The sequence below is a fragment of the Lichenostomus cassidix genome, chromosome 5, assembly GCF_008360975.1.
Source record: "Lichenostomus cassidix isolate B80296 chromosome 5, HeHo_3.0, whole genome shotgun sequence".
Taxonomy (NCBI): Eukaryota; Metazoa; Chordata; class Aves; order Passeriformes; family Meliphagidae; genus Lichenostomus; species Lichenostomus cassidix.
Window position 1 is genome coordinate 52,573,845 of NC_139486.1, and position 144,179 is coordinate 52,718,023.

Genomic DNA, 144,179 nt, shown 5'->3' on the forward strand with positions numbered 1-144,179 from the left:
GTTTAAGCTCAAAAAGACTTTTAAGATCAGACCCAACCATTAACCCAGTACTGCCAAATCCACCACTAAACCATGTCCCTAAGCAGAAACTGAGTTTCTTTGTACCTGTGACCTTTTGAAGAGGGGACAAGAAGGGTGTGTGTTTGCACACTATCTGTGATTAGGAGAACCTCAATAAATTCTTATGGTGGCATTTCTGCCCTGCTCCAGGGCCAGAAAAGTCCACAAGATGGAAAGGACAGGACAGTAAAAGGAAAATCTCCATTCAAAGATGCCAAAAATTACCTTGACCTCTGAAGAGAAGCAGCTGTCCATCTGTGCTCTGAGGAGAGCTATCAATCAGTTCAGTCACTGAGCAGGAGACAATCATGCCAGGCCCAGTCTTGCTTGTCCTCTTATCTCTTCTGGGCAGCACATTGTCTTGGTCTGTAACACTCTCCCAATGGTAGAAAGCAACAAAATAAGATGACCAGCTAGAGGTAAAGTTAGTGGTATTTGAAAATGGACAATTAACTGACAATTAAGGCTTTGATCACCATTTGATCAACACTTTTCCTTCAAGTCTTCAGAGAGCTGTCATAATTTGTGTGTCAAGCCTAAGGAAATCAGCTGGTGAATTCCAGTGTAAGCAGGAGTGGAAGCTGTTGATCTCATGGGGTTTGTAATCTCTTCTGTTAAACATGCCCTCTAACTTCAGTGTCGCTATTTGTGAACTACAAAAGGAATCTCTGCACTGCAAGATGGTGTGATTTACTTACCAGTATAAGAGTTAAGAAGATGATTTAATTTCTTACCTATAGATCTTTCCTCATCTCACATTATTATGCTGTAGGTGTCAATGGAGAGAAATTTCTATGGAAATGATTCAGGGACTTCAAAGAGTGAGAAAGAATTTTATTTTTTCAAATAGAAAATTTCTCACAACCAGACCATTTAGACACACTCAGTACATTCCAGCATATCACGTTATATCCCAAAATGACAGTGCCATGAACTTAAAAATGAACAAATCTATTATAAATTAGTGAGCCAAGTTACAGAGAAGATTGAGCAGCAAGAAAACTCATAACCAAACCAGTGCTTAAATACATTTCTAATACAAGCCAACCACATCAAATTGACCTGTGAACAGTGCATATAGCTTCTCTTTTTTTTTACCCCCTTCTCTACTCACACAACACAAAGACCTGCTTTAAATAACTTAAGACTTTTATGATTTTCTAAATCACTTCCACAGTTTATTTTTGGATCTAATCTTGTGAGGTACTTGGTATCAGGCAGGGTAACAGCAGCCTGACAGTTTTTCCACCCAAGAGCAGACAGTTTTGGGTGGAGCATGTGTAACAACCACAGGGCATCCAGAAAACTATTTCGTTAGAAAAGAATATTTTTGAAATCCATAAAGTTCTGATGGCCCTCAGCTTCTGTGGACTCTGATAATCTCAAGAATGCAAATCTTTGGAGCTAAAGGGAAAGCACCCCTTTGCATTTGGTTTTATAGCTGAACAGGTATCTGCTGTAAACTGAAACCACAGGGCTTATTTGTAACAGCAACACTAAGGTGAATAGACTTTTTAATTGCAAAAGTGAGGTGAAAAAAAATCTTTGATGTAACTGGAGGTTTCTGCAGAATTTTCCTCCTGTGCAAAGCTAAGAAATTTTGCTTTCAAACTTTCTAAAAATACCTTGAAGACATTATGACTCTCCCAGAAAACTATGACAGATTTCCTAGACTGTCTTTTTCCACAGTACTAGATGAGGCAGTATGAGGAGACAGTGATAAAACCCAGAAATTTTCTCTGCAAAACTGGAAATACCAGCAGATCTCAACAGAGAAAATTAAAATATTTATTGCTGTTCTGCCTCTCCTAGTTTGTGTCAGTCTTAAGTAATAGAGTTCGTTTAAAAAAATCAGTCACTGCAATCCATCTCAGTAAAAATGTCATCTGAAGATCAGGTATGCTTAGCCTATGAATGACAGGGAAAAAAAAGTCTGGTGGTTATTTTGGAATACATTTAAGGATTCTGCCATATCTTTCCAGTGTGATGAAAGACCAATTACATGTTAAAGCCTTGAATGCTGTATTTTAAGGGTATCCCTTCAAGTTACAGTCACCAAGAACCTTGTTTAAAATCTTAATTCATATTTTATTGCTAATTATTTACCAGATCTATAAAGCTGTCTACTCTAAAGTGCACAACTTTGCTGTACACAGTTGTTAGAAATACACTTTTTTCAATCAAAATCAGAGACAACATCCAAACTGTAACCAGACACTCTTACCCTCTTTAAACAGTCTAATAAATAAATATCCATAAATATTGCAGAGCAACAGTATAAAGCTTGCACCAACAGAGGTATATTATTTATCTGTGGCCAACAGCAAAAACTTGCTTTTACCTTTAGAAAGGGTATTTCAAATTTCTTGCAATACAGCAAAAAACCCCCCCAAAAAACCCCACAAAAACAAAACAAACAAACAAAAAAAAACCCCAAAAAAACCTCAAAAAACCCCCCAAAACCAAAAAAACCCCTGAAGATAATTCATAAACTATTGTGACAGGATCCAGTGTGTCTGTTACTTTACAAGTACTCACCAAGAGGTTTTTCAGTTTAAAGCTTTTTAAACAGGAATGCTTCTCTCTTTGGCTGTACCATAGGCAGATGCTGCAAGTTAGCACCATTTATGAAATAATGAGAACATCAAATCTTCTCAGAGCATGAGGTAAAATGATATTCAAAAAGAAACAGTCTTTCAGTTTCCCCTTGGTTTTTTTCAGTTTGAAAATCTAGTGCATCACACATATAGTTGGGAATATTACCAATCTTAAATTGCAGAATTATCTCAGATTTAAGAAGTTACTTAAATTAGAAGAATTTCTGCATGCTGTTTTGCCAATATTTACAAATACATATATAAAAAATAGGAGATATGGTCCCTTTAAGCAAAAAATATGCATATATTCTCAAGCAGCAAGATAAATGTAACTTAAATATACCCACAATACTTTCTGTCAAATGTTGATATTAAAAACTCAATATTTTTTGCAGTCCTTTTAAGGGATTCTTCTTGGGGAGGCCTATAACTGCTATACCATTCATCACACCCACCAATACAACTTGTGATGTATTTTATGAGGAAATTGTAAATTGTACCATAGTAAAGTCTGCCCTATAAATAGCAGTTGGGTCTGAACTACTATTTTTAAATGATCTTCTATCGTATTTTAAAGGCATTAATCTCTGATATACAGAAACTTTTTTGAGCATGTAACAGCTGTAAGGATAGTCACCCCTCTGATAATCCCTTACCATTTTACAAAATGCAGGGATTTAATATTGCTTTAACTTCTTGTTCAAAAATACACAGTGCAATAAAACTTATAAATACCTGAAAAATTAATTTCTGACGTTGCATTTACAGTAGTTTTAGTAAGTGCTTATATGTAGTCATTAGACAAATGACTCCTCCTCCACCAGAAATAAAAACTAACCCTATTTTTATGAGATGCTTGTTTTCTGACTTTTCTTTAGTTGACCATGGCTTGGCTGTGCCAAAATATTAACAAAGCCACACAGAGATTCAGACAAACAGATGGAAAGTAAGGCTGTCTCAGAAATACTAAACGATGTCATCATGTTCCTCAGAAACTCTACTCTCCGCATTAAAATAAAATTCCAAGGGAATAATAGAGCTCTGATTTCCCTTTCACAGACCCTGGTGCCCATCAGACAGGCAAATCTGTATCCCAGTGATCCTTTGAGCTGACAGTGAAAAATGACTGTCTCTGGTATGAGCAAAAGAACTGCTATAAAGCTTTTGGTAACAGAACGTGTTTCCCAAATAAGCTGATTTTAAATTTGAATTCCTTCATTTTTCAGAAGACTCTATCTCCATGATAGGGAATATTGCTGAAAGGATGCTTATTTGGATGTGGCTGTTTAAATCCTGCTCAGCTGATAACCTGTACATAACATAAGGTTTTCGATGTGTTGGTCTTCTGCTCTTTCTTTCACTCTCTGCTCTTCTAAGGTACATACGAGTCTGTCCCTTTCTTCAACCACTTTCATCATCTCAGCAAAAATTTCATCCTCTTCATTCAGATCCATCTCATCTTTAAGGCTGTCTAAAAGGTCACAAAAAAAGGGTTAAAAACCAGATCACTGTTTGCATTTTAACTGTTAAAGCTTGCATTAACATTATAGTTGATGGCAAATGTAGTCAATAGCAGTTAGCATTTTTCGAGGTACAGTTCAGGGAAATTTTCTCCTGGATTTTGGCCATTTGAATTGAGCACCAGGGCTCATAGCATCTAGAGTAGATTGTTTAACAAAATTTAGACTGGAAGGGGTAAGAAAAGAGCTACTTATTTATAAAAACAACTAAGCTGTAGTTTAAATTTACTTGATAAGGTAAAAATCCCAACATGAAATGTAGTACCTATAAGAAAATGGGAAGTATTTTTCAGAAAACATTCTGAAAACTGCCAGCACTTGCAACCCACATACCTAGAACACAACAGGATATTTTGGGGTATTCAGTGCTATTGAACCCCTCTTCTCCCTGCATCCCTCTTCCCCATGTTCCTTTTTTAAATGCCAAAAGAAAGGACAAGCCCAAACTGTAATTCCAAGTACCTCAAAGCAGTTCTGGGGTTACCAGCAATGCTATTTGAGAGCAGATAACCTCTTTTGCTTGCGTGCCTGAAGAAGTTACTTCCCATTGCTGTCCATCATCAGCTAGACACTGCTGATTGGAGAGCACAATTAGTGTAATTACATGTGCAGTGCTGATCCAGGTGAGTGCAGAACTGGGCAGGTCAGCTCAGCTGTATTCCCTAGCAGTCAGATGAGAAGATCTCACATTTTGCTGGCTGAGCTGCACTCACAGGGAGCACAGGAGCTTCCTTTTTGAAGCAAACAGGGTTGGCATGGTACCTGTCCCTGTGGGCTGGAGTACATTGTCCCCTTTGACTTACCATCAATGGCCATTTTCTCTCTCAGCTTTTGTTCCAGCCTGCTTTGGTGGTCCTCCAATTCTAGCTCTTGGGCTCTGGGTACAATAAAAAGTATGTTAAAGAAGAAGCTTTTCTCAATGAAGACATATATGTTAATGTTATTTCAGTTACAAGAAACCGTGTTCTGTTTATCCAGTATTTTCTCCTCATGGGCAGCCAAAGCTAAAGGGTTTACCTGTGCCAACATCTCCAGAGCAGCTCCAGAAGTACCACTACCACCTTTTTCTTTATGTATGGGCTTAAACTCCCCCATACACTGCAATGCTCAAGGCTTTGAACCATCTGTGTTTTGTTGGTGGCACCCACAGTGTAATTCTGGATGAGCACTCCCACACATGCAGGTCCTCACCAGGCCCTCTGCACAGGAACAGGTCGTGAGGCAAAGGAATTAACACATCCAGACAACAACATTTTGTGTCCTGCAGTGCTCAAAGCAGCCCACTGCTGCTTTTTTAACTCGCAGACAGCGTGAGAAGAAAGCAGTGCTACCACAACACCCAATGACAACGAGAGGGGCAAGAAAGGTTCAGCAGCATCAGCATTGCTGGGGAGAAACTAGGATGCAGCTGGAGCTCCTGGCTGGGCTGAGTGATATGGAAATGGGAAATAGCAATGAGCAGCCTGCACAGGTGGGAAATACAGGGTTGAGTAATGACTGCTGAGGCTCCCACTGCCTTCCCACATTGCTCACTAATAGTGGAGAAAATAGCTGATAGTCCCCTCTGCCTATCTTGAGTGTGTTTGCAGGGAAGCAAGGTGACAGGGCTACAGCAAGCATTGTTCCATCAACCACAACAGTGGCATCTGAGCTGGGTTTTATTTACTTCTTGTGTTGGTGTATCTGCTGGTTTCATTGCTGTAGTGAATTTCTAGGTATTTTTTCATTAGTCCAATAAAAACAGATGAATTTGTCAGACTATTTTTCTTCCCAGGAGAAAGCACCCCAGTGTTCCTTAAACTCACATTATGTGAAGGCAGAGCATCTATATGCTATATGGGTTCAGAGTGTCATACAGAACTGAAATATTTGAACCACTGCAAGAGGGAAAGGTGAGGAGGGCTCAACTGCAGATCTATGTTCAAAACAGGTTGTAGCTACTCTGGTTATGTTTATTCCACAACCGTCTGAAACTGCAGCACACAGCAAGGTTTTCAGATGTTTTGTGAGTTGTGAGTACATTTTTCCCTCTCCCCTCCCCATCTTTAATACTAATGCTTGTCCTTACTTACATAATCAGGAGCTCAGACTCATAACGCATTAATTTGTTCTTCTCCATGACCAGCTCAAACCATTCATGTAGCATCTGATTTTCATCCCTTGTGCCTGAATCTGTGTAAAAGAAGAGACTTCAGTGTGCTTTACCAGCTTTCTTTCCAATGCTTTTGCCAACTAAGTTCTCTTTGAACAGTCCTCCTGTGTGACACTAGGTGACTCCAAATGGAGATGGTTCTGCTGTATGCAACTTACACCAGTAATGGCTGGGTACAACAGGTGTAACATTTTTGTCTATTTTTGATTGAATGTTGTGGCTTATTGCAGTCAAAGATGCATTAGATTTTAAAACACTTTCATCTTAAAGTTCTTCCTTTCAAATAACCACATAGACTTTAATGAGCACTATTTTTGTCTCTTAGCTCTGCCTTTTATAAGATAGTTTCTCTGCTGAAACTGGGCTTCAGAGTTGAAGTATGTCTAAGTGGATATTCCATTAGCACAATCAGCCTCCAGGATGCACATGCTGGCAAGTGTCAACCTAATCCCTGCTTCCAGTGGACATCAGTCACACAAACAAATCCTCTTCAAATTTCCCTTCACTTGTCATCTGGCCTCTAAATCTGCATCTGCTTTGAATGACAAATCTGTGATTACTGGGTGGTTTTATAACACTTTGGGCTGAGGCATCACTGGTAGACAGTCTGCCTTGCTGAAGAAAAGGATGGATCTCTTTCACTGGGTGAGGACCTTTACTCTCCTAAAATACCATCTGTGCAAAACTCTTTACCAATGAAGAAACCCTGCGTGTTTCCAACCAGCAAGCCAGAGCACATATGTATTTCTTTTCCTTGCTGTCCTTTTAAACATCCTCATGACTTCACATTTTCCATTCATTTTTTCACAAGACAAAGCCACCCCACCTCCCTTCGATGCAGAATTACAGCGACACTGATGGCACTGCCAACACATCTCCCACATCTGTTCTGCCCACCTGCTGCCTGCTCCCACAAAACAGTGATCACTTGTAGGAAGCAAAAATCTTGCACTTCTCCAGACTGAGGCAACAATCTAAGTGACACACTGGCACCTTCAGAAGTGTGAAGCTCACAGCCAGCCCATGCTCCTGCCCCAGCACATGGCATTTGCACTCCCCACCACACACTGGAAGCAGAGATGGCCAGACTTGGAATGAAGCAAAAGGAGGTGCTGCCAGCAGGCAGGGGAACAAGCTCTTTGCTTCTCAGTCCTTACATCACAATGGTTGATAATCAAGAATAAAATCCCCACTAACCAGCCTGGGTGTTTGCTATGGATGGAAGCTTATATGATTTCTCCTACTTTAAGAGAGCTGCACCTTTATTTTATATAACTGAGAGCACTGAGAGTTAACCCAAAAGCTGTCAGGTTCAAGCTCCAGAGACACCAATTACAAGTGTATTATTAAACTAGGTTACCAAGGGGAGAGAGAGACAGAGTCATGGGACAGTTCAGCACTGTTTCTGATGCCTTTCTGTTGTCATTTTGAAACGTGTGTTGTTTTTTGCCCCAGGAGTTACCCTCTTGTCTCTACAGCTTCAGCTGCCCTCACTCCAAGGTCAGAGCCAGGATTTGACTCCACTCAAAACCAGCAGTTTAAAGCCCATCTCCTTGGGACAGCAACAATCTCACCCCATGGAGCCCTTCAGCCATCTTCCCGAGCCAAGGGAAATTGTTGGGTGTTTGGGATCAGCAGCGCATTTGCACGTTTTCACCAGACACCATCATCCCAGCAAAGCCAGCTCACCTCCTTCTAGAACCAGAAGAATTACATGGGCTGTAATTCCCCACTCCAAGGACAGGAGTCATACTGGCCTGGGTGCAGTTCTGCAATTTGTCATCAGGACTTGACTGCAACTGGAAATTGCCATGAAACAAGAGGATAAAACAACAGGAGAAGGCAGAGCAATCTTGCTTCAATTTCTGCCTGATTCCATTAAAACTTGGCAGTAATAGATGTGTTCCTGTGGGATCTTCCAGGTCAGCAAGCGGTGATAAAGTGTCTTCTCAGAGTGACTGCAGGAGCAGTCCTTGCTGGAACATGCCAGCTCCTCACAGGTCCAATTCAGGGATGCAGCATTACTATTCAGAGCCTAAGGTCTTTGTATGCCACCATAAAAATTAATTATCAAAATTTTATCTATTTTACTGTCAGTAAAAATGCTGCCATTGCTGTTATGCGTAAGTGTGGCTCAGACACAAGAGGTTACAATTCCATTTTTGTTGTTTTCCTCGTGTAGGCAAAAATATTTCTTCTTTTAACTATTCCTCTTTACACTTTAAAATCTCTAATAAAAGAGATTGTGTATTGTAGGCTGATTGAGGTAAGCAAACATAATGCACTTTGAAAAAAACCCATTCATTTTAGCAAAATCCTCAGTGCGAGCTGAAATAAAAATAGCCCTTGTTTTCCCTCCTCCTCCATCCCACAGAATGCCCCCTAAGTGTTCCCAGGGGCATTTTTTTCCCTGAGCTTTTCAAATGTCTGTTACTACCAATGTTAATAGTTATTTAAATCTGATGGAGTGCTTGATGCCTTCCAAGGGCAGAACAAACCAAAGAAGCATTTTGCATAATGCAGTTCGACAGATCTTTTTAAAGCGTAGAGGGAAAACAATTTGTGAGTTTGTTTTGTGAGCCATGTTGGCTTTTCCCTACAGCATTGCTAGAGCAAACCTCTCCTCCTGATTTACCCAAGTCTCCTTTGACTTGAGATCCATTTGAAAGTCAGACATTCTTCTAATTACATCATGGGTATTTCAATTTGCATCACTTTTGAGGGAATTGTACAGGCTGTGGAGTAGTATTTACTGAACACCGTTCTCAAAACCTGAACCTTCTGTTCTCCAGATTGATGCTACACTGTCCCTCCTTAAAATTGTCACACAGTAAAGGGGTCTTGGCCAGTTTGCACCTTTTTAGGTACAGTTAAAACTCATATTCCTTATTTCTACAGATTTACAACTGATTTCTTTTGACTCTGTTGAAAATTCCAAGACACCTCGGGTATATTTTTTATTAAATCAAAAATTAGCTACAACATGTGCAGATATTTGTTCATTTCCCAAAGCATGGCGACATTTCTTAACATTCTCTCAACAGAGGTTTTCTCCTTTATCATCATTGTTCGTGATTTGTTTAGTCAACTGAGCCATTATGCTAATTTCAGTGGGAAATGTGTTTTGAGATTTTTATTTCTGTATTTTCTTGTAGGCAGAAGCTCTCCATAAGCCTTCACAAATGTCAGTGGAAAACAAAGCAACGGTGCATCAGTGATTTATTATTTGGTATTTTGAAGCAGAATAAAGGAAATAACGAGCATGAAAAATTATTCACAGGACTGATATTATTTCTCAGATTTTTGGGGGGGTTTTTTGGGGGTTGGTATTTTTTTTTTAAATGCATGAATTGTTGTCACTACAATTAGAAGATCATCAAAACCTCATTTTGCTCATCAGTCTTCATGGCAGTTGTTTCGCACCCACGCATGTTCTCTTCTAATTCAGTTGAGGAGCTAATGAATAACTCCCCCTAACAAAGGGGCCATTCATCCCAGGCTCACAGAATTATTAGAGGAGAGTTGCGTAAATGTCACCGAAGACTGGTGTTTGCAGGCCTGCCTCTAAATTTGGTTATTCACAACCTTTGCAGCTCAATATTATTGCTGAACTGTGATAGTTTTCTAATTACCTTAATAATACCTATTAAATCACTTGAATTGCATAAGCACAGACCTGCTTAAATACAACTTAACCTAATAAACACCGGTCATTCATTAACCAATAATGCTCATTATTTTTAGGAAGGTTGAACAGAATATTAAACTCACCCATTCCTGCATCATTACACATATGTTATTACAAGCAACAAAGCACTTCACATTTTGTCTGGGAAACTCTCGGCTTCATGCTTTTGCACCAGAAGAGTTATTGAGAGACAGTAACATCCTACGTTTCAGTATCTGCCCTATTTGTAACTGGCCACCTACACACAAACAATCAACAGGGAGAAAAAAATAGTACTTTCACCTTAATGAGGGCAATCCAATTACCAGGGATGGTAAGAGAATGAGAAGCATCGATCTCTTGGCAGACAGCCTTCTTTAGGAAATGCGATTGTCAAAACAGCAAAAACAAGAGGTGGCTCTAGGCCATTTATCCTGCTATTCAGTGTCTGTCCCATGTTCTAGAAGCTTCTTGTCCCTCTCTGTTTTTGAGGTTTCCAAAAAACAGCCACCTTTATACAAATCAGCAGAAAAAAGCTAACTCTCCAAATTCTCAAGGCCTTTTTATCAGTCTTTCTCATGGAGAGTAATGTGGGTGCTTTTTGATAAAGGGTTGTAATTGCATTTAAGAAAAAATAGATGTTAGCTTTTTAAATAAAATTTGAAATAGACTGACACTATCAGTTCTAGGAAATTAGTTAGTAAATATAAAAGGCTGGGTGAATGCTCTCTTAACTGAAGTGATTAGTGCAGCTCAGTGCAAGAGCTGCTGTGAAATATGGCATTAAAAAGGCCAGCATGTAGGGGTTGGACTGGATTGCCTGGGTAAGACAACAAGATCAGGTGCCAAAACATATCTGGGTTTTCTGCATTGCCAGTTTCATGCAACTGACTCTCATGAAAACACAAGGCTCAGCTTTCTAAAGCAGAGGTAAATAAAGACACATTTGCATTCAGGCTGTCAGTCCCTTGAGCACAGAACCACAGCCCCCTCTGAAGTCCCTTATGAGCATGGTTCACACTGCCAGCCCCATTTTGAGCCTGGCAGGAGCCCCCAGGTGCTCTGTCCCTCTGCTTCACCCCACGTGTGCTGGGGAGCAGTGGCAAGGCAGGGCCAGGGCCAGGATCCCCCAACCCTGTGTGCTTGGGAATGTTGGCTCAGGGGAGGGGAAACCTTGCCTCTGGCTGGGGCCAGGGGGACATCCCTGTCATCTCCTGCCCACTGGGGGAAAAGCTGTGCTCTTGGGGTCCGTGTGCCTGCATGCTGCTGTTGCTATAGCATAGCCGCTGGTTCTAATCATATTAATGGCATTTCACACTCCAGGAAAGTCATTAAGGACTCTGTTACTAGGCACAGGCTGCTGCTGGCTTGGTAACTGAGATACAGCTCCTGGAAACCTCCCTGCTTCCCGCCACAAGATGAAATTAAGCTCAGGATGGGACTTAAAGAAGGAGGGGAGGGCTTGGAGGACGTGTAAATTCAGGTTCAATAGCATTGTAAATAATTCCAAATTTCTGACAACCAACAGAAAATTTATAGCAATGTAAAGATGCTTGAGCCAACAGAGAGTTTGAGAAAAAGGTTTCTCAATCATTTTTGTCCTGCCAGTTATTGTTCCTTTTCAGGTTTTGCACCAAACTATTTCTATGACAACCATTAAAACCCTCTGCTTTGAAACAGGTTGAAAACCCCACCACCAAACAAACAAACAAACACTGCTTTGTGTACCTGCTTCTCCTCTTAGTTCTCTCTCCAGTTCGACACCAAAAATCTCCAGAGCTCTTTGTCTTTCCTCAATTTCTTCTAGTTGGCGCTGGACTGCCTGAAAAAATGTAATGATATGAAAGCTACAGACATAGCTTCAAAATTCTGAGATAAAAGGTGGCCTCAGTGGTTAGAGAAACAGCTTGGAAAGGTCTCAGAGGAGTCGTGGCTCTTGCCAACCCCCTGAGTGCATCAGGCACCTAAGCAGTTTAATAATGCCACCAGGTACCTATCACAATTTTATGTGGGTAAGTAGCACAGGTAGCAAAACAACCTCAGTTTTTCTGAGTTTTAGCTCTCCCATTGTAAAAATGAGATCATAATGTATCTGTGTCTCCCAAGGTGCAAAAAGTCAATACTTATATATTCAGAGACATACATTCTGAGACATTACATTAATAAAGCTCATGTAAATAGGGAACATTTACAACTAGAAAGCTCTGCTTGATATTTTGTTGTCCATGGGATTTTGTTTGGTTTGCTTTCATATTTCACAAGCTTTTGACTCCGAAAGAAAAAGGTCTAATAGCTAATATGTGACAACTCAGTGGCACTTCAGGAAGGATTTCTACATCCATTATCCATCCGCTTTTGAATAAAATTTTCAGAGGTGTGGTTGGGATAAAAGGCATGAAACACCTTGAAAAGTTAAAATGTCAAAGACAGATGCTCAGCAGTTCCCATTTCAGGCTGTATTAAGCTGTTCCAAGCCAAGCCCTCAGCAGCAGCCAAACAAATATGAAAGATCATTCAAAAATCCAAAAAGTTTGGATTTGATTGTCTCCACAAAGCAGTAAAATAAGAGTATGCACGTATGCATCTAATTTTATCTCAAGATAATTTACAATTCTCAGATAAAAACTAAAACATAACTGCTCTTCCTTTGCATTAAATAGGATACATCTGAGATCAAATTGTGCAGAAGTGCATTTACAAATCTTAAACTGTAATTGGAAATAATAACACATCAGTAGAGTCCAGAGCTTTCCTAGCATTTTCTGAAGAGCGGGGCCTGTATGAAATGAAGTGACTTTCCATCATTAAGGAAAAAAAAAATTGTTCACTTTTGTTGTTATGGCAGGGAGAAAACAAAAGCCATGACTGTATTTTCATATCTTCCTGTAATACATAGAGGTAATAGCTGAGTATCTTGTATTCTATGGGGTTCACATTATTTCCCCTTTCTACCTCTTTCCCTCTTCAGTGTATTCATATTGCCAGTCACTATTCCCTCTTGTTCTTCATCCACAATTACAAAATTATGATGATCTCTGGGGATCAACATGGATTTGTCACACAGAGAGATGCAGGGCCCTTCCACACACACCTTTCTGCTCCTGATGGCTGAGGAGATTTAAGCACAGAAGGCAGAGCCACAGTGAGGAGTGAGGGGAGCTGCAGAGCCCACTTTGGGTACCTCCATCCTCACAAGTCACTCCTGAGAGACAAAGGGGACATCTGTGAGCTACATTGTCACCTGTGCTTTGTGAAGCCTCTTCAGCTCCTCTTGTTTAATCAACTGCTTTGTCTCCTTCTCCAGCTTCCTTCTCTTTCTGAGAGCCCTTTTTGCCTACAAAAGACAGGAAGAGAAAGAAAAAGGCAATCAATGCCATTGCAGCTTTCCTCCAGCTTTCTCCAGAATCAGGGAGCCGTTGAAGTCAGAACTCTGGAGACTGTCTGACCCAATCCCCTGCCCAAAGCAGGGTGAGCTAGTGCTTGGGCTAACCCAACCAAAATGAAAACATCCATGTTGGAATATTTACATGCATTTGCTGTGTTGACTTTAAATCATTACAAGCTCTTAATGCAACTCTAATCGAGTGGGAACTGAGTTCAAATCACAAAGCTGACTACATACAACATCCCACTATCCATGGCCATGCACAGACTGAAGAAAGCACCAGTTTAAGGAAATTCAATTAATTTCTATTGCTACAGCTATGAAGTAGTAAAATTCACATCATGGGACACTACCTGAAGCCCTATGAAACCTTCCCCAATGCCATTTCTATGCTGCATTACAGAGGTTTTTGCTTTTCCTGAGGGCACTTGTTGCTGCTGCCAGGAGATCAGGAAAGCACATTCTGCAGAGCTGGTTAGGGAATCACCTGCCATTGCTCCATCTTGCCTTTGACCCATGCTATCCTGAAGTGCTTCAAGGCTGTGCTGATCACATTTTTGAGGAGACAGGATACATGAGCACCACCCACCAAACAATTAAAAAATTAACCATCCAGGAAGCCACTAAATTTTTTCCCACCGAGTTTTGCCAGCTACAACTGGTAGTACTGGCAAAATAGCAGCCAGAGTTGGCATGAAAAGGGATAGTAGGAGGCAGCTGAAAGAAACACACTGAGTGGGGAATGTGCATCAAAACTGAATCACTACTAATGCCCATGTGCAACAGCTGATCCTTCTTCCCATTTCTGGCAGCTTTCCTGGAGTGCTGCCTTCCCATTGCCTGGTCCTGACCTCCTTGTCACTGCCTGAACTGCTATGCAGTTTGCTCCCATGTCTCCCTTTTTTTTTTCTATTTTGTTTAAACCTTATTTCATTTACTGCAACATTATCTTACTGTAGATTGCCTTGCCTGTAACAGGAAAATGAATGAAGAATCCAGACATAGAGCCATTGGTGACAAGTGCTGCCACGTGTTGCTGTGCTTTGGTTCCTGTGCTGGAGCTGCACAACTGGGTTTCCATTCAAAGTCCCACTTAGCTTTCAGCTCAGATGATTTTTCAGTGTTTTTCAGTACTTTGCTTTCTTTCCTCTTCCCCCCACCCCCAAAGCCAACAAATCAAAAGGCCACCTCATACTATTAATTCCACTTACTGATATTCTCCACAGGAAAGAGATAAACACATTTCTGATGAGCTATTCAGACAACAAAAGCTCTGTTTCCTCATGTCAGAGCTGGGTGTGGAGAATTCAGGATGCTGTAACACCTTGGTTCCCGCAGGAGCCCTTTTGGGGTACAGGATCTAAGTGTGACTTCATGGCTCACGCACTTGTGCTAATTAGGATAAACAGAGTGTTTTCCAGGCAACCTGCCTGCAGCACTTCTCAAATGAATCTGTATACCCCCAAAGGAAATCTGCATCTGTTTGCTTTAATTTTTTCAATAGTTTGCTTGTTGGGCTACGTATTAAGGCCACTTAAGAATGCAGCTTCAAAGTGGTTTCAGTGAAACATGTCTGTTTGTCAAATTAGGATCTCCTCTGTCAGCGATGGTGTAACCTGGGGGAATTAAAGATCCAAAGAGGTAAAAGAAATGTTGATGTTCATCTGTCTTAAATTCGTTTAATGTATTTTCTCTTTGAGACATGTAACCTCCAACGTTTGGATGCCCACTCTGAGAAACTGCTGCGTGTTTTAGATCAAAATCATATGATGAATTTTAAATACAGTCCAACTAAGCAAATACCTTTCTGTTTCCAAGACAAGATTACCTTGTGCGTTAATGAAGGCTTGGATTCAAATTCCTCATCGGAGGATGAAGTAGAATACTCAATAGCTTGTTTTCTGACAGGTAGACGTTCAAATCCTAAAATGCAAGAACAAAATGATCAGTGAAGCAAAAAATACTGTTCTTTAACTTAAACAGACACTTTGCACCTGCCCCGAGTTCTAATCAGCAGCACCTAGAGCAATATAGAAGTTCAGCTGACAGCACTAATTAAATTTTTGATCCCTGTCAAAAACTGTCTGGCCATATGTATATATATTTATATAGATATATAATTTTAGGAACTACAAACAAATAAATTAATTCCTTGAGCACCCTGCATGTAGTACACTGTTCTGAATGCACTCAACATTCATTAAAATGTATATCTGAAGTTAGCCATATTACCCAAATGATTGTATAAGGCTCACTATACAGTGTAATTGAATGCACAAAGTCTGAGCCAGCTCTTAAACAAATTACCCTTATGTGGCTTGTAGCATCTGGCACCCATTTTTACTACATGACATCTGCTCAGTGTAAAATAGTTGGCGTCAGAATGTCTGGTCATATAAAAAAATCACAAATGTAATCAGAAGCAAATGGACTAAGAGAACAGGGCTTTATCACACAGCCTCGTGCAACATAAATATTTCATTAATTATGTCTAAACAAACGTCACTTATTTTTCTGCTTTAGGAATATTATCACATCATTGGGCTGTTGATTAAAATGCCATAAGAAGTCAGGAAAATCCATACATCACAACAATACACTCCAGAAGGAAAACTTAAAGGCTGCCTTTGGAAGAAGCGTGCTTTCAGAATTATAAATTAAATTACACTTAATTGCAGCAATTTTATCATGCCTGTTTTCCCAGCATCTTGTTTCAACTGGGTGTAAATATTTGAATTTCTTCTTAATTTGTCTAATGCATAGCTTCATTCTCTTTATTTCAGAAAATAAAACCGCTTTTGGAACATCTGTCTCTGTGCTTCAACCTGCTACAGGGTTAATGATTAACAGCTGGGCATCTTGGAAATATACATTATTTAAAGCTAACAGCATTCATTTTTCTTTCTATCTACAAGGTAACAGTTGGCTTTCTAGGTGCAAGCTGTATTCAGATTAAAATCACCTCCCATTCTCCCAGTGTAAATGTTTCTTCTTTGCCTCGTCCTGGGTCCCAGTGCTAAAGCAGGACTTTTGCCTCCAGCCCTAATTTAAACCCAGGATCCATGAAACATGTTCATCCCAGACAGTAAAGCGATAAGAGCAAATCCAAGTAATTTGAGGCAGAAATTCTGTTTGGTCTTTTTTTTCTCCCAGCAATCTCAGTTTTAGCAGCAAAAAAACTTGTGTTCAGTGAAGCTGCCAGCTCAGAGGGCTCAGGGGAGCTCTGGGTCCTGCCATCCTTTTTGTGACAGAGGTCCTGGGGCAGGGAGGTGCAGTAGCCCTCCGTGTGGGTGTCCAGCGTGCCACACGCTGCCCATGCTCTGCCAACCCAGCTGCAATCCTTCTCTGTCCCTAGCAGGGACATACAGACACTCAGCCCTTCCCAGGTGTGGGGGCATCAGCCACATCTCCTTGCAGTGACTAAACTCACCCACCTTGCTTTTCCCTGTGCAACCAAACATTTGCAGTAACTGCAAACGCCACCGGAGAAATCAAATTCCACAATATGCAAAGGGCAAAGCTTAGAGCCCAGCAGGGCTGGAAACAAGCAATTCCACACTCCCCTTCTTCTCTCAGCTGTGCTGGGAATAAGCGACTGCTTCCCCTGTCATCCCCTTGGAGTGATATCAATAATTTAAGAAGTGTTACAAGGGCTGGAGGAGAAGCAGCCTGCTCCAACACAAGGGCACCTGCTTCCTCCTTGGGGCTGTGACTCGGGAACTCTCTGCCTTTCTGGGGCAGAGAGAGAGTCAGTGACCTCCCTGAGGGCTTCCAAGGACCATCTCATGAGCACAGGGAATCTGATGCCTGTGTATGGTATAGATTCATGGCATTCCCAGCCCTCCCAATGCCTCTCTGCTGTGGAGAGCCAGGTATGTGTACCTTGCTCTGCAGAGAAGAGCCATGTAGATTGCTCCAAACCAGTTCAGCCTTTCAGGACCCCAATATCCTGTTTACTTTGGCTGTTTCTTTGTGACAAAGACCAGAAATGTGGTCTAAAGTGCACAGCAGATGCAAATTTCAACTTCAAGACGACAAAAGTAAGACAAACAAACAACAAAATACCCCAAACCAAAATCCAAAAAAACCCTCAAACCTAACAGGGGGGTTAGGCAGAACTTAGCCAACAACTGTGAGAATTTGGACAAAACAAGCATAAAAACATTCAAACTTAGGGACTTTTACTGAGTCATTAAAATCTGAAATATAGAACTGCAATACTAAAGTTGGATGATAATAATTTGCCTCCTCCAACTATGCCAATCCTTATACAGAGCAGATCTCAAAAACACAGGGTTTTTTCCAAATATTAACTCAAATCTTCTCGACTTGGGTTTTTGCTTTCCAGACACCTCATTCCTTCAGACTGGCAGTTATTTATTACATATTTCTTATCAAATCAAAGTGCACTGCTTTTGAGAACCTCTCCCTTAACATGAACATCCAGGATATTCATTTCCCTCTGGAAAACGAGGGAAGTGTCACATGAAGAGGGCTAAGAAGGTGATCCCTTCTGTTAGATGTGGGAGCACTACTGATTGTCCTGGAGATTTACAGGGAAAACCCAGCACTGCTGTCAATCTGCCTGTCACAGCTCACTTCCCTTTTTTCCTGGGGTGTTTCTGTGTCATAGTAATGACTGCAGCTGTCCAAAACCAGAAGGAAGCTGGCATGAGGGAGGAGGTGAAAACAATGCCCAGCAGAAATTGAGTAAAATGACCAGTAGAATGAGAGGACTTGCCTATTTGGCTTTACATCTTTGCTTCTTCACAGATTTCTCATGGGGTCTTACACATGCAGTTGATATTCTAGTGCCTCAGTTCCCTTCTAAAATACAAAATCAGTGCCATAACAGTGTCCTCACTGAGCAGAACACTGCAAGCACCCAGACTTTCCATGGCACAATAGTGCAGTAATGTTAACCTGAAACATTTGCAAGCAATCCCTTCTCAGTGTAAGGGTGCACAAAATCAGCAAAGTGAGTTCACAGCACAATAAATTTTCTCATCAGCTGAATTGGTTATCCTGCTTAAAGTACCAGTAATGAACAAGGCACTTCAGGAATTTTTAACTTCAAAGGGGCAAGTAGGCTTAGGAGAGAACAGTTAGCCATCTGATTGAACAATTTTATTGATCACTTTTTTGGGGGGAGGTTTACTGCAGGTTGGAACACAAAGGAAGCATCAAAGGGCAAAAGCCTTAAGGATATTTGTGCAGTAAACCAAAAATCTGGAATAGCACTTAGGAATTCCAGTGTGGGCAGTTGTATATTCTATTTGTGGGCAGTTGTATATTCTACAGGCAAACTTTGGATGTACTTTTTTTCAAACCAGTCTCTCACTGGAAAGTGTGCCATGAACCCCCATTATTTCAGTAAGCTGTGCCTAGGTCCCACATAAGCTGTCTGTGCAGCTGGATCTCTGCATGGCCCAAAATTTCCAAGTGGCTCTAAAGACTATTTCTTACGAAACAGAGAGAAAATGTTAGGCAGAAAACCTTAAAATCAGATCTGGATATCAGAAACTGGAATGAGCCACATGGAAGGTGCATCTGCAGGTGTAAGTTTGAACAACAGGCAATCTGCTGCTAAAATTCTTTATTTTTTGTGAAGATTGCCTCTTCAAGCTGAGCTTCACCTGGGGGCTGAGCATGTAGCAGGAAAGGATGGGAGGACAGAACATATTCAATACTGGAAGTGGTTCCTAAGTATTTGGTTATTCCCCACAGGATTTCTCAGCCATGAGCTGGCCCAGGCTCATCTCAAGCCCATGGACTTGTATCACCCAGCTCATTCTTTGGATTCACAAGGCATTGAGGTAGAAAACATCAGCATAATGTAATACCAACCATACTTGCACAGAACAAGTTTGGCTCCAAACAGGATAGGGAAAACCTACTGCAAAGACCCAAGAGAAGTATTAGAGTCTCATTAAATTGGTTTCTGCAAGGTGCTGGGAGTATTTTTTTTTCATTTAAAAATCCCCTGAAATTTGTGGTAAAGTTCAAGAGAAGAAAATAATAAGAAATGTGGGCTAAAGCTGATTGTCACTGAATGACTAGATTTTGCCAAGCCTGAGCCTCTGACAAGTGCCAGTGTGAGACAGAAATGCCATTTTAGAGAGCCAAGCAGGACTCAGCTCTTTATTAGTTTGGTTTACTCAAATATGAATGTTTTAAAAGGTTCAGAGAGCTGCTGTGCTGAAACACTGAACACAACAGATTACTGAGCAAAAGGCTAGATTAGAGCTTCCTTTTTTTTTTTCCTAAACAGACTTTGCATTGCCTATATTCAATAACTGCAATAATTTAATAATATCTTTTGGCCTGCACAGCAGAGGAATACAACACGAGTTACACCAGCATGTTTTTCCAAAATATTTTCAACATAAATAAAGCATAGCATTATTCAAACCTAACAAGAACTGTTCCCATTTTAATAGGAGCACAACATTCCAATTATTGTAGTGCAGTTAGTTAAGAGCAAGTCACGTTGGCTCAGCTGACGGGCAGTGACGAGGTACAGACTCCAAAAAAGCCTCCCACTGAACATCACAGTGTGACAAATGTGAACTAGCAACTCTTTGTGGCTTCAGTGGAGTCCTTAACATCTTCTGGCTCCATGGGAATGCCTGGTTTTGTGAGTTGTCATATAAAGGATGCTCCAAGAATCTAATCCGAAAATTCAGGAATGAGAGCAGGAGTTACTCTGTTTTAGTGAGCTTAGGTCAAGTGGCTCACACACTGTATCTTCCTTGCAGTGTGTGGCAGTTCTGAAGCAGAGGGGAAGCAGAAGGATCTGGATCTCATTGGGAACATTTCTGTGACTTTACATTCTACATACAGATTTTATTGCTGCAGCACAGCAGCAATTTTGGGGTTACAGTTTGGGTTGCAATTTAATAAAGCAAGAGACAAACAGGTATGCTGACAAAATTCAATAGGTTATTTAGTGAAATAACTGAGACTTTCTGCAGTGGAAAAATGGATCACAGAGGAAGACAGGTGGGTGCAGCTCTTTGGCCTCATATTTCATACCTAAATCTGTGCTGCACTTAATTCTTTCTGAGCCTGTGCATTGGCTCTTGATCTGACATCAATATGTCTTGGACTCGTCTGCAGTTTTAATACTAACCTTGCTCTTGCAAGCAAACTTGAAAATTGATGCCTTTTAATCACTGCCCAGATAGACTCACAAATAGGTCACAGTAGGTCAATAAGGTGCTCTCTCCTCTCAAATTAGAGAACAAGGGGATATTAATGACACTGCAAAGCTCTCAGAAGTATGTCCATAGCTCGATCACTCTGACAGCAGAGCTGAAGAGACTCCTGCTGAGGAAGCACAAACACAGAGCAAAGCTTCTTGCTGTTACAGCCATACTGCTTCAGTCTCTGTGGGAAGATAAACAAATGTTCTCTGTGCTGTACTGGAGTTTTCAGTGCTTGTCCTTCTGCTTGCTTGCTGTAGTTCTTCTTCAACTCAGTGTCACTGCAGAAGCTGCTCTGCCCAACATCCTACCCTGCCTTACCACTGCTTCCACCTCTTGAGCACTTTTTCCTGATATAAACACATCTGAACAGCAGTGACCAGCAAACCAAACTTGGGTCCAAATCTACTCCACCCCTTTAAATCTGTACCGACCCCTAAACTTTAGCTCAAAAAATGTATTTATTAAGTCTTCTTATATAGAAAGTAACTAGAAATGAAACATAATGCACAATAGATATGTGCATGGTCACACACAGGTCCTTTAAAGGTTAAGTGCTATTACACAATAATAATAATAATAATAATAATAATAATAATAACAATAATGACAAAATAATCCAACTTGGGTCCTCACCTGTTAAAGGATAACACAACCTTTCTGGAGAATGGTCCTTCATGACAGGCAGAGATGACACCAAGGAATTCCCTTCTCTTTCATGAGCTTTGCTTCTCAGTCTATTGAAGAGCAATCCTTTTTGTGTGGAGTCATCCAGATTGTCCTTGAAGGTGTTCTTGGGTTCTGGAGATGAAGGAAGAATGGACTGTTCCTTACGGATACACATGGGAGCCCCTAGAGGATTGTCTTCAAAGGTAAACTTTTCTAGGAGTCCTGGGACTTCCTCCATCCTAGTGCAAGCTGATTTCTGAGGTATATGGGTTTTCTTGGAAGGCCAGTAGGAGCAAGGACTATAGGATGTGAAGGATACCTCTTCCCTGTAATCCCTTAGAGATATCTCTTCAGAGCTGGCAGAAGAATGAGATAGATTTGAATAAGGGCTCCCATCTCCTGAACATTTCCCTGCCCACTCCCTTACTTCAGGATCCTGTGACTGAGTGTTGTTGTTGTTACTGTTCCTTTGGCTTAGGGAGTACCCAGGAGTGCTGTGGGGGCTGAAGAAAACTTGTTCTGAAGAGCCTTTGACTTTGCCCTCTGAGTCCTGCTTTAATCCTTCTGTAGGTGAGGTTAGAGGGTCCAAAATGGATCTTTTGATAGCATTGGCTATGAGCCTCAGTGGGGATTTTGCCTGGCCAGCTGTATGCTCCCTGGAAACCACATCTGGAATCCTCAGAGCATCCTTTGTGGCAACTGACAAAGCTGGTGGAGCACCATGTGCATGTAAGAGAGGCACAGGACAGCTAGATTGTTTGAACACATCTTTTCTCCAGCCAGCATCCTTCTTCTCCTGAGTCCACAGGGCTCCATGGTTTTGGTTCCCTGGGCTGGTCCCAGGCTCTGTCCTGTTTGAGTCATACAAGGGTTGCTGCTGAGTATGAAGCCCCAGCTTCTTTTTTGCCTCCTTTATTTCTTGCTCAGTCTTTTCTTCTGGGTGCCTGGTATTTTTGCCATCTTTCTCTTTCAAATCCAGAGATGACAGCACTTTTGTCTTCCTCTTAAATAAATCTTCTGGTTCAGAGCTGTGTTTCTGTGTTTTTCCTTTCCAGTCCCGGGCTGAGTATGTCCCAGTGTCACCATCTGTGTCTTCAGGCTCATAAAACTCATCAGCCACTGTCCCATTCCCAAGAGGGATCTGTGGAGAACCTGTGGTTCTGCTCTGATAAGGACAGTGGGGAACATAGGGATGTGTATCTTCAAGCACCTCTCTGGCTTTTTCTTTTCTTTGAAATACTGGGCTGCATGGTTTGAAATGTCCTCTGGTAATTTCTGGTTGCTTCTTGTAAGAAGCCAACTGTGAAATGCATGAAAAAAAGATTATTTTAGGGATTTAAAAATACTGCTTTGTGTAGCTTCTATTTCATAAAATATTGTAATCAATTTTAATCTTAACATAATAGTAATAAACATAATATTTAATTTATACATGAATACACATGTAGATGATAATGTAAGAAAAGCTTTTCTCCCTAAAGGGCTAATATTTCTCTAGGAGTGGAGATCTAATACTACTGGAAATTTTAATAGTCTAAAAATAATGTTATTCATGCTAAGAATCTGTCATGTCTTTATGAATTGCCTTTAATATTTTCCTTAGAGAGAAAAAGTCCTATCTCCAGGAGAACAGGCAAGAGCAGATCTGCTCTCTTCTCCTGTGTGTGTTCCAGTTGTATCACCTTAGAGTTTTGAGCAAGTACAAGAGATCATTATCCATCCTCTCCAAATGTTTTTATAATATTGTGTGTTTATGTAGTGCAGGTAGGAATGAAAGAAGTTACCCAGAAAAGATTATAAAATGCAAGATGGTAGTGTTAAACAATTCAATTAGTTCCCTCTGTCATGATTATTTTTCCTTTGGTAAAGGTTTAAATTCATTACTCCAGCCACCAAAATCTTCTGCTGAAGATAGTAACAAGGATAAATACCCACATTATGTAGCCAGCAGACCAAAACTAGAGTTCTTTCTTCCTTCTTAAAAGGGAGGCTTTTTATCATCAGTGCTATGTGATAATGGATGGTGTGAAGATTGAATTCCTGCTTCCATTTATGTGCCAGATACCCAAATTCACATGGGTGAAGACATTAATCTGTCTGACTTTTCATTTCCCAGAAGCATCAGAAGTAAGGCAATAATGATTCCCCTCCATTTCACACTTCTATTTGATGACTGAAATTATTATTGGCCAGGATCTCGGATAGAAAAATGTAAGAAACACAATAAACAAATAAACACCCTCTCAGTCCTCCCTTTTAAGAGTAAGAAAAAGGCCACTAAGCAGGGCTTGTAGAGCAGGAGCTGAATGGAATCACCTCTCCTCATGCACAGCGTGGCCAAGGCAGCACTGTGCAGCTCTGCTCCCCTGGGACATTCCCTTCCTGGCCCCATTGTCCTGCACCAGATTTCATCTTCCACACTGGATGTGGAAGAGTTGATTTTTTCCTAGCACAGGCCCTGAGGTCAAGCGATTTTAGTCATGTTTAACCCAAGGGGGAGGACAACTGTCCAGGGCAGGGAAACTGTGGGCTGCTCCCTGCTCCACCTGGCTCTGGGAGTGCAGGGAGGTGCTGCCCTTTACTCAGGATGGTCGGTCATGACTCCTGCTGCACTTATGACAGGCCCGCCCTTCCTGCTCCTTAAAAAACCCCAAAACTTAAAAAAAAAACCAACCCAAAAATACAATGGAAATCTGAGATCCTGAAAAACGCAGAAAATGCTGCTGAGAAGTGGGAGATGTGAAGCCCTTTTCCAGCCTAAGCTGTTCTATGATTCTATGACTGATGGAACAGATTAATGGCTAACTCTTTGTGTGATCGAGCTCTGAGTTTCACAGCTTCTTGATTTGGCAATGATGACATGAAATCAAAGTCTCTTCCCTACATGCAGCACAACTCCAACCTCAGTGGTCACTCTGAGGACCAAAACTACTGGAAGGAGCAGAGACAGCCTGCTGAGACCAGACATGCCCCAGCAGAAGTTACAGTCATTGCACCCTGCATAATTCTCCTTTATACCTACCTGTGGTTGGGAATGCTCTTCTTCAGGACCACTCTGACAGCTGGCTGAGCTGTCTTTCCACTGTAGCCCAGGTTTCTTGCTGGACAGCAGAGGAAAGCCTGTCAAAGACACAAATTTTACCTTCCCATTGGTATTGATTTTGTCTTACATGAAGTCTGCAATTAAAGAACAAGAGCAGAAGATTAAACATCCACCTGGATAGAGTTAAACCTGGAGAACTGACCTACAACATTGAAGTTCATGGCCTCACTCACATATGTGTGTGCATGCTGTGCCAAACACATGTTGATATTTTCAGCGGGGGACCTGAACTGCTTCCACTTTTTGGCTGAATGTAGCGAAGCAGCTTTTGAGTTCCAGGAAACTTTCTGGAAAACCAGCCCTCTTTAGAGGGCCTTCAGGACTCAGAAGCAGAGGCAGTCAAAACAATCTGTGACTTTTGAACTTTGGGTAATTCCAAGAAATGAAGAAAGTGGATGACTTCTGAGAGGGCTGTCCATCAGATTGGAAAAAAAATGGGAAATGCATTCACCTGCAGGCAGTAAGAACAGAAAAAATCCTGCAGTCTCCCAAGCCAAGACAACAGGCAGCATGCTGGGGGCTCTCCTACCATCAGGCAAGGTCATTAATTGCTAAAGGAGGCAACTTGCACCTGAAGGGAGTCAGGAGAACTTACCAATATTTGTGCCTGTGGGAATTTTACATAAGAAATAATCTTTGGTCAAACAAAAGCATCCCTGATCCAAGATATTCTCATGTCCAGCTATAACATGGCAAGCATATTTATAGCTCAATTATTGACTCCCATACCCAACTATTAGTTCTGAAATCCATGCAGGTTCCCAAAGCAAAATTAGGTTCTTCTATATAGGAGAATAAGGACAGAAGCAACACTCCAGAGAGACAGAGGGCAGCTCCTGCATGTGGATTTCAGCAAAGGCAAGCCAGGCAGAGAGGCTGAATTTCCTTTCTTCTCAGTGTCTCACCTATTTGTACCCAATCTTGATGCAACTTGTTGTGTTGGATCAAGATTGGAGGGACACACTGTGCTGGAGCCTGTTAAGGAGCTCCTGCAGGGATGGCAACCAGGGGCTGACCTTTATATTCTGTAAAGTGAATTAAGCCACAAGAAAACATGAGAATCCATTATTAGGACAAAAAAACCACCATGACCACCTGCATAAGTGAGCCAGGAGGGTTCAGCCTGATCCACTACAGCTCTGAGCCCACAACACAAGCAAATGTCATGGCTCAGGGCACTGAGGGGAAATGCAAGTGCTGCAGCAGTGAATGCTGGAACACTGCTGAGGGCATAAAATCACCAGCCCAGGGGTCTGCAAGTGCCCATGGGGAGAATTCCTTCCCACTCCAGCTCTTGTTCAGGTGCTCACAGGGACAGGGGCTGCACACAAGGGAACATCGCTCCACACAAAGCCACAGCTCGCCATCTGTCACAGGGAAAATGGTTTTATTCCCACCAAGATGCTGAACCTATATTTTCAGCTTCACTTTCAAAACAGGATTAAAAAAAAACCAAAAAAAACCAAAAAAAGGTTCCCTAGGGCATATCATGATCTGCTTGGCCCAAAATCCCAAGATAAATTAAGAGCACGGTGTTCCCTGTGGCCGTGCAATGGGGATTAAAGGTTTTGAAAGGTAATATCCTGCTCTGAGCCTTTCAGCCAATATAGCCGTGACACTGATTTCCTCTCCTTGGCTGCATACCCTGTGCTGTTTATGAAACATATGTGTTTGGGGAAATATGTCAGAAAAGGAGACAGATTTTTTTTTTTCATGTGACTGATGATCATATGAATTCCTGTAATCAGATTGGATTAAATATAGAAACTATGACTTACAGTGTTCCTCCAGGGAGTAAAAAAAGCCTTTATTCCGTTCCCAGTCTACACTGACTGTGCTTTACTCCTCATTTTAACAGCATACTTGAGGTTCAGGCAGACTCATGCAGCACATTGCTTCCCTCTCAAAGGCTTTTAGCTCCCTCTAGAGCCCTTGGGGCACACGGAAGATTTTGACAGAACGATGGGAAAACTAATTGGGAAACCATTAAGTAATGTCCTTGCTGAGAACAAGCTGAAAATCAGTCAAAATTAAGAGTGACACCCCCTCCAGTCTCCTTTGCTTTCCTCTCTCACAGTCTTTGTTACCCCACACTCAAACCTGGATTAAGCATCATTATTATTGATCTTTTAAAAACTGATATCAGTTGAGGCAGGATTTTAAATCCAAGCCTCTGATGGAACCAAACTCTGATGTCTATGCCGATTCCCACATGCTTTACAGTACTCAAGAGGCAGAGCCAAGGCTGACAGAGATGCCATGAGACTCTGAGAACACCCTGTTCCACCTTCTCGAGCCTTCCCCAGGGTGGGACATCCCATGCAGCCCCTCAGAGCATGGCAAAGCCTCATGGCTCAAAGGTGCCGTGAATGCCAGGGAATGTAGCCCCAATGTTCCTGTCTGCCTGCCACAGCTGCCTCTCCAGGGCCAGACCATCACAGGGGGGAAAGCTGAGCTCACTGGGAGCCTCCTGTCAGGACCATGAAATAGCCCTGTGCATACTCTATTGAGATTTACTGAGTTATCCCAAATGTGGGGCACCAGAAGCCTCCAAGGGACTGTGGATGGGTAGGGACAGAACTCATGTGCACCTGACTTGAAGGCAAGCCTTGTTCCAGGAAGCAGAAATGCAGCTTATCTCATCTTCTGAGATATAAAAACTCATCCCACACTGGGTACTTGCAAATAATCTCAAAGCTTTCTTGAGCATTCAGAGTAAGCAAGCTGAAATGCCTTTCTGTTTGTGCACTGCTCCTGTAATTGGTACAGACATCCTACCTGTTTCAGAAGCAGAGCCATAACTCCTCTGACGGCAACTGGGACTCTGAGCAGCAGCAGAAATCCCCCCCTTTGCAGAGGGCAGCTCAGGGCAGGGTTAAAGAGTGGCTGTCACCACCATTCCCCAAAATCCACTGTCTCCATGCTCAGAAACTGGTCAGCCCAAACTCAGAGAAACTGCTAGAGGACAAGGACACTTGACACTTATTTTCACCAGCTCCCCTCTTGGGATTGGCTTTCTCCCTTTCGCTAACCCAGAAATATCACCTGGGTTTTTTTCCCAACAAAAAAGAGGTGACAGAGCACCTGTGGAAGAGTGACAATAGGCACCTCCAGGAGCATTTCTAGTGAGTGACACCATGTTAGGGTCAGTGTCCCACTTGATCAAGAGCAATCCGTGCAGGCTGGGCTAGAGACAAAATATGCAGCTCTGGGATAGGAGTGCATGTTCTCATCTGGAGAATTCAAATGGGCATTGCTTGCTGATGGGTATAGTTACACAGAGAGCAGTCACACAGAAAGGGAATTGGGTCTTTGGAGGGTAAGGAAATGGAAAAGAAATATTCATTGTGTTTATATCTCTGTTTTCTAATTTAGTGACTCAAAACCACAAAGATTCTAAAGGAAAGAAGGGCAAACAGACAAAAGACATGAAAACACACCGAATAGAAGATACAATCACATCTCAGGCTCTACTCACTCGTTTGGATTTTTCTCCTCCAATTCTGGTACTTATTTAATGCCATGGACTGAAAACTGTTGGCTCTCTGGAGTGCTGAGCAGGAACAGAAGGGACACAGGGTCAGCTACTGCAGCAAAAGCCAGAGGGCGAAATGGATACGGGGAAAAAAGAAAAGTGGAGGAACAAAACCCCAAACACCGGCGGCGGGGGGTCAGTTTTCCAAGCAGCCTCCAGCCGGGAGAGGGCAGCGCACACCCACCGCGGGATGCCAGGAGCAGCATCCAGTGGGAGAGCTCAGCAAGCCTCTCGCTTAGCCCCAGATCGACACAGGTGATGGGGGCAGGGAAATTACCGTAGCAGCCAGGGGTGGGGGACAGCATGAAACTGGAGAAGAAAAAGGATAAAATCCTCTAGTGGCTGTATGGGATCACACACTGCTGGGCGCACTTTGGGGGCTGCTGCTGTCCTTTTGCCCTAAACAAGGACTCCATTATTCGAGAGTTGATTTAAATTGTTGTATGAAATCCCCTCTTCTCTGCTTGGCTTAAAAACGCATATGTGGATGTGGGGGTGGTGGGACATTGGGATAAATGAATGCTGATGGCCTTTTATTTTTTGCAGAACAATTTCTTTGGCTGTTTTTAGCACATCTTTTAGTTCTGATCAACTCCAGAAAAGTTTCCATTTGAAGGAAGATTGTTCCCAAACCTCTCCCTACCTCCCTGCTAGCTGTATCCTTTCCTACGTGTGCTTTCACTGGATATGAAAACCTTAAGCAGCTACCTGTAGAAACACAAACTGTCCCAAGCAGGGCTCTCTAGTGATTCCCAGCATCACCCTTGCCTAGGCAGTGCTGCAGATATTGCATTGATCAATAACATCTTAACATTTTACCAGTGGCAAAACATTCATCCCATCCCTTTAAGCTAAGCACGAGGCACAACTCCTCCAGGTTACCCTGCACCATGGGAATGGTGTTTCAGTGACAGCACTGAAAAGGCAAACCCCCCCAAAAAGACACCATCAACAGACACAACCTGGCCATGCTGCAGGGAACAGCCTCCACTTTGGAACATCTCTCCCAGTCCTGCCTGCACCCTCAGGAGAGGCTGCTGGAGCACCCCAGGTCAGGATCCTGCTTACCATCAGCAACTTTGGATGTTTTGGAGCTTTCCTCTGGCACCACAGGGCTCCTGATGAGCGATGCCCACCTCTGGATGGGGCTGGAGCAGGCGGAGGGCTCCAGCAGCGAGCTCTGTCCTTCACTCACCTCGGAGTTCGAGGAGTCGCCATTGAAATCAGACTCCAGCTCAGAGCTACAGGGAAAAAGAGCAAGATAGAAGGGAAGTGGGACATTTCGGGGGGTGCAGCAAGCACTGGCTTGAGCACTGACAGCAGTGTGGGTGTTTCAGAGGAATAGGTGCTTGGCAGCCAGAGCTGTTGTCCCCATTCTCCTTCTTTCATCACCATTATTGCAGGATTGGAATTTGCTGTAGGTGCTACACAGCTGAGCCACCCCCATTCCCATCAGACTTTGCATTTGCACCCATAACCACTATGTTCAGCACCTGGAATCAAAGTGCCTCTGAGACAGACTGGGGTGAAATCCCTCACTGCTCAGTTAGCAAAGCCAGGCCCTTGTGCCTCCAAGGCTGTGCACCAGGATGAATTAAGGGAAACAGCATTTGCAATGCCGTGATTGGCCTGCAAACAAGGCATGAGCGTCAAAACTCTACACTTTTCACCTTTTTCCTGCAGATTTTTGAAAATAAGAGGAGAAAGGAGCCCAGAGGAGGGGAGTGAGGACAACCATGGGCCTAGCAAGCAAGGTTTAGTCAAGAAGCTGGAGAAAACTGTAACCATTAGTCTGGAAAGAGAGGACTGAGTGAAGCTACCTAAGCACCCTTCAATGTGCAAAATGTGTCTGTAGGAAACAAAGAAAAACTCTCCTCATTCCCGGGAGCCACTGGCACAGTAACATTGAGCAGTGCAGGGAAGCACCTGAGCTGATCACAGAGGCAGATTATGGCATCCCCTTGTGTAAATGTAATTAAAAGCACACCACACAAACACACGTGTGGATGACATGCACAACATGACCTTGCCTCAGGGCAGAACAACTGTTTGAGGTGATTATTAGCTCTTTTTCTAATAATCAGGCCATTTCTTTCATCTCTCAATCCAGACAGTAGGGAACAGACACCGTCAACCCTTCTGATGTGACCACATTCCCACTGCCATAAATGAGTGCAGCATGATCCCACTCAGCATCTTTTTAATGCAAACAATGCTGCCAACCTAATTCTTAGATTTACTGTGATGAATAATAGCTGTGCCTCAAAAATAGCTGTGCCTCAAAAAAGAGAGGAGCTCACACCATGAGCAGTCCTGCTGGCGTGGCAGGAGAACGCTTTCACATGTTTATACAGCAGAAAGCAAAGTTGCATTGTGACAGCCCAGGGCACAGTCCAGGAGAAGGAAGAGGTAAAGGAGAGGCTTCACACAACATGAAGTCATACATTTGGATAGAATCCACCAGTGCTGGGCCCTGGCTTCACACAGATCAAACCAGCAGTACTGGGAGGCCAGGGCAGGCAAGACAGCAGGGATGGGAGCACCTCTCCAGGTGCACTGCTCTCTCAGCAGGCAAAATCAGAGTAGCCTTAAATTTCATGCTAAAACATACTTTTTAAGCTGACTTTCAAGCAGTGTCAGCCATACAGATATATATATATGTAAAAATATAAATATATGAAGGCTTTGATAGCTGAGACCCTGTGTGGATGGGAGAGATACCACACTGAGATCAGGCAGAGTGCCACACCAAAGAAAAAGAAAAAGCCCTGACATTAACATTGATTGATATCTTTCTGTTTTAAAGAGCAAAACACGTATTTTCCATGGCCAGCAAGAAGGTAAGTGCTATAGCATGAGGTTTCTCCTCTCATCTCTGCTGGAACAGGGAGTCATTACTCACAGTACCTAAAGCCTGAACTGCAAAGTTGTGTCCCCGTTTTCCCAGTCCCAACAGGCTCCCTGCAGCCATCTCAGCAGTGCCATTTGTCATTTGCTATTTCCCTTGTCCCCTCTTTTTGGCAGGGGCAATCATGCCGGAGCAGCTCGATGGGGGGCGGCAGCAGGAGGTTGACCTCGGAGCCAGTGGCACCCGCTGTGCTGGTGACAGATGTGCTGTCACCCCTTGTGCCACGTCCTGCAGGCAGGGAAGCAGGGGCTCTGCTGTCCAGCCCCAGGGAAAGGAGCTGATCCCTCAGATCAGAGGGATTAGCCGGCTCTCATCGCTGCCTGGACGCCACCAGGGCACCACGAGCCAGAGGGTGTTAGCAAGGGATGCAGTACATGCTCTGCAGGGGAGCTGTCAGACAGGTAGGAAACCCTTCCCATTTCTGTGTTTTCTATGTCCCCATGGGGCAGGAGCCCTGGAGAGGTTCATCCTTCCCTGTAAGAGCACCCAGACCCACGCACAGAGCAAAAACCCTCTTTCAAAGCACCTCAGGGAATAGCAGAAAGTTGCATTTCTCAGAGCCAAGTTGCTCTCCAGAAGCTACACACAGCACCACAAACAGGTGTTTAGAGGGTGTGAGGAATCTGAATGAGCTTCCCTACAGAGCAGCAGTGTTTGCAATGGTTGGTCTTCTTTTCTTTTTGTTTTTCACTCCCCCTCTTATTTTTCAGTTCTCAGTAAGGAAAACTGCTTTACTCAGGGGATACCAATTTAATCTTTAGATGGAATGAACTGCCACAGAATCCTTCCCAAAAAGCAAATATATTCTAATGTGCACATAGAAATTTGGCTTCCTCTGACAGCTCCCCAAGGTTCATCAACTTTCAGATTTCTTACGGGTGGGCAGGCTCTCAAATGCCCCAGGAGAGGCCCAGGGTGTGGAGCTGCAGGATGGTGCCCAAGGTGGGAGATGGCCACGTCACAGGATGCACCTTTTGCCACAATACACCCACTGCCCAAATCCCTGTGTACCAAAAACTGTCGGTTCCAAGAGCTGAACCCAGGCTGATCACAGCAATGTTTTTCCCTCTGATTCAGGCCCCTGTGTGGGATGTGAATGTTTGAAGATTTCCTGCAAAGTGATTCATGTGCCTGGGGGGATTCATGGCTGTGGTTAAGAACAATTGTTATTCTGAGCATTTGTGGAGGATTTTTCTTTTGTTCTCTTCTTTTCCCCCCAGTTGTATATACACCCACCACTATATTTTGCTATGATTTTCTTTAGCATTCCAGAGAAAACCAAACTGCTCTTACAGGTTGACTTGTATTTTAAAGTACCTGCTGGCATCACTGGTGACCATGACTCGAACGGCGAGGAGGTTGTGTTCAGTCATCTCCTCCTCGGGGATGACCCTCACGATGGCCCACTCAGGGGAAGGGGGTGAGAGCCAGCTCTCCAGGTTGAGGTGTTCAGGGATGCTCTTGGCCTTCTTGGGGAAGGTGGGCTCATCAGCCACGGGCAGGCGGCAGCCTGGGAAGGCACAAAGGTGACAGCAGGGTGTTAGGGGAGGAAGGAGTCTGTGGGGGACCTTACTCCTGCACTTGAGTGGTCCCTGGCTGGTGGTTTCTGTCCCCAGAGGTGCAGGCAAGGTGTGTGCACCGGCAGGCTGGCACAGCAAAAACATCCCTCCAGCCCAGTACAGCCCTGTCAGTGTTCTTCAGCCTGGATCCAGAGAGAACAAAGCTTCAGGGGCAGCCTCAGCTTCTGCAGCTGCTCAGTGGGATGGGGATGGACATCAGCCTGGTGCCTGGTGGCAGCAGTGTCACACGTGCCAGCCACACAGGTAGGGATTTATGGGCTCTTTTCCAGCCCCTTTTGGACCCGTTTGTGTGACAGGAGGCAGATGAACCAATCTTGCTTGGATGGCTGAACCTTCAGCCTCATACTGCAAGCTTAGGTCAGTTTAGGACAGAGGGAGTGAGCAAAGTAAACACAGACTCTTCAGGTTATTTTTGATTGTGTACAGCAAATACAGACCCTAATTTGTGAAAAGCAGCAGCATCCCAGCAGTTAAACAGCACCATCCCTGAACTTCATGTTCAGATGGGAGGAATAAAGAATAAAGCCAAGTTTCCCCTCACTGAACCTGGGTAATTAAGACAGCGCCAAAGACAGGAGATCATCTCTCCCTGTGAAATCCTTAATTTCTGAGCAACCTCATCATATCTGCAAAGTCTCCCTGAGGCTTGATGAAGAAGGGACAAATGACAAGCTACAGGAGAGTGGCTCTGCTTGGTTCATTACCCATGTGTGCTGTTTTTACTGCATCCAATTCAACACTAGTGCTTCTAATTTACACCTGTGTAAGTCTGGGGAGGGGGAAAAAAAAAAAAAAAATCAAAGCTGGGACAGAGCTTATTTTCTCATCTACTGAAGCAAACTACCTAGCAAGCATCAATTAAACTCCTATTTAACTTGCAGCTCCTCCATTCGTTGCAGGAGTGCACTCACCCCACCCTTCTCCTTGCAAGAGTTTCTACTTTGGATGTGCTCAGGCCCTACATCCAGCTCAAAGGCACCACAGCAGCCACATGTTTCTTGACTGCAGAGGTTTCTTTTCCTTTGGGAGATGGGAAGAAATTCATACCTCTCTGATTTTTATGTCTGACTTCTACTGTGGCCCAGCCAGGCCACCCACCCAAAGATGCTGTGGGCTCCAGCAGCTAAGTAAAAATGAGTCTTTTGAGCCAATTTGTTAACCCCAAAGCTTTCAACTCAACTTTCTCTTTAAAAGATGGCGCATTTTACATGAAAATCAGAGCAAGCAAACCCAAATAACAGTTTGCCAGCTCCTTCTGTAAATTTTGTACCCATGCTGGCAATAAGCCCGAGGTCACTTCAAGGGGCTGCGGAAGAAAGTCAATTTTGCCATTTGCTTGCACACTCAATGTGCTCCCTTTCCCAGCCCACACAATAATGCTTTCCCTGCCACGCTAACAGGAAAGAGGAGAAAACATGTTTATGACTAACAGACACACAGCTGGAGACTATCAAAACCCACAGACAGACAATCAGACAGACAGACTACCTACAATGACTCCATGTGGTTCCTGAACGTGAACACTTTTCCAGTTAACATGTCCCTCTGCAATAGCTTGTTACACATCCAATTTTCAATCATTAGGGACATGTAATAGTCAGAGCTGATGAAGGACCTCAGGGTGTCATCCAGGACACCAGTTGACAGTGATGTGACACCATCACCTCTCTGAAGAGGCACATTTCTGTGCTTGCTTTCTTTTCTAGTTTTCTCTTATAAATTTCTTTTTGGCATCATAATCTCTCCCCTTCTTGAACCCTGCACCCAGGAGCTGATCTTCTCAGGAGTCTGTTGGGCAGCCAAGCCCTTCCCTAGCAGGGTAAGTTTACATCCACAGTGGTACCAACCAGGTTTAAGATCAGCATCCTGGAGCAGCATCCTTACCCATGGCAGGGGGGATGGACTAATCCCATGGAGGTTCCTTCCAAGCCAAACCACTCTAGGATTAGAAAGCAAACCCACTCCTTACTAACATATCTTATCAATATTTGCATTGTGACATATAAATTTAATAAATTATGTTGCACTCAACTCCACAAAAGCAGAGACTGGACCATTCTGGTGTTTCAGTGTGGGGGACACCCACATGTGCACATTAATTCCAGCACTGGGTTACACATTCTGCAGGACATTTGGAAGGTTTAAAGTGAGCACCTCTGTCCATCACAGCACTGTACCTTGGGTAACAGGCTCAAACAGGAAGCAGAGATGTCCCAGATGCCCCATCATCAGGTGATTTTTGCAGGCTCTGAGGATGTCACACACTTCAACTGGTCCCTCCCAAAAAGCAGTAGAGTTTCCAGCCCCTGAGGACAACAGGGGTATGGTCCAGGTTCAGACAGCAGGGATGCACTGCTGCTGGCCTCATGTAAGCACTGTGGGGGGAGAGTGTGGCCAATTCAAACACAAGCCCAGAGCTCCACAGGCCTGGATCCCACCTGGCAGTCATTACCTGCTCCCCACAGCAATGCAAACACATCCAGCTGGCCACCACTGCGATTCTGCCGTGGGCAGCACTGCCACTGATGTTTAAGGAGTAGCAAAAGAAAGAAGTTATGTTCTGATATAGATAAAGATTTCAAAAAGAAAGCTGGGACTTCTTTAAAGCTCTTATTTTACACAGTTAAATAAGAAGGGCTGTCTGACCTCATTTCTGCTGAATCAGCCCAAAGGCTGGGTACTTACACAAAGGTGAGGCACACATTTATGCTCCTGAACAGACGTTAGGCTAAATTAGAAACAGGACATGCAGAAAGTTCCAGCCTCACAGCTCTCCCTGAATCCTGAACAACCAACCATCCTTGCAGCACCAGCAAGGTCCTCAGTGAGATCTCAGCACTGCAAGGCTGAGCAGGAGGACCCTGATTTTCTGGAATTCTGACTTCAGGGTGGAAACCAGGCTGTAAAGCTCAGTGCCCTGATTCCCATCATACTGCAGGTTGAGAGTGAAGGACCTCATACTGCTATTGCTTGAGTCCTTTCCTGAGTCTGTGCCTGGCTGTACTTGACAGCTCTTGAGTATCTCCAGAGAGGGAGACTCCACACCTCTCTGGGCAACTTGTTCCTCTGCACAGTCACTGCACAGTAAAGAAGTTCTTCCTCATGTTCAGGTGGAACTTCCTGTGCACCAATGTCTGTCCTGTGCTTCTTGTCCTATTTCTTGGTACCACTGCAAAGAGCCCTGGTTCCATCCTCTTTCCACCCTCCTTTCAGATACTTATAGACATTGATGAGGATCCCTCTCAGCTGTCTATTCTCAAGGCTGAACAAGCCCAAATCCCTCAGCTCATCCTCATAAGAGAAATGCTCCACTGTCCTAATAATTTCCTCCCCAGGACAGGATATTTTCTATTAGAAGCAAAGAGACTGAGTCAGAAGAACTGAACTTTATAAATGTAAAAGCTGAAGAGGTATCCCGTGTGCAGGATGGAAAAAGCCCAGCCCTGTTTCCTGCCTGTGCAAACTGCCCATGCCACTGACCTCTCCATGGCAGCACCAGGCGTTATCAGAGGAAACCCCAATCCTCAGGAAACAGTCTCTCAAAATAGCTTTTGCGTAAGGCCTTACTTCATTTCCATAGCGCTCACTTCACATTTCCTATTCCCTGGGCCTCGGAATGCAAAAGACTTCCGGCAGGGAATTTGCCTGCTCCACAGCACGGTTTAGACTGGAGTCCCTGCTAATGTTTGCCAAAACACTCAATCCACCCAGGGAAGGGGGTTGAAGGAGCATGGATAAGCCATGGTCTGTCACACGAGCACGGCTGCAGGGACAGACAGCACACATGGAGTGTCCCTCAGCAGCTGGGTGAAGTGGAAACATCCTGACAACAACTGACCTGCACTTTCTGGCTGCTGAAGTTCCCTAAGCCAGTCTGCAGGAGCCAATGTGCTAATTCCCAAATCCTGCCTCCCCCTGGGGCTGTCCTGTGCAGGGATGAGGGCAGCCCTTGGCTCTGCTCGGGCAGGAGCTGCAGGTCCTCTGCAGCTGGCAGAGCTCAGGGTGTTCCTGCTGCTTTTTGATCTACACCTACAAAACTCCATATTGCTGTCCAAAGGGCTGATAGGATTAAGGGAATTTATGTTTTCCATTCCTTCAGCTGTTGTTAACTTCCTCCTTACTCCACTGTTACCCACATATGATGATCCTTGTGATCCATAACCCTTCCCCAGTCTTTGACTTTCACTGAGAGCAAATAACATGGATTTAGAGTGTACGGGGGTTTTGGTGGGTTTTTTGTTTTTGTTATTTAAGCACTGGAGCTTAGCTGCCTTCAGCTCCTTAAACAGCAGCAACAGAGCCAGTGATCTCAACAGAACAATCATGCATTCATCTGGCCTTCCCACTCAAACACAATGAAAAAATGTGGATAAAAACAATTTCTCCTTTGTCTGTATTTCAAAACTCACCTCACCCTACTCACATGGGCAGAGAAACAACTGTTTTCCTTACAGGGCAAGGACCTAGCTACACCCTGTGGTAACTGAGAAGTATTCCTTAGGCTTCAGCTTGTAGGGCTTCTATCTGGGTTGGCTCTCACCCAGGGGTCAGGGCTGTTCAAAACTCACTTCAATCCATGGGCTTGGCCTAAGAGTCCCTGCAGACCTGAACAACAGATCTGCAATACAAACCCCTTCCCAGTAAAACATAGTTTTTCCTCTCCATTAAGTGCCATGCCAAGTGTTTAATTCAATATTGTGCTGGCTCACCTTTGCATTTGAGACAGCAATGTCTGCACCAGGCCTCGAGTTAGTCAGAGATGTAGCAGTGAGACATTATGTAAGACCTTTCCCTTCATCTCTCTGGAGATGCTCTCCCTGGCTGAGCCCTTCAGGAAGCTGACAGGCTCAAGGCATTGTCATGCTAACCAAAAGCAGGCAAGTTCAGCACAGCTCTTCTGCTAACTCAAAGTTCAGTGCAACCCTGATTCTCTCAATGAAAGGCTTGTAAAATTCACATGCCTACAAAGTGATAATCCACCATAACTTAAAAAGCATTTTTGCTATTTTTAAATAACCTTTTGTAACAGCAACCTCAGTCTGGATGCATTTCAGTATCTAACAGGGCCTTCATGCAGCATCACCACCCTGCAAAAGCTTTGTGTCCAAGGCAGGAACATAGCAGTGAAACTTTATGTCCCCACAGTGGGGAGAGCCAAAGTCATCCCAAAGACCAGAAACAAGAATGGAGAAATCTCCTGGGATGTGGGATCACAAGAAGTTTTGCAAATATTTGAGTTTGCCTTTCCTCCTTGGATCCAAGGGTAAAGCTGACTGCCCGGTACAGCAGTGGAGAGATCTTTCTTGCTCTGCCGAAAACCTCCTGTGCAGGTTTTTGAAAGCTCAAACCTCGGAGCTGTTTACTGTCTCTCCGTGCCTAACAAACTGCTAAATGCCGTCCACCAGCAGGCAAGCTCCCTCTGCTAATGCCAAACAGGCAGACAAATGCATCACTGCATCACTCCTCCTGCTCCCAGAGGCTTTGCCAATGCGCCAGCCCGACTCAGGGAGGGAAAGGTGCTGCGTTACACGCTGGCGTCTCACACACACCGTGCCTATTCAGCTGCACACAGAGGCACTGACACCGACCTCTGTTACGCTTGAAGGTGCAATTACAATGGGTTTTGCTTAGATGATGAAAACACCACGATCCCCCGAGAGTCCCTGGCACGGGTCCCCTCCAGAAACGTGCCCAGCAGCAGCGTGCCACCGCAGCCGTGACAAAGAAGTGGCTCTTTCCGAAGGGGCTTAGCGTCCACCCACCCGGGGCCTCGCAGACGGCTCTCGACACCTTCTCTGATTACCATTTGTAAAGCGTTGATCGCTCCAGCATGTGAGTGCTTCCACCCCGAGCACCAGGGCCAGCATACGGACACGAGCAGGAGATGCTGCTCATGCTGCGAGTCCTGTTTGACAGGGCAGCCTGGCTCCGGACAGGCTGCTGCTGCCCCTGAGTCATCTGCCAAGCCAGCGCCGGGCAAATCGCACTGCTGGGACCTGGCAAGGAGGTGACAAGGGCTTGGGAACCAGCCAGCTTCGGGCAGAGCCAAGCTCCTACTGGGGCAGCTGGACCGGGTCAGCGTTTCCTCCCCACCTCAGGCAAAGCACGTGCTGTCCTCAATGGCACAAACCCTGAACTCTGCCAAAAACATTCCCCTCCCCACCAGGAGCACCGTGCCAAGCGGCTCGGACACCAGCTGGCTCAGGGCAGCTGGCTTTGATCAGCTTTTCTCAGGAGTGGCTGCTCCCCGTGTGCCTCTGTCCAACATGGACAAAAATGGTCAAAGATGCTCCACTGAAAATCCCCAACCAAGGCAGCCACAGCCGTTTCCCCATCGAGCCGGTGCTGCTGAGCCACAGACAGCCAGAACTGTTCATATTTCTCCTCCCTCCTCCTTTTTAGCTGGTTTTAAGTCATGTGAGGGGAATTCATTTTTAAGCAAATCCTATAGGATTTTTTGGCTAAAGTGAGTCAGAGTAAATGGGAACCCCTCACAAGAAGAAAAGGGGGAGTGAACCTCACCAAGTCAAAGTATGAAAACTACCGCAAACCCAGAGAACATCCCTGAAGGCAGATTAAAAGCACAGAGCCAGGAAACAACAAATTTTAAAATTATATCTACCTTTTTTCTTTGAGCCACAACACACTCAAAGTACTGGTGGTCAGGGACAAAGTATTTGCAGGGAGGCTGAAGGTCCAAGAAAACACCTCCAAGAACTCACGATCTGCCCAGCTTGGGGATTGCCACACACCAAACACAAGGTCTGGTAGCTGACCAGGTGGACACCACCTAGCAGGGCCCTCAGAAGTGGGCAAGAAATTATTCCTACTTGCTGCTGGTAGTGAAAGGGGACCTTGCTACAACTGCCCTGCCCTGAGAGAAGCAGTTCCACCCCTGCTCCACAGCTATGAAAAAGCAGACAAGAAACTATCAATTCCTTGTGGGCTTTGTCTGGGGGGATGAGGAGGAAGAACAAAACCTACTGGACTAAGGTGTGCCGCCCATATCAGGATGTGATGTTTTGACACCTCTGGCACACCCTGAGGGCTGTGAAGCAGGAACAGTACAACAGTACTTACCCAAAAACTGACCCAGCCATTCAGGACTGGCACAGGGCTTTCTGGTCCTCAGGTGAAAGCACCACCAAAACCCAGAGTGCTGCTCTGGTCAGCAGGCTGTGGGTGCCTGGGCACCCAGGGCTGGCACAGGGCTCACTTTCCCTGCTGTGCAGCTGACCCCACACAACACAGTGCCCCCCATTACAGACTCCAGCCTAACTTGCATCCTGCTTTGCTGGCTGGCAATCCCAAGGCTCTTGGCTTGCCATGAAACTGTGTCACCTCATAACTCATTCACGGGATAAGTGGACTTTGCCTGGCCTTGTATGGAGCTGCTGACTAAGGCACTGACAGGAGTGGGCAGTTCTAAAGTGGAGTTACTCACAAACGTGGGCAGCTCTGATGGTGAAAGCAAACACTGGCTGGCATCAAAAACTGGCATTAAGAAATTCAGTCAGCAGACCACAAATTGATCTGCAGCACGCCCAGCCCACTTTACTGCCTGACTTCTTACTGTGCAATATGCAAACCAAAAAATAACCCAGCTTACAAAACAGCAGTGCTTTAGGAAAGCTGTGGGGACAGAAGGAAGGCGTCTTAACACCAGTGCAGCATAAACACAGTGTTTGTGAAATGAACTCAGTGAGCTCAGATCCACAGCAAAAAGCACTCACCAGGGAAACACTGGGAGAGGGAATGGGGAAACACCTCCACTTGGTTAGGCCTTGGTGCTGTTATGCAGCAGCCAGCACTGGAGTGAAACCCAAGCTCAAACCTGTCAGCGCTTCAGCTGCATCCTATATCCTCAGCTCAAAACATGTAAGGCTGCATGGCAGCACTGCCTGTGTCAGAACTGGAGCTGAAGCCACCCCATTGAGGTATTTCACAGATCTGCCTTAGGAGGCTAGAAGGCTTGCAGCAGCATTCCCAAACTGATGTCCTGTCCAAACTTCCACTTTTCATCTCACCGGAGATAGCACCAGGCAGGTTTTTGCCCTTGGAAAAGGATTCCTATAGAAGGTATAATGGCTGACATTTCACAGATTTCAGTTCTGGCCACATCTCCCCTTTTTTTTCCTCATGCTTGCTTCATACTTCTAACAGAAGTAATTTCCACTTTATTTGGCTAACAAATGGAAAAGAATAAAGGGCACTGCTGCTCCCATTATCCATGGGGTGGCACTCAGCTTCCTGGGGCAGCAGGACCAGATCACCTGTCTGGCTTCCAGCCATCAGTGCCTACAAATACCTTCCTGCCACCTCTTCTCCACCCCGGATCCAGGGATGGGCTTCCTCCTCCTGTCCCCAAGCCAGGAGACCATCCTCTCACACTTCCCTGTGAGCCCACACCAGCACCTACAGAAGTTCTTCAGCATCAAAACCCCTTTTCCTTTTACTTCATAAACAGACACTTTTAAATTCTGGCACAAAATATAACCAGAGAATTTGAAGCCCTCAAAGCCAGACAGAGGCCCCCATGATTTTTTAACACATCTAAGAGGACAGAGCAGATTAACGTGCTAATACAAGCTGAACAAAAACAAATAGAGATAAAGGAGAAAAAAAAGAAACTTAGAAGAAACCTATTAGACATACTGAATATGTATCTTAAGGAAAAAATTATTGTCAAACAAAAACTGCTATGATAGCACGCTACTTCTATCATTTTAGAGTAAATATATATTTAATCAGAGCAATCTGTGTGAGTCTGGTATATTAAGGCATGTATTAATTGGGAATTTGGAGTGCAGCAACAACACTTTCAGTTACCAGTGGGTGTCAAAATAGCATTTTTGGACACAGATTCAGAGCACCAATAACCTTAAAGCAAAGTGGGGAATGAATGAATGAATACCTGCAGAATAAATGCTGGGAGAGCAAATTCAATGCTATAGCAACATGGAAATTTCTTCATTTCACATCTCAAAAAAACATTTCAGAAATTCCATCCATTTCAAACAAGTTTGGAGCCCACCACCTGATGAGATGAGATTAAAGCCTCCCTTCTTTTTATGTGAGCACAGTTCATGGAGAAAAGGAAAAAGACTTGGGGAAATATTTACATAACTTATACGTATACTTACATCAGGCATTGATACATAATGTCTTATGATCTTCAGTGACATGATCTTTCAGGCAAAAAAACCAGATCATCTGCAAACATGTCATGTCTTCTAAAACATAATAATTAATGCAGAATTCAGTGTATTTCAAAACTCATTGTTTTGATTGGAATGTGAGGAATGAGTAAGCCAGAAGTGAATTAAAGCCAATCATAGTAACTAATTGGCATAATGCTGTGGAAAAATGCAGACCATAGTCCTTGCTTGAGGTTGGAAGACACACAGAAGCAACTGTCACTGGCATTTTACAGCTGTAGCAATTTAGAAGAAACTCCAAGGAACAGAAATCGCACTTCTGGGTAGAGTTAATGAAAGGCTGGCGTTTGAATTTGAGCAACTTTAAGAAGTTTTGTCTGTGTTATCCTATTCAAATCAAGTATGTTTAAAACCTGCAAGATCTTTTTAATTTTAAAGGCTTAGCATAATTATAACAAAGGTGGGTTGCCTTTACTGAATCCTGACATGTTTGATTTTCATTAACAGACATCTGGGCAGTTAATGCTGCTTGGCTTTGAGAATGAAAGGTTAGCCTGGCTTTTCAAAAAAAATTTAATAAAGAAAATACACACATCTCTGTACTTATTTTCAATCCAAATGGTTCTTGTGACAACAGACAAGTTCAGAACCCATTTGAATCAGTGTGAAGAAGAAGAAAGACAGAGCAGCTCCTGAGCCTCCCAATGTCACCTCTGGCCTTGTCATACTGCAATGGCATCTGCAACAGCAGTCTTAGAGAGCATTGACTATGCAAAGAGGCATTAGTGTCCTCTGCTCCAATACCACAGGTTTGGGAAGCACCCACTTCAAGGTCAGGGTGAGCCCACAGCAGCAGCCTGTCTGCCTCCCAAATGACTCCAGCTCAGCAAAGGAACAGAGCATTACAGGTTTGGGGGGCACTGCTGCCAGCACAGGGGGACAGGGAGCACCCCAGGCTTTGGAGAGAACTCCAGAGCAGAGCAATAGGAAGGTCCAGGTCTTCTGCTCACAGGGAGCTCTGCCCATACAGCAAGATGAGGACAGGAGCCCCAGCTTGGTAAATTCACACAGAGCTTAACCCACCAGGCTCTCCCTTCAGTGGCATTACCAGGAATAAAACAGGGAATATGTGGTTTTATTGTGTAATAATTTTGACTGAGAGTGAGAGAACTAATACAAACTCGCTCCCCTCATGCTGATCATTTCGTCTGTTTTAGTTCTTATCCATACACCGTGTCCTGTCTTGTCCACTAGCACATGGGCTGTTTACTGCATGGTATATCCCTCTACAGATAGGATTGTCTAGTGATGTGACTATTTGGGCCTTCTGCATCTCCATGAGAAACAAATCCAGATTCGTAACATTACCCCAATTCCACATTATTGTACTGATATTTTAGCAGGAGTAAGTGAAACTGTATGAGAACAGCATGAACATCTGATGCCTCTCAAAGCTCCAGTGCCAAACAAATCATCACCTTCTGCAGACACAAAAAACCTCTTCTGATGTTTCCCTGCCACTGTCTCTGCCTAAAACTCTAAATTGTGCAAAGAGTAAATTCAGTTTTATGCAAATTGCTTCATCCATTGCAATAAAGTATTTGCCAATACTTTATTGTATTGGCCAAGTACTGTCCTCAATAGCATTTTTTGCCCACTGGTTTCATTATGGAAATCACCTCCCCCTCAGAGAGCAAAGTTTGTATTGTGCATGGTGGCTTTTCCTTTGGCAGGGAAGATGGAATAGGTCATTGAGAATAACATTTGTTCTTCTTTGGCAATGTTGTCTTTAGTAACAATTAAAAAAATTAATTTCTGTCATTCAAACAACCCCAGTGAGGCTCAGCTTTAATCCATTAAAAAAGAAATTGCACAATCTTTCTATTAAATTGTTGGGACTATTCTTGCTGGGATTTGTTTTTTTTTCTTGAAATACAAAGGAAGAGATTATAGTTTAAGAATTGCAGAGTAAGCAAAAGAAAGAAAATGAAGGGGAGCAAGACTTAGGAAAGCTCTTTTGGAGAATCTGCTGTTTAAAAGGAATTCAACCACCATCTCAAAATACAAAAATGAAAATTAAAAAAAATGAAATAAAATAAGGCAACTGTTAACAGGCAATAGGTAACCATGAGCTGCAGCTTCCGGGGGTCCAGAAGATACTGGGAAGAGTACTCCAGAGTGAGTAGCAAAGGTAAAGATTTATCCTCATTTATTACCTGCTTTTCCTGAACACAATATAAAATCCAAACACATTAACTTAATACCTTTATGGCATATGCTAATACATAAAATAACAACATAAGGAAAGGTAACAGAGGCCAAAGAGAAGAGGACAAGTGCTGTGTGTGTACGCAACACAAGCAACCCCCATGCCCACCAACACCAGCTTATCATTCCCAGGAAGGATAAATCCCAACACCAGGCACCTTGGATCTGCAGCAATGGGATAACTTGTCAAGGACCTTGATGTGCATCCCTTCCAAAAGGGACCCACATGCAATTACACCACCACAGTGAAACTCTCAGGCCTTTGGCTCAGGCCACAAGCAGAATAACACCACAGCATCCACCACAAGAGGAATTTGCAAAACCAGCGTGAAGTCACTGCTAAGTCTCTATACCCAGGAAATTATTATAAAAGGAAGAGATGAAACAAGGAGACTTATAAAGAACTACATTTATTTTTGTTTACAGCAGATATCATAAATAAAGCTAAAACAATTTTCACCGTGTGCAAAATACAGAATTTCCATGTGAAAATTTAAATACAGCGTTAGAAACTATTTAATAAAAATATTCAGTTAAGATAATAAAGTAAAATGAAGACAGAAGATTTAGGAGGAGAAGGACAGAATCCTCACTGGGCAGGAAGAGCAAGGAAGACTCTGCAACAGAGAGTAAAAAAACACAGCAATAGGAAGAGGTTTGAAATGACAGACCTTTATGTCATGACCTTCATATTAAAGTATGCTGAGCTTTGTAACAATGTACTGCAGCCCTGAAATACATAGGGATTCACATCCCAGCCATTTGGGCAGGAAGTGACGTTTAAAATACTCAGATTCTGTGTGAGCACTGCGTGGGGACTTTGAAAGCCATCAAGTCATTTTAGGATACCCACACAAATAAATACTATTGGCTGAGTCATGCAAACATACAGACCAGCAAGATAAGGAGCACGGGGCTCTGGCCCTGCTGCCTTCCACATTCCTGCCTGAGGTGTGTGAAACAGGGCCAATGGCAGAGGATGTTTGGCCCTTCCTAAAACTCCTCCTAGAATCTATTCCCAAAGACCCTTCCCTTTGAAAGGGATCCTTGGCAGGGACAGCTGGGTTATAAGCACATCAGCCAGACCCTCAGTGCACTTGCTGGTCAGCCTGAGCCCTTGCTTCTTGCTGGGATTCACTTCCCCTTCCAGACTGTCACCTTGGGATTATACAAACTGGAACTCATGTAAAAAATACCTACAAAATAATGGTGGAAGTTGGTCATGGAGTGGGGTGTGACAATATCTCATGCAGCAAGATAAATCCATTCAGAGTGCCAAACGGAGCCTAGTTAATAAAACCACTCAATCCAAAACACTCTGGAACTTGCCATGTTGATATTTCAGCCTGAGAACCACATGCACTTTTAAGCCTGCCTACTATGTCACTTGGGGTAGAAGACTAGAATTTGCACAGTTTTGCCTACTTTTTCTACAGAACCTTTTGATTCTATACTTCTCCAGTAGGAAAGCAGGGAAGTGCTCAGATGGAAATAGGTGCTCATGTTAACCAGGAGAATCAGCGGGGTAATCACACCCTGACCTTATTTTAAATCTTTCCTTCAGCTCTTTGGAAGAAATAAGGCTTTTACTAGGTCTTTCAAGAAACCCTTTTCTTGCCTAACTTACCTTAAAGGCACAGGGAAGAGCACATGCACAGACACAGAGAGAAAAACATTTCCTACAAAGAGCACAGACGACACCTTTTCTAGAATTGTGAACTCAGCAACAGGTTAAATGATCATGCCAAAGCTCCATTAATATACCAGACACACAGATTGCTCCAACAGTTAAAAAACCCCCCAAAACACACAATGAAATGCTGTCAAACAACAGGGTTAGTAATGTAATTTTGAAACTGGAAAAAAAAACAAAAATCACCTGAGAGCAGAAAGGCTTCAGCCAGTGAGCGGGTGCAGCACCGGAATGTTGAATTGGACTAAAAGCAATGAGGGAGATTGGCAGAGGAGACAGCAGGGAAGAAAACACAGAACTTCACTTGGTTATGTAGGAAAGCATCAGAAAGATTACACAGGTACAAAGAACTGGCCAAAATGAAACCGCTTTTTTTTTCATTCAGTTATCAATGAGGACAAGTAGGTATGAATATTACTAGCAGAATAATAAGATGAAGAATCTACCAATTGGAGTGATACCAATAAAGTAACCCTCCCAACAGAATCACCTGCAAAATCCCAGTGGAATATGTATAGTAATTAAGATTCCCCAAGAAAACATTTTCATTATGCAAGTTCCTGAATTCTGTTGTGAAAATTTAGGGGTTTTATGCCTCATTATGTAAATCTATATAAAACCAACACCACATTTTAGTTGGTTTTTTGTTGGTTTGTTTTTCATTTTGGTTTGTGGTTTTTTTTTTAAGAATCTTATTTTTAAACTTTTCCACTAGTAAGATTCATTTACTTTCAGTTCATTGGCCAGAGATTTCCAAGTTTCTTACTACATCACCATTTGCTCTAAGTTTACAATTATGGTCACTCTGCCATAGTAAACAGCAGGAGAAAACTTTAGGAAAAAGTGTTCCTAAAGACTCTCCTATTGACAAACTGAAATCAAAATCGATGGCAGCCCAAATTTTAAAACTTGACCACTCAGCAGTTTGCTGTGTTGCAGGAGGAACATGGCAAATCACACTCCAGATTGCCTCCATTTTAGGGTGAAACAGTTACTATCATAAGCAAATAATTTAAAATAATTCAGTGTTTCAAAGTAGGGCTTTTTAAATGCTATAAGAAAGGTACAGATAAATTACATATATACAGATGGCAACCATGTTACTATAATTATTGCTGTGTCCAGTCAATGTTGCAGCAAAGTTTGGCTGAATACATGTTTGAGCATTAATGTCAATTTATTTCAAAGGTATGCTACCTTATATCTAACAATTTTCTTCAAGCACTTTTTCAAGTTCAGTGCACATAATTAACAATTTTTTCCCAAAATACATAACCACTCTAAAATGCAAAAAGCTCATCCTCAGAGTTTAAAGAAAGTCATACTATCTAGGAGAAAGATCCAGTTTCTCTTTTATTTTAAACAGCAGACACATTTTCTTTTAATACCTAAGAGGCAAAACAATTCAGATCATCTTTTCCCACATTATATTAAAAAAAAAAAAAAAACCCTCAAAAAAAATTCAAAACAAAAACCCTTCCAGCCCATAAGCAGCACAGTCATTTGAGACCACTGGAAGGTGATCCTCAATTTTGGTACTAACTGAATGCAACAGTATTTCCTATTCTTTATGTCCCATTCTTTTGGCTACAAATAAATGCTACAGATGCTTTTAATTTTAGGCTACACATATTGCCAGGTTTAAGTATTTACCTATTTCCTAGTAAACTTCTGAATATATTTAAGTACTTGAAAGGCAGGGAACATGCTTACCTCACTGGCTAACTAGGCTGAAAATAATCAGAATTGGGATGTCGCTGTGTCCTTGCTGCTAAACAGATCATTTAACCTGTTCAGACACCTTCTGATTAAGGCAGACCTTGCTGAGGGACATCTGAAAGAAATTTACTTATCTGCTGCTCCAGACTTCACTTTTCTGCCAACAGCTGCACACATTGAAATGAATTACCCAAGTAAGAAGTAATCTCCTAAGAATACAGTTATAGGCTTTTCATGTTTGTTCTACACTTATATATTTTTTTAAATTCCAAAAGACACTGGGAGCAGTGCGGGCCCAGAAGCACAACAGGAGTGACTTCAGTTAAAGAGAAGTGCTCCATAAATTGATATTCCTCAAAGCAGCCACCAAATGAGGAAGCCTTGACTTGAGGAGTGTCAGTCTAGTTCTTTCTACCAGTTCCTTTGATTTAAAATTTCAATCAAGCCTTCACTCAACTAACATTGCTCTTCAAATTTATTCAAAAACTTTAAATAAATTAGTGGAACAGATAATACCCACTATCAACAAAAAGTATCTATCACATGTAAGCAATGCAAAAGGCATGACTAGGACCAATGTGAATTATATACACGATTTTTAAAAAACATATTCATGCAAGTTATAAACCTCAAAACCCAGAGCAAAGATGAAAGCAAGAAAAAAAAAGCTATGCGCCATACTCAGGTTTCAAAACCCAGTCATTTGTCAGAAAAAAATCCCTGAAAGAACACACATTCTTTCTTGGTCTAAATGAAAAAAAAGGAAAAAAAAGCTGGGAACAGCAGGCAGGGAGAAAAATGGTTTCAAAACATACCATCTTCCCCAGCGGTCTGATCACAGAATAAAATTGGAGGAAAAATAATCTACAAAATATCCTTCATCTGTCTCCATGTTGTGGAAATGTGTTTGGACACTGTCCTTCATGCTCTAACATACAGTACATTTTATGTTGAAAATTTCAATTGTACCTCGTTTCTATCAGAAGGAATCCACTGTTCAGTGAAGTCATGCATGAAATTGCATGAAAAGCAAAAATAAAACCCTCCAAACCAAAAAATCTCCCTCGAGAAAAACAGCTGGGCTGTTAATTTTGAAAATCTGAAAGGCACAACTGAGCAAGACACGTAGAAAGATTCAAACCCTACAGAATCTTTTGACCCATTCAAGCACGTTTTCAAGTGATAGCTCTGCTTCCCGGTACATGTGAGTAAGTACCTCTAGGAGAGCACAGAGGAGTGGCACACCAAGGCTCAGGAGTTCGTACAAGTAGGTATAGTTATATGCATTGTCCCTGAAATGGAGCTGGGTAGCGTGCAGAAAACCATGCATCCAGTTAGACAGGCGTCTGGGAATGTCAAGCAGATCCCTTGTCACCCGCAGGGGCCAGCTTAGAGTGCCCCTAAAGAAGGAAGTCAGGATACCTGGGGACCTGTCCTCTGGACTGCTAGCAGCAGACAAAGTGCTTTCTGTGGTGATCTCCCTGGGTTTGCTTGCTTCCACTTGCTTCCACGCTTCTATCGCCTCCTTATAAAAAGCATTTAAAAAAAAAAGTTAAATATGCTTCTAAAGTATGTAAGTCCAGTTTCTGTTACTATCTTCAAGTCTTTATATGCATTTCACATCCAGTTGCTCTTAAGTTCTTTACTTTGCACAGGAAAAGCTAAATTCCATTGAGAGCCACATTATAAATAAACCAAACTCACAGAACCAGGAGGTTTGTGTTTTAGCACACATTTTACTGCACATTAATTAGAAAACATCCCCACACATAAAAGTATTGCACCGTGCTCCAGATAAAGTTGCCTCAACATTGCATTAACAATATAATCAATCCATACCTTTCCATGGACCTGTATTGTTGCTCTTCTCTTTCTGTGTTTTGTACTCATTTTGCAGTGCGTAAAATGAGGTTTACAGTAAAATTTACCTACAAAAGGAAAAATTCAGTTATAGTATATGTTATCTATATGTATGTGGACTGAAAACTCACTGTCCCATCTATAAAAATATGAAACCAGGATAATGAATGGTTGGGAAGCCAAAGGAATGGGAAACTTGGCACTGACTCTGATTAACAGTTCTGAATATGTTTCTTTACAGATTTCGCAGATATTAGTTCAATAACACAAGGTCATTTATCTATAACTCAGGTATAAGATTAATAAACAGTAAAAAAAACTACATCCCATAAATACAAAGTCACAAAGACATCAAGCAGAAAAAAAAAGTTAAATAATCAGCTCAAAAATACATCTTTCCAGATTCTCCATGTTGAAAAAGAACCTCTTTGACCTTGAATCTTTAATCCTTTTGCAGAGGGAAATCAGGTCAATACTCTGATCTACTCAAATAATTTGGAAGAGGCAAGGGACTTTCTATTCAGTTTGATAATTCCATTCCAAACTAAGAAAAAAGAGAAAAAGAAGAAGGCAAACCCCAGGCTCTAGGTGGAATTGAGCACCCGAGATCTGAATATCTTGTTCTACAGCAGCCTGGAGTCTGGAATAAATTACACTGTGCTTGGCCAATTCTTTCAAGGCTTTCAACTCCTGACCATAACATCTTAAGAAAAAATAACTTATATTCCCTCCACCCATGTAAATCTGCCACTATTACAGCTTGTCCTTACAGATCACGTTATTTAATGGTCAGTTTTAAATGAGAGATAATAACAACTCTCTATTATTGGAGAAACCTCACCCCTTTTTCCCCCTTGCTTACTTTGACCTGTGATTGGACAAAGTGCCTTTTGGTCACTCAGCTTATTTTCCATTGAGGATTTCTTCATTTAAAGCTCAGGTCTGTCTTAACTCAACTCTTTTGAAAGACTAGGACTGCAAGTACAGGGACTCAAAGATCAGCATGGACATAAACAACACACTTGGCAGACCTCCTCCTGACCAAGCTACCAGGCCAAATCTTTTCCCCTAGTTCCACTAAAAGCACCAATACTCAGACATTTCAAAATAGTCCTAAATAGCTCCTACATTACCTTCTTCAACATCAAAGGCATAAATTCCTAAGCGGAGTGTTGTAGAACATATTTCACACTTGAAGCACTCCCTGTGAAAGAAGTGGCCTTCTGCACTCAGCCGCTCCATGACATAGACCCGTTTCTTGCAGAAATAACAAATGTCACTCCCCCCGATAGACTTAGGGAATTCTTTTCGCAGAGAACCCTGATAAAAGATGAAAAAAGAACATTAAGCTGTGCCTCTACACCCAGATAGAAATCCTTGTGAAGGGGGCAACTGCTTTAGCTGCTTGAAGCATTCCACAGCACAATTACAATAAGCATTGGTCAGCTTTTTTTTATTACTCATTATTACAGTTCTGTAGGTTTATGCAGCAATTAATAAATCAGACATCACAAGGAGTTTAAGGGGTGACTTTTATGCTGGACTTGCACCCAGTTTCCCTCTGGGAGTTCACCAACATTTTGATTACTCAGGTCCAAGAGCAGCGTCATCCCCAAGCGCTCCCTCGTCACCGTGCACCGCCCTGGCTCAGGGACTTGTGTCTCTCTCAGGAGGTGAGGGCACACCTCGCCAGCCTCAAACAACAGACTTGCACCTGGAGCCAAGCAAAGAGACAGCCTGAAGACTCAGGTCAGACACACTCTGGAGGAAAATGCAGGCTTGTGTTTTAAGGTCCAGGAGAAAAAGCAGACAGTCTTCAGCGCTGCTGTCTGAACCACCCTTCCCATCGCCACAGACGTGCCTCCCCTCTCAGCCGTATTCCTCCCAAGACTACTGCCCAACCTGGGGATTGGTTAACTTTAAAAGTTAGTTTGTTTCCTACCACAGACATTCAGAACATTTTTAACACATTGGACTTCAAAATACAATCCACATTAACAACTTGAAACTATTTGGAAAGTCTGTTGAAATTAGGCTGGTAATTAACATTCTTTAATTGCCACAAACCTCATCCTCTCTTAGATATACATGCAGGAGGTACAGAAACATACATTATAAATTGATCAGATGCCACTAGACTTCCCTTTTCTTATTAGAGGCAGGTATGAGGACATTACTTTGCATTGTTGTATGATGGTTGGTTAGAGGTTGGTACAGATGAGTGTGCTGTGTCTGCCACATCCATCACCATCTCCCTCCCCTTCCACCATCCCTGCTGTCACAGGAGAGGTACCACACATGGGATGGAGGAGTCAAAGTCCAAGGCACGTTCAGACAGCAGCACACAGTCCACACAAGCCATCTTGAATGTGCCAGCAAAAGGCATCCTTGGAACCATTTTTTAATGTTAAGTAGAACTCACAGCTGTCATTGTCACATTGTCTTGTCTTCTTAAAAGTCAAGAATCCTTTTCCAAATCTGCCATTAGCAATCCATTTTGTGCGATGGATCATTTCAGAGCATACAACTTCCCAAATGAACAACCATGCAAATGGAAAACCACACAGATGTGTTTCTAGAAACAGGGTGTTAATAGATCAGATGGTTACAACGAAGCTGAAACAACTGAGTTTAGTGCTGGCTGGTAAGTAAGGTGTCATCACCACAACACAACACGTTACTTGGCTTCCCAATACCTGACAGCTCTGAGCAGCGGAGGCAGCAGATGGAGAGTGAGGAATGGGGCAAGAACCTGCAGCTCTGTCCAGAGACCGCTTCTGAATTCAACACAGAACAGTGTCAGAGTTAAGAAACAGCCCTCTTCGAAAGGAGGCATGGTGATTCAGCACTTGTGTGTTAAAAATAACTGCATAAGCATGTACTGCACAAAACTTTCTTTAGAAGCCACCCTGAATGATAATTGTCTTCTGTTACTAATTCTATGGTAATTACATTTAATAAAAGCCTCCTGAAGTTTTAATTCATGCAGTCAAGTAATAAAAATATAAATAGAAGACATGGTGAGCAACATTTCCAACACATTCACACATCAGCATATTTTGCCAACGTGCACTTGATTCTTTAGTAAGTGTTTAGACTAAGACCCTTCATAAGGCTACAAGTGCTCCACAGCTGGGGTCTTAAGTAAGGAGACATTCTGGAAACACTACTCTTAAGTCAAGTTACTGTTTCTTTGTGGGTTTAGTCTTACCAGTTCAAGCTGTGGCTTGGGTCTGTGATCATTCACATACAGATTTACAAGAACTTCAGCCACAGCTCCAATTGCACGTGAGACCTTTCCTACAGTCATCTAACCAGGAAAGGGGAGAAGATGAAGAATAGAAGGAAGAGCTTTAGTTAGCCTTGAAAGAGAATTTAAAGGCAAAAAAGGACAAGAAAGATTTGGAGACATGCAAACATGGATAAAGGGAGGCAGGAGAAAGAGCTGAGGGGAAGCCTAGCAGAGCACAAGCATGTTCATGCGTGACCAGCGTGGTCCAGCTGGGGCCACAGAAGGCTTCTGTGCAGCCCACCCACTTTTCCCTGGGGATGACTGAGAAGCTCTTGATGGGAGCAAATGCTGCTTCTGCAGCACAAGGCCTCCTGCTGTGTCCCTGAAAGGCTGAGCTGGGAGCCACTGCCTGCCTATCTGAGCTAGACATTCTGACAGATTTTAAAAAACCCCCTATTGTTCACTTCAGTTTCTCTGGGACTTTGTTGTTACATTTCAGAACAGGGGAGGGATTAAACTCCACATTAACACTCCACAAACTCTGACATTTCAGGGAAAATTATACGAAAATGCACGTGCCAAGTCCCACACAGAAATGTTTTGTTGATGCTCACAGGGCAACCATTTGCCCTCTCCCCAGTGACTCATTGTAATGCTAGGGAAACTGGAGAAACTACACTCATGAAAGGGTAACATCTCCTTTAATCTGCCTCACCACACTATTGCCATGAAAGTTAGGCTGTTTTTTAACCAAATTTGTCAATCAGGCCTGCAAGGAGACATCAGTTCCTTAGGCTGTGGCTCCAAATGCACAGTAGACAGACTGATGACTGCATGGTCCTTGTTTCCCTGACAGGACACACGCCTGGGGACTGGACAAGGACAGATGTGTGTGCCTCAGTGTGTGAGTGGTAGCAGGTAGGTAGGTACTCTGGTCCTAGAAAAAAGACTGTAAAGACTTCACATGTTTATAGAAATATTTTCTACCCTAAATCAAATTTCCTGTAGTGATTTGGATTTTAGCTTTCTATTTTATTCTATGTAAGATCTCACAACCTCTCTGGTACCAAATGCAGCAAGGGCCATCCTGGTCTGGCCAGGGATCTGGTATTCTGCTTCTGATGTCAGGGCATTGTCATGTATTCTCAAGAAAAAGACATCAGATCTTACACTCCATCTGCCTCCTACAGAGCCCAAATGTTAAGGAAGTCCCACTCTTCTCAGTGAAATGATTAGTCTACTGCCACTGCACCAAGTCCTGCTAATTGGGAAGTTTTAAAATATCAGAAAGTTACCATGAAGAAAGGAGAAAAACAAAAAAGCAACAGTATCTGCAACACTTCAAAACTATTTTAAAGTATTTTCTGTAAAGTTTAAAAACACCTATAATGCACTGGGGTGTGTTTTCAAAAATTAATATGGCAAAAAATACCCTTGCTAATAAAAAATTCAAGGAAACATGTCCAACCCCTTACAGCTCCCCTTATATTTTGAGAGTTCTCTCATATTAATTTAGTATCCAGGCAGGTACAAAATAAACATGTTAAGACTACAAAGGCCATTCAAGGGACAAATTTCTGTACTGTTTGGTTTTGTTTAATATAAAAAGACTTTAAAATATTATTCAATATTTCGACAACTTTTGGGTAACAACTGTAAAGTAACCTGCTAATTACATACCACAATGCTGTCCCTGAGTGGTACACCAAATTATAAACCAATGCAAGAAGTGCTACTTGCTACTACAGGAAAAATACCTTCTTTTAATTTGTTTAAGAATATGGAAGAAAGGAATCTTTCTCCCCAAGTTCTGCACTTCTGAATATGCTCAGCAATTTCTAGGCCATGTGCAACTTCTTGCACACAACCTCCAAGGTAAAAGAAAGCATTCTAAGTCAGGTGAAGCAGAAAGTTTGCCTTGAACTAGATAACAGTCAGTTAAATAACAAGGCTATGCTTAAAGTGCAAGTAGTTGCATTTCAGGAAAAGTATCCTTGAGCCTGAACTACACCTTGAAATTCATCAGGTTGGCTGATTTCTGTTCTCCACCCATTGGAACAATCTATGTCAACATTAAACAAGTCAAAACAAGAAAATTGCATGTTTATATATACTTAAAAATGTTATTAAAAGGAAGTTTTATTGTAATGAATGTGAATTCACATTCCAAGTAAAAGCAAATGGGATTTCCATTTAATTTAGTGATGATGCCCTTAAAACCATGCTTTAAATTTTGGTCAGCCCTGAACTGGTGCAAAGATATTTGTTGTACATCCAACAGAACTATTCTGTTCTATTCAAATGCCCCTCAATCACCAGCAATGAGGATCCACCAGGGCAGCCCCAAGAGCACCTGCCACCCTCAGAGACAAGCAGAGAATGTCCTTGCTGCCCCTGAGGCCACTGCTGTACATGAAGTCACACACACAGCTTTGCAATGCTTAGGCCACCACCTGCATGAAACAAGCTACTGCTCACAATCCAGGCAGGTTCATACCAGCAGCTCTAAAGCCTTTGTTGAAAAGGAATCCTAAAGAGTTCCCTTACACAGTGAATTTTAGGAAACAACCAGAAAATGCTTAAAATCCCTAGTGTTTGTGATTTCCTCAGACTGTGGACCTGTCAATGGCATGTTGCTTTTCAGTAGGTTGATCAGGGTGCTTATTAACAAGGCAAGAGAAAGCTACATTCTGTATTTCCCCGTGCTATTATTCAGAACTCCACAGCCAGCCAAGTAAGCCTCAGCATTATTCTCATAAAACAAAGGAAATATGCTCTCTGCCTCCAAAAGCATACAATGCTTTCCCTTTGTTCTTTCACATCGTTAATGATTTTCCTGGTCTTATTTTGCTTTGAGGTTGATTTATTTGCTTTTGGTACAACCTGCTACATATATTTTCCTTCTGAGATAAACAACATTTGAGTAATAAGTTACTGTGTGTAGGAAACACCCAAGCCCTGCTTACTGCTGGTAATTAGTCACGTCACTGAGGGGAAGTAGTTGGTCCAAGCACTGCAGGGAGCAAAACCTTTTGATTGCAAAAAGTTCACTGTTCTTACGACACACTGTGTGGATTCACTCGTGCAGAGCTCACATGAACAGAGTTTTTTAAAAGTCAATCCAACTTCAAGCAGAAAACAGGAATAACCAAAGCCCAGCCTGTAATATAATATATGCTGATTCACAATTCCAGCTATGTGAATTTTGACAGCTGATTAAAACTAGAGGGTACTTTTGATTATTACTGGCATATTGCACACAGAAGGTAATTCTTATTAAGTTGTAATGACTGCATGTCTTGAAAGAAACAATATGGTCCCACAGCCTTCAAGTGTTCCTTTCAGGATTTAGACTTAATAACAAGTTTCTGTAATTAGACAGTATGATTTCATAGCCACCCTTTTCAATAACTGTGTCACCATAACTAATATTGTTCCAGTGAAAACTCAACAGGTGCAATGGATTGTCATGTCTGGTAACAACCTCAGAACTCACCTAAAATTAAAGTGACAGCACTAGCTATTTAAAACCATGAGAGGGTGCCAATATTTATATGTCATATCATGACACCTTATAGAACTCAAAACACTTCTATTACCTTCTGTTTTTCTGCTGGGAAAAAAAAGCAGAAACACTGACAACACACAGGAGCTCTTCCTGTTGGTTTATCAATCCCAAAACACTTTCTGATACTGAAGTCTAGACTTACCTAGAGATAATTCTCAGAACAGAGGCTAGAAATACAATTTCTGAGACCTATAACCCCCTCCAGATAACAGACACAGGCGATTCCTGGTACATATTCACAGCAGAGAGGTCCAAACGTATTCTTGAATTATCATACACAGCACTTGAAAATGCACACTCTGCATCTGAAATACTGTAGAATTTTTATTTATATAGCAATGCACATTTAGTCAGTGTTTTATAGAGTAGGATAAAATTCTCACATTCTGAAAAGAGTGCAATTTATCAGGATAAAACACAGGGACAACAATTTGACCATGAAATGGCATGGACAGATTCCATTGCCACATCTGCCCAGACAGGAGGAGTAAAAGATCACCTGATCATTTCCAGACCTGCCATTTAAAAATTCTCCAAAATGCCACACAAAACACACCACATTTACACCTAGGAAATGCATTCATTGTACAAAAAGCCCTGAGCCTGTACAACCTATGGAGCTCTGTTTACAGGCATCAAGATGCTCATGCATGCAGATCTACCAAAGTGTAAATGCAGTCCTACTTAGCCAGCCAAATATTTACCCAGCGAGATGAACATATATTTACTGTGCTAGTGACAGAACTAGATTTTCTTGCTTCAACTGTGCTGCATTCTGCCAGTATCTCTAGAGAAAGCATTTTTCAACTGAAGTAAACTCAGCCTGAGTAAAACCAAGTCACAACAAATTATTGCCACACCATTTAAATACAATGGCAAACTAATAAAGGCTGTCAGTGCACTTTAAACTAAATGCAGTTTTTAAAATATACAAAAAAAAAAGATTGAAGAAAGGTTCTACAAGAAGAGATGTTAAAGTCCCAATGAAATTATTGCTCACAGCATTTCCATATGATTAAAAGCCAAGTTCTCATATTCTAAAGGGCTTTTCAGATGGCTTGGGTTTGGTTTAGTATGTTTTTTTTTTAAACTCTCTTTGCAGTCACAATAGCTCTCCAAATCAAATGAGTATCAGCCCCCAATCTTTTGGAAACCATGACTAAGCTTAAAACCCATCACATGCTATACCTCTTAGGTCATAAAAAGTAAGTGGCAAATCCAGGCAAAGGAATTATTTTGAAGCTGAAGGGAATTAGGGGATTACTGCAGCAAGGCACCTGCTGAGCTTGCAGTGTCCTTGAAGGGCTGTGGTCCCTGTATTTCCCTGGGGAAGGAGTGCCAGGCATTTCAGCACAGCCCATTGTCAGCCTAAGTAGAAAGAACTGAGAATCTCTGACTCAAGTATCATCTCATGTCTTTCAGTTTCCTTTCTCTAAACTCTGCTGTTACAGAGAACTGTACTCCAGCAATTAACATGCAGAAGCAAGTTTAAAGTACAAATGATTAAATAAACAAACAATAAAATGTCTGTATTGGTTAAGTGCTCATACAATTCTAAGAAATGTCCTCTGGTTAAAATAACCATTATTGTGCAGGTTTTCCCCAGCAGACCAGATGGATATTCTTATGGAAAGAAACACAAATGCCACCCAAGGACAACTAACTAACCCCACAGCATCCAGTTTGCTTTACAATGTGAAGCTTTCTTCAGCATGCCTGTGGTATTATCCAACAGCAGATTATTTAAAATAAGCAGCAATGCAAAATTTTCAGAATTGAAGTAAAAAAATGTTAACTATTTGCCTTGTTCTTCAGCTTTTACCTGAGCCATTTCTGATGATTACATTCTCTTACAAACATGCAGATTTAACAACAATAAACAGAGTAAAGTTTGATTCAAATGTGAATTACAACCTATACAACAGGTCTGCTGGCAGCACCTTCCATCCAAGCCATTTCTCAAGCAGCTTGAGTACAAGTTTGGGTTTTACATGAAAAATCTCTTAATAGAGTACCTGTTGAGAAGAAACAGCAGAGGAAGCTGAACCAACAGATGATGAAGCATCAACAGCTGAATGATGAGGTGGAGGGCAAGAGGGAGATGGGGGCTGAGAATGGGATAAGCCTTTAGTAGGTAGCTTATTCTGTGTAGAGCAGAAACAGGAGAGTTACCCAAGAGACAGTGACAAACACAGGTTAAGTTCACAGTCATGCATCAAAAACACCAGAGAGATAACAATGACAGTTCTACTCTTCTCTGTATTTCTGCACAGTAGGGACCCATGGAAATCATCACAGCACCTTCATGGTAAATGATATTATTGTACTAATTTTTTAATTAAAATATTCACAGTGGGCAGTAAGGTAAGATAGTGCTGGGAGAAAGCATAATGAAATATAGGAAAAAACAGAGCGCACTAAGTACCACTGCTCACCAAGTGATTAGAAACTGAGCCAGCAGTGTGTGCTAAAGCACAAGACAGTTTATTTGAACACACTGCTCTCCTGGTAAAGCACTCTGATTAGCTTTATGATTCAGATTGTGTTCTACCTCAATTAAATTTTAATATTTAAAATAATATTAATTTTACTATTTAAATTTTATTTAATATTTCCATTAATTTTAATTTATTAAAATTTAGTGTTTATTAAATATTTAAATTTATTTTAAACAAAACTTTTTATTAGTTTCAGTGGAATCCACATTACTTTTCAGATCCACACAGAATGAAAGGAGAGTTAAAACCAAAACCACTGCAATTTTTCTTCCATTCATGAATTCTTATATGTCTTCCAATTCAGCAGTTCTTCAGCTGCAAAACTTAAAATTCACCTTCGGAAATTCCATGTATCCAAACATTGAGGCGAGATGTGCTGCTTTCTCTTTAATGTTCTTTTTATGGAATTCCCTATTTGCTATGGTCTGAGCTCTTTTCTGCAGTGACAGCCAGGGAAGGACAGCCAAGAAAAGAAAGAGAGATATTTCAATTAAAACCACATCCATCAAAAGAACAAAGGAGTTTGTAGAAAGACTTCTCATAGTCTTAACACAACCTACAGTCAACAGAGAACAAGCCAGCAAAAACACAGTACACAGATTATCAGATATACTCAAGAGACAGAAAAGAAAAGAAGTTGCTTGTCACCTGTTTCATTTTTTCCTCCAGGTGCTGAAGACGCTCAAGCACTCCAGAAAGTACAAATGCAGCAGAACAGGCAGATGCGAGATTTTCAGAGGTTTCTGACAGACTGGGCTGGGGATCTGTTTTTTGCACAGTCTTTGCTCTCCTGGCCATATGATCAGAACCATTTAAAGACTGTTTGGGTTCCCTGACCTCGTGTTCACTCCTAGCTACCACCTGAAACTGGGAAACACTTGAAGTGAAAAAAAATCTGCTTTCTGCATTACCATGCAGTATATGCAGCTTTTAAGGATGCTTCCAAAAGCGCAGCAGAGTCATGCACATAACTAGAAATAAAAAGTTCTCACATCACTCTTTGCAAACCTACTGCACCTCTGGTGCTTGTGCACATGCACTGAAATCAGTTCTACACAACTTGACATCATACTCTAGGTTTGTGAGTTTTTGTGAATAACCTCAGACAGCATCAGTGCAGAAAAACTGCATCTCCTTCTAGGGTTTATAGCAAAGGTTTCGGGTTGTTTTTTTTTTTTTTAGCATCCCATCTGCCTGAAACCAAGCTTAAAATCAAATTATAAGGATTTAAAACAGTAGTTCTTGCCATAGTTCTAGATCTAGTCTGACCCAAGTCAGCATATAATGTATTTCAGATTTAAGGCATTTTCTGAGGAGTTCAGAACACATCTCTGAATTTGAGTTTTCATATAAAATAGCTTCTGATCTGCAGATTTCCACATGCAACACAGACCTCATTTTCCTGCAGACTGCTCTTGAAATGCCACTACAGGATGCTAACTTCAATTTAGAACTCTGATGTAAAGTGAGTATTAACACTGTTTGAGATGAGATTGCTGTCAGTGAAAGTACTAAGAAAAAGATTTAGACTATGTCATCAAAATTTTTCCACATTCATATGACGCTGCAAGAGCTTTCAGCAGAAACTCTTATCACAAGTTCTACTTGTAGAAATAAAACATCAATATCATTGTTTCAATGCTCAAACATTTATCTTAGACATTTTTGCCAGGTTTCCCTCTTAGCCTTATCATTACAATAGCCCAAAGCATCAAGTACATGCACAAATATTCCAGTACTGCTGCAGTTTTCTCACATGTTAAATGTAGCTGTGTAATTACATTTACACAATTTGGAGTCACAGAAATCAATGCTTATGTTTTTAGGATATTTCCACACTTTCAGATAGTTTTCTCATCTGGTGAAGCAGGTTTAAGATAGCCTTAAACTTTTAATGTGGTTTTCACAATTCTCACCTAAATGTATCTGTGAGCTCTGCAGATGATATCCAAATATTGCTTTGTACATTGGATTGTTATGCAATAACAGTGAGTTCCCAGCAGTAAGAGAAATGCTGTGCTTGCCAGGTGTTACCCACATGAGCTTCCTACCTGCCTTTTTGGTTGAGGTGGAAGAAGGCTTGGATCCATAGGTTTAGCAAAGCGAGGATTAACAGCAGGGTCAGAAGAGAGCAGGGCTGGTCTATCTGTTAGCTCCTTGTAAAGCATTTTTAAAGTTGCAAAGACAGAGTGAAGGGAAAGAAAAGAAAAAAAGGAAGACAGTAAATAGAATTGAAAGAAATTTTGAGGTAGAGAGAAATAAAAGCTGCTTTTTAAAGACACGCTACTATGAAGCTTAACACCACATTTTGCAGATATTTGCCACCCACCCATTTTATTAGCAACTTCTACCATCAATTATATACCCAAAGTTGAAAACATTCAGTATTTTTAACAGAGTTTCTGATCAGAATAACTTCCTTCAGTGTGGCCAAGGAAATCTCTGGCCACTTACCACACACAGAAAGCTCAGAGCATTGACAAGCAGCCAGCCAGTCTGCAAACAACTTTGGTTCCAGAATAGAGAAAGTCACTGGACATCTGTAAAGCCTACACTGCTGCAGGACCTAAATATTTAAATAAACAAACTGATACAAGGACAAAGAATTAAGAAAGCCACCATCTTTGTCAAAACATCAACCCCTCGCTCTTCCTTCCTTCAGATATTTCAGGTGACAGATCCAAACCATTTCCATCTGAAGTGGGATTTTGAGCTTCTCATCTCATCCCTACCTTGGCAGCATGGGATTATTTTTAAAACATGTCTAATCACACAAACCAAGAAAACACTGTACAATGCACAAATGTGCTCCATTCTGCCTAGTTATGGAATGGAAACAGCAGCCATACACATCTTGCAAAAGATTAGGTTCCCTTCTGACACTTCCTAGATTTTCCACACAAAAGGACTCCAATGGATATTTCGTGTCCTTTATTTGAAGAATATAGGCAACAACAGGCTTTTTGCAATATTATCTGCAAGCAGCTTAGACTTCCAAATAATACAAATTCTACAGGCTGACTTACACGAGATTTTTAGACATTAGATATTAATACATTTATACGCATTAGTCAATCGATGACAGTTGTATTTGTTCACCAAGTATAGAGAAAAATACTTTTAATTTGCATAAAGTATTAAAAACTACAACCCAATTCAAACACCTAACAGATCCTTGTTCTCCCTTTGGAAATCTGCATGACCTTCACAGGGAGAGACTACTGTTTAATTTCAGAGATGACTTGCACATTCATCTATGACCTACCTGTCTCCGCAAAATTGTATTTGAAGTGTTCTCTTCAAACTTTGCCAACAACTGAGTTGCCATTGATTTAACTTTGTTCTGGTTCATTCCTTCTTTGCCATCACTCTGTTCTTTCCCATTGTTCGTCCCTTGGCTAGAAAAGCCCGAAGCCTGCAAGGAAACAACAAACTGTGTTTTTCTTAGGTTTCCTACAACATTCATGAAGAGAAGAGAGAGATAACACCCTTATCAGCAAAGGGTGAAAGAAAATACAGTTTACAGTATACTAAAAATGACATGTTTAGCATGCAAAAGTCACCAAAAAGTATTTTCTTTGGTCCCAGAGTACAGTAAAAGACAACATTAATCACTGCTGCTATACATAAAGCAGAGTCACAAAGGTAACTAATCAGAGAAGGGCTAGAAACCAAGCTGCAATGCAAACTCTTTAAATAAAATATTGTCTAAATAGCTGAGTTATGGAAAGGAAAAACCCCAGTGCCTTAATTGCTCTTTTGTCAGAACAGAAACTAGTGCCATTTAGTTAATGCTCTACTCCTTTACCAAATTATTTAAATTAATTTAGCTCTTCTTTAGTGCACACCACAGTAAATTCAAGGTTTTGGGGGAGAGGTTTTTTGTTCCTGCCAAGCTCCAAAGGCTAAACTTTGCCCCCCCCCCCAACTCCTGCTGCTTCCTCAGCTCTGGTGCCCATCTAGGAGCTGGACACAGGTGGGCACCACTGAACACCAACCTGCTCAAAGACACCAAAGAGTCCTTTCCGACGTCTTTTGTTGGTCTCACTTTCTTCTGTTTTCCCTTCAGCCTGAAAGCACAAGTTCCATGGGTTACTGCAGCAGCTTCCAAGTCTACCCCATCAGTTCCTCTGAGGATAACAACTTCCATCACCAGGCAGGTTAGGTGTGGCCTGTGCTCAACCAGGCACCCACAGATGAGCAGTGCCAACACATGGGGGTCTCGTGGCCCCACTAGATGCCCCAGCTCAGCAGGATTGCTCCTCGGGGCAGGGATCAGGTCAGTAAAAGCTGTCCCATAACCCCTGACTGGGAGCTCTCACTGGACTCTCATGGGTGAGAACACATGCTCATACACTTGGCTGAACACTGGCCCTACAACTTTGGTGTTTATCTTCCCCTCTTTCAGTACTGGAGAGTTTATAAATTCATAAAGCACTAGCTCATCCTTGGAGGAAAGGTTTTACATCAACAGCTATTCTGTGAATTTTCATCTAGATTACATGGTTCCTAGAGAAGTAACAAAATCCAGAAACCCCTCACTCTTCCACTATAACTGCCAAATCCTCTCTTAACCCACTTGTCTGCATGCAGATCACAAATTCATAACACAGTCATAATTTCCTTTTCAGACTAATTACTGACTGCCTTAAAGATTTGTCTCCCTCATAAGTTTCACCTCCCTAACTATGGATGAACATTACAATACTTAAGCAACCAAATTGCCTCTTTTGTGCTCGAGCTATTTCATTACTTCACTCAACTAGAGATTACACAAATCAATAATACTTTATACTCAGTCTGCACAAACTTGAAAAATAGTCAATGCTTAGAATTTTTTATCACTTCTTATTAAATTCAGTCATGAAGATTTGATACAGTGGTAATTTATGAACAATAAACTACATTCCACTTATTTGCATTTGCCCACGCTGTAACTCAGTGACTGCTCAGTCAACTTAAAAAAAAAACAAAAAAGGAATAAAGAGAGAAAGATCAAAGAATGCAGGCTTCCTTTTTACATATACACTGTTTGTAGTAAATCATTATGCAGTGAATACAAGTAATCCCAAACAACTTCTGGGCAAGCACCAAAAGAATCAGATGACAATATTTTGATTACTTTATTTCTGCTTTGCTACATTGTCTTTCAAGCACCAGCTCAGTATAACCCAGCTTTACACTACCTATAGTCATCAGTCTACCCAGAAAGGGTGAACACAGAACAGCACAATGTATTCTGTATAATAGCCTGTGCCACATAAAAGCAGAATTTGCCTGAGTGAATGGAGCAAACAAGATGCTGCCTTTCAGAAATCCAACACAAAGGACTCTCATTAACATGTTGACAAAGCAGTGAAAGACAAAGCAATTTAATTGCCGAGCAAGACTCCAAAAGGGCTGCACCCTGTATTGTGTAAACACCTCCATTCATTTATTAGTCTGGAGCACAGGAAATCTCAGTTCCTCTCCAGCCGGGCTGACACTAAGAGGAGAATGGAAAACATGATCCAGCTCGGCACAGGCTGCCAGAACAGCTACAGCCACACCAGCTCCAGGTCCTGCTTCCTGGTCTCTCACAGCCTGTGCCCAGATAAGGATCCCTCCTCCAGCCAAATCAAAGAACAAACTCCATGCCATGGAAAGTTCAGCTAGCAACACTCTGTGCTCTCCCAAAGCCTGGACAGAACATTTAATATATATACACCTGGATAATGCTAAGCACCACTTTTTGCAGGGAGAAGAACCATAAAGCTGAAGCCACAGCCAAACCCCAAACTCAAGCAGTTGCTTTCCAAGGAGCTTCATTTCCCAGCTAGTTTTAGACTGTTATGACACTCCTAAGTCTGTCCTAACCCAAATACTCTCACCCATTTTGCCTAGTTTCACGCCCTATCCAGAGCTGCAAAACCTCACACAAAATGCCTCATTTCCCAAGCTGATTTGGGAAATACCACTTCCACTCCTCATTTCGAATGAGACCCCATAGTGTGAAACCAGAGGGGCCCTTCAAGCAAATCACCTTGTGCTTTCATGTACTGCCAAGAACTACAGCTCCTGCTATGACAGAAGGCTTATTTCATGACAGGAGGTTAATCAGAGGCTGTATGACTTAGTAATGAAAAACTCTCTCCACCGCTAAAGGTCTATTCTGCAGACAACTCTTTGAAAAACAACACTGTGGTCATGATAAAAGATTTTTCTTCTGAAGAAGTCACCCACAAGAAAAGGCAAAGTTTATTTTGTCTGTTTGTTTTCTCACTGCTTGGTTATCTAGGAAACATGTCACTTGGTTTTGTGTATATGTGGGTGGCAGGGAAAAATCATTTCCTAACAAGCATATATGAGGTTAGTGGACAATTGACTGTCCACAGGTTTTGAAAATGTGTCTGTGGATGGAGCATATTCAAGACAAAAGTCAGCATAAGAAGTATCTGGAAATTCTGGAGTAATTCTTCAGGTGAAAAAAAAAATAGAAATGACATTTCTACAAGACCAGAGAGCAACAAATTTAAATAGCAATATATTAAAATACTGAGAAATGCAGTATATATGAACATGGATTAACTCAGGACTCTGCAATGCTTCACAGCTCTGGAGTCTTTAATCACCAGTGTCAGCATGTATGGGCATGGATTTTTTTGTAATACAGTGATGTAACAGGGCCTGTCAGTAAGTTTTCATTAATAAGTGACCAAGAGAGAAAAGTACATGGGCATGACTAAGAGATTATTATCCCAGAGCTGCTGATCAACCTGCCCACTGTTTGTTACCGTTGCAGGTTTCTTCTATAAGAGTTGAAAAGCACCTTCACAGCATCCACAAACTGTGCAAATCACTTTTTTTTAAACAGTGCTCCCTCCCAATCAATAAACAGCCTAGCATACCTATTATTTGAACTAATATACAACAGCATGGCTGTATATTTAACTTGAGAAATATAGAACTACAATATCGTTCTTCTCAAAGGTAGAAATAGCCCAGAAAACTATTGCAGCACATATAAGAACCCCTTATTTCTGAGCCTGAAAGTTTATTTTCATATTTTCAGGAAAAAAAAAAAATCATAGGGCAAGTCTTCCTTCACAACTTACCTTTGGTACTCGTTTTCTTGGTAAAGTTAAATTGATATAATTATTAAAGATGAAATTCGATGATTTTGCTGAACCAAGGTCGTTATTTTCTCCATTTTGCTTCTCAGCAGCATCTGTTCAAAAAACAACTGCTTACGATATTTACTTAGATTTGTTTTTAAATCATTTTGACTAAGCCAAAGCTTTCCAGTTGAACGGTGGTAGCAATTATATATAAGAAACACAGGCAAACAAAAGTCAATACATACAATGTAGGGTGACTTTTTTACAAAAGGAAGAGAAACACACAAGCATGAATGTGCATGTGCAGTCATCCTTACCACGGGATCAAGCTAACAACTTGATACATGAACTTCATGATGTCAAGCTGCAGTTATCCAGCTGCTCCTATTCCCTGAAACCACCAAGGACCCACAAAACTTTGGTCTTCAATCAAGCTTTCCCCCCTTTCCTGAGCTAAGCCCAAGGTAACTATTGCACACAGGCATGCCAGAACAGCTCAGCTGGGAAAGAACTCTTGGCTCCAGAGCAGTGCTCGTCAGCAGCCTGGATGAAGTGCTTCTCCTTCCCACACTTTCCAAAGGTGCAGGGACTTGGCTTACCCACTGCCTGCAGAGGGGTGCCCCGGAACAGCTCGTAGAACTTAGACAGGTACATGACCATGCTGAGCTTGTCAGGCTCCCCAGCTGAGCCCAGCTCCTTGGCTGTGGTCACCGGGGGGATCCCAAACTCCTGCTCGGCCACATCAAACGCCAGCTGGTTGTTTTTGACAACATCCTCTTCGTTCAGGGCATCAAAGTCACTGTGGGGACAACACATGGCATCAGTGGCTTTGCTCTCTGTTCCCCTTGGGCACATGCAGTGCTCCCTTGCAGGGAGAGGAGCACAGCAGCACCAGAAGTGAGGGCACAGGCATTTCGCTGGGTCAGAGCTACAGAGTCCACACAATTCCAAAGGTAAGAGTCTCACAAAAATCCCATTATTACAAATACCAGCTTAGCCAGGAATGTAATTTACTTTTTCACTGAACTGGATCTTGATGTAGTCCCACAAAAAAGGATCCCCTTATTTATGGGGAAATGTAATTCTTTCTCAGAAGTGTTAAGAATCTTTTCTCTCTCAAAACACAGCTGCATTACTACAGACTTCATCCATTAGCAACTGATTTCTTAGGTTTAATCAGCTCTATAAATCATCAAAGCCATGAGAAATAAATTTAGGATAGCATTCTATGGAAGTAGCATGTTATATGTGTGTGCACACACATGCAGTCACTACCTTTCTTTTTTGAAGGTGTTACACACACAGTTTGAGTGAGGACCTCCTGTCCAGGTCATAACTGAATTTAGCAGTGCACTAAATAAGTACATCACACATCTGGAACTCTGTTATCCACTCTCTAATCCATTTTCTATGGGACCTATTCTAAGACTCTGATCTTTTGAACAGCTTCCAAAATTCATGATTAAAATAAACATGTGAATAAATTACAAAGCTCCAGGCAGGATGGTTTCTTTCTCCTCACAATGAAATGTGAGTTTTTGAATCTCCAAAGAATTTCTCCTCTCAAGCCACCCACTGCTCATTTCTGAAGCACAATCCAGATTCAGAGGGGTGTCACTGGCAGCCACCTCTCTTGCCTGCCTGGCTTTCATCTGGCCAAGTCCTTCAGCAGGCTCATTGAATACAAAAAGCCAACAAGATCTAAACACAATGTTAATTAAACAGCAGGAGGTCTGTTAGCTCAGAAAGATAAATTTACCGCCTTTGCAGACAGCAGTGCTTAAGAGACCTGTTTTCCACAGGCACAAAAGATTACTTTGCTTTCTATACCTTCTCCCCTCCATAGTCACAAACAGATCCATAATTCTATTTTTTTTAACTTACCCAAGGCAAAAAAAACTATCCTATTCTTAAAATCCCAGCTCTTCCTCTGGCAGAACTGTACAAACAGGCACTCCTATTTTTTCCAATTTATCACACCTCATAAAAGAGCTCAATCATTCCTTTCACTTATCCACAATAAAAGGAGGTTGACAATAATTCACGTGTGATGCCTAAGACTCCATAGGACAACAAGAAAATGCACCCACTGCATTTTGGAGACTGCTGACAAGAAAGTGTCACCCCACTGACTGCACCCAGCAGCACCAGCAATTGTCATTTCCTCACACTTGTTACACACTGACCCTCCTGGTATCTAACTAAGGGACATAACAAAATATTCAGATGCATGAAGCTGGGATCACACAGCATTAGGACCTCAGGAACACTGCCAAAAGGGGAATGCTGGCTTATACTAAATCCCTAAGGCAGTTAATTTTCAAGGCCCATCCCTTGTTGTGCCCATGTGAAAGGGCTCTGTGCTCTCCTGGACAGAGAGCTGTGCAAAGCCTCCACCTCCACAGTCCAACATTTCCCTACTTGACTGACACAGCAACCACTACAACACATGAAGTATGGCTCATTCCAGGCTCACCCAGGATTTCTGTAACACATGACTGCCTCTATGGCTATGGTTTCAAATGGACACTAAAAACCTGTCTCCAGGACCCAGGAATGCTCTACACATTCCCCCAGCACTGCAAATTTCATTTCAAATAGGCACATGACTCCCACAAACATGATAAATCACAGAGTTCAAAGCCTTCCCAGCTCTTTGAAAGCACATATATATTTCGTTTTAAATGGTATGCAAGGACATACAGAAGAAACAAAGCAAAACCAACCCCACCCTCTCCACCCCCTCAAACATGGTCATGGTGTGCACTTCCTTGCAGAAAGCAGCCACAGAAAGAGACTGTAGAGTGCCAGTGCTGTTCTGGTTGGTCTCACACTACACTCTGGTAAATGCCTCACCCAACAAGGCCCATAGATGTCACTTACATGAGGTCAGGCCTGAAGCGATGGATGATGGCACACAGCGCGAGGCCACTTTTCCAGGAGGTGGTCAGGTCGGTGACATTAACATTTCGGTACCCCTCTGTCTGCTTCTGGCACCACGTCAAAAGCTTGTTAGGCCGAATGTCTGACTCTGCAGAAACAGGAGAATAAACATCTCAGTCAGTTTTTGCATGCTCAGCAGGCCACAAATGTTAAGCCACAGCAACCGTGAGATGCCACTTACCTTGTCTTGTGAGATTCACTGATCTTCTAATAGAGCTCACTCTTTCAAGAGGACAGTGCTGTAGCTCATTGGTAACATATAATTGTCTCACCTACAAGGAAAAGCAATTACCAGCAAAATGTCAGACAAAAAACCAGTTTTGTTTCCAGGTTAACTTTATCAGCAGCTGGTTCTACATTAAGCAGTCTCCTGAAGGTTTTGTTTACACACTCCTTGCAGCTCCTATTTATCCTAGACAAAAAAAGAACTGATTTCACAAGCAAGCCTTTTAAGTACTGACCTGGTGAGGTCGAACACAGCTCGAGTTCAAGTTCGGGTATCTCGTTCCTGGGTCAATGGTGTACTGGTCAAAGTTCTTATTAATGTTTTCAGGGGTTGTCTGAGGCAAGAGTCGGTAAATGCTCTCTCTTAGAGAGGAAAAAGATGCAAGAGTTACATATTAAAATAAATATTTATTTATATAAAGAGACTGGGGGGTTTTTCCAGCTGCCTGAACCTTATTTTGGTTCTGCCAGGACAAGTGTTACAGGCTAAATGCATAATGCATCCATCCCATTTCTTATCCCCACTCAACAGAAGGATGCCAGACAGAAAAAGCACAAGACAGACACTTAGAGCTTATGCCCATATTTTCCTGAGGCAGGAAGTGAGCAAGAAAAAGAAGAAAAAAAAAAAAAAAAAGGAGGTTACATCATCCAGTCATCTGGTTTTGCTTTAACATCCACTCAAGGAGTAACTTCTTTACCACATAACAGCACTAAATCCTGTCATCCTGCAATTCCTATAACCACCACAGCTTATTTTACTATGCTGTTCAATTTTCCATTTGGGATTAGGCTGTGTTTGAGTCATCCCACAGGCTTCTATCTTAAAACTTCTCAAAGTGCTGTAGTTAGTAAAGCTCCTGCTTGCATTACCACAACCATGACTATTCCTATTACATATCTGCCCCAAAACAGCCTGGGCAGCTGTAGCAGAGCAGGGTGGCTGCCAGCAGGAACAAATCAGCAGCTTCATCCATCAGACCACAGTGACACCAGGACTGCTGCTGTACTTATCAACAGATTTTTTGCTCCAGTCACAAAAAAGCTTACGGTGCAGCATTATAACAATTCTCCTTTGCCACATATTTATCAGCCTAAAGAGAGCACCACTAAGCCAAACTGCAGAGTTAAAATCACAAAGACCAACTACAAAAGCTGTTAGTGTTGAAGCATTTATTTAAACTTCTTTTAGGATTTTCTTTTTCATATTTTAGAACAAAAAAATCAGGCGTTGAGATGGTTGGAGGATTGGGTTTTTAAATATATATATACAGATATACAAGGTATCTTTTGTTTATTTCTCTAAGAATCACACTTAATTCTAGTGATTAAGTGATGCAGATCAGTGATTTAAACCCTAATAATATTTTTCCTGATGGCATTCTGAAATCCACTGCCTTCTACCCATGGTGTGACTCATTAAAACACTGGAAATGATGGAGACCAGAGCAGCACTCACCGTTCAGCCAGGATCTCCAACGGGGGCTTCCCCTGAGCCCAGCTCCGCACCATCCACGCAGTATCAAAGGCAGCCAAGAAGCCTCTTGCACAGCCAGTACCCATTGGCCAGAAGGGCTGTAAGAATCATTCACACTTTAATTCCTTGCATTTCTTAAGTGCTTATTACAAAAGTAACTCTCAATGCGGATTTGGAGTCTAGGGTTTCATACTGTCTTGGAAAAATAGCCCAGAAAGAGTCAAAATGCAAAATAGGCAACACTTGCCGGTTTACATGTGTCTCTCTTCCAATTATTAGGTAAGGAAGGAAAGACTGCTTCTTTCACTTCTTCGTTTTCTTAACTTATATAATTAAAAACAAATTTCTTAGCCTCAAAAGGTAAAATCTCAAAAAGGTAATAGGAGGAAAAGAAAGAAGACTCAAGAATTATTCAAGGAGAGAAAGTAAAAAAAAAAAAAAAAAAGATGCCCTTCTCATCTAGATTTGCTTTGTACTGTTCTTTTTAATTGCTTCAGGTTGTCATTGTGAGTTTAAACAAACAAAAACAAAACAAGAAAAAATAGTTGCTACATACACTTTCCACTTCAGAAAAAAAAAAAGGAACATACTACAGCAAAGAGACTGCAATAATAATATGGACCACGTTTTTGTCAATAATGGAATTCAGGAAAATTATGTCATGCACCCAAGCTGAGGACACGGAGCTCACAGATTTCAGACAGAAACACAACTTGCATAAAGCAAAATGGGATCTCAGCCAGAGGCTGCCAGCCAAGCATTAGCTATGACAAACTATGGCATAAAAAGTGAGAAAAAAAAAAGAAAAAAAAAGTCTATTCCAAAGAAAGTACCACTGCTTCAGGACATGTAAAAGAGGTCATTTTATATTGGAAGACAAATTTAATGGTTGGATTAAGGAATTAGAGTAAAAAAAATTAAAAGTACTTGTAAGGCATTCCAAGATATACCTCAAGCAAACTATCTCCAACAAGTGCCACCAGGAGCTGATGTCTGTGCCTCTCTCTTACCAGCGCAGCATTTTCAGATGCATACATGGAAGTAAAATCAAACATTGCTACATCTGGTTGGCCATAGTGATTAATTGCAAAATCCAAGGAAGGCAGTTGGTAGTTGGTTGCAAAGTCAGCAGCTTCTCTGGCATAGGACAGCAAATTGCTCTGGTTCACATTTTCCCCACAGAGCAGCAGTTCGGTATCAACGGAGTCCTGCAAGGAGAGAAGGATGTGGGATGAGAGACTCCAATATCCTCTCTGCCTTGGAACACTGCAGTCTCACAGAACGACTGGGAGCCACACATCTCACAGCAACAAGAACTGAGTGAGACTTGTCATCTCTTCCAAAAAGCCAATGCACAAACATAGGAACTACCCCAAACAGAAACTTTCCTTGCCAACACTGAACAAGCAGCTTTGTTTACAACAGAACATTATAGTTTCTTTTAGTTCCTTGGTTATGTGTTACTTTCAGAACATTATTCCCTCACATTCAAAAAGATAACATCTTCACTGCAATGCTTTTCTGCACACATGCACCCCACATCTGAAACCACAGGAGAGCAGAAACACTGATGATGTAGCATGTGGGGCTCAGCCTCAAGGTTTGACTCAACCTCTCAATAACACCACCACTTTCAAACTTAGATCATAGCAGCCTTCTGTTGTTCAGTTTTGGGCTGGGGTTTTTTTTGGCCAGAGTGATAAAGGACCCTGCCTTTACAGGTCATCCTACTTAAAGCCAGTGATCATTAATAAGGCAGGTTCTATTTCCAGCCTAATCGTGGATGAGACCCTTAATCACAGATGATACCACAGAACCGCTATTAGCCCAGTTGTTCCAGACAGACTGGGGTGGTTTTTTTTTTTTTTTTCCACTAAGACCTGAGTAGGTCAGGAAAACAGTTCTGATGAGCCACAGCTGCTGTTCCTCTGCTCCAAACTCCCCACAGACCTCCTGGGACTGCCCCCTCCTACAAACACCAGCCCCACAACCCACTCCCCCCAAGGGCTTCTGCTCTTCCTCTCTCCCACTCTGGCTGGTCATGGACAGCTCCTCTGCCCTGGGAGCTCCTGGCTTCCAAAAGGGCAGGGAATCATGGCACTGAGCTAAGTCATCTCATCAGAAAGCCAAGAAGCCCTCTGATGGTTCCCCACAAGTACTTCCTTCAGGAAATTACACTTGGCTGTTTTGGCACTGTCTTACTTTGCAAGAAAAATTGACCTCTCTTGGGTTTTCAGGAAGGGAAATTTAAGTGGTGCCATAACACTTTCTAGAAACAAAAGAAAATAAACCCCTACATTTGACAGAAGACAAAAAAAGAAAAAAAGAAAAAGAAAATGCCTCAAAATCCCAAGTACCCCTCAAAGTTCAGACCATCATGTTTATAGCCGCCTTCTATCATCTTTCACCCACTTCAGAGAATTTGCAGTTTAGCCTAGGGTAGGCTTTTATGCTTCCTTATTTGCTTGATAAAACTGGACAGAGATGTGTTCAGTTCATTCTTAGATAATCAAGGTTTTTATTTTCTGGTGTGATGATCACATCACATATTTCCAAAGTGAGTCAAGATCTCATTTCGGCCAGTTTCAGAACTGATAAATTTAGGAAGCATTGTTTTCAGTTCTCTATAGAAACTTTGAGCTGACTGAAAGGAAAAGCAAATTCTAAAAATGTCAGAGCAAGGATCCAAGCGACTTGAGCTTGAATGAAGTGATTAAGTCTACAAACACCCTCTCTAACATGCAACAACGTTTATGCAGATGTTCACACTTATTCTGTGCCAAGTAAATAAAACAAGGCTTTAACCAGCATCTTTACATACGTTAATAATCACTCCTTTGTCCAGAAGACTCTGCTTTTTTGCTGTCATCACAAAATAATGAGTGCTGTCTTTATAGTAAACAATATTCTCCAGGTCAATCCCTGAAAAGAGATACACATTTGTTACCAAGTGCAGTGCCCTGCCTGTGTCATTTACTATCAACATGTGATTGATCCCGGCAGGTGCCTTTCCTTCTTGGGATGCAGTTGCTTTCCCAGCTGGGATGAAGGATTAGTGGACAAAATGCAATGAAACAAAACAAGAGAGGAGGTTTGTCTCACCCAATAAGAGGTTTTTCTCAGCACAATTTAAAGTTGTTCTTTCAGGAACAGCCAGTTAACTACCAGCAGAGGTAGAACTGGGCGCCAAGGGAACAAAGTGTTTTTCAGGTTGCTAGGGCTCTGGCATTGAGTCTAACCAGGGGGTTTGATTTCAATTACAACTTAAAAAAAAAAAAAACAAACAACTGTAAATCAAGACTAGAATTGCTTTTACTAAGAGTGGATGCAACTATTCTGAAAGCCCTTTTCATTAAGACGTACTTCACAGTTTACATTTTTAGTATTTATGGCAGATTCTAGTTCTTCTCAGTTTATCAGCTCCACACATCAAAAAGCAAGAATAAACTCCTCCCAGAAGGGCAGAGACTTTGAAAAAGGGTTTAAGCTGTTCAGCATGTGAACGGATAGAAACAAAACAAATTATGTCTTAAGGGAAAATCTCTGGGCCCTGAAAATGCTCTTCCAAATTTGTCCAACATAGCAGACATTTTTACCGTAGAGAAAAATTTAAACATTAAAACAAACCATGATGTGGCAACACCCAAGCTAAAAAAATATCCCACTGTACCATAAATGGACACCTTCATCTGCAAGATTCTGACATCAACAACATTTTATCACTTGGAAATTTTTTATACAAAGTTTTCCAAAATCATGTCACCAGTAACAGGAGGGTGGCCTGGCACATAGAGTTCCTCTGCTGCCTCTTGTATTCGGTAGAGGAAAAAAATGAGGATGCACCCACCTGTTTCCTCTTTAAGGTCCTGGAAGAATTTCTGATTGAAGATGAAAGCAACACCACTAATTTCTTCTACCTTGGCTTCTGCAGTTGTATTTCTGTTTATAAAATTGGCAGTGATTGCTATGGCCAGCTTTCCACGAAATTCCTTCCTCCTGAAACCTGGTGAGCAAAAAAAACAATTAAAATCACTGAAAACTTCAAACTGGACTTTCAGGGATGGTCAGCTCAAGGCAGCTCAGTATCTTTCCTAGATCTACTCCTACACTTCAAACACCACACCATCAGTAGATTCCGCCATTCCTCCAAAATTCCCTTGAATATAAAGTCTTTTCTGCCCATTTTCAGCGGCAAAACTAGAGCTGTGCTGCATTCTCATTAAAAAGCCAGAAAGTCTCATTAAAAAAATGGTTGGGTGTAGAAGTAAGAGAAGAAGTCAAGGAAAAATTATGACTAAAGAAAAACATGGAACTTTTTTGGACATGTCTGGAAACAGCACGGATCAAATTCAGTGGAGGGAGACATTTTTAACATACTAAACGGCAAATTAGATATTTGTTACAGAGGTAGTAAAGAGCTCATGAAAAAAAGATGGAAGAGATCAGTAGTCAAAAGCAGCAGAGAAAGAGGTGAAAAATAGAAACCTCTGTAGCAGTGCTTAGGTGCACACACTAATGAGACTTTTCAAAGACATTTGGGTTTGAAAAACATTCAGTGGCTCAAATGTTCTATTTCCAAGGTGAGACCAACAGAGAAATTCCTCTCTCTCTCCATCTTTGCTTCCACTTTTCACAAAAAAAAGCCCACTAAGCCACAATCTTGCAACCACATATTCAAGTTTTTCCATTCGTATGTTCCCCTTATCCATAATTAAATTAAGTAGGACTGAGGATCCTTAGAATATTTTTAGCCCACTGCAGATCACTTCAGAGAATATGTGTATTTTATAAAAAGAAATAAATTGGTTACAAATTTTTTCCTCTCTGCTTCTTGATGTGCTTGTTATTTCATTGGGATAGATTTAATACGACAACACCAGCTTCTGTACATATCTTCAGTGCAACAATTCTCCCCTAGATCTTGGTGTGATGATAAACATTAAGTTCTCAATAGAGCCTGCAGCCAAGGTAAGAATAATTAGGGTTTGCTGCTACCTCACTATTTAAACAGTCTTTTATGGGGGACAGCTGGCCAACAATGTAGGGAAATTTCCAGTACAGCATTATAAGGAATTAGCTGTAAGCACACTGTGGTTGGCAGATAAAAGAATAAGCAGACAAACTACGAAGCTAATTAAAAAAAAAGGAAATAGTGTACTTAGTGAATGGAAACTAGCATGGCTGTAATTAGAGTTAAAAGGGAAATATATAATTAAGTAACAGGCTGGTCTGTGTGATGCAGGAGCAGCTTATCTAGTGTCTCTCTGGGAAAGATATTTCAGGTGGTCTGAATTCTCAGCAGTGACTCAAGTTCAGGAAGCATTTACCCCCACTCCTCCCACACACCTTAGAGCTATTTATTATATTTAGCTGTTGTTTCTAAAGGAATTGCTTCTGAAGCTTAGTTTCGTTTACAAAAAAGCAATGCCTCTGTTGCCCTCATTAAACACCTGGCAGTCACCTTGTGGTCATTAGTTCAAGCATACAGGGCAAATTCACAGCACAACAGCAAAGGCTATGCAATTCCTGACATGTATCCCATCAGCCTCCTTCAAGTTAGATCATCACATAATTACTAAAGCTTGAAGCAAGCCCAATGGCACCATAATACATTCTGTAGGCAGTGCAGATACACAGAGCTCAGAAGCAGTAATGACATTAAGTGTCTTATTTTGAGCAACAACTTAACAACAAAATCAAAAGATACCACATAAAGTAATAGCTTTCACACAGACTTCAGCAGATTGAAAGGTAACCTGTTGCTTTGTGTTCTCCTCTGACTTCCTCTTCTCCTTTCTGTCTTTCAAGATATCCTAAAGATCATTAGTAAGTTTAAAGACACACATTTACCCACCTTCTAATGTGTTCCTGCGGCCATCCGCACCGATGATAACATCAAATTCATACTCTGACAAAGGGTGATCCATGGGGAGAAATTCAGCCCTCCAACCAGTCTCTGAAAACATAAATAGTATTTACTAATTCTTCAGTATTACAGTGGAGAAGTGATTTCAGAGTCTGAGGAAAGGGCACTAGAATAAAGGGTTTATTTCTCATTCTCTGACCACCTAGTGCAATAACCTTCTCTGAGACGCACATCACAAGAAAATGCTCAAGTACTTCATTCTCACAGAAATAACCCCACAGCCACCTTACCAGGACAGTACACACATGTGGTTGCAGCAAGGAAGAGCTGGCTATCAAAAAAAGAAAAATAGCATTCTATCATCAATGCTTTTAATTGTCTTCTAAACAGAAACTAAATGGAAGCATACTCACAAAGCTAAATACAATCTTGTTACAAAGCTGATTATGTGGAAGGGCTTGTACTGCCCCTATTTTAAAATTATACATACTTTAGCTACTTAAACCAATATATGTCACTACATGACCCTTTAAAGAAATAGCATAGTATTTTAATTAAACTCAAATTTTAAAATATTCTCTTGTTACCACATCCTAAATACTAATATTAAAAAATAAATATAAAGAAAATGAGAAATCTTTTTCCATTGTTTAAAAATCTTGCATAAGAATTCCGGTAAAACTCAGTGTGCCAGTGGGAGTTTTATCACATGTGAAAGCAAAATGAGGCCCTGGGCGCTTAATCCATCCTCAATATTTACATTATCAATCAAAATTTGTTTTTGCAAGAGGATCCCAAGCAGCCACACCAGACTCCCTACAAAGCCTCAAATGCATGCCAGGAGGCATAGTGCAAAACCTCAGCTTCTCAGCCTGGGTTGTATTTTAAGATTTATCAGTGTTCTGGCAGACTGATACTTATCAGGCCTATAACTGCACAGAGCAAGGCTGGCTGAATAAGAAGAGCAAAAACCTCCTATTTTTTTAAGCAGAGTTCAGCTGCCTTGAATGACTTCCAATAACACCTGACACAAAAAGAAGTTGCTGTGAACAGAACTATATTATAATAAACCATACTTTGGTTTTCTTGATCTTCAGGAGGCTCCAGGACTTTCACAAATTCCAGGTTCACGTGAATTTCAACTCCCAGGATAAGTGCAACTTTGAAGAGGATGAGTTGAAGCTGTCGAATACCTGTGGGCAGCAAGTAACAAAGATGTATTTGATAAGCAAGCAATCACAGTTGCTACCAGCCTGCTAGGGAACTAAAATTTGTTGTTAACACAAGCATGTAGCATTACTTTTTCCCATACTGTAATGAATGCAAATGTAGCAACCACCACAGGACGTTGTTCTCTTCCTTCTACTTCTCCTCCTGCAGCACAATCTTGGGGGAAAAACTCATTTCAGTTGAGTTTCTTGGAATACTTTTGTAGAAGTTTGCCTCTTAATGATATTTAAAGGATCTACTAACCTGAGTGTTTTAGAAAATTTTACAGCATATTTCCCTGTAAAGGAAAATATGTCCACTCTGCTATTTGTGTCTACCTCCAACATACTGGAATTAATATCAGTTTCGTCATAATTCATAATCAAATTGTTTAACAATACCAGACTAACAAAAAAAGCTGCTCCATAAGACTAGCTCATTCTATTGCCACTTTGCTTACATGAGACCATTTTTTCTCCTGTGTGCACACATGCACTTGCACATGTTTAAGGTGGATGAACTTTCTGCTAAACCAAGAAAGACTCCATTAATCTTCTGATCCTGGTAACCTCTTATCCGAACAGTGCCTGTGCCCTCAGATACTTACTGATGTGATCAATAGATCCTGCACAGAATTTTCCATAAAACTTCTTTGCTCCCAGTCCCCGGAGGTCGTGGATGGTAAATGGCCAGAGATGCAGCACATTGTTCCTCGAGAAAGTGTCCCGCTTCTCCACGACGACAACTTTGGCTCCCAGGAAGGCAAGTTCTATGGCAGTGCGCAAGCCACAGGGGCCACCTCCAATAATTAAACACTGGCAGAGAAAAGGAGGAGTTTGATACAGCGTTTTGCATTACTTCCACACAGTTTCCAGCTTACTCTATTGGTCTGACTTGAAATTCAACTAGACTTGCACTACTGAGAGTGCAAACAATTTATTTAAATCAATGAAAATTAGATTTTTTCGCGTGTGGTGTTCAGCCAATTTGTATAGGAGGATAAACTGTGCTTAATGGAGACATAAAAGAATCAGGTGAAGAATAACTGAAAGAACAGCAAAAAGCCAAACACATTTCTAACTCTTAGCATTTCTCAAGTGCTTGCAATAAACAGCATTACAGCTGTGTAAAAGGGAGGAGAAAGGAAGTAACTGGTTTTAGTGTAGGCTTTTCTTATTTTAAAGAGGAAATGGGTGTACATTTACTAGATTTGTTAGACAAACCAACGATAAGCCAGAAGCTTTACAGTACTAGCTACTCTCTTTCAAGCAAAGGTGGATACAACAGCCTGATTCACCTATTGATATAAAGCAGAACACGTCAAGGGAGCTCAGCAGACCTGTCCTGTTTCACCAGGGCCAGGGAGCTCGGCCTGTCCCATTCCATTTTACCTAGTGCTAAACATCCTCACCTTCAGGACAATCACATTTCAGGAGCTTAAATCTAAGTTTGGGCATCCTCAGAAGAATCGCTTCCAAAACAATTATGGAGGATTCTTGCCCAAATTTTAGTTGACAGCTGTAATTTTTCACAGACTAACAGGCAAAGGATTTCCAGAAAGCAAACTAATTAAATCCCAAACATATCTAATGCTTACATTCAATCCCTTCCCTGATTACTAAAAACTGATTAGAAACAGTCTTATGGCTGGACAATGCTGCTGTTCATACCTCCTGCAATCCACCCCCCCTCCCTAAACCCCCCCAGATTTCCCAAAATCCATGCCATGAGTTCCAGCTCTGTGGTGGCTGGAGCAGGGAGAGCTGAGGTGGGTCTGGGAGGACAGGAGAGCTCCAGCACAGCCGAGTTGGGCCGTGCTGAGAACCCAAGCCCATTATGTCAGAGGCCAGACACGCTCCTGTTCGTCCCACACACAGAGCCAGACAGTGATTGCAGTTTCAAAGTAAGCTCAAGCTGTATCTGCAGGCTTGCTGGATATGAGTCTGGTTCCCATTACATTGCAATTTCATAAAATAGAGTCATTTATTTTGGTTTGGTCATCATTTGTTTTCAGATTTAACAACTTAAGCAAAAAGTATCTGGTGCTGACTTTCGTCCAATCCAAATCATAAAAGTGTAAAAATGTCTTTTTTATAATTTAATAAATAATTTGAATAAATTCCCACTGAAAGACAACTGTGAGGTGCTTTAGCTTTGCTTTAGGCAAGCGTTTTGTTAACCAGAGATATTAAAGCTAGGCTGTTGCATTAGCCACTTGGCTTTGTTCTTCTTAAGAGAATGTATTTAATTCACAATTTCAGAAGAACATTCCTCACTGCAGGATGAATATTAAAAAAAAAAAAACAAAACCCCACAACAAAAACCAAAAAAACAACAGATGTAACACTATAAAAGAAGAAAACAGAGTGCAGATGTAGCCCAACCGAAGAGGCTCCCTAGTGGATCTGGATCACTTTTGTGCACACGTTTCTTGTGATTAACATGGGAACTCTGAACTCTGACCAGTGAGTGACTCGACTGAGCCTTCACAGCCACAGAGTTTTCCAGTCATGCTGAGCAGGCAGAAACATTTTACAAATAAAGCCCATACATGGTCTGATAAGGTGAGGCTGGTTTTTTCGCTTACAAACTGTATTACAAATAAATAACTGCAACTTAAAAGAAAATATAAAAAGAAACAGCAATCTTTGGAGGTTTAGTCATAGTGGATCCTGCCAAAACACAAAACCCATACAGAAAACCCTTCGTTCCTCCTGGTGCTTTGCAACACAGTATGTAGAATTTTAAGGAGGATTCTGCCCTCTCCCCTCCTCCTATCACCACTGACAAAGTATCTTCATAATTGCCTAGAGACACCATGAAAAATGGTTGTATGTTTGCCATCACCCATGGTTACCTTCCAGAAACACATTTATCTACATCACAGAGCTATTTGTTCTTTGATTTATTAAGGATACTTCCTGCTGGTGTAGAACTTACTCTTGGCACTTTTTCATCTGATTTTGAAACTTCTGGGGTCAAAACCAGCACAAAACCCTTGCAAAAGTAATTCTTACAACATTTGAGTTCCTATCTTTATTAAGTAAGGGAAGGGACCATGCCACCCAGCAGTCTGCTTACCAACTGTCGCAGAAGAAACCTTGCAGCCAGCCTACAGCAAACTTTGAATGAAATCCTATTTTCCCTTCCTGTTATCCCAGTCTCCTGGCTCATCAGGGCCTGCTTTTGAAACTAATTTCTTGCAATATAACACAGATCATGACAAGTGGCATCACGTAAGGGAGTCTCAACCAATCAATCCTGAATGGACAAATGCCAACAGCTTCTTGACATCCACATCACCATTCACACATCAACTGCCTTTTAACAGTGCCAGATCATCCCCCACAAAGCTAAAGGGCAACTTGACTTTTCAAAGCATCTTCTACAAATTATTCAATGTAACAGTTGCTGAAAAGAAAAGACAAAGAGCTTTTGCATACTTCTTGCTCAAGATGGAAATGAAGGGAGAAAGTCTTGTACAGTTTTACAGGGCAGCTTATGAAAGAATAAGATCATGACCAGACTTCTGTGACCTGCCTGAAGAATCAGTATCAAGTCAGATGTTACATCTTGTTTTACAACTGATAGAACATCGTGTCAGTGAAAGATAGTAACACCGAGAGAAGACCTTTTTCTTGGTGAAAACTTCTTAGTATAAATGGCTAATCTTCTGCCTGTAAATGTATGCAAATATTTTCTGTCAAATGAGAAGCTTCATTGAATTTAATGCATTCCCCAAGAACAGCACCTACATAAAGGCAAAGTTACAGAAAGAATATGGGTTAGAAAATTGCCATTGAAGGAGGCCAAGTTTCAAGGCCAGTAATAGTTGCCTAGTGACTAACTTTGGACTATTTCAGTTTAAATTCATACTTAATAAGTAAAGCATGGACACTTTTGCACTTCACAATAAAACACTAATAAGCCCATGCAAATTTTGTAGAAGTTGTTTATCCAAGTTGCTGGGTAAATACTATGTTTCTATGATACTGTTAAATATTGTACTGTTCCCTAAAAAGATAATTGTTTCTGTATAAATCTTGTCCCACGCTATTAACCAAGCACAGTACTCAATGCTTTATTTATCTTCAGACTGAAACAGAGCAGAACTTCATGGGTTTCTTCCTGCTACAATTAAAATATATCAGAAATTTTCACTTGTACTAATATAAACACACACAACATTTGGTAAATCTCATAAGCTTGATTCCAGTCAAGGGTCGGTCTGACTGTAAGAGATGCTACTTTCTCTCTACAAGTATGTTTAGGAATGGCAGTGCCTTCAAAATCTCCAGGAAATATTCCTAGTGCTGAGCTAAATGGCAGCACAAATTACCTCTCCAATAGCGCAACAGCTACTGTGCCAAGCACAGGATTATGAGATGATCTCCTGTATATAATGTACAAATATATGACTCAAAATAGGAGAGGAACAAAGGAAGAGTGCAAAGCAGGGGCCTCTTGCCACCCCTCCTGCTCCCCACTATTAAATTGGCAGCCTGTGAATCCAGGCACCTGCATCCCACTCTGGAAAAACCATATGCAGTTTAACAGCTGAGAATTTGCAGAATGCCTCCATTGGTTCTCACACAGTAAAGTAAGCTTGCAGAAACAATGCAGGGCTTAGAAGAAAGGAGTGAAAGAGCAACAATACCACCACTGTTCTTAACCGAAAAAAACCCCCACCAAAACCAACAAACCAAAAAAAAACCCCAAAACAACAAACAAACAAAAAAACCCACCTCAAAATAACACTCCACAGCAACCTAGTCACAAAAATCTCATCTGCTATAACTGAAAGGCACAGCCTATGCATTGACCTTGAAAAATGTAAAATAACATTAGCTCTCAGCATTTACATGCTCAAGGAATCTACCAGTAGCTAGTAGCATGGCGGGGGCTGGGGGATGCAACAAACACCAACCTCTTTGCATAGTTAAGAATAGATAAATCCTGTTGTAGCCCAGTGCATTATCGCACTGTGGTCATCCCACTCCAAATCCCTCACTCCTCCCCTGCTCAAGGTACCCAAACATCAAATTAATCCTGGAAAACAAAGGGGTGTAAAATGATGATTCACTCCCTGTATTTTCTTGGGATGAAGACAGAAGCTTCAACCATTCCAGGAATCCACGATTTTCTCATTTCTGCCGCCCAGTTGTTTTGGAGGTGAAAGAGAGGACATTATTTTTAGCCTCCAGCTCAACAACAGCTGGATAGACACAGACACACCCTTTGTTGTCCTATGGCATGTAAAGTGAGAAGTGGAAATGCACACACATACTGATGAAAAACTAGAAAAAACATCTGCCCAGGTTATTCAACTGTCTTTAGTTCATACGCAATATTTAGCTAGATCATCAGTTGGAAGACAACCTACAGGAATGGCTTGTGCTCCCAAAAAGGAGCACCAAGGGGTGGCTTTCCCCACATGCCTCAAAGCCCCCTGACCCTTGTGACTGCACTGTCCTCAGCAGCTGTGGGCCTCCCTACCCAGTGACAGGAGGCTCTGCCTGTAGGACTCAGAGGGACACAATGCTTTGCCTTCCCATGGCAAACCCTCTTCCATCACTTGCTCTGAGCCTCAGGCACCTTCATTTCCGCAGCCACCAGATCCGTGACTTCGCCTTTGTGCAACATCCAAAGTGACAGGGGTGCACCAAGGACTGATTTGGCTGATTCCAGAGGCTCACATCCTACATGGATTTAGACAAGTGTTTATTAGTGATAGGGCTTAATGTGATGCAACATGAGACAGGCACGAAATGTAATGAAACAACACATTTTCTGGAACAGCAGCGACTGTTCCCCTGGAAAGGCTCCAAAGAAAAACAGCTGCATAAGCAGCTAAGGCAGACGGCTACCAGAAGCTTTCTGCACCACAACGCTTTTCAGTCCATCCCCTTTACTAGATATGAAAATGCTTCTGGCAAAAATAGGACTGCTCAGTGGGACATTCCTGACTTACTGACTTACAGTTCATCTCCCATTTGCAGCCTCAGATTTTATCACATAAATTCACTGACAGCCACCGGATACAACAGTGCAGCCAAATGCACTCTGAACCCACTGAATAATCAATCTAGTTTTAAAGTTTGAAATATTATCATGGAAGACACTGAAAAACGGAAATCTATATGCCACTTCAGATAACATTAAAAATGTCACAGGCTGAAGCTTTATTTTTAATAAAAATTAATTCCTCCATCAAAGAAAGAGGGGAAGGAGAAGGCCTAGGAGCTAATTAAACCTGCACTACAAAGATTATACAATCTTTTAAAGTGTATTTTTCTCTGTTGTACTGTTTTATGAGCTCCTTATAGAAATAGTAAGGTTAAAAATGTGTAATTTGACAAAAACAATACTCCGACGTATTTTAATGAAAGATCCTAACTATCCAAAGGGTTACATGGACACTGCTTAAATACACTACAAATAGTTCCAAAAACCTACCTTAAAATATTATTAAGACTAGCTGGATCTTGCTGAACGGGCATTTTTGGAGAGTGAACACCACATAAATACCACTGTAGGGGAAGTTCAAAGACAGCTGAGAACAGTGAGGCTCACACACCCTAAATTGCAACGAAACAGTGTCAATTCATTAATTCAGTGCATCCCCATGAGTCTACTTCTGCTTTCAATTCCTCCAGTATTTTACCCTTTGTACCCCCAGCTGAGCACCTCAGAAACGGGCAGCTTTGTCCTCTCCCAGATCAGTGACTGGAGTCACAGCTTTCTTTTTTTTTTTTTCCCCCTTCTAAGACTGTAACATGGATTTGGGGCTACCTAACATAGGCTGATTTTGGCCACAGTTCTTTCCCCAGCTCTGTGCCCTGCAGCTGCTGTGCTCGCAGCTGGACACAGCACAATCCAGGGATCAGAGGATCTATCTTTATTGCCCTCCTGTTTCACTGAGTCAAAACGCCAGAAGTGAAACATTAGTACATTTATTGCATTCATTTGGCTCATCTTTACCAGGATTTTTTTCTCTTTTTTGGAAGATAAGCTTCTGCATGGAAAAAAGCATGTGCCTTCATTTTTCCTGCATGTATTTGGACACACTTGTCCATCCATCCTCTCTGTCACATGGATATATGTACTAATATTAGATCTGTTTATTTTAAAAAAAAAATCTTTCCATAGAGTTTGAAACTAAAACAATGGTATGAAAGATGTCTGAAACTTGTATTCTGCTATGCTGCACATTAAAGAGGGGCTGCGTGCACTCAGGGTGTTAGAAGGTCAAAAAGTGCCTTCCATGATTCATCAGAGCTGTCAGGACTTTGGAGCTTTTCTGAGGAGCTCTCTCAGGTGGCATTGGTCACATTTAAATATGGTGACTTGATCTCAGATGTTTTATAAGAGTTTGCAAAAATAATTTTTTTAAATATTGCAATTGACAGACATAATACCAGAGAGTATCCCTAGTAATCTTCCGTTCCCCTGCACCAATTACAGTCACCTGAAAAAACCTGCACATTATCTAACAAAAAATGTTATATTTATTTCAGTCAACATATCCACCAGAAACCAGACAACTGCTTTAATCCAAAAATCTCCTTAAATAAAGCACAAAATAAGCCCTCTAACATCCTTTGGAATTAAGTGTGTTTGCTGTTCTCTTACCTGCCTTTCATTGTAACCAAAACACAGGGAAGAAAAAAAAAACAATCCCACACCCAAAACCCAGAAGAGATTGCTTTCTTTTCTTTTTTTGGTCAGTTGTTTAAACAATCAAAGTGAAAACAAGATAAACCTTGCAGAAAGAATGTTGACTGACTATCCCAGCCATGAACATGGTTGGCAGCAAGTAAGTACCTGGCCTGTTTTCTGTAGGCTTACGCCTGTCACACTGAGATAGTGCTCCAAGGCTATACTTAAAAACTTAGCCAAAAGAGCCCAAAACGAAACCATGAAACATAAGAATTCACCAAGAAACAAAGAACTAATGAAGAGAGATAAAGAAGGGCACTGAGAGCCTCACCTGTGGGCACAGCAGAGGCCAAGCCTGGAGTCTTGGGAGCTTTGTGAGTAGTGACTGAGAGAAAATGGTTAATGCTCTACATGGTTTCCAGGGCCAGGGGCTGCCTAGCCAGCAAAGGACTTGTCTATGTACCCAGAGGAAAGGATTTCTCATGCTACATGGCATCTAAAGCATGCAGGCAGGTTGGTCAACAACCATGCCTTTGTTACAGCAAGAGGTTGGTAACACGCTTTAAAAATACACTCCTATTGCTACAGCCTGGCCCCTCCACAGCAATGGGATACTACACTGAACCTGGGACTTTTAACCAAACAACAATCACAGCAATCTAATCAATGAGCTGAGCTTCCACTTGAAAGCTGCTTTTTCAATAAGTGGTGAGTCAAGTTACTTTGAGGATATTTCACAGTATTTAGAATATGTTCTAAAATACAACCTTCTGTTAGGTGAATTGTTAACCAACTCTCATGTAAGATGTGGCTTTTAGAAGTCAATCCTGTGTAAATAAGCTCATATAGAGCTAGACATCAGGTCTGAGTCAGAACCCAGATTTTTAAATTATTATTTATTTTAAAGGATCTTAATCACTTAATACCATCATTCCTAACTCTCCTAAGCAGAATGACTGTACGGCAGTGCAGATGAGCTCAAAATGCAATACTGTACAAGAAGGCAGTAATTTTGGGGTCCTGGGGTAATTTTTTTTTTTCCAGATCATCATGCAGCCTTCAAAGTCACTGCATTTCCACTGCTATCACTCACAGACACTTAATAAGTAACACTAAATACAGCTCCAAAAAGAATGATAATCTGATTTTTCTTCTAGTTTAACTGGTCGCTGGCAAAACCAGTTTACCATCGGTAGACAATGCTTTTACTTTTTACAGTTTTTCTTAGAATTTGAGAACACTATGAATTACCAACCAGCACCTCTTATAAACATAGCATCCAATAGTGCCAGCAAGCAAGATGGACTTGAATTGTTCAAACAAACAGAATTAAAAATATTTACCTTTAGCACAACATGTTTTAGGAAGCTTTCTGACAGCAGGGAAAGTTAACAGCACTCACAGGACCCACAAACCAGGCTGCTGGCAGCAGGTCACACAATGAAAGTTAAACTTCAGCACCTCTGGCTATTATTTCCTATACCATTTTTGGCTGAAAATAAAGAAGGTACATAATAACCCTTATTACTGATGGAAAGGGTCTCAAAAGTAAAATTAAATATAAAATGGCAAAAAAAGATAAAAAGCATGCTTCAAAAAGAGGGGCAGAGAGCTGAAGACATAAAATTTGGCAGCAAATTGCACATCATAAGGTGTATTAGTCCCTTTTACACCAACATCCAACACAATAGAAGGGAGATAAACATACACAGAAGACCAGTGTTTATTTACACGTATTAATGAGTCTGTTTTCACATTCCAAGCAGGGTGAAATTCAGATGGAGGCACCTGCCTCAACAACACCAGCCACGCTTGTTCTGCCACTATCAGGGCTGGATCTGGGCTGACAGGCAGTGAACTTCCTACCCCGGGTGCCTCCAGCCAGGCAGGACTCACAGAACCATGGCTGCCCAAGCAGGGACCAAAGCCAGCAGCAGCCCCACCAGTCACAAATGGCTTCCTACCCGATGCCATTATTTCCTACCTTGCTAAAGCACAAATAAGAGAAAAAGGCAGGGAGAAGAAACCTGAGAGAAATGCTTTTGCCTTCCACTGAGCACTTGCTGATCTGCATAACTTGTTATTACTGCTCTGGGTGTGTAGTCCTTGGCAGGAAGCTCACTGCCATCTCCTGCAGTGTTTTCTAATCTGAGTTGCAATTTACCCTGGAGCAGTTGTTTTATCTGAATTGTAAATCCTGCAAGGATGGCAGAGTGCAGGCAGGACAGGACTGGGAGGAAGGAGCACTTGCTCTTGCACAGGTCCTTTCAGAGCTGCTTTCGTAAATCTTTCAGAGGGGCAGAAGAAGGAAACAACACAAGGCTAACTCACAGCGTGGCAGAACCACATGGTTCCTGCTCAGACAGTATCTCAGTTAGATGAACAAATCCAGAGAGTGATGCAATACAAGTCAGGCAATATCTCTTGGTTGGTTTGTCAAGTAGAAACAGCATGCCCTTGGAAAAACACAAGCTGTTCTCCGGGAGCAACAAATGTCCAGGGCACAACACAAACTCTGAAAAGCTAATCAGAACTTGATCTACCAGCGTCAGCAAGACTACAAGAGACAGAAGGTGAAATGCCACAGCAGTTCTGACAGTGCTCCAAGTAGCTCCGTGGTGCTCCCCCCCAGGCTCTTCCCCAACATAGATTAAGTAAAGGTATTTAAGGCTCTCCTGCAGGTCACATTCTCTCTGAAGTTCTGACTATTCCTGCTGCTCTGCTCTAGACTTGCTCCAGTTTACCTGACAGAACATTTTAGCTGGGGTTCCACCTGCACCAAGAAGGTGGAAAGGAAACTACCCCAGTCCCTCACACTGCAGGCCTCCTCAGACATCAGCTCCCCTTGGATCAGCACCCTTTGGAATCAAGGCTGGATGTGAGGCTCGTTACAAGCACCAGATCATCTTCTGCAGTATATTCCCAATTTTCTCTGGGTATTACACTCCTCTGTTGGAAGGTTCATAGTCTTCTAGGAGTTTTTAGCAATTTTACCCTGTTGATTTCAGATTAACACACAAATATCTCAGAGACCTGAAATGGCAAACAATTTGCAGAAATCTGGCTGTTTGTAGACATGGATTTTGTGTGTAAGCACAGACTTGTTAGGAAATGTGGGAATGTCAAGAACCATCTGACAAAAATACTCCACCTTTAACAGTGTAGCAAAGAAAGTACAGCAAATTAAACCAATTTCAAGGGCATTAAAAGGGAATTTCTACTTTTTTCTGCTTTGATAGATACCAGTTAAACTTCTTTTTTCACCATGAACACCATCACTGTTACGACCTTTTTGGGAGAAAATGCAAAAAGAAAATTTCTTGTTTGTTTAAGAAACTAATCTTCTACTAAAATATTTTACATTTTCTCTTATTGTACAGCACCTTAGAACTACAGTATTTTCCATTCTATGAAAAGTATACTAAAAGCTATCTGCACTGAGTCCTGAACAGCAGATAATGTAGAACTATGCATGTCAGCAGAAAGAGAGCAACCACATCCCAGAACCCCCTGTTCTCAGGGCAGACATGGGAACCTTGGGAAGGACCTCAGCTGCAGGAGACAGGAAATTGCCTTATTGTCTGAAATCTGGGGTTTAGCAGCCAAGTGTTTAATCACTTCTTGGTAGCAAAAGTTATGTATTTCCTCACTTATCAGTACACAAACATTACCAGAGCAAAGCTGGAAGTGTAGCTAACAACAAACCCCTAATGACCACATCTGGCACTGACCCCCTGACAACCACATCTGGCACCAAGCCCCTAACACCCACACGGGGTCGCTTGGAAGGCAGGAGAAAGACCTGACTGGAGCAAAACATCCTGCCCTGGAGCACCCCTTGCACCCCCAGAGCAGCTCGCCTGGTGGATGGACACAGCCCAGCTGCTTCAAAGAACCAAACCCCAAAACCCTACAAAGCAGGAACACACCCTGTCATAACCTTTTTTTTCATTCAGACCTAATTAAGCCACTTGCAGTGACAATAGTGGTGGTTTGTGTGAAAGTGACTGTGTCTCACTCCCTGTGGGAATCTTCATAAAATATCTAGGAAATCAGGTCAGGGTGGGACAGTTCCCTTCTCTTGATTACTTGCAAAGCCATTAAGTGAGGGACAGGGAAACAGCACACTTCTGTCAAAATACAGATGTAAAGCTACTGTTACCTTCCAAGCCAAAAAAAATTTAAATTCCAAATGCCTAAAAAGTCTTATCTAGACTGTCTGATTACTCGGCTTTGGCCAGGCTTCATTGCTTTTCATGACTGATAAAGCTGAAAAAACTGTGTGTTTGTGGAAATGTCTCCAGGATAATGAAAATAAAGTGATTTCATTACCCAATTACATGCCAAACATTTGCTTTTGCTGATGTAATTTGGCCCAATCTCAGTCTAAAATACATCACAAAGAGTCAAATACTTTGTTTTTTTTACAAAGAACTGTCTGCTGTGTGTCCTGTCATCACCCCAGCTTCTTCCTATCCCCACTCTAAAAATCCTTAGAGAAATGAATGCGTATGCAGTGTTCAACAACTATTGTTTCACTGCATGTTAGAGGTGATTTACTGCTTCTCTACTCATCTCAAGCAAATCTTCCTTGCCACTCATCCTCATTAGTCCTATATTTTCTACAGCTTTGAAATAGAAATGGCTTATTAAAATCCTTAAAAATAAATCTAGAGCACAAATTCAGTGCAAGGCTTTAGATGCCCTGTCCTAAAAGGCAAAAGCAAAGAAGCACAAATACCAAAATAAACAGCTTGTCTTTCAAGTATACCAGACACACCTAGGTGCCACCTAAAGTCAGTAGAACATGTGACCTTTAATATTCCCCAAACCTTGTCAGCTTCTGGATTCTGCTATCCAAGCACTGCTTGTTTGGTTTCTTTAAAAAACACAAACACACAAACACACACACAAAAAGCAGCTGAATGTCTCTTTGTAACAAGCCACAACCTTTCATTCCCTCAACTTCCTAAACTTGGCAGTCATCTTCTAGCTGACTAGTTCAAGTTTTATGAACTTCATAGGAATGCCTTTTTATTAAAATAAGCAAGTTAGGAACACTATCTAATATATCTGCAACAAGTTTGGTGTGTTCATTATAAACCACGATTTATCAGGTTTGGAAATATCCCCATTACAATAATTATTTTGAAGAAATCAGTAAATCCAGCAAAAGGGATGGGTATTTACTATTTATGAAGAGGTTAAAGTTTTCATTAAATTATGGATATTTTTTCTGTTGGAGCACAACTGGCATCCCCTTCTTTCATCTTACAATTCAATTACTCAATTAAAAACCAAATGTTTGTCTTGAGGGATGCAATCATTCAGGTCAGCTGAACACTCAAACTTACAGGCTTCTGTACTGGTATGCAAAGCACTGGAGAAACCTGGTTGAAAATCCCAGTTGCCTCTGAAGGATCAACAAATGCCAGCACTTGGGGAGGAAATTTATCCACCTTACCTGCAGGTTTATACATGCTGGATTATTTGCTTAATTAAGGGACAAGTATTTGTTTAGCACGGCAGAGGAAGGTGGGGAGAGGAAGACATATGGAACTCAACCTGCCTGGTTTATCATGAGGGGCAAGGCTACAGAATAGGATGTTTGTAAACAACTGAGGACTGGTAGGAAGCCAGTTTCTACCTAACAAGGAGAGAGACCTGGCACCCACTGCTCATGCTGCTGATCACCCAGGAGCTCCTTTCCCTTTCTCAACTCTGTGGGAAGGAGAGCACAGGGCCAAATAGGTTGTGTTAACTCCCAAGGCATTCACTTGGCAGTCTTTAGAAATGGAGACAATGTGAAAAGGAGTGGAAGGGGTTTGCAGATAAAGACCATCCCCCGTTTAACTGCTCACAGGTACACCAGTGTGGTTAGAATGGGGAGACACAGCTCAGGTTCAGTCACAAAACCTCCAACCCCAATGCTGATCCAGGGCTCCTCCTCTGCTGACTCACACCCTGGCCAAACTCCCCTGAAACCACATGCTCTCTGTAGCGCTGTGTTGGCTAAAGCATCTCCATGAAGCACTCTCTGCATCAGGAACATCGATGCCACCGAGTCCCAGTCAGACTGACAGCACATGACAGTACCAAAAAGAGCCACTCCATTCTTAACTAAGTCCTGGAAACATAGTTAAAAATAATTTTAGAGTCATTCTCTTGCAATAAGTCTCCCAACAGGAGCTTTTGGAAGGAAACCTCATCGATTATAACACAAGATTTGAAAGGCTGAGTTCAGGAGTGAGTAAAACCAGAGAGGCATTTGGGGACCTGATTTAGTGGTGAACACAGTGGTGCTGGGTTAACCAGTTGGACTCAATCTTAGAGGCCTTTCCCAAACTAATGATTTTATGATAGACTTCAAGATCATTGAATTTGTTTTTTAGGATTTTATGTGATTCCATATACATATATTCCATACACATATACCTACAAATGCACATACATATGTTTTTAAATGCACCTTGCTTTATGCTAATATTGTTCAGCCTCAAAACAGGAGCTCAGATTGTACAAGTCCCCTGCCCAGGAACTGTGCCTAAGGTGGGATCTAAAATACAGACAATGCTCAGAAGACCAAAGCTGTGCCTAGGAATTTGTCCCTGCCCTGTGTGCTGTCCCCCTCAACTCGTACATCCAGGGGGAAATACCAGAGTCTACCAAGGCAGTTGATAATTACATGGTAGCACTTTAGGCAAAGTCTTCTTAGTTCTCAAGTGTAAGCATGTATTTTGCAAAAACAGCATGCACATTTGAAGGGGAAGGCAACACTACATTTGCATGCTTTAGAGAACCAACACCTCCTCTCAGAGTAAGTCTGGGATGTTTCCATATGCACAAATCCCTGCTCTCCTGAAACATGGGAGAGCCAGAATTTCAGGTGCACAGCATGAGCCAGGTCCTACCCTCTGATACATATTCATACCTACCTCAAACACCAGTGGGAGCCTCATTTATATGTGCATGCACATATTCATATCATTTACACAGGTAAACAGAAAGTAAATTTAAATACAGTAATGAATCTGCTCCATACAGAAAGGCAACACTCAGATGTCTTAAAGAGGCTAATGAATATACTAACACTAGCTGGATGAATTCTTGCTCATCATTGCATTACGCTTTGCATGCTCAAAAATTGACAGTGACATTCAAACTGCTAGCATAGGGAACAACATGCATTAAACCATTAATGTTCTTCAATTGTCCAGCTTCATTCCCTAAAGAAATAATCACTTCAGATTCCAAGCATGCTCCTCTGCATTAATTAGTGGAAGATGAAAACCAGAGAGAAACTTTGTCAGCATAAAAAAAGTGCTCTTTTTCTATACATATTTGCTAAAACCACAGTGTCATATATACAGTTTTGCTTGATTAGTACAAACCTCTTTCTCTCTAATGCTGGTGAACTGGGCAGGTGCCAGCTCCAGAAACAAATTTTGAACAAGACTAACTCCCAACTTAAAAGTTTGAGATGGAAGGAAGTTAGTGTTTTTTACAGATTCCATATTCATACAGGTGGACTCCAACAGTTTCAGGAAGTTCATTTCTGCCCCAATTCTGTGCATGTTTTTCTACAGCACTCTGGTTTTGTTTTGGGTTGGTTTTTTTTTCTTCAAACAAAGAATTCAAGGAAAAATAATGCACCCAGTAAGACAACTCCGAAATAGCAGAGGGTTTGAACTTCTTGAAAATTGCTCAACTGCTTTTATTCATCCAGCTTAAAATTGTATCATTGTAAAAACTTTGAAAGCCATATTTGGCAATGTTCTTCAAGAGCAGTTAAGACACAGGATTATTGTTATTTAGCTGGAGTGGAACATTCTGTATGTATAAAACTTGTGTATATTGTAATGAGTAACTTAAGTGTGGCTGAAGAGTTTAGAAGCACAGAAATCAACAAGTGCAGCATTCAGCTCTTAAACACCATGCAAAAAAACCCCCCCAAATAGTTTTGGAATGAGGCAGCAGATTTTCATTTTGTTTAAAAAATAAAAAAAAAAAAAAGAAAAACCAACTAAAAACCTCCTATGAGTAATTTAGAACCCAATTGTATTATATCTGCTTTATCTTCTCCAAAGATTGGGAAGATTGCAAAGCCGTATCTAAGAACTATGAGCTGCAGGTTCAGCCACAGCATTCAAGGCCACAACCTCATTTAAAGCCTTGAAGTCATGTATTTTTTTTTTAAATGATGCCTACTAGCAACCTTGGCTCTGTTTACAGAGCTGCAATTGCAAAAATCCACTTAGCTCATTGCTCAAGTTGCGATCCTGCTTTAACAAGTAGGATTTTTACTCCAGGCTGATCTACTTCAAGCAGTCCCCAGGCAGCTCCACAGAGATGAGCACTGGGCACCACTGCCAGGATGTAGCTGTGAACTCCTGCTTGCCTGTTACACCACTAAAAACAGAACCTGGCACAGCACAAAAAAGACAAAGTTAAAATCACCAGCTGCACTGGAGGGAAAGGGTGCTATGCCTACTGCAGCCTAATCTCAGTGCATTGGCTGGGCTGCCAGCATTTCTGAGAATCCCTTATCTGTAAGTGGGGCTGTAAGAGCACAGCACCGCAATGAGCAGGGGCTCCACACTGCTCTCCCACCACAGCAGGGCTCCTCTCCCGTAGGGATAGACACAGATAGGCTTTGCAGCAGCCTGTGATTCACACACGAGGAATGTTTGGTAGATATCCCCACCGAGCCCGCAGACTGTGGTTGCTGCTCTCGTTCCCAGCAATCTGAAGATTCATGTTTCTCTCGTTAAATCAGTGATGACACAGAGAAGTGCAGGTCTGGGCACAGTCCAGGTTCATGATGAACACCCCCAAGTATTTCACAGAATATCTATACTCACACTGTTCACATACAGACATTTTATATCTATTTGCAAGTTGGTCATATGTGCATGACAAATGTCCATTAATTTCTGCAAATACTTACAACATGCCATTAAAAATAAATCTTTAAAGGGCAGTAATACCATTCTTTCAACACTGTGGAAGGTGTTGATTAGCCTCCTTCTTGGCAACCTTGTAAAGCATTACACAGGCTATATATTTTATGTACCAACCCATTTCCACGAGTGTTCTCACAAAATAAAAATTAATGACTTTACTTAAGAAGTTTACAGAACAAACCCTTGGCTTTTTAATGTCACTACTTGAGAGAAGACTTCGTTTTTATATTTCACATGGGTCTTAAAACTGCTTTTTTGTGTCGCAAATACTTCCTCAAATTCACAACCATGGAAGTTTGGACCTGGGGCTGTATGTGTATGGTGAGGTGCATGTGGAATATTTCCTATAATTTGTTAATCATCAGACACTTTCTCATTCCTTCCCTTTCCTGTCTGTTTTCATCACAAAGATGCTCCATGACATATGTTCAAAGACTTTTCCAGAGAACAAAAGGGAGGAAGGAAGCAGAGGTCAAAAAGAGAAATGAAGGGAAAAAGGAAAGGAAAAAAACCCCAGAGCCTGCCAGGAACACAGTGCAAATAGCTGCAATGATACTCCTTTACTACGTAAAACTATATTAAGGACCCTTATGACCTCAGAAAACATTAATAATCATTGGGAGCTTATGAAAAATGAATAAAACCACAGGAATCTGTATGTATTGAAGGTAACTTGGTGTCCTTCTCCCTCATGCTTTCAAGGATTTTCAGTCAATGACGCAAACCAGAAGAAAGAGACTTTCAACATGGCCTGTCTACTGAGTCCATGAAATAACACTGCAGTGATAGTTTTAATTTAAAAATCCTCCACATTTTGCTGTCTAGTTATCCCCCAGTGTGCTCCTCCTCTCTATTCTACTTCTACACAGTCAAGTAGCTTCTTATAAGTTACCCTTCTTGAAGTAACTTCAGTAAAGAAGTCAATTGGTCTTGGGACAAAGCTAGTAGAAATATTCTGACAGCCAGATGAAACAACTGGCAAGAGCTAGAGTATTTTGTATGGTTTTGTCAGCAAGATTTATACCAATATTCAGTGGTGCTCTCTATCAAAATATGTATTGCATGCTCTGTAAAAAGAAGATCATTTCCTGTGTTCTCCACAGCCAAGCAGACCATCTCCTTCAGGAATTACCACAGAGCAATTATCCACATTCTGCTTGCAAAAAAGCACTACCAGGAAAGGGCTTAAATCCATAAATACTGCAGGATTTTCTTCTGCTGTGGTTTAGCAACTAGAGCCAACGCCAGGTGACAAAGACAGATCCCCTGACCTCCAAGCAGCACTTCCAGAGAACAGCTTGGGAACTGCTGCTGGAACACATTTGGCCAGCCCTGGTCTCTTACAGCATGCACAAAGCTGAGGAGCCTGCTGAATATGTTACAGTCTGTGCCTTGCAAAACCCTGTTTAATAAAGCAAGTAGCTCTTGAGAGCCTGGAATGAATGCAGTCTACTTCTTCAAAAGTTTGCATGTTATGCCTGTTTGGTGATGATGTATAAAAGGACAGAAAATCTCAGTCAGGCTGAAAAGCAGGCTGCTTTAAAGCCCACTCTTATAGGCACTGTGTTTGCACAGAGCTTTCAGAAGAAAAATACCTTAAAATTTGTCCAAATCAGTTGATACCAGTTTTAGTATATTAAAGGGAAGGTTAGATAAACCAACACATTGCATGTGATAGTAGAACCCTTGCTTCTGCAGAAAAACAAGTTTAAAAGTTTCCCAGCTATGAAATCCAAAACTGAACTCCACTTACCTTAGTGTTCATACAAGACTTTCCACGTTTATACTCTTTGTGACTTGCTCTCTTATCAAGCTTGTTCCACAAAGCTTTGGCCTTCCATGTGTTCACTCTCGATTTCAGTTTTGTGTAAAAGTTTCTATTGTCCAAGGGGTCTAATTCAAGTTGGCGAGTGAGAATATTGAAGGCCTGAATGGTGCCTTTGCATGTTGATGCTTGTACAAAGTTTTCAAATATCTGGCCAGCTTGATTGTATTTTTCATCATCGTTTTCCCCCATGTTCTGAGAGTTTGAAGAGGATTAAGCTGGAGCTCTTGTGCCGGGGTACAGGTGATCAACAATAGTGAGTACTTCTATGCATGTTATTCCTAGAAAAGACAAACACAGGTCGCATTAGAGCGGGTTCTGTGTGACAAAATTAAACCCACAAACTGCATATACAATATGAATATAAAAACCCAGCATACAGGGACTAGACAAGTAAGCACAAAAAGCTAGTAGTGATACCCAAGTGTTACAAACTAACAGAACATACTCGTGCTGTCATCACTTGTACTCACAAAGACTGTTCTAAAAACCCTGCTAACTCAAGCCTACTGCTTCAAGAAGAACCAGCTTCACTGAGAGCCTGAGGATTTTTTTTTCTTTTTCTTTTTCAGCCCTAGATAACTGATGAAGAAACCCCAAATGTCCCAATTCTTTCCCCAAGCAGAATTTATGTAACAGTAAGTGACATTTTGGTCTTAAGAATTCATGGAAACCTGCAGCCAAAATTCAACACTGTTGGATGGATTTTTTTTTTTAATGCTGTTGCACAAGTTAGGGCCAAGAGTGCAGCTTACCCAGAGTAATTTAGAAGTGGCACAATCCTTTGCCACAAGCAAATGTACAAACCAGGCTAAGCAGAAACATCATCACAAGTTACACCAGCACTGAAGAAACAGAAAACAAGTAATCAAAGAGCCCCCCTTTTCCTAACTCTCTTGCCAAAATGAGAAAGGGTTTGGTGCTCTAGTGTATAGAAAGGAATTTTATCTCCATGTCTCCACATGTTCAGTGCTGAAGTTATGTGTTTGGAGTCTTACCTTGTCATGTGCTGATGATATAAAGTAATGATGTTTGGCCTGCTAAGCCCCACTGGCTTTTCCTAGTAACATGATCACTGTCAAACTGTGCCTGATATTCCAGATAAATTCCCTTACATTCTGCAAGAGCAACGCTATTCTAAATTAACATAAGTTTCAAAGAACTAAAATACTTTCACTGCGGCACTCCCTTATCCTTCTTTAACCTTGTTCTCCATCTCTAATGGGGAGCATCTTAGAGTCAGCCAAGGTCCACAGAAAATATCCAAGCGGCTTTCTCATTTTCCAAGAAAATTCTTACAGGTTATGTATAAACTTGTCCTCAGAAGAGGGTTTACCTGGACTCAAGTTCAGAAATTTAAGTAATGTATTTTTTTCTTGCTATTAAAGAATTATCTACCAGTCCAAGAAACCAAAAACTAAATCAATGCTTGCCTAACTTCCCACATAATTAGTTATTTTACTTGGAACATCATCTGTTGGCTGATAGTTTTAGAATAAATTGTTAGAAAGGCCTTTGAAGTCATGCTTTTCAGTTTAACACTGTTCACAAACTATTCACCTTCTGCTAGCATTTCCTTCAAATAGGAAAAGAAAAAACAAACCCAGTGTATTTAAGTAAAGAAGAAACCTACCATGTCTATCCTACCATCCTCTAATTCAAAAAAATATTATGCAACTTATTAAAGAGATCCCATGGGGAGATATAAGGAAGCATTTGGAATACTCACATTCCCTGTCTGCACTCAAAATAAATAACCTTTGTATGCACATCAGTCTGTTGTTGGTTTGTGGGTAAAATAAATTGGCAATGTTGAGAGTTTGTACAACTTCTTAGACCAAATGTCATGATTAAATATTTGGTGCCAAGAATAAGTCAGGAAATTTTTGTTTTCCCCTCTGAATACTTCATTTATAGTACGTTTCATGCCCTTTTCTGAAGGGCTTTGTGGCTTTGTGAGGTAAAAGCACAAACATTTTATATGCCCTGCCTTTCAGAAGGTCTAATTTTCCAAGCAGCTGAGTGCCATGAACTCCCATTGACTCAAAAGGAGTTCAGGACATCCTGCAGCTTCCCAGGTTCAAGCCCTCCAAGAATTACATGTTACCAAGAGGGAGCCCAGCCACCTTTGCCACCCTGGTGCAGATGCAAGGGAGGCCCAAAATTCCCCTCACTAGCAGTGGCTTTGGGAATGCAGAGCTACACAAAGGGTTTAGGTCAGTCCAAAAAGGGCCAACAGATACAAAAGTTCCATGGAAAAGGCAGGGAACAGCTGTGCAACACAATGTAAGATTCTACAATGAGGCCTGAACAGCTCAATATACATGCACCTCAGGATTTGAGGCCCATTTAAAAAAAAATATTCAAAATCAAGGCTAAACACTTTACCTGACTCCTACGGTTGCCTGAGATATTTTTATAATAGAAAAGTCAAAGTATTTTCCCTTTTCTCTCAGAACAACCATGAGCAGCTTCTTGGGGAGCAGGGAAGCGTCAGTGAAACATCCCACCCTGGAAACTTTGGCTTGAGGGAGTGGCAGCCAGATAAACTCTCCTCTGTCACCATGAACTCACAGAACACTGCCTCCTCAGAGCTATCAGAGACTTTGACCAACACAAGAGCTATAAAACAGTGCTTCCTCTCCATTGTTTTATTAGCTCACCACAAGGCTGCTGTCATGTTCCTAAAACACCAGCACCTTTAAAAATTAACTCTTGGCATAACTGATGAGTGACTGTGATCACAGGCTCTTTAATTCAGTGTCTTTTTCTGCTCACAGAGACAAGAGTTTTATGGCCTCAGCTGTTGCCATCCAGCAAGGAAGTGGGGGAAGAGCAATGCTAAGAGAGGAAAGCTGTATCTGTGCTAACCAAAGAAGAAAAGCAGCATGTGGCAGTGCTGATAACAGTCAGGACAAGGCAGAGGAGATGACCAGCAGGACCCACTGCAGGCAAAGAGAAGGGGACAAAAAAATTTTTAGCATGGAGTGGAAAAAGGTATTGCACACTTCTGCCTTTCCACTGAGGAGGACAGGCAGGACACCTTCTACAGACTTACAATCTCCCTTTTCCAAAACGACAAAGCCAAGAGACTCTTTTTTCTGGGCACAAAATCTTCTCATGAACTCCCAATACACTCCCATCTTATCCATAGTGAAAAACTGAGGAGTGGCATTTCAGTAGAGACATTTTCTCACTAGGGAAGCATTTCTCCTTGCTGTGTCAGAGGTCATATTCTCAAAAAAAGTAACATTTTGTGGTCAAAAAATCAGGATGAGACAGGAGACTTTGGTTACTAAGGTTTCTGGATTGCTGGAAACACCACTTCTTTTCTCTTTTTTTTTTTTGGCATGAACACTGTGTTGACAGATGACAGAGCTGAAGATGGTGTTCTAAGTGTATGCAGCTGATGAAAAGTACACATTTTTTTCTGAGGAGTCACTGATATTTCACTGCAATATTGTATTTAATTCACTAGAAACAATGCAATAAGGACAAGAAATTCAACAGTCATATAATTAAAGTTTCCTGCTTTATAACTGTCTCAGAGATTTAAGAGGCAATGCATTAACTGCTTACCTGTAGTAGAAAAATTAACAGTGTTTGGCAAAGTACTCTAGTTCTTAGAGTATTATCATTTATCCTTTTCCTTCCTTCATCATATAGATCACTCTAGGGATGAAATACAGAGCCAAAAATCTCAAGGTGAGTATCAGTACTGAAACTGCAAACTATGCTTTTTAAAGTGACTATTGAACTTCCTCTAGAAGCACAATCCAAATATATAATGCAGTTTATTTGAAACTTCACTGAAGCGCTACAGAGCCCAATAAAAATTTGGGTCAGTGAAAGGAAAAGAATGAGAGAGCAGGAAGTAGTCTGGACAAACAGTTCTTTTAAGCCAGAACTGAAGCATCCGTGGGTTCAAGAATTGCCATTTTAGGTCCCATGCATGATGTAGTAAGAACATATTAGAACTTGGCCTTCCACCCAGCTTCCCATGGTATCACAGGAGTCTCTGGAGGGCATAAAGTATACTGGGGAGAAGAAGGGTTGTGTCCCTTCCACTGTCAGAAGTTATCCCTGCCTCCTTTCTGCCTCCAGCCAGGGCAAACAGGAATGTCAGATAAGGAAAGCTGAGAAGTGCTGCTCATGCCTGGTGGCTGCCCAAGAAGAAAGTGAGGATCTTGTTACAACTAAAAGGAAAGCAGTGCAAAAGGGAGAGAGAGAAAGCACAAGTTAAAACAAAGGTACACATACGGATGCATACATAGGAAAGCAAATGTCTCCAGTCTTGGCTGTCATTTCTTGTCAGTGAAACAAACTCTGCTACTGCAGACAATTTTAGGAATCCTGAAAAAAGCAGCTCCACTCTCAGGGCAACTCTACTAAGTAGCTCTAGTCAAATGGACATATGGAGCTGGTTCACACATGGAGTCTCTCAGCAGCAAGCTGAGCAAGCAGTAAAGTTGACATACATGAGTCATTATGTCACAGGAAAATAATGTAACTTTTTGACTGCAGCACCATGCAAATTGCTTGTCAACAAGGTCTTGAGGTACAATTCGGAAAAATTAAAAACCTCTTTCGGCTTTTTTGTCTCACTGGAATGTGAACAACCCTAATTTAATTCAAACTTGAAGCACTTAAGTTCTTCCTTAGTCCCTTAATGCACTGCTTCTAATACGTGAGAACATGTTCCTCAGGGAGATTGGAAAAGGATTAAATTCCTTGCATTTCAATATCACTAATCCTGATTCCATTTTCAACACAGCCCTAATTCTGTCATGTTTACCAAGAAGAAATTCTTTTATTAAGACTCTAGTTTGGCATGCATTCAGGATACAATACATTTATTGTTTGCTTAAGGTTAGAAACAACAAAAGAAACAAAAGACTGGATTCTGCAATGTCTGTGGTAATCATAGTAGTTATCTCCTTCAGCCCTTCCTCATCATCAGTGAAAACTACAGTATTTCTCCTGTCTCTTTGCTTGATTGAACTATCAGATCAATACCATCACAAGAAGTGAAGTTTGCAAGTGAACATGGCCATGTTACAGGACCTTGTAAATTTTTCACCTTACTTTGTACTGTGATGCACTTTGTTTTTGTGGAGACCATTCTAAATATAAACATTTATAGCTGGAGGAAACACAGCTTTTGGTGGTTTGGTTTCTTTGCATGTTGTCCTAAAACTGACATAAAAAGAAAAAAAAAATTTATATGTGATTGGTAACAAGTGGAGCTCTCCTTTGCTAGTTAAAAGCACATTGGTCTGAAATACTTGTTTTGTGCTGGCAACAAACAGAAAACACGTTCCTTAAGATGCACAGTCCTACCAGAAACATCAATGAAGGGAAACTGCTTCTGAGCAAAGCCTCACAAACTGTCTCTATAAACAGCCAGATTACTCTTCTGTATTTTTATAAAAAGCCGACTTCCACAGAACTCCTGCAAAATAACTTTTCAGGCCAAGTATGGAATTCAAAAAAGCTCCTGCTGAGACACTCTGTGCCTATGAACTTACAAGGTTACAGTACAAAACCTATCAGCTTGTTTTGCAGCAGTTACATGAGACATTTCAAACACAGGCCTTCCAACAAGTGCTGCTGTGCCAATTTAACCTGCTGCAGCTGGAAGCATCCACGAGAAAATACAGCTGGAAACATGTACAGTAACGTTTGGCAGTGGATATTTTAGATATGTTCACAGGAAGCATAAAATAAAATGACCTATTGGTAGGATTTTATCTGCCACACAGACTAAGTCACATTCCACACATTTTAAAGCTGGAAGCTTTAAAAATAGTCTAGTTTGTTTCTTGATATTAGTGGCCTGAGCTTTACTGTGGGAATGCACTAAGACTCTGATAAGTAAAATGAGATCAGTCCCGTAAGCCAGCAGCTTGCATATGTCTCCATTCACAGAAACATACAGAGCTGGCATGGATAAAGCATGGGATGCTGCCCGAGGGTCCACATGTGCAATCCCAGGGATGGAGACTCAAGCCTCTGCCCCAGCTGCTCGTGAGCCCAAAGACACAGCATTTCCCAAGTTTCATATAAATCCAAACAAAAGTGGCAGCCACAGGGGTCACACCCTGCACAACCTGCTGCCTGCACAAGAAGTCCTGTGGGCATCACTAAAACCCCCAGATGCTCATTTTGCAAAGCAAAAGCACAGGTATTTCAAATGAATGACAATACATCATTTTAAAGACATTTTTATGCAGCATATACTCAAACTTCTCATCAGAAATACCATAATTTCTGAAGAATGAGTTCTAAAATAAGGAAATTCTTTCCTTTTTTTTAAAGCAGTGTTGTTGCACATACACTACTGGAAATTGTAACTCTAAATCTTCAAGTCCAATGGTTTTAAGGAGAAATGTCTCTAGCTCAATTCTTATTCCCCACAGGTTTCAGTAAGTACTTAATTATTTTTTGCAGGGCTGCTAAAAGTTCTGCTGCAAAGTCCCAAGTTTCCATATACAAGTCTACATCTTCAAAGGTAACTGTAGATGATTATGCCACAGTCATTTGGGGTTAATGCTATGCATAAACAAGATATTAAAACTTGACTCTTGTTTAGACTGGTTACAAGGAAGAACATTTTTCAGCTCTGTTGTAGTAGATCAGAAACACAACATAAACTGTAGAAGGATTATGCTGATGTTTTCCTAGGTTAGGATCACAAGAATAAAGGAAGAAAGTATACCATAAGGGTAATATCAACCTACAAGAAAGCATACCTCTTAAGAAAAGGCACCTGTTATTTAAGTTAGAAAGATGTTATGAGTGCAGTCTCAGTGAAAATAATTAAAAGGACAATCTTTAAGCTCTTTGAAACACCTACCTTTTTTTTCCTATAGTGACATTTATCATTTCATGCTCACAAGCTGGAACAGCATAGATGTAGAAGTTAATCACAGAATAGGCAGTGTTGGTTTTCTTTTGATCAGCACAAGATTCTCTGCTTTCAATAGGATGTCTGGAACACTGAGCCAGACTAATTTGGAGAGCAAGTAATACCCTATTTTCCATTCCCAAAATCACAGCAGCATGGAGATGGCAGGGCCAGACACATGGAGCAGGGATGGACAACACAAGAGGATGATAGAAAGGGAACTCTGGCACTACTCCTGCCCGGTTGCCAGTGGGAACCTCAACATCCCACTTCTCACAGCCCTGTGTCTTCCTCTCTGTTCCTCACCCTCAGGTCACAGGGAAAACTTAGACAGCACAATTGTGACCATGAACAACACAAAAAAAGCATACCCTCTAACTGACAGAGCCATGTCAGCAAAACCCCTGGTATACATGCAGCTATACCAACAAAATTGAGCCACATTTGGCAGCAGTTCCCCTAGTACAGCTTTCCCTTTGTATGCATGGGGTCATAATTGCGGAGGTAAAAACACCATAAAAGAAAACAAACACACAAAGCAGTAAAAAGCAGACTCTCTTAGTCAGCAATCGTGGAAATACCATTTATGGTACTTTGAGAACTGGAATAACTCAGAAGGATGGGTGGGGCAGAGAGATAGGCCATGAACTGACACAGCAACGTGGGACTGCCAATGCCTCTGGCAGTGCCCCAGGAGGAGCCACCACATTTCTGGTGGACCCCAGCAAGGAGCAAGGGACAAAGAGTGGCACCAGTCTTGATTCCTTGAAGCCACCCAATACCCAGATACAGCCCATCTGTCCCCTTACTGCGATCACTCCCAACCCAGTGAGCAAAAAAGAGCAGCAGTGCTGCTTCTCTAACTGAGAACTGCCCAAAACATCAGCTGGAGACACCAGAAAGTGCCCTCAGAGAATGCTGCATGCCAAAGCAAGGCTGCCTTTTGTTTTTCCTCAGGATTTCTGTGAGAGAGGAAATTAGTATTTGTTCAGGGTTTTCTGAAGCTAAAATATGAAATTATGGCTGTGCTGAAGCAAACTGCCCAAGCTATGTCTTGGGGGAGAAAAAGAATAGTACCAATGTTAGTTTTTGCAGATATGTGCCAAAAGGTCTCGGGAGTATGTTTCAGATCATCTTTCCAAGAATGGATCTGTAGATCTCTGCTCTCCAGTATGTGTCCCTCTCATTATTGGGGCTGTGGCAATTACCCAAGAGGAATAAGGAGCCAGCACTGGGGCTGCAAGACCCTGAGGGCTCCAGTCCACAGTAATTCATTTGGCAGAGCTGCCCTCATCTGTAGACATCAGACTTCCAGATCAGTAGTGAGGATTAATCCATTGAAAACACAGACAGAATTGCTTTGCCAATGATCAAAGAAATGAAACATTCTGGGCAACATTTCATATGCATACACACATTTTTAGGAATGAACACATTCCATTGCTTTTTTTTTTTAAAAACACAAGGTAGCACACAGTCCTTCCTATGTTTTATTGGGGAATTAATGTTATCAGTCACGCTGAAATTCATGGGAACCACAATGTTAAAGAATCAAAGAAACCCAAAAGTAGTTTTGAGTTGTAAATGATAGGTTCCTTGGTTGCAGCAAAGCCAATTCACCACCAAAAAACAGCCATTGAATGATAGTGGAGAGCTGAGAAGCCGCACCCAGACAAGTCAGCCAGAGGGTGATGGGAAACCAGAAAATTAGGTTAAACACCAAACTCTGCTCCAAGGAGCATTTACATAAAAAGACAAAAACAGTAAGAAAGCTACTGTGTTAGCTTTGTATCTGTTTTATGTTTTTTGTCCTTGTAAATTGGACCCACAGTTACCAAAAGAGATTAGAAAAGGCATAGTTTCTGAAAGTAGAAACAGTATTTTTGGAAGAAAATGTGCAGGACAATTTCTACCCTCCCTCTGCCTGGACTTCCCAAAAACTGAAGAAAAACAAAGTATTAAAAACACCATATAAAGATGCCAAGAGAGTTACAAAAACATGATCCATTTCTGCTGCAGAAAAATCTTCACAGACTATAGAATGCATCCTGAAACATTAGTTTTGGGACATCCACCAGCAAAAGAAAAAAACCAAACCAACAAACCCATGGGAGTAGTATGTTGGGAAGCAGTCCCATCAAGAAACTAAAAAAACAGTTTTGAAGGAAAAACATCATTAACCAAGAACATGAGGGATGACATATGCACCACTGTTTTCACAAGGCAAGCTGAGATATAGTCAGGATTAAATTATGATTCATCTTCTCCAGTACAGCAAAATTTACTAGAAAATGTGAAATACCAAAAACACCACTTCTTGATAATAATTGTTCATCACACAGCCTGGCTCCAGAAGCCTAAGGCTTAAATTCTCTGTGTTAGTCCTGTCAACAGTATTGAAGGTCAAAAGATTGTACCTTCTCTATTAAAGTTTTTTACGCAACAATGGCCACTTGCTCCTAGTCACCTACCAAACTGAATGACCTATGCTGTAATACGTAGAAGATGTTATCATCCTCTTCATTAGTAATCCATTCATTTGGAAAACTTATTTTATCATGTTCCTGTATTTCATTGCATGTAAGTGGGCAGACACTGGATTAATGCAAGCCCTTTTAAAGTGCCAAGGCAAAGGACAATGTCAGATTATTTCCCCACTGTAATCTAGTCCTTACATTCGTTTTACAGTACAGAAGAGTCAAAATTTCTCAGTGAAAGCATGCATCTGTGGCCAGCATCAACACACACATACCTGAAAGGCAACGTTAACAGTGCATTTAAAGAGATGAGCCTGTGTAAGTGCAAAGACATCACAGGTATGCTGCACATACCCAGGAAGTTTTAAGGCACTGCTGCCATTTCATTCCCATATATTGACGTGAAATTACGTGGAGCAGCCACAGCTGTTTGGGGATCCTGAAATGATGCCATGTGTGACTACATGGTGCTTACTTGGGCATGGTGTTTTCAGTACAGAGTAGGTAGAGGCATCACATTTCTTCTACAGCTACAGGAAGACAGAAGTAAAGGTGCTTTGGTGCCCCAACTCTCAAACATCCTGTAATTTTCAGAAAGGGAAGGGATTAACTGGTTCTGGGTTCACAGAGTGCCTAGTACCCAAGGTGCTGATTAGAACTGGCTTCGTTAGAGAAAACAACAATTTAGGAAGGCATGTGGTTTGCAGAAACATCTTGGGTCAAGTTGGTTTTGCTTCAGCTGAGCCCGCACCACTGAGCCCCTGGGCACCACGTTTATCCCTCACTGTGCCTGCTCTGCCAAGAGCAGGGACTGAGGAATGTCAGAATACTGGAAGTTGTTATCCAACTGCTGATCAGAAAATGCAAAATCCATTCATCCAATGTGCCTACACGAAGCAGACCAACTGAAGACCCGAAGACATATTTCATTGTTATATGAAATAATATAATAATAAATTAAAGTTCCTTAATATATAGTTCAAAAAACGTTATTATTCCCCAATTCATAGACACCAAGAGGGAAAACAGAACTGACCTTCAGAAAAAGGATGGAGAGAGAAATGTGTGAATCTAAACTATTCACAGAAGAAATATTGTTTAGTTCTCTACTTTACAAATACAGTTTTTTGAAACCATTTTGTTACTGAGCCCAAGACCTTATGTTGGCCTGGACTTCATTCTGCTTCTATATTAGCGCAGATTTCTCCCTCTCTTGCGCATACAGGTAAACAGTATTGCTTTCATTTCACTGAAATGTGTAACCAGATCTCTATCTATGCTCCAGTTATCAAGGTTTAGTTTACTAGGAATAAGGAGTTGGCTGATGTCCTAGTACTGTATTACCACTGTGATTAAATACCAACACAACCAGTGCCCCTAAAGCCATATGCACAGAACAGGCTTTGTTCCATCATCTTTCAGAAGTAGGACATCCTTGGAGCTCACTACACAGGCTCTGAGTGGTCATAAACACGTGAAAACAGCACAGAACCTCAGCTTTTCTACCCAGACAGCACTTTTAAAATTTTATCCCCTCCGCAAGAGTTGCTTGGAACTGCTACTTGGATTAGCAAAGAGAATAATCAAGTGATAGACTGCATAAAAAAAGTTTTGGACCATCGGCACACCATGACCAAAAGGATACAATTTGCACGTTATGAGCTCAACCCATCAAGGGGGAAAAAAAAAATTGAGCCAGCATAAAAACTAAATCTCAGGTGAAGATTAAAGGCTACTTATATCAGCTCTGGAAGCAAAAACTTCAAGAAACAGTGCTTTCTTTTTGTGTGCCAGTCATACTACAGCCAGATACTGCTTAAAAGAAAACTCTCAAGCCAGTAGCCAGAAAAGAGGAGAAAAAAAAAAAAAAAAAACAGAGCAACATATAAAGAGTTCATATGACAGGCAAGGTATTTCCATAATGCGTTTCTAAATCAGAAAACCTTATGAAAGGAAGTCTGGAAGTGACTGCAACAGTCACAGAGTCAGTCCATTTCCTCAAGGTACAACATGAGAGGCTTTACCCCTGCCCTCATTCCTGCAAGCACAGAGCACTGTGAAGTACATTAAGTTCAAATCCTCCAGCACCTCCTGTGTGTAGCACAGACCATACCAGCACAGGCTGGGAACATCCCTGTCCCTTTGGTGCTGCTCCTAGTGCAGCTGGGCAGGGCTGTTTCACCTCCTGCTCCTACCAAAACCATACTGAGCGTGACTTCTTCACTGATGCTATCAACTTCGGACAATTCCTTTCCAACAAGACCCATCAGACAGACCACAGTCTGTGTCTGGGGAAAACAGGCTCCTCTCTAGCCAGATTAACCTGCTACCTCAAACTGCCGTATTTAAAACTGCACACACACAGATCCAAGCAATATTACAGTGATCTGGCTTGTGAGCACATATTCCAGCACTCCTGCTGCCACTAAGGATGTGGAGTCTTCTATGAGAAGCTTTGCTGTATTTCATTTGATGGTTTCTCACTCCTCAATAATCAGAATTCCTCCTTCCCCCACCACATATAGCAGAGGCTCTTCCACCTCTGCCCTTTGGTGACCACCAGTCCTGCCACAGAACACAGCCAGTGCCCTGCTTGGGGAAGCAACATAAGCACACTGAGAAAAACTCAAAAGCCTTGGTAACGAAGGGTTTGCTTACCAGATGCCCTAATATGTAAGTCAGTAAAATCCAGAATAGTTTATTCCTAGCTTTCTGCAATTGACAGGACAAGTTAATAGTTCTAGAACCCTATTTTCTTCACGGTACAAAAAATGCCACAGGTTTGCATAAAAGAAAACTAAAAATATTGTGAAGAGGTACAAGTTACATTTGTTGAGTAGGCCACTACAAACCCTCCTCATGCTGCCCGTGAATATATAAACTGAGGCTAAGGGAGATTGCTAGGAAAAAAATGCAGAAGGCAGCTCTTCACTGGATTCCTAATATCCAGCATATCAACTAATTATGAATAGACTTTTGCAGAGCCCATTTCCCCAAGGCATCTTGGCAGGCAGCATAGGGCAACACACGAACAGTTCACCTCGGTATTTTCAGGTCAGTGCAGCATCAGGCAGAGAGCACCATTGCTTTCCAAAAACAGAAGCTGACAGCTTCACACAGGCCCCTTCCAGCCCATCTTGCTGCTGGGGCAGCTGCACTTACATGGTTGCTCCTTTTACCTTTGCTGGCAGGGCCACTCCGGAGTCACCCTGTCTCGTCTGGCAGCTCTTTGGCAGAGGTCTGATCATCTCCAGCGGGTTAAAAGGTCAGGTGAATAAATCTGCTTAAGGCAGAGCCCGGCAGGCAGGGACAAGGATCACAACAAGGACGTTCAGCACAGCCACTGCTAATGTGGCTTCAGTGCTCCACAGGGAGAAAAAAACGCCCTGTGCTCACAGGTACTATGGGCACAGAGGGAAGAGTGCATCCAGCTCTCACACTGTGTGACTGCACAGGCACAGACACTTCAGGTGTTAAATACAATCAATCCAACATCCCTGAACTCCCAAACAGAAAACATGGATTATTAGCAACAGCTACCAACACAATTACCAGGTGGCTTTCTCCATTTTCTTGCCTACGCCCTGTTTTTCTGATCCCTGTGAGGTTGCACTCATTGGTGCATTTCACGAACATAATGTAGAATACAGATTTGGAGGAGAGAAGAAACAGGTAAAGGCAAAGAAACTGAACGAGCAATAAAGTACAATTTTGGCGGAAGAAAGAAGCAGCTTTGGCCCAAGATTCCCTGCCACTCTGACACCTGACAGAAGTTCACAACAGTCTTGTAAGTGACACTGACCAAAACCTTCAAGTCACAGTATCTTGAGTGAAATTTTTAAACATGCTATACAAGCAGAAAGTTCAGCTGTGCCCGCCTCCCCTGAGCATTGGCAAGGTTATCATTACACTGTCACTGCTGTAAAACAAACCCAGTCATCTACAGTTGCACCACGGAGAAGATGGCTCTGCTGAAAACAGGGGAGGGACTGCATCTGCCGGGGTGTGCCAAGCGAAACTCGCCATCAGCACAGCACATGACTAAGCATGTATTTGGGTATGTCAATACCCAGCCACCCATCTGAAAAGCAAGGTAATTTCTTCTTATCTCCCCCCTCCCACCAATTGGGAAAGACAGAGCATTTCAAAAGAAGTTTGAGAAGCCTTAAGGAGAAAAAAACCCCAAAACCATCAAGATGCAAACAACTGTTCACACAGGACAATGACTACAAACATTCTTTTTAAAGTTAAAATTTATCAAGTAAGAAATACTAGAAATGTGGATCCCATTTCCAAAAATAAAAAGGGGACTGTGGATACACTTAACAGAAACTCTTCACATGAATACAGATCTGTTAGGTAATTAAATAATTAATGTAAATGTTACCTTTTCTTGCTTCACTCTAATTGTGAGTGGTAATATTTACATTTTCAATACTAGTTTGTAGTGATGAGGTCCAAAATAATCTATTAGTTTTAATTTTAAATTCCTCAGACCTGGCAGAAAAAAAATTGTCTCTCTTCTGGATATTTTCCCCCAAGAAAGCAGAATGATAATTAAAATCATAACAGAATCATCATCCAAAAGGAAGAACACACTGTTTGACTTAGCAGCCTCCTCCAAAATTAAAAAATTTATTTCAGCCCTGTGACTCACAAAATGTCCCAGCTAAATATCAGACAACAGATAAAACCCAAAAGAAATGTAGAAAATTTGGATTCAAAACACAAGCTGCTTCTCAGTATGGCAAAGGTGTATTTTTTTCATTAGAGAAACAGTCATTAAAAATAAATGTAGTGAAGGCTTCCACAAACTCATCAGGAGCACTGATCACACACAACCTTGCAATGCCTCTTGATACCTAGCAAGAAAGTTGGACAAAGTCATGAACTAAGCTGGCTTTGCAGAAGTCCCAGTAACTCTCTCTCATGCCCACACTTTCAATAAATTTTGCATGTGGGTTGGCATACTGGCAGTATAACAGCTGATTAGACAGAAAGGCAAAGAAAACCTTGCCATGCTTTGCTACTTCAGTAGAGCAAATAAAACTGAAAACTAGTGGGTCACATTCTTTGTTCCCTAGCACAATAAAAGCTAAAAAAACCTGTGATGTACCTGCATTAATATTTAGCTCCACATTAAATCTTGTGTGCAAAGGCAGATTTGCTATACTATATACGTCATTCCTGGATTTATCTTGGAGTTAATGAACTAAGACAGATACTTATTCAGCTGTTTTTCAGAAGCTAGTGCTTGTAGTTCTATTGGCTTGAGATTTCAAATGAGCCAAATTGCCTCACAAATATGTATCCTATCAAGCTCTGAGTCAAAATCCACAAAGCTTCACCACAAAGGGCAGAAGCTTCATATTGGCACTGCTTTGCAGATCCACCTCACCACGTGAAGGATGCATACAAATGCTCCCTTAGAAAAAGCTGAGTCAAGAAACTCTGTCAAACATAGTGTTGAATCATTCATGTATTTTATTGAGTGTCAGGTGGAACCTGACTTGTCTTGATTAGAGAAAAGTATAATAAGCAACACACAAAAATCTCACTTTGCTCTAAAACAGCCATGTAATTCTTTTTGGTCTCTAGTAATGCCTGATAAAACATAAAATAGTTGGGAGATATGTTTTGATTCCATAAATGAGTTTGAAAATGCCTCTACACAGAAGATACCAATACCATCAATCATTAAGCCAGGTAGTAGCTAAAGAAGTAGCTATAGACAGGTATGGTGGTCTATATTTAAAAACACGTGTAAATAAGGCCTTAAGATGCAAAGCTTCTGCATTTGTCATGAAATGGCATCAGAAATACTGCTGGAGCTCTCTATGTGAATGCATTCAGCAATGCTGGAGCCTTCTGTGTAAATGTGTTCAATGTGTAAATAATCACAACTCCTTCCTCAGTTAAAAAGAAAACACTGCCCTTCGCATTTTTGCATAGCTAAGTGTGAGATAAATACCAGTGCCTGACACAGCTCCTCCTGCCCATGCCAGCACCTGCTGCATCACATCTCCCAAAGCCACATCTCCCTTACCCAAAGCCACATCTCCCTCACAGGGCTGTCAGCCCCACGACACCCTAACTCTGCTATAAAGCACAAAATTGCACTGCCTGAGGTCAGCATCCCACTGAGACCCAACACTCCTTAAGGAATAACACCATTCCCCTCTGTTTGCTATTCTATCTTTAACCTGAAAATTGATATGTGAAGTAGTCATCAGAATTACTCCACAAGGGATACTAAGGGCAGTTTTTCCCCACAACATGCACAAAGCTGGCCTAGAGCATATTAACCTATTTTCCTGTCTGCTTATCTAAGCATCGAAGCTACAACTAAGAAGTGGCTGACCTGTGGCACTCTGTGGTTGTGCCTTCCTGCACCGTGCAGAGCAGCTCTGCAGTGGGTGCTGGGGAGGATTACATTACTCATCACCCCTTTTCTGCAGCTTCAGCTCAGATGCCTGCTCCCAAACATATCCCAGGTAGCCAGGACAAGGCCCAGGACATCGTTAAATATTTGGCACATTGTCTCCAATTCCCTTTGACACACAGGGTTATTTATACATCCGTGGCACATGGCAGGTCTCTGCGACAGGACAGCATCACACAATGCTGTGTGTCAGCAGAGCAGGCAACAAATTTAAACCAATCCCTGCTTTAAGACACTTTTACGAGGAAGCAGGTCACAAACTGAGTAATATCCGTTTTGTGTGCTGAAAAATGTATGCTATTCATTTCCAAGAAATAAAGTTAACCACCCTAACCCTTCTTCCCCCTCACATACACCACCTGAACAGAACAACAGAAAGATGGTTTCTTTTGTCTGAACAGGTTCACTGGGATGTATTTAGCTCTTTACACAAGCTTTACTCCTCATAACGCATTTGCTAGGACACCTAATGTTGACTTGGTGCAAGGGCATAGTTCCAGAGAGTAAGTACAGCAAGAGGTATTTGGTTACATCCACAAACTCAGTTTTTGAACACACCAATAGTTCATATTTATGGAGCTTTTGTCCAAGCCTTACCCATGTGCATGTTTCTGACATTCATTCAATCACAATAATGTTCTGAACACAAATATTGTATACAGAGGTGTCAGCTGTTAGTTATAAAAATCCATAGACAGAAATGGGAGGAACCTACACTCTGCATTCATACTCTGAAATCTTAAAAATGGTTCCTGACTTCAATATTCTTCAGTGCCTAGAGCCATGTAATTACTGAAACAATTTTCTGAACTGACAGAAACAGTTGGCCGCATAGGTGACAACCATAGGAATTTGTAGCACCCAGTGAAAGAAGTAAATCAAACACCAAGCAGAAGGCCAGGAGTTCAGATCTGAATGAGAACTCGTTCACATAAATTATCCAAGCCCAAATATCACATTCCATCAGAAGTTCTTTCAGTTCACTTCGGATGGAAATGAAACCTGGAGAAGTAAGCTCTTGTGTCAGGATGCTCACTCCTTTACTGCCTCTAAAAGGAGAAAAGCAATGGCAATTCAAACGTACAAGCAGATCCTGTGTCTGACCCACAGCTGGGGTGAATCATGACATGGGGATGATTAACACTGACTACATATTTACCACCAAGAAGTCAAGCCCAACACAAGCCCTATATTTTCTTCTAATCAGCTCAGATTGCTACTTAAAATTATTTCCCAGATCAGCACAAGGTGCCATAAAGACAGTTAATGAAGAATGGCCTGATAACAAGCACATACAATAGGTGAACATGAACAAAAGGAGGTTGAACTATGAAGAAGCAGAAACAAAAAAAGCTACCCAGTATCTTGTAAAGTTCTTGTTTAACCAAAGGGTTTCTTCAGCTAGAGAGGGTGCCAGCAGAGAACATTGCATTCCATTATGAATTCCTCCCTTTGCTTTTAGCAACTGCCTTCAGAGCCTGCATTTGTTTCTCTAAATCCTTCTGTGCTACTCCCTGCATGCATGAGTTTAGAGGGCAAGGGTATTGCACATCCCTTACACCACTAACAGATGGGGCTCACCTCAGCCAATAACACAGATTATGGTCTTTGCAATACACTCTTATCCGATTACACACAAAAAAGAATTCCACTATCTGCCAAACACGAGTCTTCTCAAAGAGAGAGGAAAATTTATCTTCTACTCCTGCTCCACGTTCTGCTTTGCTGCTTACAAAACCGGTAATATTTTTTTTGCTGGACTCCATCATATATGATTTGCACATCATAGGCTAGGAAAAAAATCTTGGAAGATTTATAACCCTTCCAATTAGCAATGGGAGTAACCTACTAGGGTATGAAAATGACAAAACTGAACTACGTATTTTAACATTCTTAGTCTTCTAAAGGTAATGCTGTATAATAAAAATATCATAGTTGCAGTGTCTCACCACCCCCACAGCAAAGAATTTCTTCCTGAGAGCTAATCTAATCCTGCCCTCTTTCAGTTTAAAGACATTACCCCTTGTCCTATCTCTACCTGCCCTTGCAAAAGGTCCCTCTTCAGCAATCTTGTAGCCCTTTCTGGTATGGGAAGGGTGGTCTAAGGTCTGTTGAATCACTATAAGACTATTTAAAGTTGATTACAAAACATCCCTGCTTATTCCCAACAAAAATTTCACATGGCTTTGGGAATTCTATTTTGATGCTTGGCAATGGCAGCAATACAGAATGATGAACTGTACCACCCCTTGGGGCATTACTGCGGTCTAAACAGGCAATAAGCTGGAAGCTTAAAAGGTCTGAGAAGGATTTATCATGGACTAACAGACCCAAAGAAACTGCTTTTTAGGAAGCCAAAATTCCCCTACACACACTTACAATGCCAGGCATAATCATTTTAAAAACTGAATTGGCAATGTCCCCTTGGCTGAATGCAGGAATTGGAGACACTGCTGCCATTATTTCTCCAGACCATTGCAGAGGAGATGCCAGAGCTAAGAACAAAAGTTTAAATCTAGTCCACATATTTCCATCACACAGTTCCACAAATGTGTCTTCTAATTTGTGCTGTGGTACCACCTACCTTTCCCAACACAGAATGGGGTTGCTCTTGTTCCTCTCCCCACACACTAAATTGCCCACAAAAATCTGGAGGAGATAACAAAAACCCTGAAAACATAACCCCCACTGAACACAGAGTTATCAGCCCAGAGCAGGAAGAGGGCTCGATAGCAAACATAGCTCAGATTTAAGGACAAGTCTGAATTTTTTTCCTTTCATGGAACTAGGAGTCCAAAAGATAATTTTGGGGAAGTTTTTACTTGCTTGTAAATGTAAGTATGCATACATGAAAGAGTTAGTCATCTCCTCCATGTCAAAAATAAACACAGCAATTTCCAGAATGTGTCACAATACAATATTAACTGCGTATCTGCATAGTCACTGAATCAGTGGACACTCAATAGCCTTAATTTAGAATATCTGTATCTTCCAGCATCAGTCTAATGTACCCTGAACTACTAACACATTTCTGAAAGAGTCAGTTTGCAGTATAAACACCTCCAAAACTGGTCCCAGTGGTGAGAAACAGTGTGCCCTCCCTACACAGCCAAGCTGCCAGTCACAGATGAGAGCCTGTGCTTTCCAAATTCGTGGGCTCCAGAACAGAAAAGGCACATCCAAGAATTTGCTCACACAAAATGCACATGCAAAATCCCTATTATACAGGTACATATCTATTCTAGAGATGTATGCAAGCCAGAGTTGCACGGAGAGCAACCCCTCAGCCTTTCTGTAGCTCCTCAACTCCAGATTCAACATGTGAGCAAGCTGAGAAAACAGAAGGACCATTGGGAGGCAGATCTCAATTTCAGTCACCTGAAATTGTCTTCATTTTAAGGGAATCAAAGCATACCATGCCCTTAAGAAGCAAAGCCTCTTCCACTAGGAAAGAGAGCTTTTCTGCTGACACCAGGGGAATCAAAGTGAGAAGAAGGAACAGATACAGGTTACCAAGGACTCACAACAAATGTTACAGCCACGTGGAAGGGTCCCGATGGGAAATATATACCATTTCAAAGTTTTCCCTTGAGTTTTCAAGATACTAATTATAAAATACCAGAGCAGCAAGACAGTTGGAGCAGATACAAGGTATGTGCTGAAAGTGGTGAAAGACTTAAAGCATACTCATGGAGAAACTGGATAGCAATCACCTCTCTTGTTTTATGGTTTCTTACACCTAAAGAACATCTCCAGCCAAAACACAGGCTCTCATCTCCCCAAGAAATGGGACACCGACACCAGACTACAAAACCCTGCTTCAGCATATGTTAGTAAAAACAAAACCTTTCCAGATCATCCTTACTTCTAGATTCTAGACAAAATTGAAGGAAAATTGATCTCCCCTCAAACAGCACCACCCTGATGTCAGGGATCTGGTACTGCTATATAACTTCAGAGCAACATTAAGGCAATTAAGAACAAACAAATGAAATTCAGAGTTCGAAACAGAGACGACTTTTCATTTCTATATACTTTTCTTTATACTAGTTTGTTAAAAATTCTCCTAGTTTTAGAGACAGGGCAGGAAAAGTTACATCACTTGCTGGAGACCACACTGCAAGAGGAAGCAGAATGCTTCAGTTTCCCTTCAGAACTTCATGTCTCCACCACACACTCTAAGATGCATCTGCATTTTTCTAGTACTACAAAGAGAACAGCACTAACAAATGTCAAACAGCATTTTAAAAGCTGTATTTGTCAGGTAACAACATTACAGGTCTGTTTAGCACAGGGAAAGACATATTGCAGCAACAATGCTGAAAAGGAGAACTGAATCAAATGTATGAGTCAAATGCACTGGTCAGCCCTGTCACAAAGCAGCCTCCCAGCACACAGACCTGCAGAATGGAGGAACAGAGATGTAGGAAAAGGACTGAGAATTTCTCAACCCAAGGTTTCAGGTGAAAGAGACCATTGTGCCTGTATGGTAAGGTGGTGTGTCCACTCACATCAGCTGATTTATGGGATACTGACGTCTTCTGGTGTATGTTGTTGGTGATCCCATCATCCCAGCTGCATGCTATTGCCACTGAAGGCCATACCTGCCCGAGGGGGAGGCAGCACTGATATGGAAAAGGTGGGGAAAGATTCAAGCCAGGGGCATAAAATGGCTAATTACTCCTTTGGGCAGCAAGTAAAATGGTTAAAAAAGATAAATTTTATATTCTAAAGCTTGTATTTTCAAGCAGACAACTGTAAAATTGTATGGCTTCCCTATTTCTAAAGAAGTGAAACATGACAAAAACTGAGACTGACATAAGATTCAGACAGAGTATGATTTAAGATCAGGGACAATGCTGAGAGCTGAGTCAACATAGTTTTAATTCTTAAAATCTTTACTAGCCTCATAATACACAGAAAAAAAAAACAACTGTGTAGTATCTCTAGAGGTAGAAGCAAAAGTCTATTGATGATTCAGTGCAGTACTTTAGAAGCACATTTCTCAGATGCATCCTCCAAAAAGGATAAACCCCACTGTTTATAGAGAAACACCTCAAACTAAGCGTAAGTAGGCATACACTCACTTAGAGTGCTTGTGTCAATGATAACAGACATGAATTCCAGTTTGGTTGTCAGATAATCTGTTTTCCACCCATGTAATATAATTAGCACCCAACACAAAGTGGTGAAATGAGGGAAGCAAGATGCCCTCTTTTCTCCCAGATCAAGGCACTTCATGAGCATCAATTAGATGTTAATGTCCCTAGGAGGCAAGCGTGACAAGTCTTATTAAGCCATTTTAAAGATTAGGACTCTCTGAGTCACAGAGAGATTAAGAACTTCCTCAAAACCAAAAGCAGAGTCAGAGAGGGGGCAGTTACACCCCAGCTGGGACTGGCAGCAGAGGACTGCGCTGCTCCACCTTACTTCAAGGTTTAGCTCTTCTAAAGAAAAAAAAAAAAAGTTCACATTCCCGTGAAGTTTCCTGCCCATGCCAACATGCCTCCGTTTTGACCTGCAAGGGACCATCTTTAGATACAAGAATGCAGTCTCATTTCCACGCTCAGATCTCATTTTGGCTGAAGGTACCAACAAGGTTGCCAATTGTAAACAGTTTTTAAAATCAACAGAGACCTCCAGATCTTTTCCAATAAGGTTGAGAGAGAACTTAAAACTTTTTGATACTGGTTCAACCTTACAGGCGCAGGGGCAAATAAATCTACAATCACCAGTCCACGAGCCAACTATGTGAATTCAAGTCACACGCCGAATTTACACATGAAAAACGGAGCGAGCATGACAAGACAATCACTATCACAGGTTAACAAACACTTCAAAGCGCAAAGAGAAACTCAGCAGATGCCATCCTCAATTAGCCCAAAAGGTGAGCAGAGAAGGATGTTACGCTGATTAACACACTCATTAGGACGCGTCCAAACTAATAGCCCACTCCAGTGTTGTAACCCATTTGGAAACTACTCGGCTGCCTTAATCGCAGGGTACTCACGGAAAGAAAAGATTATTTTGACTTTTCCTTCGCGGCCGCCCAGGACGCGCGGGGGACAGGTACAGCCTGGGCTCCGTGAGGGCTCCGAGAGCCCCGCGGCCGGACCCGCCGGTGGGGCAGGGCAGGGCAGAGCCCGGCTGGGCACAGCCCGCCCGGGGCAGAGCCAGGCGGCCCCGAGTGCCGCCAGCCGCGGAGCAGAGCCCGGCTCAGGGCGCTCCCTCCCTCCCTCCCGCTGAGGGACACCTCGCGCCCAGCGCCAGCCCGCGGGCTGCCAGCCCCGCTCCCCCTCACGGCGCCGCCGCACCTGCTCCGCCTCTCCCGCCGACCTACCGGCTGTGGCTGCGGCTGCGGAGCCGCTCCTCATGCTGCCGGCGCTGCCTCGGCTCGGCTCATCTCGCCGGGCTCGGGGCGGGGCCCACGGCCCGCCCGCCCCGGCCCGCCCCGGCCTGCCCCGGCTTCGGCCCCGTGCGAGCCCCGCCGGCCGCGCTGTGCCCGCCGCAAGGTGCGAGTGCCCCGCCGCCCCGAGCCGAGCCGGGCTGGGCTGTGGCTTTTTCCCACGGCCTCCCGCCTGCTTTCATGAGGGTCCGGCCACCGCCACCTGCCAGCGGGGGAAGCGCTGAGAGGGACAGCGCGGCATGGGGAACTCGGGGCGCTTCCTCTCTTCTGCTTAAGTTCTGGTTTTGGGGAAGTGTAAAAGTTGTCACGTAGTCGGGAGGTTCAAGGACATTTCGGTCAGCAGGCAGAGAGAAAACCACTGGGGAGAAAGTTCAAGATCAGCTAACAGCACTTTGACTCCCCGCCGCCGATCAACAGTAATATCTGGCTTACAGCACAAGTGAAGTTTTATGAAAAAGAGACAATCAGGAATCACTTGAAGTGCTGCGGCAGGGAGGGCGAACGAGCTAAAGCTCACATCTGCTAACCTGAAGGCTTGACAAAAGCCCCAGCAGGCCCAATTTTTAGGTAGCCTCAACCAGTCATAAATACTTTGACATGTGCCACACAGTCACTGAAGTGACGCTGCAGAAGGCTGGGGCAGAACAAGGGAGCGAGACCCTGGTCTGTCATGAATTCTGACCCTTTTCACACTTGAGCCAAATTTGACACAGCGTTGGATAACGTGGAGAGAAAATAAGTGTGAATGTGGCCCTCTTTATCCATGCACAGCTGAATGGAACAATCTCTAAGAACCCAAGTGGTTTAGCCAACTCTCTAAAACAATTTGTTGATCCTAGGACAGGAATTTTGCTGTATAAAATACTTCTCATTTGGGCTGAAATTTGTCTTCTAGTTTTTTGCATCGTGCTTGGCTGAACCCAAGTTTTACTCAATGATTAACTTTGAATTGCAGTGTGTTTGTCTGCTTATTTAACTTCAGGAGATTATCTGTACTTTCTCCTCAAAGGGATAAAAGCAAGAATATAGAAATAATGGTGCATACCATTTCCCTGTTATCTAAAAGACTATCATCTTTAGCAGCCTTGGGGAAGGCAAGAACAAGGAATGAGAAAATCCTCTTGGCAAACTTTCAGAACAAAAGGGGTGTAGTTAGCAAAGAGGGATGTGTGTATGAAAGAAATCATATCTATATGATTTTTACAAAGTCTTGCTAGTTTCGGTCCACCACGGAGAACCCAGAAAATACAAAGTCAGAAAGAATTTAGCCCCTACTGGGAAACATTCCAAAACTTCTTCCTTTAGGATAGATGTTCCATTTTGGTTGGAAAGATGCTTACAGCACTGGTCTCCCACATATCTGTTCACCTTCACAACTGTCCTCTTTCCTCCATGCCTTTCTGAAAAAGTCAGTAAGTCCATAAAAAAATAACTCTGTCCTGCCAAGTTCTTCAAAAAATTTTATGCATCATCAGGGGCTGCATGAAGATCACCAGGAACCTTGCTGTTTATTAATTATAATTAATGTATTTACTCATTGTCCTTAACTGTATGATCTTTGAAAGTGGCTGAAAGATAAATGTGTAATTCACACTTATCTTAACTATCGTCACAACCATCTTTAAAAATTATGTTTCATTAGATGTTACTTAACCAGAATGAAGAAATTCTTTATTCACAGTCACACCTACCTCTCTCCAAAGGAAAACATAACTGAGATACAGTCTAATCACTCTGGGCTAAGATGAACACGCATCAGTAAAGATTAGATTAATAAACATTAATCAGGAACCACCAATCTAGCATTGCATGAGGCTCTGTGGGATATCCTAGCCTCCCCACTCCCTTCTTTGAGGTGTGGGACACACAAGCATGAAGGGAAATACCAACTTCCCCGGCTGCTGCACAGCCTCCCCTTCCCATGAGACCAAGTTCCTAACCTTTTTTATACCAGTGCAGCTGCTTTGTAATTTTTTTTGTTCAGTCCTAGCCTGTTCTCCATTGAAAGGAGAGGAAAAAGGAATAAGAAAGTCCTTACAAAGAACAATGCCTCCTTATTGACTGGTATAAAGCCATGCCTGCGAACTCTGCTGTAGGATGTTCATCCCTTTCTGTGGCTGGTGATATGCAGCACTCCCTTTCCTCATGTGTGCAAGCCTATCTATTCAAATTCTTGTAAATGTAGTCCTATCTACATATCCAGCACAATAAAAGCCCTTCTTGTGGTATTCAAACAGCCTGTCTGATCTTCTCTGATTAACTGTGGATGTCTTCAAAGTTAACTGAATTTTTCATACAAAAGAGAGGGCCTGGTTGTGGCCTGGCTCTCAGGAGACTATAGTGAGCACCCTTGTCCCTCACTTATTTCCTTTATGACTTTGAGAATTCATGTACACATTGTGTGTCAGTGATCTATAGGGTGCAAGTAATAGGACTTCTTTCCCTTATGGGGGTTCTGAGGGTAAAACCTTGACCTTCTGCTGTATCATGTGAAAGACCACTATGGGTAACTTGGTATTTTCCTGCTCTGGGTTTGAAATTACTCATCATACTCATCTCTGGTGAGAATCAGTAGATAAATACAAATTTTCACATTCTCTTCCTTCATTAATGCTTTATTTTACATCTACATATAAAGCCATTAGAGTAGTTCTTTTAAAGGAATTTCGCTTTATAGAGTGAGGAAAAGAAAACAGATCTAAGGAAAGGAAGCTGGATTCTTTATGTGGGAGCATATTATTTTCCTGGAGCCTGGAATAGCTGGATTTTCTTACCACATGTGCAGGAAATAGCCCTTCCTACCCAATCCTGGGTGTATCAGATAATACCCTTAGCATATAAAGGAACCATTCTAGTGTGAGACACCTTCTAAACAACATTTCTGTTCAAGTTTCCAAGCACATTAACAGATTTATACAGGTCTATTGAGGAAGAGTTCAAAACACTTTGGCTCATTAGAAAAAGCAGACAGAAGTACCTGTGAAGCATGCACAGCTAATTTTCTAGCCTTCTTCCCATGGAAAACTACAAGTTCATTTGTCAGGGAAGTTTGGGGATGGATTCTTCATCATCCTACCTTCTGTGAGCACTTTCTCACACACTCAATGCTTCTGCTGTAGAAACAGGAGTGAAGCTCTCTCACGCTGCTAGGTTTGCACTTGCCCTAAGTTGCCTCTGTCCTTTAAGAGCTCTAACAAACCATCCCTCAGCACACCTGGTCAGTAACACATCCCTAAGCTGTCAACATTAGTCCTTCTTTCCTCAATGCAAATATTGTTGTTTGGCTTTTGGACATGTGTGTGGGTGGTTTTAGTTTTTCCATATGTGTTTTCTCTGCTTTCTTACTTTAATCAGGAGCTAGAACTTGTCTGATGAAGGTTACTGACACAAATCTAAGAAATTTCACCCTTTGGGTCTCATGTCTTTCCTGGCTAAATCTCCCTGAAGCTATGAAGGATTCTATATGGCCACAGGATAATCTATTCCTCCTGGTATCATTCAACATTAGTTGATTAATTTCCTAAGACACTTGGCTAAATACAGTAATTTCATAGAGAGAATAGCCAGCTAGCCAGCACCAGCCTCCTCAAAATCTTCAGCTCATGAATCAAAAAAATTCCTTATTTGAAGGCAGAAGAAATGCGCCTCACACTCTCTAGGATGTCTCATTTTAGTAAGGGATAAAATTATGATCCCAGATTTGTTCCTATAATGGAGTCATGTCTCAGTGTCATTTTACTTCATTAAGGGATAATGTCAGTTCTGGTGAGGTTCTAATTACAAATCATGGAAACATTTTTTGAGTTCTGAAAAGCAACAGTCACAACCTTAAGAAGTTTCAAACCTCTCATGGGGCACATATCATCTTGTAAGGTGTACTTGAATTTTGAGAAGATTTGACAGATAATCAAATAAGGTAGATATTATGAAGGGTAGAATAAATCATTATTACAAAGGGTTGCATCTTTTTCTTTCCTTCTTGTAGCCAGGCTTTTAGTCAGCTGTTAAAAGATCTAGTCTTTCATAAGGATATGTTTTTATTATTACCCTTAGGAATACCACTAAAGGCCTTAATTTTATTAAGGTTAAGTCATCAACGTTTATTCCATGGATATTTTATATTTTAATTTCTGACACTTGGGTTTGTGCGCTCAAAAGATTTTTCATAAAAGCTTTTGGTTCTGCTTTGATTTGCAGTAATCAGTACTCTGAGAAATTCATGAGAGATATCAAAGCCACGGAGCTACTTCTGTTGAAATAAATGTCAACATCTCACTGACTTCAGAGAGAAAGGATCAAGTAATTAAACGTTGTTTTGCATGGATTCCAATAGGCTTTGGATCAGACCTCATTTCCCCAGCCAGTGCTTGCAGCTTTGCTACTTTGGATTGTGCTGACAAACGACTCTCTGTAAAACTAACCCACCAAGCTCAGCAAAGCTGATAAGATTTCCTTCCTGCACTGGTGTGCTAACACCTTCCCTGAAAATGTGCTCTGACTTTGGTCATACTTGATTTCAGATTAAGACTTTGCAGAGAAAAATGAAACTTCAATGTGATAAAGTGATAAAGGAATTTAAATTAATGTACAGTTTTCCGAGCCAAGTGATTCCAGGCTGTATGCAGCTGGGAAATAGATTCTGCTTTGTTGGGGTGCTAAAACATCTGCATGAGCCAGTAACTGCCAGCTGCTTGAAGGATTGTCACATTGCAAAACAGGCAGAGAGGGTGCTTCAGATTCTATCAGGAGAAAAACACAGTGCTCTGTGATAGACACGTTGGGGAAAATTTGTGAGAAAATAAAAAAAAGCAACCCAAACACACAAACAATAGAAACATCTCACACACCTGCATGAAAACAGTTCCTAGAATGTGACTGTCAGTGAGTAAGGGGAACATTCTATAAACATATTCTTAATACAAATTAACTTTTCTGTATGTGCTGTCAGCAAGAACCTGAGATTATTTCTTGTCTGTGGGAAACCTTCTGTCAGAGACAAAGATCACTTTCCACATGCTTTGATCTTAGCATATTAAATCTTAGCACAGACTTTATTTAATTAAATGTTATTTATGTTTTGTGGGTGTTACTGAACAAATACTTCCCTGAGTGTCATTAATGGAAGAATGACAGAGAGTTTGAACCAATGAGGACCATGATGGCAAAGCTAAATGCAGAGATATTTTAGGGAAATCACTATTTCTCAGCTGAACACTCAGACATACTTGCCTAACTCAGGGATGAAACCACACTTCTAAGTGCCATCCTTGCAGTCTCACAGATTCTCATTCTTCTTTTTAAGTTAAACCCCTGTAGTTAGCCTGTGCTGCTGAAATTGTGTCTTTAATGGCTATGACTCCATACACATGAGCAAACCCATGTTAGAAGGTCAGTGCTAAATCTCAGGGAAGGAGGTACTTTCTTTGGCAATGCCAGAGTTTACTTTGGGAGATTCTGACTGATCATTTACTGTGCTGCATTGCACTGTGTTAGAGGAGAGGTGACCTCACTTCTCATGCTTAGCCAGGAATGAATGGCTAGGAAGAAGATATAGTCTTTAAAAAAAAAAAATCTAACACAAATGTTTCTGACTTGCTCTATGGAGATAATAGAAAACAACCAACAACTGCTGGGCATGAGTTTTGTCTGTTATACATTATTGTCTGTCTTGACAGCATAAAATTAATAAATTATATGTATTCTAACCCCCTTTGTTTAAAAAATAAGGTTGCTAAGAAACGAGAGTTATGCACGTTTAATGCCATTTATGGATTTTCAAAGGATCCTGTCAATAGGAAGGGAATAACTAAGGAGCTGTAGGTTCCACAGAAGTTTTGCTCATTATAGTTAAACATACTGCAGCAAGCAGTGTTGATAATTATAAAAATTTGGTTTACCTATAGGTTTGCATTTCAGTATGAATCAAATATGTTATAAATATTTGTGTATGTAAACTTTGTTCAAAACTGATCAGTTTTCATGGTCCAGGAGGTAAGTGGGTATGCCCAGTGAAATGTGCATATTGATGTTTTTCACTACTATTCTTATTGTTGAGAGAGAAAATTCATCCAGCCTCCTATATTTCCCTGGAGTCAGTGCTGTGCTTATTTAAAACAGTAACAACTTCTCTTCTGAACTTGCTCAACTGCCAAAAAAAAAAAAAAAAAAAAAAAAGAAACCAAAAGAAGAAAAAGAAAAAAAGAGAAAAGAATGACAAATGGCAGCACAGCAACACAACTGCTAGACCTGAAAGTATTCCTGATCCTGACAGGCTGCCCACAGTACAGACAGAAGAGACTTTCCCCTAAACCTGGTGTTACAAAGTTGAGAGCTATAGCTCTCTAATCACTGCCTTAAACTTAGGAAAATTATCCTCAAAATATTGCAAGTCTTGCTGGATAAAAATACAACCGTGTTCCCAACCTGCTACTCAGGAATATGCTCTTCAAAGTTTAATTGCTTTTTAACTACTTACTGCAACTCCAGGGTTTTTTTAAATTTTGTATCTAGCTACAGCAGCACTGAAGATTTCTCTTTCTTATCTGATCACAGGAAAAAAAAAAAAAAAGCAGCTTATTCCTGTTTCCACCCTTTCATCCCTGGTTTCTTAAATGGGGCCTAAAGCCATTTACCTGTTTAACCTTGTGGGATAATTAAGTTGTTCAAGCTTAGTCAACTTCAGTTTTCCCAGTTAAACTGGCCCCCTGCCAGCATTGTCAGTTTTCCATAAACCTATAGGGAAGAGCTCAGCCTTAACATCTGTGCTGCCAGGGAAGTTCAGTGCTGCTTTTCTGATGTGGGCCATGCACAGACATCAGCACTGCCAAAACCCCTCTGCTACATTCAGAGTGGCTCAGGAGGATACAATCCTCTTCAGCACTGCTTAGGAGAGGGAAGGCCTGTGCCAGAGTCCATGTGGCCCAGGAAAACAAGTGTTTTAGCAAGCATTTGACGACGTTGAGACCATGTGTGGAATAAGGCTGTGGTCATTCTCCTCCCTGCTGGAAATTTTGGGGATGTGAAGGATGTTGCAGCTCCCCAGGGATGCCAGGTTCTGCAGCACCCCATTTCTAGCCACCACTTGGCCATTGGCTCAGCACTTGGCAGAGAGGTGCCGCCTCTCAAATGGCTGCCAGCTCCCAGGGGAACACCAAGGCTTGTTGAGCAGCCTCCTTTCCCTTCCCTGCGTTTCCTCAACTCACTCCATCTCACCAGATCATGGCACAACCAATATTGTTCCTGACAACCTGCAAAATATTTTTATGAACTTCATCGTTTAGTGTTTAAACATGTCATGTTAGCAACTTCAAACAGACAAGCAGAGCTTACAGGGAGACCTTTTCAGACTTGCACCATCTGCCAGTAGCTCTCCCGTCTCAGTGCCAGCATAAAAAAAAGTATTCTCTTATGAAAAACAGGTCCCGTGCATCTGCAAATTTGTCAACAGGGCAGATCGCATCCCTTCCTGCTCTTCTCCACCCAGAGTTTGAAAAAACAGCTCTCAGTTAGTGGAGGAAGAGCCTGAACGCACTGAGAGCAAAACCACTTAGAGCTGCCTGGAATGGCAACAGCAGCACTTGGGGAAAAAACAAAGCCTGGGCACAAGTGCGTTTCCTCAACAGCTGAATGAAGACTAACTGCCACATTCCCAGGGGAAATCCTGTTGAGCAGAAACTCAGTCCATCCGCTTGCTGTAGAATTGCTCCGTGTTACTCACGGAACTGGTGTTTCTTTTAAGTGCCGTGCATCTGGCAGTATTTGCAATTCACACGTGGGATGGACCTGTGAAACTCAGCACAGCTCAAAAGTCTTCTTTTGCCATTCAGCCTTCCTGATTTGCAAGCTCTTCTTTCTGCATGTGAAGTGCTTCTTTTAGCTCCCTATATTGCATCCTTGCAATTTCTTAATGAGCAGCAATTATGCTGCTCTTTCAAGATATGCATCTGCCATCACCCATTTACCAACCCACTGTTTAGCAATGTATAAGATAAAGACTAAAAGGCATTTTCAGAATTTGAAAAAAGTCAGTTTGAAATATCTCCATGGGATTCGAATGGTTTATTTACTTCCTGGTGATCAAGAGATCACTGACCTTTTACTTTCACCGACAGAGACAAATATTTGTTATCAGATGGCAAACAAAAGTTTAGTTGTACATGGATAATTCATATTAAATTTCAATACAATATGAATGCTATCCAAGATTGTTTCAGAGAATGGTTTATTGTGAAACTTCACAGATGAAACTTCCTTATTAAAAAAAAGTTCTGCATTTCGAGTAGACTCCCATGTTAATGATTGAGTTAAAGGGCTGGTTTCCTTCATGCCACTTCTCTTGTCATTTACTGCAGACAGTGACAGAGCAGGAATTTTTCCTTTGTGCACAGTATTAGGATTTTTAGCAAGCACATACATTTCACTGTGTGCTCATGGAGAGAAAGTTTATATTTTTGTATTTTTTATTTCACAACATATCCAGACTTCAGAAACTTGCCCAGTCTCTTCCCTTCTGTTTTGCTTAAAACATTAGTCTACAAAGTACCAATAAGCATCTCAAACTAAACTAATGTATGCATGTCATTATTTATAAATATGTGGGTGCTTGCCTGGAGGTGAAAGAGCCCATGATACTGCTGCCATTTACTGTTACTTATATATAGTTTTTTCTCGTTCAATGTGGGTCTTTCTGCAGTATTATTTTGTTCCAGGTTTTCATGTTGCCTGCCCCTGATACTGCATGTAGCACCACGTTTACCCTAACAGCTCTGGCCAAAGGGGGTAAGCTGAGAACAAGGGCTTGGAGCATCTCCCAGGGCCTGGCTGGGCTGCGTTACCAGCACTTCTGAGGACAAATATGCAAAGTTTAATGAAGTCAGTGGAAAGACTCCTACTGGCTTTGGGTTAGCTTTGGATCCAGCTGTAAATTATGGGAGTTTGATTTTATTTCCATTACTTGTCCACAATATTTTTTTCTGTGTTAGCAACATAGCTCCTCTTTAAACAATGACAGAACTGCTCTTTCCAGTCAAGTGATCCATCTGTTAGTAAATTACACTGTAATATGACCAGATAGGCACCCTAAGGCTGCTGCTAGATGGAAAAGGGGAAAAAGAGGCTCTTTATGGTTTTGTGGACAGTCACTGACTTCAGGGGAATCATATAGCATCCTATTATGTTTTGCATTCAGCATTCTGAAAAGGAGGAATAGTTGTTATCCTACCTTTCCAGAAGAACGAAGTGAAGATAAATCACAATTCCAGGAAATTACAGGAAGATTATAGCAAGACTGGTCTATTATGACTCCCTAGTTTTCCAAAGGCAGAAGTAATATCAACACAGGAATTCTCAGCTCAAATCCCATTCCTTGCTCTCTCTGCACATATGACATGTGACATACACAGAGTGTGTCACAGAGGAAAGCACACAGGAAGTGCACAGGAAGTCAGGATTTTGTCAGTTTAACAATTTTAAAGAAATATGTGCTCTTGGAATCAAAAGCACAGGCCCTGGAAACAAAAGGACAGCTCTCAAGGCAATTTATTTTGAAGTTCTAAAGTGATTACTCTCCCTCCACATTCAGCTAAATAAATGAAGATGTAAAGAAATAGTATTAAGTAATCAAGGGGATTTCAATTAGAAAAAAAAAGTAGGAAAATTTTCATTAAAAATACTGGTGGTTTACAGCAGACAATGTCTATGCAGTCATGTATCAAGCCTTTGCTCTCTGAGTAACAATTTTCCCTCAGAACATTTTCTATTTATAACCCCCCTAAGCCTTTTGCAGTATGTTTCCTGTTCAGACACCAGAAAATGACTCAGCCAATCAGTCCAGTCACTTCCCAAACATGAGATTCAAAACTGGTGAGAAAATTATGAGCATGCTCAAAACTTGACCGATGAGTCAAAATACTGTTTAAAACTGATTCTTTTTTTTTTTTCCTAATTGGTTCTAAAGGTATATGTTACAAATTGTTCACCTTGTCATTGGGAGCACTCAGGGACTTGTTCACCAAGAATGATAATATTTTGCTCATTCATTCACTGTGAAATGCTTTCTATTTCTGTAATTTCTTTACCACAATATTATATTTCAAAAGCAATGGCCAAAAACTGTAATATGGATAAGTGTCCCACTGCTCTTTTTTGGTCTGCGGTGGGCATTATTATGAAGAAGTACTTGATCCTTTTAGCTTGCATAAGAAACTGTCTTGGAATTACAGACATGACTGGCTACAATTGTAATTTTCAGCTTATTTGCCAGCTCATTACTTATTTTTAAGCTCTAGAATATGAGAGATGTTGCTACATTTTGTATGCACTAAAATGAACACTATTTAAATAATCATTCATAAAGCTCCTCCAGCATATTCATCTGCAAAATAGTTAGAGATGGAATGGAACTGTAATACATATCACAAGCATTCTCAATTCTCCCTTCAAGAGCAGAAGCATTATCAAAAACTAAGGATGGACTTTCATCCTAAAACAAGAACTGATGCATAACTACTATCTGCTTGATTCATCATGGCAAAAACCACAGAAATTCTTCCACACTCCACAGCTGAAAAAGAGAAGTATTTCCTTTTATTCAGATGTAAAAGCACCACATTTCTGGCTTTTCAACCATTTAGCTTAAAGACAGGCTCACCTGCCTGTCTTGTCCTAATCTGTTTTCTCTGACAAAAACCCAGAATATTCCTGACCCTTTGGAACCTGAAAAATCTCTTTGAGTTTATGAGACCGTGCTCTATTAAGAACAGGAATACCCATGATCCATAGCTAGAAAATTACCATCATTTGACATCTACTTCAATTTATTTAGGTTTTTTTCGGAGCGACTAAACAGTGTTTCTCTAATCCCACTGGCTTTCTTTCAAGCAGATTTTTAGAACAGGTTGGAAGCGGCAGAGGAACATGTTAAATACCTACACAAGAGAGGGCTCTTGAAATTAAACCTTTTCCACATTAACTAAGTTAAAATCATATTGAGAGTCTTCCTAGGCCATTTATGGGCATATGCACGGCACGGCAATAGATGCCCCCATCCTGCACTGCCCTGATTTCATGCCAGAAGTGGTCGGAAAAATAAGGATGCGGTATCGGCTGACTGACAATGTCATTGTGATAAATGGCTGAGGTCACATTCCAGCACTATCACTGCTGCTCTTTCATCTGCAGGAGCTGTTCTCTCACTGTCACAGCCAGCACTACAGCAGGGGCTTGAAGGCAGAGGGAAAACATGCAAGGATAACTACCATAGAAACAGCAGGGGAAGATCAAAATACCAGCGTGCTTCCAGCTACAAATGCAGTTTCTGATGTGTTAACATCTACCTGTACTCCAAGTTTTCTTCAAAGTGTCAATCTTTCTACATCACTGCAGGCTCACCAGGGGTTCAGAATGGAAAACTGACAGGTGTGAGCCATAAACTAGCGCTTACAAAAGCTTTGTATATCTTGGTATCTTCAAAATGCCGTGGTTTCTCCCATCTCTTCTTGGCATTTCAGCTTCCACTTTTCTGCCCCAGATACTGAGTGATATTATTATGGTAATAATGAAACTGCTCATTTCTTATCTAGAAATCTAGATGTGCTTTGCTAAGTCTTTTCTCTTAATCAGGAAAATATATGTTTCTAAGGTATGATATGCCTTCTTTCCCTCTTTTTTCCAAACCAAAGTTCTTTGAGCTGCTCCTATACGGGACAAGGTCACCTCGACTTCTTCTGAAAAATAACATTTTCATAGCTCTGCATTATCTGCATCTGCACATATTTACTGGGAGTGGAAAGAGAGATGGGTCTGCAATGTCATCGAAAGTTTTCCTGCTGACCCTATAGGGCAAGCACACGTGACCCTCGCCTTATAGCTGCAAGAAGTTTTGATTTAAAATTTTGTTTTAAAATAGATTTGGACAACTGCCTAAGTCTGAATGCCTGGTGCTGTGTTCTGCAACAGAGGGGAAAGAGGCAAAGAAGGAGGAAAGAGGGAAAGAGGGAGGAAACTGGATTAAAAAGAAAACTCCCCAAGTAAACATAGGTGAAATAATTAGAGAGACCTTGAAAAACTCCATCTACTTTAAAGTTCTTAGGAAATAAGGATTTGGAAAAAGCAAGTCAGCCAAAATATAATTAAGCAGTTCAACAGTGTACCTTTTATTTAACAAAAAGTCATTATACAACTGCATTTTTTAGATTAGATGGAGCAAAATAAGTTGTCTACAGAACAAAAAGAAACACTGGGTACCAGTGTTGCTTTCCAAGGCCCCTGCTTATCTTGTGTTATTAATGAGTCCTTCACTCTCTTCTGTGAAGGGTAACTTGTTTAGTTTCTCCTTTGCACGTCCCCCATGCCCTGATATGGTATGTTTGGATGTGGATGCAAAGACAAAAACTGCTTGAGTTCAGCTTGGTCACAATCCCATCCACAGGTAATTCCATGTACCTTTCCTGGGAGATGGCAGAAGCAAATTTCATCAAGAAAAAACAAATTAAGATACACAGCAAACTGGTGTTGAGATATATATTTCCTGTCAGATAGAACAATAACACCCCTCACCAAGGAGCAATAGATCAGTTGGCCTATGGTTAAGAAATGCTTAAGAAGCATGAATCTGTCAATTCTGCCAGAAACAGTTCCAAGAGAAGCACAGACACAACAGGAGAAGAGGTCTTTACTGATATAGTGACAAGTCAGATTAAAGCTTCTTCCCTAACTTGCCCTGAAAGAGCCTTCACACTGAGGAGGAACTGAGAGTTCCCCTGAGGGAGCTCTGTCCCCTAAGCTGCAGGGATGCAGCCTGAGCATGTTTTGCACATACAAAAAGTTCACAAGACTAATTAACACCAATTTAGCTTCATCCCACTTCCACAGACTTCAGTGCTGCAGGGTCAGATCTGCATCTGGGTGATGAGAAAGCAACTTATTTTCTTACAACAAACTATAACCATATTCTTCAATGCTCTCTGGAGAGCTGGTCACATAAAGGTAAGGCAGGCTGAGTGATTTCTGAACCCAGTTATGTCCTCTTGGCTGGGAGTTGCTACTGCCCCAGATGAAGCACCTCATCCAACAGTAATGCCATTGCCATGCAAATTAAATGGATCATCATCCTGCTCTTTACTGGAACTGAACATTAAAACATTCAAAGTATTGAAATGTTTTAAAGCCATTCACTACTTCACTGGTCCTGATAAAGTTCTGTGTGAATTATGTGTGTGTGGAGATAGCAAATAACAGGAATAGAGCCATGTCTTCTACCAGTTCAATACATGTTGAATATGCCCCTGATAGCAGAGAATAGTAATAATCAGAAGGAAAGTAGGACTCAAAGGAAGATACATACATAAATGAATACCTGAGGAACTTTATCTTAATTTAATTAGGTTTCCTATCTAACATGCGTTGTTAATTTTTAACCATACACTTTCTGTATACAGCATTATAGTACCCCTTTCAGAAGTATTTCAGCCTTAACTAAAAAGGCTGAAATATTAAAGAAGCTTCTGAATACCAAAGAAAATTGCACCAAGAGCTAGCTTGCCTCAGAATAAAAAAAACCCTGCTGCTGCAGGTTATTTGTAGCTTGAACGTATCTAGTTTCTACTTCCAAATTTAGGGTGTTTCTTCTGCTGGATTATGGAACTGACAGTCACCTTTCCTTTACTATAATTTAGTTAAGTATTTTAAATTGCTCTTCTCTCTCTCTCTCTCTATTTCTCTTTTTTTTTGTTGTTGTTTTTGTTTAAACAGAATGTCCAATGTTCTTAGGACAATGGAATCATATATTCAATCAACACAGGTGTGTTTGTAAGCTACACTTAAAAATACACATTACATGTCTATTGTCAAGCTCTATCACCCATAAAACTGTGTCAACTGATACTATTATATTACCATCAATTATTTGTTTTCTTACTGCAAACCATCTGGGATTTTGCCTTATTTTGCCTCTGGCAGTCTTAAAGTAACTTTTCTGAAGTTCCTGATCCATACCTTGTCTCAGTTTAAATACTGGTATATCATCTATTTTTAGTCCATTTATCCTACAATTTGGTAAAAATGCAACTTGATAAAAAAATTCTTTAACCATCCCAGCTATATCCCTGAATTATTGGACTACAATCAAGGCAGAACACATATTTTTGTGTATAAAACAAATTACAAGAGGGACACGTCATCACACAATACCAAGGATCAATAATAAAGTGACTTTAAAATTTAAAAAGATTATAGATTTCTGCTCTCGATATGTTGACTACAGTAAAACCTTCTAAGAGCAGTGTCTGAGCAGGAAGTTTGGCAGCATTCACAGTAATCCAGCCTGAAGTAAATAAAGGTGTGGGCAAGTTTCAAAACATCTCGGGTGGTGACGGGGTCAGAGCCTAGGACTCTCCTACCAGTGGTGAAAAGAAAATGTTCAAATGCTTGAAATACTGTTCTTCAGTGGGAAGATTAAAAAATAGCACAACAGCCTGAATCCAAAAGGGTACAGCAGCTGAAATGTAATTCCATATAAAGAAAAAAAAAATAAAATCAGTAAATTCAGTAAGTGGTTATATTTAGAAGGCCTCAGTGCCAGATGGTTTTCTGGCAATGAATTGTCACCAACCCTATTCCTCTAGAGATTAATATCAAAGGGGCAGCTATTGATCATGAGAAAAAAACACAAGGAACAGGAACAGGTCATGAAGGGCTAGTATCATAGACGGTAGCTATGCAAGGGATCAAAACCTGATGTTGAGGATTTCTGTGGCAGACTTACATCAATCAGAAGAAATAATTTCATTCACAGGGTTGAGACTCTTGGCTCTCAGACACTAAGTCCAGGTTTACACTGGCCCTAAGCCCATTCACCCTTGAACAAACAAGTATGACACTGAAAATCAGGGCAAAATCAGCAGATAGAGCAGGATTTTGAAAATTCAAAACAAGGTTTGACTTTGAAAAGTCACAGTAGTATTTTGTCTTTTATGAAGAATTTAAATCTTCCAGTAACTTGCAGTTAATATTCTGAAAGCTTTTTCTGAGTTAAGCTCTTTGTTCTTTTCCCATTGATAGATTTTGTGTGTATACTTTTTCTGTACAGGGTGATTGAGTGGATTAGAAGTCACTGGTTATTCACATGGGAGAAGACTGTTCCACTGGTTAAGTATAATTCTTCTTCCAAACACTGCTGGACCAATATGCTAGAACTGGTAGTGCGTATTGAACAAAATCCAGCTTGTGAAGAAAGCTGTTTGTGAAACAAGCAAACAAGACAGCTGTGATTGCACATGTGACACGACAGAATTATTTCCCTGCAGAGCAACAGAACTGTGTCAGCTGGAGATCCTAAATTTAAACCCAGCAGCATCAGGTTTCAGATATGCACCAAAACCACCTACATGTCAATATTTATTTGGTCTTTTGGATCTGTAGATACTTTTGAAAGGAAGAAAGATGCTCAAGCACAGCAGATGTACTGAGTTTTAATTCCAGTTCCTGTCTGGGTAAACTTGGCTTCTCCTCTCATCTTCAACAGGATGTAAAACTATTTAGAAATGTTTCTTCTCTGTAAGGAAGACTTTACTCATGTGATTAGTGGGTTAAGAGGTAAAGATTAATGATTGTAAAGTGCTTTGAAATCCAAGATGAAAGGTAAAGGTATTATGCAAGAATTATTATTTTACAGCATTTAGTATCATTTGTTCATGGTGATGTAACATAATGAGAGAGGAAGTATTCTTAAACTAGACGCCAAGATCTGGCAAGAGAACTTGTATTCTGGCTGCCACAAGATTTTCATGCTGGGCATGAAATGCTACATAGCTACATCACAGACCCTCCCCACAAAAGACAAGTGATGACAGTTTTTTTCCCTTTAGTGTTCTTAAGCAGAACTAATATGTGTTTGTGATGGGTGCAAAACTGCTTGGATACACATACACACCACATATAATGTCATAACAGGGCTATCATCATATCAGACAGGACAACATCATTTCTGTAGGTCTGAAATGTGGGGAAAAAGAAATACCTTTTTTTTTTTTTACACATAAAGTCTTTCAGTCTAGCATGTTACCTTCCTTTTCTGGGCCTCCAGCCTTTCTGGTGCAAAAGCAGATTTACAGTATGCAGAAAAAGGACTCACCACAAGAAGAAAAGAGATTTGGGGTTTTTTCCCAATCTTTGATCACCTGGTTCTTGGACATTCAGGGCAGCCGTCTCCCACTGTCATCCTGTCAGCTGGTGAAAGAAAAAAGACCCAAATCTCTCTCTGTATCATTTCCCCAGTTCTGCCTGCCACACCTGTGAAACTGAGGAAAGATTTTCCTGACACAGGGAAAGCAGAGAAGTGAAAGGATACAAGTGGATGGAGGTGGTGACCTCCATGTCACTGCAGCAGGTGACCCACTTGTTTCTGACAGGCACTGACAAAGCCCTGATACTTCTCCAAGACGCAACCTCACACACTATATAAGTAAATCCATCTCTCTGTGTGTAGCCAGAGAGAAATATTTACACTGCTAAGCATTTGGATTATGAAAGCATAAATAAAGGGAAGGCTACTGGAGCCCCTGTAAGCCATGAGAGGGGTGGCAGCCTGAGCAGGGTGAGCTGCCCCACGTAATGTGCCCTGGATGTGTCAGTGCTGGGACACTGGACTGTGCTTTTAGGCAAACCATATCTTCAGTAAGCACTGGCAGCATCTTAATCCCTTTAGTATGGCTCTGATACACTGATCACCAAAATCTAGGGCAGGCCTCTGAAGTAGCTGGATCAGGCTCTAATACTCCTTTAGATCATAATCCTGCAAAGATTTAACATTTACAAATAACTTTATCATGTGAGTGGTTAAATGGGATGTTGAAGACCAGGGTCAGAACTGGAACATTCAAAAAATTCCAACTTTGGTTATGTCTAGCAAGGATACAAAGGAAACAAAAAAGTTAGGGTGGCTGCTGAGAGAACCTGACTCTTAGGAATATGAAGCATTTCAGGGCTTAGATATCAGCTTAAATTCACCACAATTATTCAGTCTTATCAGCCTCAAAGGATTTTAATGATTATGCAAAGCTAAGTACATCTGCAAAAGATAGGGATTGGGCTATAGCTGTCTTTCTTCTGACACAAATATTCTGCACTCTGCCCTGACCCAATGCCTATTTTAGTGTTTTACCACTTTTGTTTCTAAAATTCCTATTTTTAAAACATTCATCCTCCAAACTGGATACCTCAGCGTGCAAATGCTGTGAGGCTTTTACCTGTTACAACCATCAAGATAACACCAGAAACAGGAGAGCTGAAAGGGAGAAGCTGCTCTTTAATTTAAAAGCTGAGTAATGAGTGTTTACAGCCCTCAGCTGAGCTAGGCTACTCTGCCCTTGCCACCTCAAAAATTTTGGCTGTGGATTTGGCCTGTGTAAAGCACTGGAAATTTAATTTAAGGGAAACAGTTGCATTTCTTGAATATGTTTTATGTGGTTATGTGGGGGGGTGGACGGGGGGAGAGGAAACTGAGCAGAAAAAGGTGTAATAAATATGAGACAAGAAAAAAACACAACAGTAATTAATGCTGGTTTTGTAGATCAGTGTAAAATTAAGATTCAGATACTAGTGGAACAAAAACAGGGCAAGACCAGAGTATAAATAGTAAGTTTCTCAATTCCTACCTGTCTGAAAACGAGGTGTAATTGTTCAAATACTGAACAGTGCAGCATAAAGGAACAATCATTAATATGCTATCAAGAATCTAACTTTGTTCAAAATCTGTCCATTATTTATAAATTAAATCCATCTATTTCATAAATCACAAGTCAAACATCCTTGCCCTGGCAAGGGAAACATTTGGTACGGATGTTTCTTTAGAAGTCATCACTTCCTGTTGTCTTTCTTAGTTCATTTCCAATAGTTCTGTAATGAGTCAACTCTTTTTTTATAGGCTGCAGTGATACAGGGCTTGTAAAACTGAGTTTATGAAATTAAAACTCTTTTATAACAGTGTGTCCCTGCTCCCACAGCAAATTCACAGCTAAATCTGTCTACTGTGCTTGTGTATTGATTTCACTCCTGATAAACAAATAAAATTCCCCCTCTCTCATTACAGGAGGTGTGCTGCAAAATTCAAGGTTTTGAACAAACCTTCACATTAAAGTAATTTATTAAAAGTTTTAACCTTAAGGTATTGAAAAGCTGCACAAGTCAGAAATACAGTAGCAGTAGCTATATGCAGAGAATGTCATAATATAATAAAAGAACTGACCTTGCTAAATTACATTGTTAGAGTCCATCAAGACCCCATATGTGCTTAAATCCTTGCAAACTGAAGGCCTGTAGTAATCCTTTACCAATGTTTCAAACAAGTTTCTAAAATTTAGTTTAGACAAATGAAAAATCAAGATACTAATTGAAGTATCTTTCTATATTTTCTGTCTGAAGAGAAGGAGATGCTACCATTATTTGCTATATAAAACTCTGTGTTGATTAGGTTAGAACTGAAAACTCGAGTGCAGAGTTATTTGTTTAAAATAAAAGTGACAGGGTATAAAAATAGGTTGCTGTTTCCAAACCACACAACATCCTGGAAGAAAAAAAACACATCCAAGCAAGACCTTGAATGTTGAGGAGGTTTTTGGGTTTTTTTTTTTACAATTCTATATCTAATTAAAAAAAATATTTTCAAAAAGTTATATAAACCGTATTTTTTCTAGTCATTCTTTAAAATACAGTGTTCATTGTAGGTGTTTTCCGGTAACTAAAGGCCACACTCATTAAGTAGCTAAGATATTCCTGGTTTAGAAACTCATAAGCAGAGGGTCACCTGACCAGCCGATAAATACATTTAATTTTTATAGCAATTGGCTAAATTATTAGTCTCATTTCTAGATATGCTGAAAACTACCATGTGCCTAAGGCAGCACAGTCAGTGTGTCTAAATAGTCATTACATTCCTAATCCAAAATTTTCCAGTAATCCTGTCTCGTTGCTTGCCTGCTGACAAACAACAAACAACCATGCATGAAATATCATTTATCCTAAGCATTTTATAATCATGGCCCTAGTCTGAAGCTTTCTCCCACTAAATATGCCTGTAATTTGCTTTTCACATAAAACTGAGCAGGTTATTAAGTGCTTTTCAGCAACCACAACAGCTTGATATGTAAGCTGTTTTCATTTTGATTTTAAGGTAAAAAATCCAGAAGCTGGAGTTCAACAACAAAAAAAAATAAAAAAAAAAACAACCACCACCAAAAATCACGACACTCCTATGTTATTGTGAAAATCCATTGGTGAGACTTATGGAAAAATGAACTGATACTAGGTGTTTAAAAAATCTGATTTAGTTTAATCATGACATGGCAAATAGGCCTATCCAACAATATTAGCAGGCATGATAAAAGGCTCTTTTATCAAAAGGAATTAAGGTAAGACAGGCAAGCTAAAAAACAGAGTCCTGAGAGATCAAAAGGAAAAAAAGGAAACTATTTGCTTGCCTGCAGGAAAAGGAAAACCTCATTTAACTTAACACCCAGGAGAAAAGGCAGCACGGACAGAGCTTGAGAAGTTCCATCCACAGTGCAATTTATCCTCTTGATTCCATCAAATAGTGGCTGGCTGGACCTGCACACAAGGACAGGCAGCCACATTCTGTTCTCTGCTGCAGTCACGCAGCCCAGGCGTGAGCAGCTCGAGCAAAACCAGAGCTTAACCAGCCACTGCTGTTTTACCTCCCTGCACTCAAACACGTTCACTATTTATGTGGATGTAAAATTCAGCAGTGTTTGTCCCATATTTCTTCCATTGCTGCACCTCAGGCCATTCCTATAAGACAGATTCTCAGTGGAGATGAGAAGAAGTGATACCTGCCCCAGTTCCTTGAAGAAATGCTGTAAAGGTGAGCTGTGAGTGCTCATCCAGCTGTGCTCCAGCCCCATTCTTGCACGTAGCCTCTGTTTACCACAGCTGGATTTCACAGGAGTCACTAGGGCAGAGTGCAGCCACTGGGTTTCAAAACATTTGCAGAATGTTTGGGTATAATTCTTTGAGGAGGATTTAATTTTCTTAATGAGTCTGAGTAAAATCATTAGCTTCCACAGGGGCACAGAGAATACTTCAGGAGATTTTATGAGGTATATTTCAGCAGAGCAAACAAAACACAAAGTCACACTTGTTGGACATATGATCTCAAAACAGAGTGAGCTGTTCCTCTAATATTTCTATTGCACAGTGTGTTTTTAAAATACCGAACAAACCAATCACACTGATTGATTTTACTGCACCAGAAATTATACTTAATTTTTTTCTTGACAATATAATTAATATTCCTTCCCATGTAATGATTTTACAGTAAACACCCATACTGAAGTGCCTTCATCCCTAAAATCAATTAAGGAATTACTTTGATAAATGGGAAAGTGGAAATCTTGTGCCATTGGAGACAGGTCCTCAGTGTTCACTCAGCATATAACATTTACTTGGTATGTTTCAGTGGCCAAAGATAGGGAAACTAATCTCTGGAAAATGACTGTCACAGCCTGCATGAACTGTGTGGGCCACAAGTCCAGCTTGGAGTCCAAGTGAAGGGAGCATGACTTGGTTGTGTCATTCCCACATCACTCTCTGCCTGACTCACCTTTCTGACACCTCCCCTGCCCTGCCTGGTCACACTTGCACTGTGCCACCTGCTTGGTCTCTCTCAGCACAGCTCGGCTTGTGCAAGCAGCAAGCTGTTGCAATCTCTCAGAAACCCATGGGAACAGTGGCACTCTCCAGAACAGGGCAAAACGGTCCCTAAAATAACCATGTGTATGACCTGCTGTAAAAGCTGGCACTCCTGGGATTTATTCCTCATTGCCTCTTGCCTGGCAGCAAAGAACACAACCCTTTTAAATGAGCACCAACTCAGGTGGCAGGGAGCCATAGGAAAGGTAGCACTTCAGGCTAGCACTCCCATTCCCCTGCTCTAACCCTTGTAGTCAAATATCAAAAAGAATGAAAACAAACCATAGCCGCAGCCAGTGGTGCATTACATTTTCAGTTCTCACCAGCACATTTTATAGGTCACTGTTTGGCCAATGAAACATAACACGGTGCTCCTTCACCGCTTCCCCCTTGCCCCCCTTTTTAAATTTGAAAACAGGTATCTTCTTCCAAGCTAAATACTTTTAACTACCGAACTTCACAGAAAAAGAAGGTCACAAGCTGACTTGTCAGCAGCCCAGACAGGACACCAGGTCACGTAAGTTGTAAATGCCAGGTACAGAAATCCTCACCACCCAAGGAAACAGGTGTATGTGTTCTTAAGATTTCTTGTGATTTATGAAGTAATAAACATATTATGCCAGGCCATAATGTCCTGGGCCTGATCTTCCACTGCTAATGATCATGCACGTGTATATACATCTTCTACAGCCCGTGCACAGAACAAGCTTTCAAATAAATCAGAGCAGAAGGGGGTCATAGCCCTTGGTGTGAGGCATAAACACACAACTGTTGACTTTTAGAAGCTGACCCACTAAGTTCACTGAGAGTGAGAAGGACAGTTGCTAAAAAGAGTCTAAGCCTTTATCCAAACAATTTGTATTCCAAGCACTCAAAATACAGGAAAAATGTCCTTTGCAGTTACTATTTGGCACCACCAGCTGGATGCTCTAAGGAACTAAAATAGAGATTTTTTTTTACTGCTAAGAAGTAGAAATGTCAGCAGTGTGATCTTGTGGTATATAGTCCTGTACTTTATTTTGTCTTGCTGGTAATGTGTAAATACCTGGTCCCTTCTGCACGAGAGAGGGTCCCTGCTGAATTTCGTTTGTGTTGAGCAGTAGTGTGATGTCCACAAGGTGCCCACAATGTGCCAACAAAAGCTACTCTGTCACTCCCATCTTAAGCTGGACAAGGCAGAGAAAATACCAATTACCATCGCAGGAAAGTAAACTCAGCTTGAGGAAAATTAATTTAATTTATGACCAATCAAATTGGAGTTGGATAATGAGAAATAAGACCCAAATCTTAAAACACCTTCCTCCCACCCCTCCCTTCTTTCCTGGACTGAATTTCATTCCCAATGTCTCTACCTCCTTCCCCCAATGACACAGAGGGGCTGGGGAATTTGGGCTGTGGTCAGTTCATCACGTTGTCTCTGCTGCTCTTTCCTCCTCTGGGGGAAGAGCAAAACCCACTTTTGAAATTTTTTCTTGTAACAGGATGTACTAGTGTGATCTGAGGGATGCACAAACCTCAGTTCTCAATGCAGACCAGTACGAACACATCAGTCGCCAGTGTTCTGCTCCCCTTATCCTTCTGCCAGGGGTGAAGAATGCCATTAAAAGAAATAAGAATGACCTCCTGCATATTCAGAATAGGTGTGGTGGTGGCAGGAGATTGTATCTCTACTCCCAGTCCTGGTGGCATAACTGCATACAAACGTCCATTTTGTCTGAAACTGGATCCTTCTCTCTGCTTGAAAGGTGAAGTGGTTCTGTGGCAAGCACAGCAAGGGAGGGGTGAGCAACGGCATGAGATGCCAAGATTTATGTCCAGGGAGCTCAAAGACACCATCCCTTCCCCCAGAAACTTTTGGTGTGAACAATTGACCCCTAAAGTTTTCCAGAATGACTTCCCCTCCTCAGACTGAATTGCTGCGCTGTGCAGACACAGAGTGCAGCCCTGAGGAAGCAGGTCAAGTGGCATGGTGACAAGGACTGAGGATGGAAGAGGATTAGAGAGGCTGAGTCAGTCATCATAAGCAATGATTAACTTCGGGGTTCTCTGCATTTGGCATTCAGATCATGTAAAATCATGGGATTAGTGCAGTGCCAGTCAGCCTCATGTCAGGGCCCTTCCCTTCCTAACAGCTCCGTGGAGGAGACAGATCTACCAGCCGAGTAAAAAGTGAAAGCTGAAAATGCACAAAAGGTATTCACAATATCTTCTGCTTCACTGGAAACACTGCTAGAGCTGTAAACAAATAAACCATAAAATTTGGCACAAGAGGGGCCTGGGACTGGAATAGCAGGAATGCTGCAGATCAAGATTAATGTGCCCTGGCAGAGCAACCCGGAGAAACATGCATGGCACCTGTCCCCACAGTGCCTGCCTTGAGCTAATGACAGTAATCTCCTGGTTTCACAACCACAGCGTTCAAACCTGCATTTTAAAACAATACTGTGGAGATTGTAAAGCATGTTGAGGGAGATTTTGCTGAAAGGGAAAAACATGTGTACGTGGGACGAGCCAGAAAGCAATATGTATTTATAAATGTGTTTGTAGAGGAAGGATCTTACCTGTTCTTAGGAACATATATGTGTGTATAAAACGATGTATGTTCCATGTATGTTCCACTGATAACCAAATAAGCACTAAAAGGTGGGACAAGTGAGATGAGGACCTTTTGCAATTCCAGCCAGCTGAGGTGCTGCATAGTTCCTCTCAGAAAACCTTCTCAGTTTCTACTGAGAGTGTGCTGCTGGATTTATGGCAGAAATTCCTAGCCTGGATGGAATGATGGAGGATCTGAAGCCTTGCTGACAAATACCAGCAATAGGCATCTGATTAGTTAGATGCCATTATATTATTCAACCACCCTTAAATAACTATTACACCACTGCAGCCACTAATCCTTTCTGAGAAAGACAAGTAAGAAAGCATTAATTGGGTGATCATTACATGAGTACTGTACTTTCTTTGGGACTGAATGTACTGCAGGTTTTGCAGTGCTGTATTCCTTCCTGAAATATTCCTCACTAAGCCCTAACTCTATTAATGTCAAAACTCCTACTAATTTTAGTGGGTCTAGAAAAAAACCTTTTTTCCCCATCAGCTAACAATAACTCCCTCAAAAGATATGGGAGATAGTAGATACAGGATTTCATAACCATGTTTCACATTAGGATAACACTGTATTTTCATATTTTCACATTAATTTGTCTTGAAGACACTAAAAAGTATGTACAAACATACCAGCTCTCAAACCCTAATTAACTCCTTGTTCTTACATAGAATGCATTCTGAGAAAATCAATACCTTTTACTGTGGGGAGGGTATGTCAAGCCTAAAAACTTCTCAATGTTTTTCATTTCTTTTAAAACTCATTCAGTAAATTTCTGGACAAACGATCAGATATATTTTAGGGTTTTTTAAGCATAATGGACTCAGGATACTCTGCAGTGAAAAAAGCAGAGCAGTCTATAATGGAAAGTGCATATCAGACATTGTACGTGGTTTCAGAATAGCCATGTAAAATTGGAATAATTTTACAGGCAGTAGGAGGCTCCTAATTTTGTTATTTACTTTGAGGGAAATGATAGATGTGCAGCTGCTCTAAAAACAGTGGGCAGGCAGTGTCCTGCTGTGTCTTCAGCTCAGGGACACCCACTAGATGGGGATATTTCCATAGGACACTCTGGCTTCCCAGCAATGTTCAGTGAGCCATGACTGTACCAACACCAGCATATAGTCATATCTCAGCGTTAATTTGTTACAAATACTAATTCAGGGCAGTTTGGGGCAGATTGGGGCAGGCTTTGAAAGGCAGCTCAGACATGCAAGGCTTTGAGTACAGACTAGTTTTCCAATGGCCTTATGTTTTCTGTTAAAACAAAATTTCAACTCAGTTATGCATTTAGGAGTATTTCAGGTTTGCTTGAAAATCAGAAACTTTCATTTTTTTATGTGTAATGTCCTTTTCTGCAGCCCAGTGTTTTTCAGTCTGTAACAATCTGGTCTCTATAAAATGGGAATAAGGCCTACATGGGGTAGTCATTTATTCTAAGAATAAGAAACCTCAGAAATGCTGAGATTTATGAGATCCCCTTTTCTTTACAGGTGCTAACATGAGAACTGGAAATATGCCTTATTTTCACCCAATGTGACAAAGATTTGGGAATCTGCTAGACCCTCCCACTTTGTGTTTACAAGATTCAAAGAATCCTTTGGGTTGGAAAGACCTCTAAGATCATCCATCTGTTAACCCAGCATTGCCAAATCCCACTAAACTATGTCTCTAAGTGCCACACCTACACATCTTCTACATACCTTCAAGGATGATGATTCCAGTATTTCCCTGGGCAGCCTGATCACCCTTTCAGCGAAGAAATACTTTCTAATATCCAATCTAAACCTCCCTTGCTACAACTTAAGGCTGTTTCCTCTCATCCTATCACTGATTTCCTGGGAGCAGAGGCTGAGCCCCACCTGGCTACAGCCTCCTTTCAGGCAGTTGTAGAGTGATAAGATCTCCCTTGAGCCTCCTTTTCTCCACGTTAAAAATACATAGTCATGCTTTTAAAAGATTTCTGTCTTCTTTTACCAGTATTTCATCAGTGTTGTCTCTACCTCTCTGTGTTCCTAATGTGTCATACTAAAAATAACTGAAGACTGAGTTGTTTGGGGTTTTTTTGAAATCACTTACAGTTAAAATGATCTTTCTTTCTGTGAGACCCAGGGAAAACAGGTTGTACATCAGCTCCACAGGTTCCGCTTGAACTTCACACACTTCACAGCACAAAACAGATTCCAGAGACCTAGGAAGTCATCACACATACCACTGAGCTGAATCACTGCATAAATGTTATCTTTGTTAACTATTTATTCCCTTATGCCTACAGCCTGGATAAGAGCACAGGAACTCACACCTCACTATCAACAGGGACACACTGCTCTTTTTTTTTGTCTCACCTCTTTTCCATTGCACTGATAACTGTGGATTTTTGCCAGTTGCAAGTAGTTCTTGGCTGGAATTTGAGAAATAACTCAGCTGGTGGCTGGGAAAAGTATGTAGAGATGATCCACTAGAACAAATTAACTCATTGGTCTCTGCTGTATTTCTTTGACACAGCTAGTTTTTCTTTAAGTATCAGTTGCAATTCAAATTCTCTGAAGTGCCTTCTTTTGTCCCCCTCATAATTTGTTTAGTCAGAAGTGTTTCAAATGGCAAATAAGAGGCATGCTTTAAATTAGAGAGTATAATGTAAGGAAAAAATTACTTACAACCCCATCTCCTTACTTGTACACACCATGAGTAAGAAATCTGACAATGTATCCACAGCCTGCAGTTTTTCTGAAATAAACCATCAGTCAGTAGTCAATGCAAGCCTAATTCTGGACAACTTTCCAGCATCAGTGATACAACCCAATGGAACTGTCAAAAAGCATTGTTCAAGAGAAGCTAATCAAAATTTGTATTAAAAAACAAGGTGCCTCTGTAACATCACATTTTCAGAGAAGTGTTTGCCCAGTCTCTTTTTTTCTAATCAGCAAATTGCTACTTCTTCAAACTGTAACATCCCATTAACTTAAAAAACCAAATGTATTCCAAGTGTTCTGGGGAG

At 41.4% G+C, this 144,179-nt stretch overlaps 1 protein-coding gene across 4 annotated transcripts; it reads right to left on the reverse strand.

Annotated features, from left to right (window-relative positions):
- Nucleotides 1-2,506: 2,506 nt before the first annotated feature.
- MICAL2 (microtubule associated monooxygenase, calponin and LIM domain containing 2) lies at nucleotides 2,507-117,943 on the reverse strand. Of its 4 annotated transcripts, XM_085063095.1 has the most exons (36): nucleotides 117,808-117,943; nucleotides 95,570-95,922; nucleotides 77,802-78,009; nucleotides 77,062-77,178; nucleotides 75,974-76,075; nucleotides 73,967-74,122; nucleotides 72,941-73,041; nucleotides 71,070-71,327; nucleotides 70,102-70,217; nucleotides 68,879-69,005; nucleotides 68,599-68,689; nucleotides 68,358-68,505; nucleotides 66,074-66,273; nucleotides 65,472-65,584; nucleotides 62,376-62,447; nucleotides 61,643-61,792; nucleotides 60,429-60,533; nucleotides 59,026-59,244; nucleotides 58,713-58,814; nucleotides 57,895-58,023; nucleotides 52,291-52,389; nucleotides 51,776-51,856; nucleotides 50,213-50,399; nucleotides 49,059-49,147; nucleotides 48,642-48,744; nucleotides 32,119-32,311; nucleotides 28,962-29,134; nucleotides 27,837-27,911; nucleotides 24,278-24,375; nucleotides 21,223-22,555; nucleotides 15,210-15,304; nucleotides 13,238-13,330; nucleotides 11,725-11,818; nucleotides 6,250-6,349; nucleotides 4,981-5,054; nucleotides 2,508-4,128 (listed from the first exon to the last, which is right to left on the reverse strand). In XM_085063095.1, the coding sequence occupies exons 2-36, from the start codon at nucleotides 95,831-95,833 to the stop codon at nucleotides 3,944-3,946; spliced, it is 5,850 nt and encodes a 1,949-aa protein (XP_084919221.1). In that variant the 5' UTR covers nucleotides 95,834-95,922; nucleotides 117,808-117,943; the 3' UTR covers nucleotides 2,508-3,943. The 4 variants fall into 4 exon arrangements, with proteins under 4 accessions (XP_084919223.1, XP_084919224.1, XP_084919225.1 ...); XM_085063097.1 differs by lacking the exons at nucleotides 51,776-51,856; nucleotides 52,291-52,389 and having other exon boundaries at nucleotides 2,507-4,128; XM_085063098.1 differs by lacking the exons at nucleotides 51,776-51,856; nucleotides 52,291-52,389; nucleotides 57,895-58,023; nucleotides 58,713-58,814; nucleotides 59,026-59,244 and having other exon boundaries at nucleotides 2,507-4,128.
- Between the last annotated feature and the right edge of the window lie 26,236 nt (nucleotides 117,944-144,179).

What these genes read in the sequence shown, in the direction of transcription:
- MICAL2 (XM_085063095.1), bottom strand. Translation starts at nt 95,833, where the DNA reads ATGGGGGAAAACGATGATGAAAAATACAATCAAGCTGGCCAGATATTT. An exon ending in AACATCCAAAGTTGCTGATG is followed by an intron (nt 27,912 to 28,961) that starts GTAAGCAGGATC and finishes GTTCCTGCTCAG; the next exon opens with CACTCCAGAGAGCCAACAGT. An exon ending in AGCCTTCATTAACGCACAAG is followed by an intron (nt 13,331 to 15,209) that starts GTAATCTTGTCT and finishes TGTCTTTTGTAG; the next exon opens with GCAAAAAGGGCTCTCAGAAA.